This window comes from Salmo trutta, chromosome 5 (genome assembly GCF_901001165.1).
Source record: "Salmo trutta chromosome 5, fSalTru1.1, whole genome shotgun sequence".
In the NCBI taxonomy this organism is placed as follows: domain Eukaryota; kingdom Metazoa; phylum Chordata; class Actinopteri; order Salmoniformes; family Salmonidae; genus Salmo; species Salmo trutta.
Window position 1 is genome coordinate 23861915 of NC_042961.1, and position 144179 is coordinate 24006093.

The following is a 144179-nucleotide window of genomic DNA, read 5'->3' on the forward strand; positions in this document are numbered from 1 at the left end:
GGGGGGGGGGGGAGCACACACTGCCAGGAAACAGGGGATGAAGGGGTGAGAGGGTGGGTGTTTGCTGAGACTCATTTACTCCACTGAGATAGAAGCTGCCGACAGGATTCCTTCCTGGCACACACACACACACACACGCACGTCATGACCTATATCTGCTAACAGAGCATGTGGAGAGAGAAAGGTTTTATTGGCTTGTGGTCCTGTAAACAGTCTTCACTCTGTCCTGTCAGAGTTAACCCACTCAGTTTCTCACTATGACATCTCTCTCTACTCTGGCATTTGGTTGACTGGCTCTGTCAAAGGTTGAGGGCTTACCTCCTGATGTTGCCGGCTGGTCAGTGGGATGGAACAAGTGTCTTTTGGTCAGAAGGTCAGATGGGTCAGTGTCTGGCGCCAGACTGAGATGTTGTGATGTCATTTTCATGACTTCTACTGGGAAAGGACAACCACCAATTAACCACAGATCTTGGATTGTAATTGTCAATTGTGAAAAGTCCAAGCACTTGTAGGCCTATATGTCAGTCCACACAATGTTTTTTTTCTTCTTTTCCACTTCACGGCACCCTGTAGAGTACCATTAAGTCTATACTTTTTTAGGCCTACTTTGATTAATGGTCCCTTATGATGTTACTTGTCATTTTGACTCTGTTGTTTGATGGGGTTAACTATCTTTGGTTTGTCTCTGTAGGAGGTTCTACGGCTACAGAAGGGCTGAAGTAGAGTTCCTTATGACAGACCATGGGAAACATTGACATGTTGTCACGGTGTGCGCTACTGGTGGAGAAGTGAGGTGCAGGAGAGCAGAGAGTTGTGAACAGGCGCACACTTTATTTAGTCAGAGGCAATAAAACACACAGACGCCACTGCGTCAAAACCTCCAGCCAAAGGTAAAAGTGCAAGGCGCGAAACAGTTTGTGAAAAAAACACGGAATAATGGGAAAAACCCAGCCTGGCACGTACACACGAAACTCGTAACAAAATATAATTTCACACAAAGACATGGAGGGGAACAGAGGAATAAATACATGCAGTGTGATTAGGGAATGTAAACCAGGTGTGCAGGGAACAAAACAAATGGAACAATGAAAAAAATGGAGCGGCGATGGCTAGAAAGCTCGTAACGTCGACCGACGAACGCCTCCCGAACAAGGAGAGGAGCCGACTTCGGTGGAAGTCGTGACAGTATCCCCCCTTGACGCGCGGCTCCAGCGGCGACGGTGGAACTCCCACAGCAGTTCAGGGTCCAACACATCCGCCACCGGAACCCAGCACCTCTCCTCCGGACCGTACCCCTCCCACTCCACAAGGTACTGAAGGCCCCCCGCCCGACACCTTGAATCCAGGATGGAACGAACAGAGTACGCCGGGGCCCCCTCGATGTCCAGAGGGGGCGGAGGAACCTCCCGCACCTCAGATTCCTGGAGTGGACCAACCACCACCGGCCTGAGGAGAGACACATGGAACGAGGGGTTAATACGGTAATCGGGGGGAAGCTGTAACCTGTAACATACCTCATTCCCTCTCCTCAGGACTTTGAATGGCCCCACAAACCGCGAGCCCAGCTTCCGGCAGGGCAGGCGGAGGGGCAGGTTTTGGGTCGAGAGCCAGACCCAGCCCGGGGCCTCACTGCGGTGATGGTCTGCGCCCACTTTCTGGCGCAGCACGGCGCACTGAAGGTGGACATGGGCGGTGTCCCATGTTTCCTCCGCACGCCGGAACCAGTCGTCCACCGCAGGAGCCTCGGTCTGACTCTGATGCCAAGGAGCCAGAACCAGCTGATACCCCAATACACAATGGAAGGGGGTGAGGTTAGTGGAGGAGTGGCGGAGTGAGTTCTGGGACATCTCTGCCCAGGGCACGAACGCTGCCCACTCCCCCGGCCGGTCCTGGCAATAGGACCTCAGAAACCTACCCACATCCTGGATTACTCTCTCCACCTGCCCGTTACTCTCGGGGTGAAAACCTGAAGTAAGGCTGACCGAGACCCCCAGACATTCCATGAACGCCTTCCAGACCCTTGATGTGAACTGGGGACCCCGATCAGACACTATCCTCAGGCACCCCGTAGTACCGGAAGACGTGTGTAAACAAGGTCTCCGCAGTCTGTAGGGCTGTAGGGAGACCGAGCAAAGGGAGGAGACGACAGGACTCGATCCACAACGACCAGGATCGCGGTGTTACCCTGTGAGGGAGGAAGATCGGTCAGGAAATCTACCGACAGGTGCGACCACGGCCGTTGTGGAACGGGTAAGGGGTGTAACTTACCTCTGGGCAGGTGCCTAGGAGCCTTGCACTGGGCGCACACCGAGCAGGAGGAAACATAAACTCTCACGTCCTTTGCCAAGGTGGGCCACCAGTACTTCCCAGTCAGACAGCGCACCATCCGACCGATCCCTGGATGGCCAGAGGAGGGTGACGTGTGGGCCCAATAGATCAACTGGTCACGGACAGCAGACGGAATGTACAGACGCCCGACGGGACACTGGAGGGGAGCGGGCTCTGTACGCAACGCCTGCTCAATGTCCGCGTCCAGCTCCCACACGACCGGCGCTACCAGGCAGGAGGCCGGGAGTATGGGAGTCTGATCCATGGGCCGCTCCTCTGTGTCATACAGCCGGGACAGTGCGTCTGCCTTCATATTCTGGGAACCTGGTCTGTAGGACAGGGTAAACACAAAACGGGTAAAGAAGATGGCCCACCTTGCCTGACGAGGATTCAGTCTCCTCGCTGCCCGGATGTACTCCAGGTTGCAGTGGTCAGTCCAGAGGAGAAAAGGGTGTTTAGCCCCCTCAAGCCAATGTCTCCACGCCTTCAAAGCTTTAACCACAGCCAACAGCTCCCGGTCCCCCATATCATAGTTCCGCTCCGCCGGGCTGAGCTTCTTCGAGAAGAAAGCACAGGGACGGAGCTTTGGTGGCGTGCCCGAGCGCCGAGAGAGCACAGCTCCTATCCCAGCCTTGGACGCGTCCACCTCCACTATGAACGCCAAAGAGGGATCCGGAAGGGCCAGCACGGTAGCCGAGGTAAACAGAGCTCTTAGATGCCCAAAAGCCCTGTCTGCCTCAGCCGACCACTGCAGATGTACAGGACCCCCCTTCAGCAGTGAGGTAATGGGAGCAGCCACCTGGCCAAAACCCCAGTAAAATCTCCGGTAGTAATTGGCAAACCCTAAAAACCGCTGCACCTCCTTAACCGTGGTGGGAGTCGGCCAATTACGCACGGCTGAAATGTGGTCACTCACCATCTCCACCCGTGATGTGGAAATGCGACACCCTAGGAAGGAGACGGCCCGCTGAAAGAACAGGCATTTCTCAGCCTTGACGTACAGGTCATGCTCCAACAGTCGTCCAAGTACCCTGCGCACCAAGGACACATGCTCGGAGCGTGTAGGGGGAGTATATGAGAATGTCATCGATATACACCACTACACCCTGCCCGTGCAGGTCCCTGAAGATCTCGTCCACAAAGGATTGGAAGACTGATGGAGCATTCATCAACCCGTACGGCATGACGAGGTACACATAATGCCCTGAGGTGGTACTAAACGCTGTCTTCCACTCGTCTCCCTCCCGGATACGCACCAGGTTGTATGCGCTCCTGAGATCCAGTTTAGTGAAGAAGCACGCCCCGTGCATTGACTCAATCGCTGTGGCGATGAGAGGTAGCAGGTAACTGTACCTCACAGTGATTTGATTGAGTCCTCGATAGTCAATGCACGGGCGCAGACCTCCCTCCTTCACAAAAAAGAAACTCGAGGAGGTGGGTGAGGTGGAGGACCGAATGTACCCCTGACGCAGGGATTCAGAGACATATGTCTCCATAGCCGCCGTCTCCGCTTGCGACAGGGGATACATGTGACTCCTGGGAAGTGAAGCGTCTACCAGGTGATTTATCGCACAATCCCCCCGTCGATGGGGTGGTAATTGAGTCGCCTTCTGAGAGCCAAATCGGCATATTCTGGGGGAGTGCGCACGGTGTAGACCTGGTAGACCTGGTCCACTGTGGTAGCACCAACGGAAGCCCCTACATACCTCCCTGAGCAATCTCGCGACCACCCCGTGAGAGCCCTCTGTTGCCATGAAATGGTGGGGTCATGATGAGCTAACCATCGAAGGCCTAGCACCACGGGAAATGCAGGAGAGTCAGTGAGGAAGAGACTGATTTTCTCCTTGTGACCCCCCTGCGTCACCATGGCCAGGGAGATGGTGGCTTCCCTGATTAGCCCGGACCCTAATGGTCAACTATCCAGAGCGTGTACCGGGAAAGGTCTAACCACAGGAATAATGGGGATCCCTAAACTAAGGGCGAACGCTCTGTCGATAAAATTCCCAGCCGCGCCTGAATCGACGAGCGCCTTATGCTGGGAATGCGGGGAAAACTCAGGAAAACAAACAGGTACAAACAGGTGGACAACAGAGGACTCTGGATGAGAGTGGTGCAGACTCACCTGGGGAGACGCCAGAGTGCCCTGCCTGCTGCCTCAACTCCCAGAGGAACCAACCCGGCACCGACCGGCAGTGTGCCCTCTGTGGCCACAGATGGTGCATGTGACGGCCCCTCCTCCAGCCTCCCTAAGCGCAGCCCCTCCCAGCTCCATGGGCACCGGAGCGGGGGTGCTGGAAGATGGAACCGACAGAGCCCTCTCTGGACGTCCGCGGGTGACCAGCAGGTTATCCAATCGGATGGACAGATCAACCAGTTGGTCAAAAGTGATGGTGGCATTCCTGCAGGCCAACTCCCGTCGGACGTCCTCGTGCTGGCTGCATTGGTAGTGATCGATAAAGGCCATGGCGTTCCATCCTGCTCCGGTGGCCAAGGTCTGGAATTCCAGGGCGAGGTCCGTAATTCTTCCGCTCCTCGTCTCCTGCCTCAAGTGGAAGAGCCGTTCCCCCGCCGCTCTACCCTCGGGTGGATGGTCGAAGACGGCCTGGAAGCAGCGGGTGAATTCCTCGAAGTGGTCCAATGCCGCGGCTCCTTCTCCCCACACGGCATTTGCCCACTCCAGAGCTCTCCCCGAGAGGCATGAGACGAGGGCAGACACCCTCTCCCTTCCCGAGGGAGCTGGGTGAACAGTGGCCAGGTATAGGTCCAGCTGTAATAGGAACCCCTGGCACCGTGCTGCCGTCCCATCATACTCCCTGGGAAGGGAGAGACGCATCCCACTGGGACTGGATCGAGGAGGGACGGGTAGAGGTAACCCCTGTTGCGCTGGTCGAGGCACTGGAGAGACTTCCTGTCTCTCCCAGTGGTCCATGGTCTGCACAATGCGATAAATAGTGGAGTAGGGTGGTGGGTTTTTAATGAGTGGTGGTTAAGATGGTAGTCTATTTGTTTACTTATTTCAAATGTTTTCCCTTTTTCCCCTTTTCCACACAAAGTATAAGGGATTCATACCCCAATCTAGTTGGTGGCGATAATGCAATATTTTTGGGACGTCAACCTCCGTGAAACCTCATTGAAGAAGAATCAGGATGGACGTGGCTATGAGAAGTGTGCAAAGGCCGGACAGAAGAGATTATGTGAAAGAAATGTTGTTCACAAGATAACAATGTTGACAGAGGAGAGAGGGTACATTGTCTATGCAATTCTGTAGCTAGCAAACTAACGTTTGGACTAATCCAGACACGTCACAGGGGCTATAAAGCTGAAGCATCCATTTAGAACGTTTTCTCACCACCAAATATGGTAGTGAGAGGAAGTTCAGTCGTGGGTAGTGGGAGAGGATGGAACTAGTTGAAATTAGGCTGACATTCTGCTAATTTGCTCATCGATGAAACATCGGATCTCAATACAAGTTTTATAGACTTGACGCTTTGCGCCCCCCCAAAAATATACTTTGTTTAGAAAGAGTGCAAGGTCTAATTAATTTTGTGCACACACGCATTTCACAGAGAAGGTATTCCCTAACGGAAATATGCAAATTCATGCTACAACACGCCAATAAGGTCTCGCTAGCTCGTGCTGGGCTTTGCGGACCTCCTTGCTTGTCCACTATGCTTAATTTGCTTCCACTGTAAGTGACACAAATTAACTTTTTTGGATAAGTATATTTTGGGTTAGTTGTAAATATCTTTGCCTCTGTCCTACCTAGCTACCTAGGAAAGGTTAGCTAGCTAGCTAGAATTAGGCAAAACCTAAAACGTATTTATTATTTTTTTATATCGAAATTTTGCCAGCACGCGATAATCTTTGGGATGATCGATTTAGTTAGCTAACTATATCACATTTGCTGGCTAATTAGCTTCGCTCACTAGCTAGAAAACGTTAGCTGCCAGCAAGATAACTACATTTCCATTCAATAGATGGGTAAACTGATAACGTCACAAAAACAATGTGCACGCTTCAATGGGGCAGAAGTCAGCGTGTTGTTGTGATTCTGGATGGCCAGATTGCTAAGAAGAATGTGAAGATACTCCCATGTGGGGAATCTTATGTGGATCGTTTCATCTCGTTTCATCTTGTTATTGATATCATGTCTTGTTTTGAAGTGTTTTGACTGATTTCATGTCATTGCTAATATGGCTAACATCCGCTAGCTAGCTAACCAAGGACTATAACGATGTATTGGAGAAAGTGCTTATTGTGTAAATGTGTTTATGGTTTCAATAAACATTGGAGACAAAATTTTGCTTACAAGTTGTCAACAATCTAAGCCAACCCCATCTGTACTGCCCATGTTTTTGTTGCTAAACAACCAACCTGTCTATTTGTTTAGCTACCTTTTTTGGGATTAGCACGCTAGCTAGCTAGTTATCTAACCTCTGAACTCAGGTACTGTCTCTAGCAGGTAACTGGTAAGTTAGCTAGCTAGCATCCTTTGTCAGCACACTAGTGGGTCCAATTTTAAGACTAACATACTATCTAACCAGCTAGCTGGCTAGTTAGTGTATTAGCAAAAATGTTGATAACTAGCTAACCTCTTTAATCTGTGGTAGCTAGCTATTAGTGTTAGCAAGTAATGTTAAACACTAGCTATCTATTAACAAAACTAGCTAAACTTAAATTGTGGAAAGCATGATAATGATTATAGTAGTGTCTATGCTAAATTGTCATAAATGTCTCTTCTCTCCCATAGATTCCCATAAAGTATCAGACTCCAGGATGGGAAAATGCTTAACAAGAAACAAACAGATGAAGACAGAGAAGGGGACCATGAGACCCTATGTTGTGTTTTAAATAGTTCATCTGTTGTGAATTTCTATTCTGACTTGTAATGTTAAAAAAAGGGGAGTTCATCTGAATTAGCTAGGCTACTCACTAGACCAATGATAGGCTACAGATTTGAGTCGCTACAATTCAAATTCCCAATGTATGTTTCTATTAAATTACATTTTGTTCTTACTACGTATTGCATGTTTGAGGAGATTATATGTGCTTATAAATGTTTGCAACACATTAATAAATGGCCAGAAGGTTTCCACTTTATTTTAAGGTATATTTTTAGAAGTTATAAATATTGGTAGGACTAACTCGTTAATAAATGGTCAGTAGGTTTCCACAACCTTTAAAGGTATATCTTTCAGCCTTTATATATGTTGGTAAGTCATTTGTTAATGGTCAGTGGATTGCCACTTTAAAACTTCTCTAGGAAAGGGGGGCAGTATTGAGTAGCTTGGATGAAAAGCATTCCCAAAGTAAAATGCCTGCTAGAATATGCATATAATTAGTAGATTTGGATAGAAAACACTCTGAAGTTTCTAAAACTGTTTGATTGATGTCTGTAAGTATAACAGAACTCATATGGCAGGCAAAAACCAGAGAAAAAATCCAACCAGGAAGTGGGAAGTCTGAGGTTTGTAGTTTTTCAAGTGAATGCCTATCCAATATACAGTGTCTGTGGGGTCATATTGCACATCCTAAGGCTTACATTTACGTAATTTAGCAGATGCTCTTATCCAGAGCGACTTACAAATTGGTGCATTCACCTTATGATATCCAGTGGTACAACCACATCTATATCCTTTTTTTTTGGGGGGGGGGGGGGGGTAGAAGGATTACTATATCCTATCCCAGGTATTCCTTAAAGAGGTGGGGTTTCAGGTGTCTACGGAAGGTGGTGATTGACTCCGCTGTCCTGGCGTCGTGAGGGAGCTTGTTCCACCATTGGGGTGCCAGGGCAGCGAACAGTTTTGACTGGGCTGAGCGGGAACTGTGCTTCCGCAGAGGTAGGGGGGCCAGCAGGCCAGAGGTGAATGAACGCAGTGCCCTTGCTTGGGTGTAGGGCCTGATCAGAGCCTGAAGGTACGGAGGTGCCGTTCCCCTCACAGCTCCGTATGAAGGACCATGGTCTTGTAGCAGATGCGAGCTTCAACTGGAAGCCAGTGGAGTGTGCGGAGGAGCGGGGTGACGTGAGAAAACTTGGGAAGGTTGAACACCAGACGGGCTGCGGCGTTCTGGATGAGTTGTAGGGGTTTAATGGCACAGGCAGGGAGCCCCGCCAACAGGGAGTTGCAGTAATCCAGACGGGAGATGACAAATGCCTGGATTAGGACCTGCGCCGCTTCCTGTGTAAGGCAGGGTCGTACTCTGCGAATGTTGTATAGCATGAACCTACAGGATCGGGTCACCGCCTTGATGTTAGCGGAGAACGACAGGGTGTTGTCCAGGGTTATGCCGAGGCTCTTAGCACTCTGGGAGGAGGACACAATGGAGTTGTCCACCGTGATGGCGAGATCATGGAAAGGGCAGTCCTTCCCCGGGAGGAAGAGCAGCTCCGTCTTGCCGAGGTTCAGCTTGAGGTGGTGATCCGTCATCCACACTGATATGTCTGCCAGACATGCAGAGATGCGATTCGCCACCTGGTTATCAGAAGGGGGAAAGGAGAAGATTAATTGTGTGTCGTCTGCGTAGCAATGATAGGAGAGACCATGTGAGGATATGACAGAGCCAAGTGACTTGGTGTATAGCGAGAATAGGAGAGGGCCTAGAACTGAGCCCTGGGGGACACCAGTGGTGAGAGCACGTGGTGTGGAGACGGATTCTCGCCACGTCACCTGGTAGGAGCGACCTGTCAGGTAGGACGCAATCCAAGAGTGAGCCGCGCCGGAGATACCCAACTCGGAGAGGGTGGAGAGGAGGATCTGATGGTTCACAGTATCAAAGGCAGCAGATAGGTCTAGAAGGATGAGAGCAGAGGAGAGAGAGTTAGCTTTAGCAGTGCGGAGAGCCCCCGTGACACAGAGAAGAGCAGTCTCAGTTGAATGACCAGCCTTGAAACCTGACTGATTTCCACTAGATGTCAACAGTCTTTAGAATGTTGTTTCAGGCTTTTACTGTGAATGGGGAGAGAATAAGAGATGATTCAGTCAGGTGTATGGAAAATTGGCATGAGCTCAATCATGCGCGTGGCTGTGAGAGCGAGCTGCCTTTCCTTTCAATTCTAAAGACAAAGGAATTGTCCGTTTGGAATATTGAATATTTATGATAAAAACATCCTAAAGATTGATTCTATACATCATTTGACATGTTTCTATGAACTGTAATGTAACTATTTAGACTTTTCGTCTGGACTAAACTCGCGTGCTTAGTGAATTTGGAGTGCTGGACTAAACGCGCAAACAAAATGGAGGTATTTGGACATAAAGATGAACTTTATCGAACAAAACGAACATTTATTGTGGAACAGGGATTTCTGGGATTGCATTCCGATGAAGATCATCAAAGGTAAGTGAATATTTATAATGCTATTTCTGACTTCTGTTGACTCCACAACATGGCAGGTATCTGTATGGCTTGTTTTGATGTCTGAGCGCTGTACTCAGATTATTGCAAAGTGTGCTTTCGCCGTAAAGCTTTTTTGAAATCTGACACAGCGGTTGCATTAAGGAGTAGTTTATCTATAATTCTGTGCATAACACTTGTATCTTTTATCAAAGTTTATGATGAGTATTTCTGTAAATTGATGTGCTCATTCACCGGAAGTTTTTGGAGGCAAAACATTTCTGAACATTACACGCCAATGTAAAATGTGGTTTTTGGATATAAATATAAACTTTATCGAGCAAAACATACATGTATTGTGTAACATGAAGTCCTACGAGTGCCATCTGATGAAGATCATCAAAGGTTAGTGATTCATTTTATAGCTGTATTTCTGGTTTTTGTGACGCATCTCCTTGCTTGGAAAATGGCTGTGTGGTTTTTCTTGTCTAGGTGCTGTCCTAACATAATCTAATGCTATGCTTTTGCCGTAAAGTGTTTTTGAAATCGGACACTGTGGTTGGATTAACGAGAAGTCTATCTTTAAAATGGTGTATAATACTTGTATATGTGAGAAATTTGAATTATGAGATTTTTGTTGTTTTGAATTTGGCGCTCTGGTATTTCACTGGCTGTTGGCGGGGTCCCACATTTAAGGTATCATTTTAGCGTTTATAGATGTTGATAACTCAGTTAAATGTTAATAGGTCTGTCACTTTAAAATAAGGTATACCTTTAGCAGTTACACATGTGAGTAAATTATTTACAGATGATTTGAGAGTTCACTCAGAGCATAGACATACTTATAGTCAGTATTGAGCACCCATCACTACATACACAAGAGAAGATTTAACACTTTGTTAAACATGTTCAGTCAATTAATGGTGGGTGTGAAGACCAAAACATTCAACGTTGTAAGAGGATACCTCCACTGTTTCACCAACACAAAGGTATTACGGTTACCATTTCACACAGGAGTGTTCACCATACTTGGACTACCACAGAAAAGTGATGTGTGTTGATATAATCTGGTAAGGGGTAAAATGTTAGGAATGATGATTGAATAACGTCCTGTATGTAAATTTGGCCAGGGCATCAGGGTTTCAAAGGTGGGTGAAGACACATGAAAACCAACCTCTTCTGTTCCTGGGACGGCGCCAATGCTTCACAACCAAAAGTGAAAATAACTATTGTTCAACTGTGCAACTATTGAATATAAGGTTGCATGATGATACGGATGGGTTAATCTTATAATCATTTGTAAGTGCATTTATAAATGGTTAATAACTAAAGGTAAATATTGGCTTACTGTTTGGCAAACACTATTTATTGATGGTTTATAATGCATATACAAATAATCTTAATTAACTGAATTATAACCCATTTCAATTGTTTTGTGAAATATGCATCAAAGGAGAATAATTTCTCATACATCTGCACCTTTTGATAGTTGTATTTTGATCATCATTAGTGACTGCAAAGAAAATATTTTGTTCACTGGGATTTTTTAAATGATAGACTAACTTACTTTGCTAGCTTAGATTCAAAATAGATGCATGTGTTCACTGACAGTCTTGGTCGTTGATTCAACCATGATTACTACACGTTTAGATAGCTGACAAGACTAAAAATTGTTAGCTGACATGGGCCAATTGAGTGACTGTCAGTGACTGAAATAATAAGAGAAAAACTGCTGATGCACAAGCGGGTTTTAGATGGCGCCGACAGATATGGCAGCTCTGCTTCTAGTTCCTCAGCAACAACCGAAATGTCTAAATTGCGCCTTGTGCATCTTACTTTTCTAACTCTCAACAGCACAGGAGGTTGGTGGCACCATAATTGGGGAGAACGGGCTCGTGGTAACGACTGGAGCGGAGTTTGTGGAACGGTATCAAATACATCAAACACATGGTTTCCAGGTGTTTGATGCCAATTCCATTTACTCTGTTCCCTGCATTATTATGAGCCGTTCTACACTCAGCAGCTTCCACTGCCAACAGTATATTGAGACCCCGACCGGGTAGCAAAAAAAGAAAAGGGAGTTCGGCCCGCCAGTTGCCCATCACTGACCTAAAAAACGCTTGTATGCGATTAAGAAAAACGCCATTACACAAACAGTATTACACTCAGCTGTGTGTCAAATTGAGGCGCGCCAGTTAGCCACTCGGCTCCGGTCTGGAAGGGAAGCAAGCCGTGCCAAAGCGGGCGGAGTCTGATAAACTCTGCCTATCCTCCGGTCGTTCCTAGTTACCACAGCCAGAAGGTCATAAACCTCGTTTATTTCTAAAACGAATCTTCTCAAAATGTGATTTTAAACCTAACCACACTGATAACCACACCCTAACCTTGAATTAAGACCAAAAAGCTCATTTTAGTTTTGATGAATTTTTACGATAGCCTAACGGACCATACTGACGTTGTGACGGTGGTAACTAGTGGAAACCCTATCCTCCCTCCCCCGGCGGAGGTGTACGATCGTGGAGTCGAGCAAGAGAGCGTGATTAACTGGCCAGAGAACCACGGTGTTGCTCCGGACTGACAATTCACTGCGACTCGGCAGAGCCCAAGTTTGCTACGAGACGGCCGCGACCACTGCGAGAACAGTTGGCTTGAGAAATCTCCGCCTTGACCGCCTGTCTGGGTAGCCCGCATAGAGGCCGACATCCCACTACTTGCCAAATACAGGACTGGAAACGACTGCAGAATAGGACCCGTCATAACAGGAATATCTATCGGCGTCTGCTCGGCTATTTCTCCCAGAAATGGACGGTTTCGCCGGCAGTTTGGGTAAGTTAAAGACGAACTCTAGCCTATTAATAGAATTCACATAGTCTATAGTACATCCAAGTCTGCTATCTTAATGTACAGGCTACACGTGTCAGTGCTTTATTAAACCAATGGAGTTAACGTTGTAACAGATGTTAACGTTGTAACAACCGGAATTCTGACATCCAGACAGAGGTTGCCTGCAATGTGTTAAAGTGCAAAACATTAACGTTATACGAGTGTCCTTATTTTATTGCTTTGCTTTTCTGTGCTGGATATCGCAAGTAGGCTTCACTTGACATAGGCTACCAAATACCGCAATAGGGTTCTAAACAATGCGAGGGATATTGTGCTATTCTCTCATACGCATTCGGTTGTGAGTTCATGCTGTATCTACGTCAATTGCCATTTATTGCCATGGCAAGGAGTCCTTTGAAACCGCCCGAAACAAAGACTTGTGGGTTGAAGAAACGATTCGACAGGAAATTATTTATTTATCCAGTTAGTCTGCCAGTGCGCGTAGGGTCGTGTGTGTGTGTGTGTGTGTGTGTGTAGAGACGGAGACAGACAGACAGAGAGACGGAGAGACAGACAGAGAGCCAGACAGAGAGAGAGAGCAAGGGGACGTGTCAGATGAGTGGCAGTCCAAGAAGGGGGCCGTCTAAAGGTTCTAATATAGACGTACACAATGACATTATAACTGACTGATATTCTAACAAAATGACTTAAACTTCCTCTTCATGGTACCAGGCACTGATTATGATTAGAATATGCACAAATAAGGTGTGTGTTCCAACTTCCTTATTATCACATTTTTATGAATCTCAAAGACTGATCGGCTATGTAAACAATAATACAATATCCCACAGAATACTGTCAATTCTGTAAATTGCACACCCCATAGGAAAGATAGTCACAGATGGTCTATAAAACACCTCTGAGTTAACTGCAGGTGACTTCGGACAGTGTTTCTCTTTGATTACAGCGATGAAGCACCATGCATGGTGTCAGTTGCTCTCGATGTCACTTAAATTCTTGCTGTTGTTGGGCTACACGTGTGCATAGTTCGTTTTTTTTTGTGGCAGTGGGAGTCAGTGTGTGTGTTTATGCACGCTTGATATAGAGTGAGTGGTGGTAGTGTCATTCTGTCCTTGTCCTTCCCATTTAAATGCGGTAAGAGTCTCTCTCTCGCTCTCACACACAGAGAGAGAGAGTCTCATTCCCTCCCTCAACCTTCATGTTTGAATGCAGTAAAGTTAAAGGATGCAGACTTTAGCCAAGCCCTAGATCACTGCAGAGGAGGAGGAGGAGGAGAGTGTGAGAGAGAGGGTGCCCACGCAGCCTATGAGGCTTTGGGTGCATAGCACGCCACGGCATACATGCTCAGTCATCATACCCGCTCTGCAGTGTCCGTATGCTGTGCCAGCCTGTTCTCAACGCTTACTGTAGTGCTGAATTAGTCAGTGCAACACACACACACACACACACACACACACGTTGGTTTACATAGAGCACTATTATGCAATCACTTATGATATATTTACTGTAGAGACAGACATACGCCACGTAGTTTCATATACACACTGCCCTCAGGGCATAAGCAACACACCATGTCACATATGCGCCCACAGTGTAAAGAAACTTACTTTATGGGATTTATTTTCTGCCTGCATAGGAAGGATCTCTCTTGCACAATAATTGAAGTGACAGAGCACGAGGTTTGCTGGGGCATTGCAGTGATAGATATGGGTGCAGCTGTAATGTATTGTTTAACTGTGTATTGATAGTGTGTCATATTGTTGTTGAATTAAATTAAAGATTCACACCACTGCTAAAATAGGATCAAGCTCTGGTTGGTAACCTTTGCTATAAACCCAGAAAGTCAGAGGACTTAGTTATTGATATAAGCAGCATCATAAATGTACTTCAGTAGTACTTCATGTGGTTGTATGTACTGGGTGTGAGTGGATGGCAGTGTCACTGTGCCTGGTCAATGCCAAGACAGTTAACGGGGCGCCTACACTTTTAGAAAAAAGGTTCCTTATAGAATCAAAGAACCCTTTTATAGGGTTCTTTGATCAGAACCCTAGAGGTTCTTTACTGAACCAAAATGGTTCCATATAGAACCCTACATGATGCCATTTATGAATTGTTGCTACTACTATTAAATAGTAATATTGAGCTAAGAATATAATTGAGTAATGGACAAAAGAATATCAGCATAGAATTTAGTGTAATTATATGCAAACAGTTTGGAAATATGCACTGTGTTTGAATGATGGCCCACGTCAACTCTGGCAGACTTCTTTACAATACTGAATTAAATAAGAATGTTGACTTAACTTGTAGCGACGTAAGAAGCAAAATTTGTTTTTCCATCAAAATCATTTTTATTGCGAGCTAACGTGAAGTAAAAGGAATTTGCATATATCATGAGAAAATATACCTTGCCCTTATTAAACTCCAGAAATCAACATCCATTGCTGGAAAATGAACTAGTTTGATTGCTATCGATTTGTAAATAAATTAATTTTGCGCATGGAGAGTTTGAGTTATGAAAGTTGGACTGGACCTCGAATTCTCGGCGCAGGAAACACTTTGACGAGCTTCAAAAAACAAATGTTATTTTCTGGCAATCGTGGCTTATTCTGTGCCAGATGTTAAACAAACCGTTCTAAATGGATAATGTAAATGATTAGGCCTATTTTGGTGATTGACTTGTCATTTCTTCAACTTGAGGCAATTTCGAGGTAGGAAGTGTTTGTGTTGCCCAGTAGCCTATAGGTTCATGCTGGAATAGGCTACTGAGGATGCGTTAATAACATGAACTGAATTAGCTTGTAGCCTAATCTGACGGACTGTTACCAACAATCTAATGCAGCCATTGTAACAACAGCTGAGCTGATCGCAATTGCGGTAAGCTGCGACCATGATCACAATTCATAACTTCCAATTTAATTAACTAAACATGAATAACTGAATAATAAAGGCTACAGCAGCAATAAACTGAAGTTATTGGTTTATTAAATCTGTTCGCCAGGTCCAGGTAGTCTACACAAGTGGCACAAATTGATTTGCAATGACTCCAGTGATATCGCATCAAATGCAGGCTACAGTAGCCTACAATAGCATAGATGCAAATGTATCATTCTCCACATTTTTAATGTCAGTTTCATTGGGAACTTTTCCCGTAACAGAAGCACGCAAAGGAGTTCCATTTCAAATTTCCGCTCGAGACCCAACAACTGAGCATGCGCAAATCCCTTAACTCGCTTGATACGGTTTTCCATAAGCAAAGTTGGCACACCTCTTCCAAGTGAATTTATCTAACGCGCTCTAGTGCGCCCAAAGTTGATTTTAAACGGTTTTCCAGTGCGTTTGTCGCAGTTATTTTGTTGACGTACATCAGTTCTAGCGGGTAATTTTTTTATGGAAGAAGGGTTTAACTTCTATGGGCTACGTGGGACGCTAGCGTCCCACCTGTGGGACACAGCCAGTAAAATATCAGGGCGGCAAATTCAAAACAACAAAATGTCATAATTCAACTTTCTCAAACATACACTTCTCCTTGATGTAACCACATTGTCCGATTTCAAAAAGGCTTTACAGCGAAAGCAAAACATTAGATTATGTTAGGAGAGTACATAGACAAAAATAATCACACAGCCATTTTCCAAGCAAGGACATGTGTCAATAAAACCCAAAACACAGCTAAATGAAGCACTAACCTGACGATCTTCATCAGATGACACTCCTAGGACATTGTTAGACAATACATGTATGTTTTGTTCGATAAAGTTCATATTTATATCCAAAAACAGCATTTTACATTGGCGCGTGATGTTCAGAAAATGTATTCCCACCAAAACCTCCGGTGAATGTGCACATCAATTTACAAAAATACTCATCATAAACGTTGACAAAATATATAACAATTATTTAAAGAATTATAGACTACTCCTGGATGCAACCGCTGTGTCTTATTTTAAAATAGCTTTACGGAGAAAGCACATTTTTCAATATTCTTAGTACATAGCTCAACCATCACAGCAAGCTATACAGACACCCGCCAAGTTCGGGGCAACCTAAACTCAGAATTAGTATTAGAAATATTGTCTTACCTTTGCTGATCTTCGTCAGAATGCACTTTCAAGACTGCTACTTCCACAAGATATGTTGTTTTTGTTCGAAATAATCCATATTTTTGTCCAAATACCTCCCTTTTGTTCGTGCGTATAGATCACTTATCCAAAGGCATAACGCGCGAGCGTGGTACCAGAGACAAAGTCCAAATGTTCCATTACCGTACTTAGAAGCATGTCAAACGCTGTTTAAAATCAATTTTTATGGTATTTTTAACGTAAAATTGTGATAATATTCCAACCGGACAATAGCATATCCATTCAAGAAGAAAAAGATGGAACGGCGCACTGCACATATCCAATCCCTTTGTCCACAGGCAGTCCACTGATTGACTGAGCTCCTATTATCTGCCCAGTGACAAGAGAATGCTGAAATAACTTTCTGAAGGCTGTTGACAGCCAATGGAAGCCTTAGGAAGTGCAGCGTGACCCCACAGAAACTGTAGTTTTGATAGAGAATCAAAAGAAGAACTACAATTCTTAGACTTTCCACTTCCTGGTTGGATTTTTCTCAGGTTTTTGCCTGCCATATGAGTTCTGTTATACTCACAGACACCATTCAAACAGTTTTAGAAACTTCAGTGTTTTCTATCCAATTCTACTAATAATATGCATATTCTAGTTTCAGGGCAAGAGTAGTAACCAGTTTAATTTGGGTACGTTTTTTCATCCGGCTGTGAAAATACTGCCCCTACACCCCAACAGGTTTTAAGAGTGTCTGCTTTTATGAAACACATTATTTCTTTCTTTTTCTCATTCTAGCTACAGTAGCGTTTACGTTGCAACAGCACAGGTTTATATGAACCGTGCTGTTTGCCAATCAGACCTCAGCAACAACGTTGCAAAGTAAATACATGTTTTTAGAATTTTTTGCTAATTAATTCTAAATTAAATGCAGAAATATCAAATTTGCATAAGTATTCACACCCCTGAGTCAATACATGTCATCACATTTGGCAGCGATTACATGTGTGGGTCTTTCTGGATAAGTCTCTACGAGCTTTGCACACCTGGATTGTACAATGTTTTGTATATTATTATTTTTTTAATTCTTCAAGCTCTGTCAAGTTGGTTTGTTGATTATTGCTAGACAGCCATTTTCAACTCTTCCAACAGCTTTTAAGCCAATTTAAGTCAATACTGCAACTAGGCCACTCAGGAACATCCAATGTCGTCTTGGTAAGCAACTCCAGTGTATATTTGTCCTTGTGTTTTAAGTTATTGTCTAGCTGAAAAGTGCATTTTTCTCCCAGTGTCTGTTGGAAAACAGACTGAACCAGGTTTACCTCAAGAATTTTGCCTGTGCTTAGTGCTATTCTGTTTATTTTTATAAACCGATGACAAGCATACCCATAACATGATGCAACCACCATGCTTGAAAATTTGAATAGTGGTACTAGGTGATGGGTTGTGTTTGCACCGACCATACCATAATGACAAAGTAAAAATGTAGAATTTTTGTTGTTGTTGCATATGTATAAAAATAATGAAATATCCCATTTACATGAGTATTCAGACCCTTTACAAGCTCCTTTGGCAACAATTACAGCCTCAAGTCTTCTTGGCTATGATGCTACAAGCTTTACACACCTGTATTTGGGGAGTTTTTCCATTCTTCTCAGCAGATCCTCTCAAGCTCTGCCAGGTTGGATGGGGAGCGTCGCACAGCTATTTTATGGTCTCTCCAGAGATGTTCGATTGGGTTCAAGTCCGGCCTCTGGCAGGGCCACTCAAGGACATTCAGAGACTTGTCCTGAAGCCACTCCTGTGTTGTGTGCCAAAGACCCCTCAGAAACATCAATACTCCTTAGCCAGCTGTATCAAAAGCGTGCGCCAAGTCAATAAAAATAGCAGCACAACATTGCTTAGAATCAAGGGCAATGGTGACATCATTCAGGACCTTTAAGGTTGCAGTGACACATCCATAACCTGAGCGGAAACTAGATTGCATACCTGAGAGAATACTATAGACATCAAGATAGCCAGTCAGTTGATTATTGACAAGTTTGACACTTTTGATAAACAGGGCAAAATAGAAATAGGCCTATAACAATTAGGATCAGCTTGATCTCCCCCTTTAAATAAAGGACGAACCGTGGCTGCCTTCCAAGCAATGGGAACCTCCCCAGAAAAGGTGAGACAGGCTTAGCGATGATAGGGGCAGCAACCTTAAAGAAGAATGGGTCAGACGGTTGACCCTGATGTTTTTTTGGGGTCAAGTTTCAGGAGCTCCTTTAGCACCTTGGACTCAGTGACTTACATTTACATTTTTTTTTCCTGCACGGAGAAACTTTGTAGCGGGGGACAAATAGGAAGGAGCATCGGGGATAGTCGTATTAGAAGGGGTGGGAGATGAGGAAATGTTGGACTGGCAAGGAGGCATGGCTGAAACAAATAGGAATCCTGACTTAATGAAGTGGTGATTAAAGAGCTCAGCCATGTGCTTCTTGTCAGTAACAACCACATCGTCAACATTAAGGGACAGCTGTGAGGAGGAGGGTTTATTATCCAGATCTTTAACAGTTTTCCAGAATTTCTTGGGGTTAGACCCAGAGAGAACTGCTTCTGAAAGTAACTAACTTTGACCTTCCGGATAGCCTGAGTGCACTTATTTCTCATTTGCCTGAACGAGAGCCAGTCAGCCTGAGTATGCATGTGCCGAGCGATTTGCCAAATGCAATTGAGGTGGAGTAACTCTGCAAGATCACGTTTGAACCAGGGGGTAAACCAGTTTTTAATTCTCATTTTCTTTATGGGGGCGTATTTGTTAACAATACCACTGGAAATATAAAAAAACAAGATCCAAGCGTCTTCGACAGAGGGGATCAAGCTGATTCTATACCATTTTACAGAGGCCAGTTCATGAAGGAAGGCTTGCTCATAACATTTTTTAGCAAGCATCTATTACAAATCAGGACAGGTCGTTTCACTGATCAGCCATTACGAACACAGGCTGTAAAACAGTGATCACTAAGCTCATTCCAGAAAACACGACTGATACCTATCAGGATTATTTGTGAGGATAATGTCAAGGAGAGGAGCCTTTTCTGGGTGTTTGGAGTCATACCTTGTGGGATTGGTAATAATCTGAGAGATTTAGGGAGTCCCATTGCTTTAGGACTTGGTCAGGTGGTTTTAAGCATGTCCCAGTTTAGGTCACCTAGCAGGAAAAATGTCTGACTAAGTGTAAGGGGCCAGGAAAGAGCTTAGGGCAGGTAGGGTACAGGCCGGTGCTGATGGAGGACGATGGCACCCAGCAACTGTCAACAAAGAGCTATTTGAACGTTTTTAAATAATTGCTTAAAACCAGCAAATCAAATTGTTTGGGGACAGACTTGGTAGAGACAACCGAGCACTGAAGGTGATCCTTTGTAAAGATTGCCACTCCACCACCTTTGGAAGATCTGTCTAGCCGAAAAAGGTTATAACCAGAAAGGTTAACATCAGCATTCAAAACGCTCTCCTTAACCACATCTCAGTAATAACCAACACATTTGTATTGGAGCTATGAACCCACACTTTCAATTGATCCATTTTAGGTAATAAGCTTCTAGTGTTAACATGCAGAAATCCCAGGCTTTTACGAGAGCAGAAGTCAGTGAAGCAGATCGAGCACAAGTCAGAATTGGGGCTAGCAACAGTAGATGGGTGTACAAGCACATTTCCAGATATCATCAACAGTAATACAATCAAGGCACAGCATAGGACAGGTAGAGCTCTACAGTGCTGATTTATGACATCGGAATTTGCATCAGATGGCAACAAGATCATATTGTACAGCAATTTCATCAGGTAACATGAGTACAAAGCTGGCGAGAGGTGGTTAGAAAAGGATGGGAGGCCAAAAGTCAGTGTAACCAATGGAGAGTCATATTCCCGAGTGTTGGAACAAAGTCTGTCCCACGGTTGGGTAAAGAAAATTCATAGTCACCAAAGCTTGCAGGAGACATGAGGCAAATAGCAAAATGCACAAGAAAAAAATTAAATCTATAACAACTTGGGGCTAGCCATTGTAAGTTCAGAGTCACTCGGCGAGCGAAAGCTCGGGAGAGGGGGGAGTGTGGTGGGGGTACCTGTACCAGACAGGGGGAGACAGGCCAGGGCAGACAGTGAACAGGTCGCCAGGTGGAATCCAACAGCAGTGCAGCAGGCAACAGGAGTAGGTGTCACACCCACTTGGGAGAAGCTTTTATTTCTGGAGGCAGATTTCTTGTAGAAAATGCCAGTGGATTTGAACAGCAGGAGGGGACTTCAAAGACTCCTGCCACCTGTTGGGCCCAAAGGCCTCGACACCTTTCACTTCACACAAAAGTGCTAATTGAAGTTGTATTTGGTCTGTCCTAGCAAGCCTGGCAGCCTTAACTCAGCATTCAGTCCCCATAAAGTAAAATATATCATTGTAATGTACTTTATTTTTAATTTCTCTTTTTCTTCTTGGCTTTCAATGTAGCATCAGACCAAACACTACGCAATCAGTTCCAGGTTGGAGGGTGTCCTCAGGTCTCTGCTGTTTGTTTGCTAGAGCACACTCCGTATAGCTTGGAAACAGGAAACCTTGGTAGCAGTAATCTATCCGGTTAATTTTGGCCAAAATTAGGTTGTAGGTTTGGAGTTTTGATCTGGAGCGAAGGCCATGCTGTGGAGGGTAGCATCCTGCATATGTCCCTGCCAAAAAGTCCAGGTTTATCTAACTCCAAATCTATCCTTTTGTAAAAGACATGTTGAAAAATGTGAGAGCTCACATGCAGCTCTGCCTCTCTAAATAATGAAGAGTCTTGGTGGTTCCAAACATCTTCCATTTAAGAATGATGGAGGCCACTGTGTTCTTGGAGACCATCAATGCTGCAGAAATTAGTTGGTACCCATCCCCAGATCTGTGCCTCGACACAATCCTGTCTCGGCGCTCTACAGACAATTCCTTCCACTTCATGGCTTGAATTTTGCTCTGACATGCCCTGTCAACTGTGGGACCTTATATAGACAGGTGTGTGCCCTTTCAAAATCATGTCCAATCAATTGAATTTACCACAGGTGGACTCCAATCAAGTTGTAGAAACGTCTCAAGGATGATCAATGGAAACAGGATGCACCTGAGCTCAATGTTGAGTCTCATAGCAAAGGGTCTAAATACTTATGTAAATAAGCTATTTAAGTTTTTCATTTTTAATACATTTGCAAATATTTCTAAAAACCTGTTTTCGCTTTGTCCTTATGGGGTATTGTGTGTAGATTGGTGAAGACATTTTTGTATTTAATCCATTTTAGAATAAGGTTGTAACGTAACAAAATGTGAAAAAGGGGAAGGGGTCTGAATACATTCCGAATGCGCTGTATAACCTTTTTTAGTAAAGGGTTCTTTAATCTCGTCCAAAGAACTAAAAGGTTCTATATGGAGCCCCAAATAACCTTTTTTTCTAAGAGTGTAAGCCTGAAAGCGGTTAAAGAGGTTAAATGTGTAACCTCCAGGAGCCAGGTGCTAGTGTTCACTCCCTGCTCCCTTGCCCTGTACCTACCCCATGCCCCCTGCCCCCTGTCCCATTCACATGCTGCTGACTAGTGTTTGTGTTTGGGGAAAATCTATTATGTGAATGTTAAGACCATATTTTGGGACAAAATCAGCACCGCTTGTGTGTTCTTGACATTTGCTGTACTTGTGGTATATGTGTTTACACCTACAGTGTAAAATATAATACATCAAATATTTTCCCTCTGAGTGAATATGGGTCAGTGTGGCATTGCTCACTGCCCAACTACACTGAACCCATGTGTGTGTGTGCCTACAGATCTTTGTGTGTTTGGTAGCTGCACTAAAGACAACCAGAGGATCAGGTTACGGAATTCCATCCTGGTGAAAGTGGAGGGAGAGAGAAAGAGCAGGGAGAGAAAGAAGGAGGGAGAGAGAGCAAAGATCCGGAGCGGGATGCACATACTCCAGAGCGGTTCCAGATGCAGGAATGTCGCCTCCCAACTTCCCACATTTTTTCCCTCTCCATAACAATGTATTACATTACTGCTGGAATTAAAATAAACAAGACTCTCCTGCTCAACCTTGTCAGGCTTTGAGTGGTTATATGAGACCGAGAGCAGTGTGGACGGACAGACACTCAGACACTCAGTCAGTTGCCCCAGACTTGTCTGCACTACTTAAAGGCAGACGGATGCTACCACCAAATGGACATGCAGTTGACCGGGGCAGCTCTAGCAGGGCAGAACTTTGACGAACTGACTCGTTGGAAAGGTGACATCCTAGGACGGTGCCACGTTGAAAGTCACTGAGCTCTTCAGTATGGGCCATTCTGCTGCCAATGTTTGTCTATGGAGATTGCATGGCGTGTGCTCAAATTTTTTTTTATACACCTGTAAGCAACGGGTGTGGCTGAAATCGACAAATACTCAAATTTGAAGCGTCTACATACTTTTATATACATGGTGTTCTTAGCCATGGTTTTAGAGGATGTTTTTGTGGTATTTTCTAACTTGATTGTGTGCATATGTATTTGTTTATGCAGCTGCAGGACACGTGTTGGAGGTCCTGTCTGTTACAGGGGTTGTGTGTCTTGTGTGTATGTGTGTGGCATGGTACATGTGCTGGGTGTTTGTAAACATCTGTGCAGATGAATGAGAGACCTGCACAGCCTTTGATTCTGCCTTTCTTTCAACATGTCTCCGCTCTTACTGTGAACAGATGATGGAGGAGGGAGGGGAAAGATGGAGGGAGGGAGGGAAAGGAGGAAGGAGGGACAGCTTGGAGCGCTTCCCAGAGACCGACTGCTGGGAGTTTGTTCTTTGTTTTACTAAAAGTTGCACGTGTGTGTGTGTGTGTGGGTGTGTGTGTATCAAATCAAATGTTATTGGTCACATACACATGGTTAGCAGATGTTATTGCGAGTTTAGTGAAATGCTTATGCTTCTAGATCCGACAATGCAGCAGTATCTAACAGGTAATATCTACAATTTCACAACAAAACCTAATATCTAACAAATTCCACAACAAAACCTAATACACACAATCTAGTAAAGGAATGGGATGAGAATATATAAATATAAAATATATGGATGAGCAGTGACAGAGCAGCAAAGATGCAATAGATAGTAAAGACAAGATAGTGATGGATACAGTTGAAGTCGGAAGTTTACAAACACTTAGCTTGGAGTCATTAAAACTCGTTTTTCAACCACTCCACAAATGTCTTGTTAACAAACTATAGTTTTGGCAAGTCGGTTAGGACATCTACTTTGTGCATGACACAAGTATTTTTTCCAACAATTGTTTACAGACAGATTATATTCACCTATAATTCACTGTATCACAATTCCTGTGGGTCAGAAGTTTACATACACTAAGTTGACTGTGCCTTTAAACAGCTTGGAAAATTCCAGAAAATGATGTCATGGCTTTAGAAGCTTCTGATAGGCTAATTGACATCATTTGAGTCAATTGGAGGTGTACCTGTGGATGTATTTCAAGGCCTACCTTCAAACTCAGCGCCTCTTTGCTTGACATCATGGGAAAATCAAAAGAAATCAGCCAAGACCGCAGAAAAAAAATGTAGACCTCCACAAGTCTGGTTCATCCTTGGGAGCAATTTCCAAACACCTGAAGGTACCACGTTCATCTGTACAAACAATAGTACGCAAGTATAAACACCATGGAACCACGCAGTCGTCATACCGCTCAGGAAGGAGACGTGTTCCGTCTCCTGGAGATGAACGTACTTTGGTGCAAAAAGTGCAAATCAATCCCAGAACAAGAAGGACCTTGTGAAGATGCTGGAGGAAACAGGTACAAAAGTATCTATATCAACAGTAAAACGAGTCCTATATACATAACCTGAAAGGCCGCTCAGCAAGGAAGAAGCCACTGCTCCAAAACAGCCATAAAAAAGCCAGACTACGGGTTGCAACTGCACATGGGGACAAAGATCGTACTTTTTGGAGAAATGTCCTCTGGTCTGATGAAACAAAAATAGAACTGTTTGGGCATAATGACCATCGTTATGTTTGGAGGAAAAACCCAACACCATCCCAACCGTGAAGCATGGGGGTGGCGGCATCATGTTGTGGGGATGCTTTGCTGCAGGAGGGACTGGTGCACATCACAAAATAAATGGCATCATGAGGCGGGAAAATTTGTCGATATATTGAAGCAACATCTCAAGACATCAGTCAGGAAGTTAAAGCTTGGTCGCAAATGGGTCTTCCAAATGGACAATGACCCCAAGCATACTTCCAAAGTTGTGGCAAAATGGCTTATGGACAACAAAGTCAAGGTATTGGAGTGGCCATCACAAAGCCCTGACCTCAAGCCTATAGAACATTTGTTGGCAGAACTGAAAAAGCGTGTGCGAGCAAGGAGGCCTTGAAACCTGAATCATTTACACCAGCTCTGTCAGGAGGAATGGGCCCAAAATTCATCCAACTTGTTGTGGAAGCTTGTGGAAGGCAACCGAAACGTTTGACCCAAGGTAAATAATTGTTAAAGGCAATGCTACCAAATACTAAATGAGTGTATGTAAACTTCTGACCCACTGGGAATGTGATGAAAGAAATAAAAGCTGAAATAAATCATTCTCTCTACTATTATTCTGACATTTCACATTCTTAAAATAAAGTGGTGATCCTAACTGACCTAAGACAGGGAATGTTTACTAGGATTAAATGTCAGGAATTGTGAAAAACTAAGTTTAAATGTATTTGGCTAAGGTGTATGCAAACTTCCGACTTCAACTGTACATATGAGATGAGTAATGCAAGATATGTAAACATTCTTAAAGTGGCATTATTAAAGTGACTAGTGTTCCATTTATTAAAGTGGCCAATGATATCAAGTCCGTAGGTAGGCAGCCGCCTCTCTGTGCTAGTGATGGCTGTTTAACAATGTGATGGCCTTGAGATAGAAGCTGTTTTTCATTCTCTCTGTCCCAGCTTTGATGCACCTGTACTGACCTCGCCTTCTGGATGGAAGCGGGGTGAACAGGTATTGGCTTGGGGAGTTGATGTCCTTGATGATATTTTTTGCTTTCCTGTGACATCGGGTGTTGTAGGTGTCCTGTGGGGCAGGTTGTTTGCCCTGCGGTTGTGGGTGGTGCAGTTGCCGTACCAGGCAGTGATATAGCCCGACAGAATGCAGGTGAGGGTTTTCGGTGACAAGCTACATTTCCTGGTTCTGGTTGTACCTAGTGATCACTGGAGGATATGCAGTACCACTGTTGCGCCCCCTTCACCACACTGTCTGTGTGCGTGGACCATTTCAGTTTGTCGGTGATATGTACACCGAGGAACTTAAGACTTTCTACCTTCTCTACTGCTATTTTCCTGACACCACACTCCGAGGGCCTTCACCACCTCCCTGTAGGCTGTCTCGTGTGTGTGTGTGTGTGTGTGTGTGTGTGTGTGTGTGTGTGTGTGTAATTTGCTCATTAGTGGTACTGAATATCCTCCAGTGATCGCTAGGTACAACCAGAACCAGGAAGTAGAGTGATTTCCTGCCCACAGTTCACCAGGGATACACTCACAAACTAATACATATGCGTGCGCGCACACACACACACACACATTTTGTTATTCTATCCTCGTGGGGACCTAAAATCAAACCATTAACCCTAATTGTAACCCTAAACCTAACCCCTAAGCTTAAAATAGGCTTTGTCGTCATGGGAAGGTGGGAAATGTCCCAACAAGGGAGAATTGTCCTTGTTTAACTGTCCTTGTGGGGACTTTTGAGGATTTTAGGTCCCCACAAGAATAGAAGACACAGACACACACACACACCAGTGCGACTAAAAGAAAATCCAATAAAAGTTCCTGGGCCACACACACCATGCCCCGCCCCCTGCCACACAAGCAGGCAGCAAATCAAATCAAATTGTATTAGTCACATGCGCCAAATACAACAGGTGTAGACCTTACAGTGAAATGCTTACTTATGAGCCCCCAACCAACAATGCATTTAAAAAAAAAAATGGATAAGAATAAGAGATAATTACTTATTAGTTTTAAAGAGCAACAGTAAAATAACAATAGTGAGACTATATACAGGGGGGGTACCGATACAGAGGCAATGTACGGGGGCACTGGTTAGTTGAGGTAGTATGTACATGTAGGTAGAGTTATTAAAGTGACTATGCATAGATGACAACAGAGAGTAGCCGTGGTGTAAAGAGGGGGTGATGGGGGGGGGGGCACTACAAATAGTCTGGGTAGCCATTTGACTAGATGTTCAGGAGACTTATGGCTTGGGGTTAGAAGCTGTTTAGAAGCGTCTTGGACCTAGACTTGGTGCTCTGGTACCGCTTACCGTGCGGTAGCAGAGAGAACAGTCTATGACTAGGGTGGCTGGAGTCTTTGACAATTTTTAGTGCCTTCCTCTGACACCGCCTGGTATAGAGGTACTGGATGGCAGGAAGCTTGGCACCGGTGATGTACTGGGCTGTTCGCACTACCCTCTGTAGTGCCTTGCGGTCGGAGGCCGAGCAGTTGCCATACCAGGCAGTGATGCAAGCAGTCAGGATGCTCTCGATAGTGCAGCTGTAGAACCTTTTGAGGATCTGAGGACCCATGCCAAATCTTTTCAGTCTCCTGAGGGGGAATAGGTTCTGTCGTTCCCTCTTCACGATTGTCTTGGTGTGCTTGGACCATGATAGTTTGTTGATGATGTGGACACCAAGGAACTTGAAGCTCTCAATCTGCTCCACTGTAGCCCCGTCGATGAGAATGGGGGCGTGCTCGGTCCTCTTTTTCCTGTAGTCCACAATCATCTCCTTTGTCTTGATCACGTTGAGGGAGAGGTTGTTGTCCTGGAACCACGCGGCCAGGTCTCTGACCACCTCCCTATAGGCTGTCTCGTTGTTGTCGGTGATCAGGCCTACTACCACTGTTGTGTCATCGGCAAAGAACACAGTTCCTCGGCGCTATTTATTCTCTCAACAAGCTGTCAATTCATGCACTCAACAAGAATGATGCTGCTTTCAACGTTGCTTCTAAATATTAATCAACGGCATGTTCTGAATCAGATGGCCTATTCTAAAATCTTTGCCTAAATGCAACATCTATCTCCTGAGTGGCGCAGCGGTCCAAGGCACTGCATCTCAGTGTTAGAGGCGTCACTACCGACACCCTGGTTCGAATCCAGGCTTTATCACAACCGGCTGTGATTGGGAGTTCAATAGGCCGGCGCACAATTGGCCCAGCGTCGTCCGGGTTTGGCCGGTGTAAGCTGTCATTGTAAATAAGAATTCTTAACTGACTTGCCTAGTTAAATAAAGGTATTATTTTTTTTTTTTAAAGGATCCGATGGGAAAAACTGACCATCACTTATGTTCCTACCCTGTCGTAACTCCTTCCTGACCTTTTTATTTGTTGTCATGCCCAACAACACCAACCATAGAATTAGAATAATCTTTCTATTTATATAATTCCAACAGTTCACCTAAGTTTTTTAAAGTATTGCAGGTGAAATTGCAATATTTGGTTGAAAAATCGCAATGAGATATTTTGCACATATTGTGCAGCCCTACTAACAACCTGGTAACTTTACCAGTATATGCCAGCATGTGGTGGCACAGAAAAAAAGGTAAAGTGATATCTTCTTCAGGAGAAGTGCTTCAAAAATTGTAGGATTCATATAGGCCCAATGTAGGCTATATCTCAATCAATTAAAACATCTATCTTATTGGTGCTCCTACATTTCATGGTGCTCCTAACTTTTCTAAGTTAGGAGCATCAGTGCTACCAATGAACATATTTAATTTAAAGCCTTGGATATAGGTCACCCCAGTCCCCCACTTAATGCGGCCTTGAGGTTCTGATCCCCTCAGTTACTTGCAAGACCAGCCAGGATGTGGAGGAGGGGACAGGACAGAGAGAAGGGGATGAGAGGGGCTGGGATGGAGGGAGGGTAGATGGGAAGGGTAGAGGGGTCCAAATAGATTATGTGTTTGCGGGGCGTGTGGTGATTCTCTGTGGGGTATCTCTTATCAGGATTAGGCAGGGATGTGATGCTAGTGGAGGAGGGAGCTGTGTGTGTGTTTGTGTGTGTGTGTGTGTGTGTGTGTGTGTGTGTGTGTGTGTGTGTGTGTGTGTGTGTGTGTGTGTGTGTGTGTGTGCGTGCAGTTAACAGAAAGGGGGGTAGGATTAGAGGGAGCCAGATCACAGGGAGGGCTGCAGGATAAGGGGCGATGCATGGGTTTTGGGGTTACAGGAAAGGGGGTTAGGGTAAGACTACAGTATACATTAGTGTACAGTATCAGTAGTATTCACCATTGAAGGCATTAATATGAGTTTTAATCATATGAAAATGATACTACATCAATAATTATGTTATGTTTCTCTGTTTCCAGTAATGCAGATCATTTTCCACATGGTTACTGTAAATGCACATTAGACATTAGGATTAACATCATTACACTGATATTATTTGTTAGGTCATTCAATTAATTCTACCGTGTGTGCGTGTGTGTGCACTGTGCAGCTCTTTGAGGTCATCAATCCACTAGGCTGAAAATGGGTTCCAAACCTCCTCAGTACCTCCTCAACTGGGTTGGCCCATCCATAACTCTTCTACTGTCTGTTTGCCTTAGTTGTAATTGATGGCGGTGCTGCGGTGGTTTCTGGTGTTCCCTGTGCTCCTGTTTGTATCAGTAATTCTGTACATCCAGACAAAGCAGGGCAATCCTAAAAGCCATTTATCCAGGATTAGACAACACTTTATGTACCAGCGAACCAGAGAGCATTCTGGCACCCCGTGGCGGCCTGGGTGACAACTATATTAGTGTGTAACTGACGGTTAGAGCAGTTAACAGTGTGGGTGTAAGGCCCTATTTGCACTAGGAGAGAGTCTGAGGAACGGAATTTCTACTTTTCAATTCACATGACATCCTTGGCTGGCAAAGCGTCATTTTTGGTCCGCAGCTCAAATTGAACGTAAATATCACAGTAGCCACAAGCCAGTAGGCACAAACCAGTGGTGTAGTGGAGGGTTTACACAGCTACGTGGCGTATACCCACTTATTTATCAGTGGGCATTGCGTATACTCACTTCTTAATCCCCATGATGCATTTCAACGTAGTGGAAATGGTGGAACAGATCAGAATATTTAGCTTAAAATGTTGATAAACTATTATTTCTTCAAATAGACCTACTGCCGTGTGCACATGTGTGAATGTTCCAAAAGGCAATTTGTTCAAAAATGCTCCGTTTCAGCTGTTATTATTGGGCTCCCGAGTGGCACAGCGGTCTAAGGCACTGCATCTCAGTGCTAGAGGTGTCACTACAGACCCTGATTTGATTCCAGGCTGTATCACGACCGGCCGTGATTGGGAGTCCCATAGGGCGGTGTACAATTGGCCCAGCATCTTCCGGGTTTGGCCGGGTTAGGCCGTCATTGTAAATAAGAATTTGTTCTTAACTGACTTGCCTAGTTAAATACAAAAAAATTATGATCTGTCCTCCCCTCAGCAGCCTCTACTGCAAACAGTGCTAGGTGCCTGTGCACTTGAATTAAAAGGGTAAAAACTTGGAAGAGAAATCTGAAACCTGTGAATTTCTGACTCATTTGTCTGTTTCAATAGTAAGCCTACTTGCACAATACAGCTTGTGAGTTGGCCTGAATGTGTAAAACTAATATGGGATTTATCATTTTTGCTCATTCAGTGTATCACTGTTTCTCATAGAATTCTTCACACAGAATTTGCGCCTTTTCTTCACATAAACATGTTGACGTTTAGCTGAACCATAGCTAGATGGGAGCTCTTAGGCTGACACTAGCTACGGTCTTAAAGTTACCTTAGAACAGTGGTTCCCAAACTTTTTATAGTCCCGTACCCCTTCAAATATTCAACCTCCAGCTGCGTACCCCCTCTAGCACCAGGGACAGCACACTCTCAAATGTTGTTTTTTGCCATCATTGTAAGCCTGCCACACACACTATATGATACATTTATTAAACATAAGAATGAGTGTGAGTTTTTGTCACAACCCGGCTCGTGAGAACTGACAAAGAGCTCTTATAGGACCAGGGCACAAATAATAATATAATAATAATCAATATTTTGACTCTTTATTTAGCCATCTTACATATAAAACTTTATTGGTTCATTGAAAATTGTGAATAACTCACCACAGGTTAATGAGAAGGGTGTGCTTGAAAGGATGCACAAAAATCTTCAATGTTGGGTTGTATTGGAGAGAGTCTTAAATCATTTTCCACACACAGTCTGTGCCTGTATTTAGTTTTCATGCTAGTGAGGGCCGAGAATCCACTCACACAGGTACGTGGTTCCAAAGGGCATCAGTGTCTTAACAGCACGATTTGCCAAGGCAGGATACTCTCTCTGAGTGCAGCCCATTCCAGAAATCTGGCAATGGCTTCTGATTAAATTCAATTTTCACAGAACCGCTTGTTGCAATTTCGATGAGGCTCTCTTGTTCAGATATCGGTAAGTGGACTGGAGGCAGGGCATGGTGGGATAACGAATCCAGTTGTTTCTGTCATCCGTTTTGGGAAAGTACCAGCGCAATTGTGCACCCAACTCACTCAGGTGCTTCGCTATATCACATTGACATTGTCCGTAAGCTTGAGTTCATTTGCACACAAAAAAAATCATACAATGATGGAAAGACCTGTGTGTTGTCCTTGTTAATGCAGACAGAGAAGAGCTCCAACTTCTTAATCATAGCCTCAATTTTGTCCCACACATTAAATATAGTTGCGAGTTCCTTGCTTCTTGCCTAGACCTTGGTGGGTCAGTGCAGTCAAGCAAAAAAAACACCCTTACTAAAAAGAGACTGCCGTTTTGAAGCTGCAGCAACTGCAGTCAGCTGTGGTATTTTGGATGCAGTATTTGCAGCATACTGCAGTTATACTGCACTCTGACTGAAATCTTTTTTTGTAAGGGCAGTTAATACATGATACAGCATTGAGTAATGTGTGTCAGTAGGGCTATAATGTATTATCGGTTTCAGTGTGTGAATATGACTCTGTGTATACAGTGGATTTGGAAAGTATTCAGGCTCCTTGACTTTTTCCACATTTTGTTACGTTACAGCCTTATTCTAAAATTGATTCAATTGTTTTTTCCCCTCATCAATCGACACACAATACCCCAGAATGACAAAGCGATAACAGCTTTTTAGGAAATTTACAAATGTATAAAAAAAATACAAATCTGAAATATTCAGACCCTTTACTCAGCACTTTGTTGAAGCACCTTTTGCAGTGATTACAGCCTCGAGTCTTCTTGAGTATGACACTACAAGCTTGGCACACCTGTATTTGGGGTGTTTCTTCAATTCTTCTCTGCAGATCCTCTCAAGCTCTGTCAGGTTGGATGGGGAGCGTCACTGCACAGGTATTTTCAGGTGACATGCCCAAGAGTATATTGCTGCATCAATTTAATTTAATTTTTATTTCACATTTATTTAACTAGGTAGGCCAGTTGAGAACAAGTTCTCATTTACAACTGTGACCTGGCCAAGATAAAGCAAAGCAGTGCGTCACAAACAACAACACAGAGTTACACATGGAATAAACAAACATACAGTCAATAATACAATAGAAAAAGTCTATATACATTGTGTGCAAATGACGTAGGATAAGGGAGGTAAGGCAATAAATAGGCCATAGTGGTGAAATAATTACAATATAGAAATTAAACACTGGAGTGATAGATGTGCAAAAGATGAATGTGCGAGTAGAGATACTGGGGTGCAAAGGAGAAAAATAAGTAAAATAAATAACAGTATGGGGATGAGGTAGTTGGATGGGCTATTTACAGATGGGCTATGTACAGGTGCAGTGATCTGTGAGCTGCTCTGACAGCTGGTGCTTAAAGTTAGTGAGGAGATATGAGTCTCCAGCTTCAGTGATTTTTGCAGTTCGTTCCAGTCATTAGCAGCAGAGAACTGGAAGGAAAGGCGGCCAAAGCAGGAATTAGCTTTGGGGGTGACCAGTGAAATATACCTGCTGGAGCGCGTGCTACGAGTGGGTGCTGCTATGGTGACCAGTGAGCTAAGATAAGGCGGGGTTTTACCTAGCGAAGACTTATAGATGACCTGGAGCCAGTGGGTTTGGCGACGAATATGAAGCGAGGGCCAACCAACGAGAGCATACAGGTTGCAGTGGTGGGTAGTGTATGGGATGGCATCCAATTTTCTGAGTAGAGTGTTGGAGGCTATTAGGTAAATGACATCGCCGAAGTCAAGGATTGGTAGGATAGTCAGTTTTACAAGGGTATGTTTGGCAGCATGAGTGAAGGATGCTTTGTTGCGAAATAGGAAGCCGATTCTAGATTTAATGTTGGATTGGAGATGCTTAATGTGAGTCTGGAAGGAGAGTTTACAGTCTATCCAGACACCTAGGTATTTGTAGTTGTCCACATATTCTAAGTCAGAACCGTCCAGAGTAGTGATGCTGGACGGGTGGGCAGGTGTGGGCAGCGATCGGTTGAAGAGCATGCATTTAGTTTTACTTGCATTTAAGAGCAGTTGGAGGCCACGGCAGGAGAGTTGTATGGCATTGAAGCTCGTCTGGAGGTTAGTTAACAGTGTGTCCAAAGAAGGGCAGAAGTATACAGAATGGTGTCGTCTGCGTAGAGGTGGATCAGAGAATCACCAGCAGCAAGAGTGACATCATTGATGTATACAGAGAAGAGTCGAACCCTGTGGGGTTCCCCCATAGAGACTGCCAGAGGTCCGGCCAACAGGCCCTCTGATTTGACACACTGAACTCCATCTGAGAAGTAGTTGGTGAACCAGGCGAGGCAGTCATTTGAGAAACCAAGGCTGTTGAGTCGATAAGAATGTGGTGATTGACAGAGTCGAAAGCCTTGGCCAGGTCGATGAATACAGCTGCACAGTATTGTCTCTTGTCGATTGTGGTTATGATATCGTTTAGGACCTTGAGCGTGGCTGAGGTGCACCCATGACCAGCTCGGAAACCAGATTGCATAGCGGAGAAGGTACGGTGGGACTTGGCTTTAGAAGACCTTAGAAAGGCAGGGTAGGATATATATAGGTCTGTAGCAGTTTGTAGCAGTTATATATAGGTCTGTAGCAGTCTAGAGTGTCTCTCCCTTGGAAGAGGGGGATGACCGCGGCAGCTTTCCAATCTTTGTGTATCTCAGACGTTACGAAAGAGAGTTTGAACAGGCTAGTAATAGGGGTTGCAACAATTTTGGCAGATAATTTTAGAAAGAGAGGGTCCAGATTGTCTAGCCCGGCTGATTTGTAGGGGTCCAGATTTTGCAGCTCTTTCAGAACATCATCTATCTGTATTTGGGTGAAGGAGAAATGGGGGAGTCTTGGGCAAGTTGCTCTGGGGGGTGCAGGGCTGTTGACCGGGGTAGGGGTAGCCAGGTGGAAAGCATGGCCAGCTGTAGAATAATGCTTATTGAAATTCTCAATTATCGTGGATTTATCGGTGGTGACAGTGTTTCCTAGCCTCAGTGCAGTGGGCAGCTGGGAGGAGGTGCTCTTATTCTCCATGGACATTACAGTGTCACAGAACTTTTTGGAGTTTGTGCTACAGGATGCAAATTTCTGTTAGGAAAGCAAAGGCTAGATTTTTCAAACTGCCTGTGTATATTGGTTCCTAACTTCCCTGAAAAGTTGCATATCGCGGGGGATATTCGGAATGAGGTCAATATCCTTCCAGGATACCCGGGCCAGGTCGATTAGAAAGGCCTGCTCGCTGAAGTGTTTTAGGGAGCGTTTGACAGTGATGAGGGGTCTGCGGTCACTGCCTGCACCCGTTACGGATGCAGGCAGTGAGGCAGTGATCGCTGAGATCCTAGTTGAAGACAGCAGAGGTGTATTTGGAGGGCAGGTTGGTTAGGAAGATATCTATGAGGGTGTCTGTGTTTACGGATTTGTGGTTGTACCTGGTAGGTTCATTGATAATTTACGTGAGATTGAGGGCATGTCCCAGTTTAGGTCACCTAACAGCACGAGCTCTGAAGATAGATGGGGGGCAATCAAGTCACATATGGTGTCCTGGGCACAGCTGGGGGCAGGTGGTGGTCTATAGCAAGCGGCAACGGTGAGAGACTTGTTTCTGGAACGGTGGATTTTTAAAAGTAGAAGCTCAAATTGTTTGGGCACAGACCTGGATGGTAAGACAGAACTCTGCAGGCTATCTCTGCAGTAGATTGCAACTCTGCCCCCTTTGGCAGTTCTATCTTGTCAGAAAATGTTATAGTTAGGGATGGAAATGTCAGGTTTTTTGGTGGTCTTCCTAAGCCAGGATTCAGACACGGTTAGGATATCCGGGTTGGCAAAGTGTGGTAAAGCAGTAAATAAAACAAACTTAGGGAGGAGGCTTCTAATGTTAACATGCATGAAACCAAGGTTTTTACAGTTACAAAAGTCAACAAATGAGAGCGCCTGGGGAATGGGAGTGGAGCTAGGCACTGCAGGGCCTGGATTAACCTCTACATCACCAGAGGAACAGAGGAGGAGTAGGATAAGAGTACGGCGAAAGGCTATAAGAACTGGTCGTCTAGTACTTTCGGAACAGAGAGTAAAAGGAGCAGGTTTCTGGGCACAGTAGAATAGATTCAAGGCATAATGTACAGACAAGGGTATGGTAGGATGTGAATACAGTGGAGGTAAACCTATGCATTGAGTGACGACGAGAGAGATATAGTCTCTAGAAACAGCATTGAAACCAGGTGAGGTCACCGCATGTGTGGGAGGGTTAGTGTGGGAGGGTTAGTTATGTGTGGGAGGGTTAGTTAAGGTGTATTGAGCAGGGCTAGAGGCTCTACAGTGAAATAAGGCTCTAAAGTGAAATCACTAACCAAAACAGCAATGGACAAGGCATATTGACATTAGGGAGAGGCATGTGTAGCCGAGTGATCATATGGGTCCAGTGAGTAGCTAGGCAGGCTGGAGACACGGCGATTCAGACATCTAGTAAAAGGGTCCAGGCCAATTGGCAAAATAGATATAATGGCCCAAGGAGTGGCTGATGGACCTCTTCAGCTAGCCGGGAGATGGGCCTAGCATAGGCTAGCTCCAGGCTAATTGGTGCTTGCTTCGGGACAGAGACGTTAGCCAGGAGTGGCCACTCGGATAGCAGCTAGCTAGCTGCGATGATCCAGGTGAAAAGGTTCAGAGCTTGCGGTAGGATTCCAGAGATATGGAGAAAAATAAGTCCGATATGCTCTGGTTTGAATCACGCTGTGCAGACTGGCAAGAGTTGTCTGAGCTAAGGTCAATCACCCGACCTCAGATGACCTGGCCTCCACAATCACCCGACCTCAACCCAATTGAGATGGTTTGGGATGAGTTGGACCACAGAGTGAAGGAAAAGTAGCCAACAAGTGCTCAGCATATGTGGGAACTCCTTCAAGACTGTTGGAAAAGCATTCCAGGTGAAGCTGGTTGAGAAAATTTCAAGGGTGTGCAAAGCTGTAATCAAGGCTAAGGGTGTTTACCTTGAAGAATCTCAAATCTAAAATATATTTTGATTTGTTTAACACTTTTTTTGGTTACGACATGATTCCATATGTGTTATTTCATAGTTTTGATGTCTTCACTGTTATTCTACAATGTAGAAAATAGTACAAATAAATGAGAAGGTGTGTCCAAGCTTTTTACTGGTACTGTATATTATATTGCAAATCTCTACCTTTGTATACCTATTCGGGATACATCACCATTAAGATAATTACAATTCATATCCATAATTCTGGATTTCTGTGTGGTACAGATCAGGGAAACCATAATGTAATAATGTTACCGTAAGTCTGTTACCAGGTCTAAATCCACTCAATAACCAAAAGAGATGTTTTCAAACTCAAGGTGTCATGTCATAGCTCACACGCCATTCTTTCTGCAGACATCTTTGAATCTCAATTCAGAAGAAGATATTTAAGAGTTTTTAGAAAACATGGTCTCATAATAAAACAGAGGGATATTTTAATGTGAAAAATTGGAGTTAGCTTCATTTCGTTCTGTGGAATTTCCCCTGTTCTGTCCCTCTCTATGACTACTTTGTGCTGCAGATGCTTATTTTTTTTTTTAGCTTTTATCACCAACAAATGATGAATGTACTGCGTAGTGCATTTACCCCAACACTGCCTAGCACTCACTCAACATTTGAATAGACTATACATGAATGTACAGTTTCAGTCTATTAACACTAGATACAGGACCATGGTACACCACTAGAGCAACTGATTCTGCTGTGTTAGAACCCAATGCGGCGGTGCCCTGCGGTAGAGTGGTGCAGGGTGATGACCTTATTCTGCCCCACAGTGATTTAACCGGTTCTGTCTTCCTGCTCAGTGCAGTAATGCTTAGTCAGAATGGGGAGTATTTCAGAGACAGACCGAGAGAGGAGGGGGAGACCTCTGCTGCAGTAAGACCAACTTCCCTATGGTACTTTTCCATGGCAACTGGGCAGACAGACAAGAGAACGAGAGAGGTATTTACATTATGACCAGGTGAGCAGTGTGGGGGAAGGGTGTGTGTCTTCTTGTCACCCACCCAACCACAGTGGAGGTTTTCGCCCTAGTCCTGAGGAGTGCAGATGGTGGAGTGTCATTGGTTGGCAGATAGGGGGTGCTGTCTCACTGACTGATAGCTTGGGGCCTGTGGAGTGTCTCAACATATTGTGGAGAGGTTGAAATAGTGCTAAAGTTCTATGGTTAAGGATACAGAGCTGGTTTTGGAGGCCTTAGGGGTTCAAACTACCTAACACTTAGCATTTAGATCTCTATTTGCCCCATGAAGTGACCTTGGACGGATATAACCCCTGCTATGCATTTTAAAGTGAACAAATTGATTTTTAGAGTACTTTGAAAAGCAGTCTGGTATTATATCCATTACTTGCAACAGTCAGTTGGCTTTAACATTTAAAACACATACTACAGCTTGGATCTTGGAAAAAAGATTATGCCTGTGCCTCTGTTTAACCCAGAAATACTGTGGCACATTGGTGTTGTGGCCATAGGCAAGGGGAAATTGCTTCTTTACATCATGTTTAAATAATGTTTACACACTTTCGTGTTTTAATGGGCTCATTGCAGATATTCAGCTGTTTTTGGTAGAGTTATTGAGGGTGTCACAGCACTCACAAACAACTCTTCAGGCTAGGAGAAGAGAGCTCTTTCTCTCTGTGGAGCCCTTGTCTTACTTTGGCTGTTTTTCTGATGTTCGGTCGTCCATGCGACCTCAACCACCCCTCTCCTTCCCTCCCTCTCCAAGCTCCCTAGGTCCAGATGCTGCTTTTCCGGGAATGGGAGGCAAGCAGGAACACACAGCTTCCAGATCCCTGCTTCTCTCTTCCGTTCCCTGCCCAGGTTTTTAGCGTAATTGTTGTTTTTCCCCTTGTTTTTTTTTATTACTGGGGTTGGAAAGGCACAAAGGCCCAAGATTCCAGCAGTTAAACTAGGTGAAAAAGCTGGTGTCTGCGTACTGCAGTAAGTCAGAGACAGATGAGTGTTGGCTTGTCAGTAAGTGTCAGTTAGTGATGTTTCAGTTGTACTGCAGGCCTGAATCCAGGCTCCTGCTGCTTTTAAAAGGCTGTGATATAGGGCCCTCTGAAGACACAGACACACAAACTCCTGCAAGCACATACACACACACACACACACACACACACACACACACACACACACACACACACACACACACACACACACACACACACACACACACACACACACACACGCACACATCTAACTTCCTCACACACCTGCTTATGTACGTACATGCATATGTTCATGCATACTGATAAACAGACCCAGCATGTGTGTATGTGTGTTTCAGCCAATTGCAGGGTGGTCTAAAACCATACTGTAACCGAAAATAAGGCTCAGATTCAGAACAACCTCGTTATAGAAGAGTGTTTACTCACCAAACCCAGACAACAACAAAAGTACCATGATTTGGGGGATTTTCACAAAATGTAATCCATAGAATAGTCCATATACAGTATTTTCCATGTTTTATTAATAATGGATTACATTTCATGAAAATCCCCCAAATCATGGTCTTCTTTTGTCTGGGTTTTGTGAGGAATCACTGGATTTGATCAAGCTCTCCCTCACTGTCTTACACACAGTTTTTACATTTAAACATGAATTTCTACTACTACAATTACATTGTGGCGGCTTTGATTTCTTTGTGGACCCTGTGTGTGTGTGTGTGTGTGCACTTTCAACCATGTGTGTGTGTGTGTGTGTGGAATTGTTCCATGACAGGATATGTGAGCACTGGACTGTGTGCGTGTGTGTAGTGAAACTGCGTTATCTTAGTGAGGGATAGTAAAACCCATTTTCAGCTGCCTGTGATAGTTTTACAAAAGGAGGGATTTTATGGGCCTTATTCAAAGTTAATGATTAACTTCATTGTGTATTGTAAGCACCCGCACTACTCAAAGACCAGACATATTCACAAGGACATTTCATTTACATTTTAGTCATTTAGCAGACGCTCTTATCCAGAGCGACTTACATTTCATACAATTTCATACATTTTTTTCTGTGCTGGCCCCCCGTGGGAATCGAACCCACAACCCTGGTGTTGCAAACACCATGCTCTACCAACTGAGCTACAGGGAAGGCTAGACATGAAATCACATCTACCATATGTTTTGTTAACAGGCTATGGGACTTTGTAGTTTGCCGTTGTGATAGAGACTCAATGCCCTCTGCGCATTTGATTATAAGGGTTGAGACTCAGACACCCGGGCTAGGATCAGTAGGTCAAAATCAACTATTACACAGCACTGTATAATAATCCATGGAGCGATTCCACAGAGCAATATACTCCATGGCTGTTTTATGAGTCTGCCAACATTGGCATGTTTCCAGTTTCATTTCCGCAGTATTTCATTTGTTTGCTCAGATTTGCGTTCAGCAGGCTCATTCAATCGGTTTCCCCCTGACTCAGACACAAAATGGTTCTACACCTGTGATTTGGCTCAGGCAGGGCCAGGGGGCACGGGCAGGGATGGGGCCTGTTACTTTAGGCACAGAGCTATGGTGAGTCTACCTCTTTGTGTGCGTGGGGGGAAATGTCAAAGCAGGATATAGCTGTAAAGTAAAACTGCAAATAAAACTGTTGCAATGCACCTGTGAGTTCAAGATAACAATAGATAGCATGAGGTCCTAAAGTATGGTATGGGCAAGTGCTGACCTGTCATTCAGGGCAGGTGGGGCAGAGACTGTTTTTTTGGGGGGAGGGGGGGGCTTGCCTGTTTTGCATGTAATTTTGGCATTAATACGTGTCACATATCAGTTTGCAAACAATGTCATTTAAAAAAATATATAATTGAGTTAATAAAGCCGCAAACAATCATGGTCTCTTTTTTGTTGTTTTCTTGAGTAAATCAGCTCCAAAATGCAGGTGTTTCAGCCTAGCTCAGTGCTTTCTGTGGTGGTGGGGCAAGCCAGCAGAAAATACGGAGCTTGTTCCGTGATTAGCTGAGTGTTCTGTCACTCATGGGGACACTACGTCACTGCCAAGTCTAAGGGTAGACCTCGAAAATCTGGCCTACGCCGGCCTACGCCGGACCAATTGTGCGCCGCCCTATGGGACATCCGATCACTGCCAGTTGTGATACAGCCTGGATTCGAACCAAGGTGTCGGTAGTGACACCTCTAGCGCTGAGATGCAGTGCCTTAGACTGCTGCACCACTCGGGAGCCCTGTTATATGAAGATAAATTATAGATAAAACATATCTGTGCTCATCGGCCATTGGACATAAAGATTACAGAAGTTGTAATTCGCAAATTCAACAAAGAGTGGTTTGGAAGGAATCAGTGGCTAACTGCAAGCATTGCACAGCAATCATTAGCCTTCTATTCAGTGGAGTCGCTGTGGCTGTGTGGTCCCAAGTCTAAGGTTCTCTCTTCCTAGTTTAAAATGAAAAACATTCAACATTTGCCACACTGTCAATGAAGCATGATTTGTGCCATGCTCAAAACAACTGTTAACTTGGAACTGCAAAATCTGACTTCAGTGAGTACAAAACAACTGGGAACTCGGGGAAAAATGAACTACGCCTGGGAAAATACGTTTTGAACTTTCATTCATCTCGGAATTGTATATCGGGAACTCAGGCCTCTTTCTAGAGCTATGACCTGAAGATCACTGACGTCATCATGATCCCAGTTCCCAGCTGTCTTGAACACACCATAAATCCAGAGAATGCCAGACTTTGACAAAATTTGCCCACAAAGGACCGCCGCACCACATTCCTGTTCAAGTGAGCACAGCAGAAGGTGAGCCCAAAAATGTCTTGTATGCTGTTGCATAAATTATGAAAAATGCCAGGGAGATATGTATACTATAGCTAAAAAGTTAATATTAAGTGTATGTTGTGTTAGTAGCCCATGTTCCTCACCCTAATAATTTTGTATTTTTCACTACTGTTCTGACTTGGTGGTGCACATGTAGCCTGTAACCTGTTTATTTAGTTATGTAAACATTGAATATTGTAAGAGCTTTCATTGTCTGCTTATATGCCCCCTTTATTTATCCTACGGTTCTGACTTGGTGTACAGGGAGAATACTGTAAGAACGGCCCATGTTCTGAATTATGTCGCTGAACATTTCAAAAGTGCTGAACAAATAGTTGTACTGACTACGTCCGTCCTAGCTTGCTCATTAATGTCTTAACCTCTCTTGGGTATGTGGGACGTGACTTTCCCACCTGCAGGACACACTATTCAACAGCCAGTGAAATAGCAGGGCGGCAAATTCAAAACAACCAAAATCTCATAATTCAAATTTCTCACACATACAAGTATTATACACCATTTTATAGATAAGACTCTCGTTAATCCAACCACATTGTCCGATTTCAAAAAGGCTTTACGGCGACAGCAAAACATTAGATTATGTTCGGACACCACCTAAACAAGAAAAGCCACACAGCCATTTTCCAAGCAAGAAGAGGCGTCACAAAAACCAGAAATACAGCTAAAATTAAGCACTAACCTTTGATGATCTTCATCAGATGGCACTCATAGGACTTCATGTTACACAATACATGTATGTTTTGCTCGATAAAGTTCATATTTATATCCAAAACCCCCATTTTACATTGGCCCGTAATGTTCATAAATGTTTTTTCTTCAAAAACCTCCGGTGAATGAGCACATCAATTTATAGAAATACTCATCATAAACGTTGATAAAATATTAAACTGTTATTCAAAGAATTATAGATAAACATCTCCTTAATGCAACCGCTGTGACAGATTTCAAAAAAGCTTCACGGGGAAAGCACACTTTGCAATAATCTGAGTACGGCGCTCAGAAAAATACACCAGGCAATACAGATACCCGCCATTTTGGAGTCATCTAAAATCATAAATAGCATTATAAATATTCACTTACCTTTGATGATCTTCATCAGAATGCACTCCCAGGAATCCTAGGTCCACAATAAATGTTGTTTTGTTCGATAAAGTCCATAATTTATGTCCAAATACCTCCTTGTTGTTTGCGCGTTCAGTAAGCTACTCCAAATGTAGGAAGCGCGCCGAAAATTTAACGACGAAAAGTCAAAAAAAGTTCTATTTACATTCGAGGAAACATGTCAAACGATGTATAGCATCAATCTTTATGGTCTTTTTAACATAAAACTTCAATAATATTCCAACCGGACGATTCCAATGTCTTGAAAAATGTAATGGAACACAGCTATCTCTCACATGAAAGCGTGCCACTGTACTCATGTCCTTTCCTGAGTCAACAACTTCCAACTTCCTTTGTTCGCTCTCTGTTCACCATAGACGCCTCAAACAACTTTCTAAAGACTGTTGACATCTAGTGGAAGCCTTAGGAAGTGCAAAATCAACCCTAAGTCACTGTGTGTTAGATAGGCAATCACTTGAAAAAACTACAAGCCTCAGATTTCCCACTTCCTGGTTGGATTTTTCTCAGGGTTTTGCCTGCCATATGAGTTCTGTTATACTCACAGACATCATTCGAACAGTTTTAGAAACTTCAGAGTGTTTTCTATCCAAATCCACTAATAATATGCATATCCTACCTTCTGAGTAGCAGGCAGTTTAATTTGGGCACGCCTTTCATCCGGACGTGAAAATACTGCCCCCTACCCTAGAGAAGTTAATCGAAATTACAGATTGCCTTTGATCTGCTTGTCGTCCCCTTATGCCATATTTTGTATATCCCAATTGTCAGTAGAAACCACATTTGTTTAAGCAAGTCAGCCATATAAGCTATGTTTTTTTAAAAGGCAGTAAATGAGGCTGAATGAACAGTTTCGCTGCCAGACAAGGCTCCGCTGATGGCCAGGTGTAGCAGTGGTATAGTGAAATTCATGTATTGTTTAGTGTTGTGTAGTGGCTTTGCTGGCATGCATCCCACGTTTTTTGGGGGCAATTTCACAGTAACAGAATTGCGCTGAGACACAGATTTCACTATAAAAACCATTTGATTTCTAAGTTTAATAAACCATACAACTCATTGCACAATAACTACTTTTAACAGTTTCTACATAAAATTTTACAAAAACACATTTACTGGAAGAACTGTGCAGATGCAAAGTTTTGTAAAATCTCCTTGAGTTTTCTATGTGACCACATTTTCCAAAAACTGTTAAATATTAAGAGTCAAAGATGTCTGCAGAAACAATGGGGTGTCAGCTATGCTATGACACCTTGACTTTGAAAAAATCTATTTTGTTATTGACAGTGCTTGACTTGGGAAAGAAGTGCAGGAGCTGTCTTTTTCCAAGTCAGTCAATTACATTTTTTACATTTTAGTCATTTAGCAGACAGTCTTATCCAGAGCGACTTACAGTAGTGAATGCATACATTTCATACTCCCCCCCCCCGTACTGGTCCCCCCCCGTACTGGTCCCCCATGGGAATCAAACCCACAACCCTGGCGTTGCAAACACCATGCTCTACCAACTGAGCCACATATGTTCACCAAACTTCACGAATTACATTATGCTATAGACCTCTGATTATTCACTGTTAAGCGTTTATACACATTTTCTATTACTTCTCCATGACTATTATTATAGCCGACATGAAAAAGTAACCATTGTTGACACTGGAAGGCCGCTGTGTTTGATCCCATGTAGGCCTACAGTACCATCTCCTGCTATTGTGCCCTTGATCAAGGCACTTAACCCCCCACAGAGTAGAACTGCACTGTTAGTCACGTGTTGTCAACATGTGTTCAACACTCAGTCTGGAAAGCTCCTGGGTGTTTCAGGGCTGGATCAAAAGCCAAGCCTGCACACCCAAGTCTGCTTATCAAGGTCCTATTGAGCAGCTGATGTTAAGGCTACAATGTGGTTAGACCAGGGCTTGAACAAAAGCCTGCACACCCAGTAGCTAGCTAACCTGGAGAATGGTTGCCTGCGACGCTTGATATAAATATTGCAACATTACAACCAACTACTTTTGTCGTAATACAATTATTCCCTCATTCAATGAATTTGGGATCAAAAAGATGAGAGGCTACTTCAAAGCAAGGTATCTACCTAGACATCACCACCACCACTCAACACACCCTGTAACTCTTCTGACATCAAATCTCGCACACCCAAATACTTCTCTGCAGCTGCCACCACAACCTCGATTTTCTGCGACTTACGTTCCATGCCTGCAGTACAGTTGATAACCATTGCTATAAATGCCGAAAATCTAATCTTATTGAAACATCTATCACTTGTTGGTTTATCCCTCCGTACTGGTACAGATCTACTACTCACACCACTCCTCTCAGGATCCCTCCCCCTTGACCCATCTTCATCTACTTTGTTCACTACTCTAACACTGGAAACCACATCCTGCGTCTCTCGCACGGGACATTTCTGATCCCCAGTCCCATGGGCACCCCAACAGTTAACACATGCTACACATTCCTTTTGTCTCATGTAGGATTGCAAAGGGTCGGAAACTTTTCGGTAAATTTCCGGAAGTTTCCGGAAATTTTCCATGGGAAGTTAAACCCAGGAATTTTGCTTAAATTCATCCAAAAAGTTAGCTTATAACAGTGAACTTTTTTTTGTGGTATACACATAAGGCATAAGGTCATATGGCATATTTTGGTTAAACTATCCCCAATTCAATGGAATTGCAACCCTCTGCATGCACAGTGCATTCTTCCATCACATGTGCAGTGCATTCTTCCATCACATGTGCAGCTCATTCTCAAGATCTTGCACACTAATGAGATGCCACACTACTACACTGTCTGAGCCAAGGACTACATGCTTTCTGGTTTAGTTTTGATTACAATACTGGGTGGGGTGAATATATTTTATATGACATACATTATTTTTTGTTAACTAGTAAATAGTAGCCTAGAGCAAAGTGTGTTTAAATAATTTCTAACTTGTTAACAATTTCTGCTAGTTAGTTTTTGCTACCATGTGGGTTTTAGCTTGCTTGAGCCTGCTAACTGAGGAGTGTTAATTCACCTGTTTCATTTTAAAACATGTATCTGACAAAGGAGTTGTTTAATCTTATGCTTAACCCTTGTGTAGTCCTAACATTCTGTATACGCCCCTTGTCCCAAGGGTCAAAAATGACCCACCTTCACTAAACCCCTAAAATAAAGTAGCTTAATTGAATTTTAAACCCAATCCATTTTCTATGAAGAAACAACCTGTCATTCATCACAAACTTTGTGAATATCTGGGTTTTCCCTCATCACAATGCAGAAAGACTGCTTTTAATCAGTGGACACCACTCATTTTTATTACAACACACCTGTCATATTTGTTTTCTTTACTAAAGTAGAGAATTATTATTATTATTATTATTATTCTTTTTGCTAAAGGTACTGCATAGGTGTAAACATGATTTTTTTTTGCAAGAGAGAGCACTTCTATAGCCTAAGAAAGTAGCAGAAATGTGCAGAAAGTAGTTTTGAATCCATTTTATTGAAGGGAAACAATAAGTCTAACTTTTTGGCGACATAGTGATATATTCTTATATACTGTACAATGAGGAATACAACTATAAAATACTGGTCTTCTCACATTTCTTTTAACCGTTGCCCCCACCCACAAGGTGTATAAACAACAACAATAAGTAAGATAATAGATACAAACAAAAAGGTGAAGAACATAAATCAATCAACTCTAATTAGCACATGCAGGACAGTATGCAAGTGTGTGTGCATGGATTTTGCAGATGTGTTTTTTTTTTACCCAATTTCGTGGTATCCAATTGGTAGCAGTTACAGTTTTGTCTCATCGCTGCAACTCCCGTACAGACTCGGGAGAGGCGAAGGTCGAGAGCCATGTGTCCTTCGAAACACAACCCAACCAAGCCGCACTGCTTCTTGACACAATGCCCATCCAACTTGGAAGCCAGCCGCACCAATGTGTCGGAGGAAACACCGTACACCTGGCAACCTGGTCAGCATGCACTGCGCCCGGCCCGCCACAGGAGTCGTTAGTGCACGATGAGACAAGGATATCCCTGCCGGCCAAACCCTCCCTAACCCGCAAGACGCTGGGCCAATTGTGCGCCGCCCCATGTGCCTCCCGGTCGCAGCCGGCTGTGACAGAGCCTGGTCTCGAACCCAGAATCTCTGGTGGCGCAGTGGTCTAAGGCACATATGAGAAATACATGTGCCACCAGAGATTCTGGGTGGCACAGCTAGCACTGCGATGCAATGCCTTAGACCACTGCTCCACCCGGGAGGCCCTGCAGATGTATTTCTCACATGTGCAGCAAGTAGTATTTGTTTTACTCTCCTTTTGGGGGCAGAATTGGCATCTCCTCTGGAGGTCGACCGATTATGATTTTTCAACGCCGACACCGATTATTGAGGACCAAAAAAAGCAGATACCGATTAATCGGCCGATTTTATTTATTTATATATATATATTTGTAATAATGACAATTACAACAATACTGAATGAACACTTTTATTTTAACTTAATATAATACAGAAATAAAATCAATAAGGAAACATGTTCAATTTAGTTTAAATATTGCTAAAATAGAAGGTATAAAAAGTTCTGATGTTCTGAGCAAGAAAGTAAAAGTGCAATATGTGCCATGTAAAAAAGCTAACGTTTAAGTTCCTTGCTCAGAACATGAGAACATATGAAAGCTGGTGGTTCCTTTTAACATGAGTCTTCAATATTCCCAGTTAAGACGTTTTAGGTTATAGTTATTATAGGACTATTTCTCTCTATACCATTTGTATTTAATTTACCTTTGACTATTAATCGGCGTCCAAAAATGCCGATTACCGATTGTTATGGAAACTTGAAATCGGCCCTAATTAATCGGCCATGTCGATTAATCGGTCAACCTCTAATCTCCTCCTCTTGCCTGCCCCAGCTGCAGCCTCAGGTGGATCAGGACAAGATTCAGCCACTTGAACAGCTTTCACAAGCGCTGCAGAGGCTGCTGTGCGGGGGAGGTGCTCCCTTCTTTGAATGTGTGGGGTTACAAGTGCATTTCCCAGCTGCTCCAGGAACACCCTCCTCTTGTTCCGCTTATCAGGTATCCAGGTAGGGTTGATCTTGTTCCATTTCACAAAGGCATTGTATGAGGACACATCAATGATGTTATGGAAGATGACCAGGGGCCAGCAGGCAGTCATCCTCCTGCAGCTGTAATTTCCAATCACCTTGTCCAGGTTGTCTACGCCTCCTTTTTGTTGTGGTTGTAGTCCAGGATGATGGCTGGCTTCCTGTCCTCACGATCACTGATCTCAGCCGTTTTATGCAGTGTGCTCAGGAGGACCACATTCTTGTTCCTCTTTGGGAGGTAAGAAACTAGAGTGGTGGTGGGGGTGAAGGCAAACTTTGATGAGAACGCCTCTCTCCCCCTTGTTGCAAGGAGTGCAGGGGGAGCTCAGGCTTGTTCTTTGTAACTGTCAACCATGGTGATTTTCCTCTTCAGGAGCTGCTGGCTGAGTTCATAAGAGGTGATGAAATTGTCACACGTGACATTGTGCCCCCTCAGTCCATCTGTCACATCAAGCACAACCCGCATCCCCTGGTTCTTCTCCGGGCTTCATCTGAAGATGATGCATCGTGCTCTGGGTTGTATTCTTCCCCATCTTCTTCTTCAGATACCTTCTCCTCTTCTAAATCATTGTTTTCTTGTTCCTCCTGGACATCTGAAAAAATCAGATCTACAACCTGTTGGGCACTGAAACGTGCACTCAAGGCTTCAGCAAAGAGAGAACTGGGGGGACTGTCATCTGCAGCACCTTTATAGCGTCTGACTGCATTCCCCATTAGTAAACAGTGCTTTCAAGAAATGTTTATTTTGTCAGAAATTGTGTTTATTTTGTCTGTGAACTTGAGTCATGTGGGGTCGTGGAGGGGAGATGCTGCACATGCCAAGAACGTTTTAGTTTAGAGTTCAATCAGTAGCACACAATCTCAATTGTGTGTGTGTGTGTGTGTGATTTTAATTTTAGAACTGCCGAGTCAAAAATGACCCTAAGACAATCTTTGTACCCTTGTTGTGTACAACTTTCATGGAAATATGAACAAAGGCGATGATTCACTTTTTCTAATGTTGGGCTCAATCTAGAAAAAGTCATCAAATTTCTAGTTTAAAAAATATAATTTAGGGGGGTTTCTCTGCTGTTTAACATAGTGGTGGATTATTTTTTACCCTTAACTCCAGCGTCCCACCCTAGTCAACAGCCAGTGGAATCGCACGGCGCGAAATACAAATACCTCAAAAATGCTATAACTTCAATTTCTCAAACATATGACTATTTTACACCATTTTAAAGACAAGACTCTCGTTAATCTAACCACATTGTCCGATTTCAAAAAGGCTTTACTGCGAAAGCAAAACATTAGATTATGTCAGGAGAGTACCCTGCCAAAAATAATCACACAGCCATTTTCAAAGCAAGCATATGTCACAAAAACCAAAACCACAGCTAAATGCAGCACTAACCTTTGATGATCTTCATCAGATGACACTCCTAGGACATTATGATATACAATACATGCATGTTTTGTTCAATCAAGTTCATATTTATATCAAAAACCAGCTTTTTACATTAGCATGTGATGTTCAGAACTAGCATACCCACCGCAAACTTCCGGTGAATTTACTAAATTACTCATGATAAACGTTGACAAAATACATAACAATTATTTTAAGAATTATAGATACAGAACTACTTTATGATATCGCGGTGTCAGATTTTAAAATAGCTTTTCGGCTCAATTTTTATGCTATTTTTCTCGTAAAATAGCGATAATATTCCAACCGGGCAACGTTGTATTCATTCAAAGGCTGAAAGAAAAAAATGGAGAATTCTCATGAATGCGCATCTCCAGTGTCACTGTCCCCAGGCTGACCACTCACAAATTCTCCTGCTGTTCTTCGCCCAGAGACAGCAGACACCCCATTCCACTTTCTGGCGGCTTTAGAGAGCCAATTCGAGCCTTAGAAAGTGTCACGTTACAGCACAGATGCTATATTTTCAATAGAGATTCAACAGAAGGACAACAAATTGTCAGACAGGGCACTTCCTGTATGGAATCTTCTCAGGTTTTGGCCTGCCATATGAGTTCTGTTATACTCACAGACACCATTCAAACAGTTTTAGAAACTTTAGAGTGCTTTCTATCCAAATCTACTAATTATATGCGTATTCTAGTTTCTGGGCAGGAGTAGTAACCAGATTAAATCGGGTACGTTTTTTATCTGGCCGTGCAAATACTGCCCCCTAGCCCCAACAGGTTAATGACCAAATTAAGACCAGACCAAATCTGAACCAGTCATAGACGTATGTTTCACAAGTTTGGACATCAAGGTACAGCTTAGTAGAGTACAGCACAGTATAGTAGAGTACAGTACAATAAAGAAAAATACAATACCGTAAATGATAGTGTACCAGGGGTTGCCTTTTTTTCGCGCATAAAAAAAAGAATATATATGCACATGAAATATCCTGCTGCGTTTTGTAAACGCAGATCTAAAATGCTTGTTATTGTCATTTCTGCTCAGCATCAGACAGCTTCTGTGCTTCAGTTGCACTTCTCCACTTGGATGAGAATGCCCGTTTGTGAATTCTCATCCATCAGCAGACCACGCTCTGACTGATGTGTAGCTACTTTTCTTCAGTTCTCGGGGAAGCCTATTTTTCTCTAGTAAAATGGAAGATTAACTTCAAGCAAACCATTTTGAAATGTAGCTGGCTTTTAATTGTTTTTATATAATTTTTATATATATCAACTGTGGTTTGTGTCTACTATTATTATATACAGTTGAAGTCGGAAGTTTACTTACACCTTCACCAAATACATTTAAACTCAGTTTTTCATAATTCCTGACATTTAATCCTAGTAACAATTCCCCGTCTTAGGTCAGTTAGGATCACCACTTTATTTTAAGAATGTGAAATGTCAGAATAACAGTAGAGAGAATGATTTATTTCAGCTTTTTATTTCTTTCATCACATTCCCAGTGGGTCAGAAGTTTACATACACTCAATTAGTATTTGGTAGCATTGCCTTTAAATTGTTTAACTTGGGTCAAACGTTTTGGGTAGCATTCCACACGCTTCCCACAATAAATTGGGTGAATTTTGTCCCATTCCTCCTGACAGAGCTGGTGTAACTGAGTCAGGCTTGTAGACCTCCTTGCTCGCACACACTTTTTCAATTCTGCCCACACATTTTCCATAGGATTGAGGTCAGGGCTTTGTGATGGCCACTCCAATACCTTGACTTTGTTGTCCTTAAGCCATTTTGCCACAACTTTGGAAGTATGGTTGGGGTCATTGTCCATTTGGAAGACCCATTTGCGACCAAACTTTAACTTCCTGACTGATGTCTTGAGATGTTGCTTCAATATATCCACATCATTTTCCTGCCTCATGATGCCATCTATTTTGTGAAGTGCACCAGTCCCTCCTGCAGCAAAGCACACCCACAACATGATGCTGCCACCTCCGTTCTTCACGGTTGGAATCGTGTTCTTCAGCTTGCAAACATAATGATGGTGATTATTGCCAATAGTTCTATTTTTGTTTCATCAGACCAGAGGACTTTGTCTCATCGCTGCAACTCCCCATCGCGCTCGGGAGAGGCGAAGGTTGAGACATGCGTCCTCCAAAACATGACCTGCCAAACCTCTCTCTTGGTGCAGGCGCCTTGCCCACCACAAGGAGTTGCTAGAGCGTGATGAGCCAAGTGAAGCCCCCCTGGCCAAACCCTCCCCAAACCCGGACGACGCTGGGACAATTGTTCGCCGCCCTATTGGACTCCCGGTCATGGCCAGTTGTGACATGGTCTGGGATCGAACCCGGGTCTGGCTTAGACCGCTGCGCCCCTTGGGAGGCCCGGCTACATTCTTTCTATGATAAACATTAGAAATATGATGGCCATGCATTGTTTTTGGAAAACAAATATCTTGCATTTTCATTGTAGGCTCATTTACTGGCTGCTATAAATTGTTGCACTTCTGTTGTCATTTGATGAAAATGAAGCTGTTTTCTGCCGGATGTGTTGCACTAATGTATTTTCTGTGAAGGAAAACTATAGTTGTGCGGCCCTGATCCCTCTATTGAAGCAAAACGACACTGTTGGCTTTCAATGAAACGCAAGTGAAATAGTTTAAAAGGCAGATTTTTTTAAAGGTTTTTCTGAACTATGACACGACCCTGGTGTACTCAACTCTAGTGTGCTCTACTGTGCACTGCACTGAACTCTGAGTTGAGTACACTATTATTTACTGTATTGTACTTTGCTGTACTACACTGTACTAAACTCTACTAAACTTTTTTTTTAAACTTTACTTAACTGTATTGTACTTTACTGTACAGTGCTCTGCTCAATTTTTTTTGTTTTACTTTACTGTGGTGTTCTGTACTGTGCCCTCCACACATCAAATGAAATGAAATCAAATTTTATTGGTCACATACACATGGTTAGCAGATGTTAATGTGAGTGTAGCAAAATGCTTGTGCTTCTAGTTCTGACCGTGCAGTAATATCTAACAAGTAATCTAACAATTTCACAACTACCTTATACACACAAGTGTAAAGGAATGAATAAGAATATGTACATATGAATATATGGATGAGCGATGGCCGAACGGCATTGGCAAGATGCAGTAGATGGTATAGAGTACAGTATATACATATGAGATGAGTGATGTAGGGTATGTAAACATTATATAAAGTGGCATTGTTTAAAGTGACTAATGATACATTTATTACATCCAATTTTTAATTGTTAAAGTGGCTAGAGTTTTGAGTCAGTATGTTGGCAGAAGCCACTCAATGTTAGTGATGGCTGTTTAACAGTCTGATGGCCTTCGGATAGAAACAGTTTTTCAGTCTCTCGGTCCCAGCTTTGATGCAAATGTACTGACCTCACCTTCTGGATGATAGCGGGGTGAACAGGCAGTGGCTCTGGTGGTTGTTGTCCTTGATGATCTTTTTGGCCTTCCTGTGACATCGGGTGGTGTAGGTGTCCTGGAGGGCAGGTAGTTTGCCATCGGTGATGCGTTGTGCAGACCTCACTACCCTCTGGAGAGCCTTATGGTTGTGGGCGGAGCAGTTGCCGTACCCGGCGGTGATACAGCCCGACAGTATGCTCTCGATTGTGTATCTGTAAAAGTTTAAGTGTTTTTGGTGACAAGCCAAATTTCTTCAGCCTCCTGAGGTTGAAGAGGCGCTATTGCACCTTCTTCACCACGCTCTCTGTGTGGGTGGACCATTTCAGTTTGTCCGTGATGTGTACGCCGAGGAACTTAAAACGTTCCACCTTCTCCACTACTGTCCCATCGATGTGGATAGGGGGGTGCTCCCTCTGCTGTTTCCTGAAGTCCACGATCATCTCCTTTGTTTTGTTGACGTTGAGTGTGAGGTTATTTTCCTAACACCACACTCCGAGGGCCCTCACCTCCTCCCTGTAGGCCGTCTCGTCGTTGTTGGTAATCAAACCTACCACTGTAGTGTCGTCTGCAAACTTGATGATTGAGTTGGAGGCGTGCATGGCCACGCAGTCATTGGTGAACAGGGAGTACAGGAAAGGGCTGAGAACGCACCCTTGTGGGGCCCCAGTGTTGAGGATCAGCGGGGTGGAGATGTTGTTTCCTACCCTCACCACCTGGGGGTGGCCCGTCAGAAAGTCCAGGACCCAGTTGCACAGGGCAGGGTCGAGACCCAGGGTCTCGAGCTTAATGGCGAGTTTGGAGGGTACTATGGTGTTAAATGCTGAGCTGTAATCGATCAACAGCATTCTTACATAGGTATTCCTCTTGTCCAGATGGGTTAGGGCAGTGTGCAGTGTGATTGCGATTGCGTCGTCTGTGGACCTATTGGGTCGGTAAGCAAATTGGAGTGGGTCTAGTGTGTCAGGTAGGGTGGAGGTGACATAATCCTTGACTAGTCTCTCAAAGCACTTCATGATGACGGAAGTGAGTGTTACGGGGCGATAGTCGTTTAGCTCAGTTACCTTAGCTTTCTTGGGAACAGGAACAATGGTGGCCCTCTTGAAGCATGTGGGAACAGCAGACTGGGATAGGGATTGATTGAATATGTCCATAAACACACCAGCCAGCTGGTCTGCGCATGCTCTGAGGACGCGGCTAGGGCGGCTACTCACATTGGCTGCGGTGAAGGAGAGCCCGCAGGTTTTGGTAGCGGGCCGTGTCAGTGGCGTTGTATTGTCATCAAAGCGAGCAAAGAAGTTATTTTAGTTTGTCTGGGAGCAAGACGTCGGTGTCAGCAACGGGGCTGGTTTTCTTTTTTAATCTGTGATTGACTGTAGACCCTGCCACATTCGTCTCGTGTTTGAGCCGCTGAGTTGCATCGCTACTTTGTCTCTATACTGACGCTTAGCTTGTTTGATTGCCTTGCGGAGGGAAAGGTGGGCGAGGGAGGGCTTTGTATGCGTCGCGGAGGTTAGAGTAGCAATGATCCAGAATTTTTCCAGCCCGGGTCACGCATTCGATATGCTGATAAAATTTAGGGAGCCTTGTTTTCAGATTAGCCTTGTTAAAATCTCCAGTTACAATAAATGCAGCCTCAGGATATGTGGTTTCCAGTTTACATAGAGTCCAATGAAGTTCTTTCTGGATCGTCGCGGTGTCTGCTTGGGGGGGATATACACGGCTGTGATCATAATCGAAGAGAATTCTCTTGTTAGATAATGCGGTCGGCATTTGACTGTAAGGAATTCTAGGAAAGGTGAACAAAAGGACTTGAGTTCCTGTATGTTGTTATGATCACACCACGACTCGTTAATCATAAGGCATACACCCCCGCCCTTCTTCTTACCAGAGAGATGTTTGTTTCTGTCGGCGCAGTGCGTGAAGAAACCGGGTGGCTGTACCTACACTGATAAGGTATCCCGAGTGAGCCATGTTTCTGTGAAATATATATTTTTTAAATCTCTGATGTCTCTCTGGAAGGCAACCCTTGCTCGAATTTCGTCTACCTTGTTGTCAAGAGACTGGACATTGGTGTGTAGTATACTCGGGAGCGGTGAGCGATGCGCCCGTCTACGGAGCCTGACCAGAAGACCGCTCCGTCTGCCCCTTCTGCGGCGCCGTTGTTTTGGGTAGCCTACAGGGATCCGATCCATTGTCCTGGCTGGTGGTCCAAACAGAGGATCCTCTTCGGGAAAGCCGTAATGTTGGTAAGTTGACGTTGCTCTTATATCCAATAGCTCATCCCGGCTGTATGAAATACGACTTAAGATTTCCTGGGGTAACAGTATAAGAAATAATACAAAAAAAATAAAAAATACTTCACAGTTTCCTAAGAACGCGAAGCAAGGCGACCATCTCTGTCGGCGCCATCCTGAAGCAAGTGAAACATAAACATAAATGTATATGATTGGTTCAGACCAAAAATCAACATACAGTTGAAGTCGGAAGTTTACGTACACTTAGGTTGGAGTCATTAAAACTAGTTTTTCAACCACTCCACAAATGTATTGTTAACCAGCAATAGTATTGGCAAGTCGGTTAGGACATCTACTTTGTGCATGACACAAGTCATTTTTCCAACAGTTGTTTACAGACAGATTATTTCACTTATAATTCACTGTATCACAATTCCAGTGGGTCAGAAGTTTACATACACTAAGTTCACTGTGCCTTTAAACAGCTTGGAAAATTCCATAAAATGATGTCATGGCTTTAGAAGATTCTGCTGGGCTAATTGACATCATTTGAGTCAATTGGAGGTGTACCTGTGGATGTATTTCAAGGCCTAACTTCAAACTCAGTGCCACTTTGCTTGACATCATGGGAAAATCAAAAGAAATCAGCCAAGACCTCAGGACAAAATTGTAGACCTCCACAAGTCTGGTTCATCCTTGGGAGCAATTTCCAAACACCTGAAGGTACCACGTTCATCTATACAAACAATAGTACGCAAGTATAAACACCATGGGACGACACAGCCGTCATACCGCTCAGGAAGGAGACTCTGTCTCCTAGAGATGAACGTACTTTGGTGCGAAAGGTGCAAATCAATCCCAGAACAACAGCAAAGGACCTTGTGAAGATGCTGGAGGAAACAGGTACAAAAGTATCCATATCCACAGTAAAACGAGTCCTATATCGACATAACCTGAAAGGCCGCTCAGCAAGGAAGAAGCCACTGCTCCAAAACCGCCATAAAAAAAGCCAGACTACGGTTTTCAACTGCACATTGGGACAAAGATCATACCTTTTGGAGATATGTCCTCTGGTCTGATGAAAAATAGAACTGTTTGGCCATAATGACCATCGTTATGTTTGGAGGAAAAAGGGGGAGGCTTGCAAGCCGAAGAACACCATCCCAACCATGACGCACGGGGGTGGCAGTATCATGTTGTGGGGGTGCTTTGCTGCAGGAGGGACTGGTGCACTTCACAAAATAGATGGCATCATGAGGGGGGAAAATTTATGTCGATATATTGAAGCAACACCTCAAGACATCAGTCAGGAAGTTAAAGCTTGGTCACAGCCTTCCCTGTGGCTCAGTTGGTAGAGCATGGTGTGTGCAATTCCAGGGTTGTGGGTTCGATTCCCACGGGGGTCCAGTACAAAAATAAAATGCATGAAATGAAATGTATCCATTCACTACTGTAAGTCGCTCTGGATAAGAGTGTCTGCTAAATGACTAAAATGTAAATGTAAATGGGTCTTTCAAATGGACAATGACCCCAAGCATACTTCCAAAGTTGTGGCAAAATGGCTTAAGGACAACAGAGTCAAGGTATTGGAGTGGCCATCACAAAGCCCTGACCTCAATCCTATAGAAAATTTGTTGGCAGAACAGAAAAAGCGTGTGCGAGCAAGGTGGCCTACAAACCTGACTCAGTTACACCAGCTCTGTCAGGAGGAATGGGCCAAAATTCACCCAACTTATTGTGGGAAGCTTGTGGAAGGCTACCCGAAACATTTGTCCCAAGTTAAACAATTTAAAGGCAATGCTACCAAAATACTAATTGAGTGTATGTAAACTTCTGACCCACTGGGAATGCGATGAAAGAAATAAAAGCTGAAATAAATAACTCTCTCTGCTATTATTCTAACATTTCAATTTTTTTTAATAAAGTGGTGATCCTAACTGACCTATGACAGTGAATTGTTACTAGGATTAAATGTCAGGAATTGTTAAAAACTGAGTGTAAATGTATTTGGCTAAGGTGTATGTAAACTTCCGATTTCAACTGTGTGTGGATGTTGAAATCAATCACATTTCAACTTCTTTTCAACGTCCATGGATGTCTGGTGTCGGTCGGTGCTCGTTGGGTAAGGATGCTGGTTACAGTACATGGAAAGACGGGGCTCATGGGTAGGTGTTAGTAAGAACAGATGGATAGGGAAGGAGGGAGGGTGGTAGAGAGATTTCACACTTGCTGTGACCACCAGATGACAGAAAGATAACAATTATGAGTAGAACGTTCAGTATGCCAGTGGAAGGGAGGCCTGTAAGCAGGTGACTCAACTGTGGTTTGTGTCTACTATTATTTCCCATTGTAGCCAATTAAATTCTCTTACCAATTTGGTTATCTCGTTCCCAGACTCATTCCCCAAATGCATGAAGTGACTGGTGGACCAACCTGTCGAACTTGGCCTTCGTTAGCCAATACAGAAAGACCGGGAGAAACTCACTAAAAATAGGCATTGGTTTAATCGGCTTAATCTACCAACCAATTATATCCCACAACACCTCCCCCCTAAACCTCCCCGTATGTGTCTCGGGGCTCCCGGGTGGCGTAGCTGTGTAAGGCGCTACATCTCAGTGCTAGAGGTGTCACTACAGACACCCTGGTTCGATTCCAGGCTAAATCACAACCGGCAGTGATTGGGAGTCCAATAAGGCGGCGCACAATTGGCCCAGCGTCGTCCGGGTTTGGCTGGTGTAGGCCGTCTTTGCAAATAAGAATTTGTCCTGAACTGACTTGTCTAGATAAATAAAGGTTAAATTAAAAAATGTATATATATTTTTGTGCACCTGTTTACGGAGCCACGCCTCACGGTTGTGTGATTGGCAAAAATAAAGTGATGAAAAATACAGTATATACAAAAGTATGTGGACACCCCTTCAAATTAGTGGATTCGGCTATTTCAGCCACGTATACAATCGAGGACACATCAGTGCAATCTCTATAGACAAACATTGGCAGTAGAATGGCCTTACTGAAGAGCTCAGTGACTTTCGACGTGGCCTGGTCATAGGGTGCCTTCTTTCCAACAAGTCAGTTTGTCAAATTTCTGCCCTGCTAGAGCTGCCCCGGTCAACTGTATGTACTGTTATTATAAAGTTGAAATGTCCGAGGAGTGACAACGGCTCAGCCGCAAAGTGGTAGGCCACACAAGCTCGGAATGGGACCCTGTGGCAGTGTGACGGACTAATCTGGGTTTGGCGGATGCCAGGAGAATGCTACCTGCCCCAATGCATAGTGCCAACTGTACAGTTCGGTGGATGAGGAATAATGGTCTGGGGCTGTTTTTCATGGTTTTGGGCTAGGCCCCTTAGTTCCAGTGGAGGGAAATCTTAATGCTACATCATACAATGTCATTCTAGACAGTTCTGTGCTTTTATCTTTGTGGCAACAGTTTGGGGAATGCCCTTTCCTGTTTCAGCATGACAATGCCCCCGTGCACAAAGCAAGGTCCATACAGAAATTGTTTGTCGAGATCGGTGTGGAAGAACTTGACTGGCCTGCATAAAGCGCTGACCTCATGGGATGAATTGGAACGCCGATTGCGGTCTAGGCCTAATCTCCCAACATCAGTACCCGACCTCACTAATGCTCTTGTGGCTGAATGGAAGCAAGTCCCCGCAGCAATGTTCCAACATCTAGTGGGAAGCCTTCCCAGAAGAGTGGACGCTGTTATAGCAGCAAAGGGGGGACCAACTCCATATTAATGCCCATAATTTTGCAATGAGATGTTCGACGAGCAGGTGTCCACATACATTTGGTCATTTAGTGTACTTTACTCAGTAAGGTCACTCCCATAGAATTCTATAGTCACTCCCACTAAGGCCAACCTTGAATCATTGATGTCCCAGGCTTATATGCGCTGTGCACAATAGCCTGGGGATGAGGTTACCAATTTGGTAACTTAAGAGTTTTTTAATCCCTTAATAATTCATCATCCAAATAGATAACAGTAAAATTACAATAACGAATTGGTAGTTCTACCTTGTCACTTCTGTGAACTTTCATTTTCCTCCCTCATGAGGGAGAGAAATGAGAAAATATCTTAATTTAATTTTTTATTTCACCTTTACTTAACCAGGTAGGCTAGTTGAGAACAAGTTCTCATTTACAACTGCGACCTGGCCAAGATAAAGCAAAGAAGTTAATGATTTCAGGGTCTTGGGTAACAGAATTTCAAGGCACAGGGTAATGTTTCTTAAACTTACACAAGGCAAATTCTTTCAAAAAAACTAAATATAAGTGTTGATATTAGTTGTCAGGGGTCTTTTCTTCAGCATTATTCTGTGTTTTTGATATATTTCAAATACCTTTTAAGACTTTTCTAAGACCCCTTTTCTGTCTGTTTGCTTAATTCTAATATTTAGGACAGAAAATGTTTTTTAAAAATGCATATAAAAATATAGACTTATCTTTCATTTGACACCAGATTTGACATACTCCTATGAACTTCACATGCTGGTGTTCTGTATACAATGTAGCTTTTAAAGTAGCTAGGTATCCTGAGTGGTTGAGTGTGTAGGTTTCTCTGTACCATGGGTGTAGGTACTCTGTTGTACCATGGGTGTAGGTACTCTGTTGTACCATGGGTGTAGCTACTCTGTTGTACCATGGGTGCGTGGTTGCGTTAGCTGGCAGGTCGTCATGGCTCCCGCAGTCTGAGGGTCCAGTGCCAGTCTAATTGCAAACAGGGCCGTGAGGAATGTGGGCGAAGCTGCCAAGGGCCAGGAGTGGTGGGCATAGCATGGCGAGCCCCCCCCCCCCCCCCCCCCATCCATCCGCTGCTGGTGTACCAGAGGAGGTCAGGGAGTTTGGGTTTAACACTACTGAACAGGGGCTTAGAATAACACAACAGTATCAGCTATGTCTACCTCCTACACACACACACACACACACACACACATTTCACATTTCAAGCATAGCCGAGCCTCGAATAACCCCGACATTAGATACAAACCCCTTACGCACACAGCTCATCAAACTGCGTGTTTCATATTCTACCCTGTTGGAATGTCTCGCATCAATATATACCTTCTGTCAACTCTGTTAACACAGATTTAGAGAGTGGCTTGGTGCCCGAAGGGAGCTGCACACTGGTGAACCAAGGCTGAGAGTCCTGAGGGAAAGATGCTGATTAGCTCCACATTACCTTCCATTGTTGTTCCTGGTTAGCAGTCACTCCGCTGCGCTGCGTCGTTCATTTAATGTGTCATACTGCAGCACATTATGCTGCATCGTGTTGGGTTGTATAACACTGTGTGTATTATATAATGCTGTAATGCTTGGCTTGCTGTCTGTCAACGTGTGGAATCCTGCAAGACAGGCAGACAGACAGACATGTGTTTCTCCTAGCATGTGGCGGGCTTCCTAAGAACGTGTCTGTCTGTCCAACACGTTGCTCCTGTGGTTTTCAACACACATTCCTCCCCTTCCCCTCTCCTCCCACTCTTCCTCCCTTCCATCCTTCCCTCCTGCGACCCTAACCTCTGACCCCATTCCGTCCTCAGGGAGCCGTCATGTATCTGCCTCAGACGCCACCTGTCTGTCTCTCTGTGTCTCTTTTCATCTCCCTCGCCTTTCTTCACTCCCCCTGTTTTTCCCTCTCACTGTCTAGTATGTGATTTCCCCTTTGCTTTCTGTGTAGTATTACTGTCTGAAACGTGCACAAGTGTAAACACTGGCTGCTGACTTTAATACAAAAAAGAAGCGGCTTCACTCTCACACATAAATGGTAGTATACAGTACCTTATTCATGGGGTAGCTGATGGACGTCAGTGCCGTGACTCCATGCCAGGTGCTTCCTCCTCTGCGCTTGAGTGTGTCACTTGAAAGGGCGCCATGACACTTCATTGAACCAAGTCGCTGCACTCTGGCCTCTTATAATGCAGCCTGTGTGGGAGATAGGGAAGCTGGCGCCGCTCCCTGGGGCCACAAAGAGCCAGAATAGAGGCCGCAGGTTGGGTAAACTCATCAGACTGGCACTGGCAGTGATTTCCTCTTAAGTAACACTATGTTACCGAGGAAGATTAGCAGATAGTGTTTTATTCCTCCCGTATGACCCGACATGCCCCGTCGAAAAAAACCATTAGGCGGATTAAGACGCGTAGATGAGGGCGAGCAGGAGAGAAAAGAGGAGGAGAGCGGGCGAATCAGGAGAGATCAAATAACAAGAACGCTAGAAGAATTGGTTTAAAGAGGAAGAGATGGTGTAGTTTAGCGTTTTTCAGCGCCTTTGCTAGTTTTCTACCCAACCAAATTTGAATTTGAGGTATTTAAAATCTGTCACTAGTACCTCTCAGTTAACATATATATGCCCCTGTGGCTATGGGATCTTTCCTCCTGTAACTTCTCCAGATCCCTAGCAGACACCCTTAGCCTTCTGTTAATTGTGCTAACACTGGTTAGCATTGGCTTGCAAAACTACCTCTAACTTCCTTCATTCTGGACACAGAGACATAAAAATGGTATCCACGATTTCATCTGACTCTGGGGAAGTAGATCGAAGGCATCATTGCCAAAATCCCCAACTCTCCCTTTAACTCTATGAGGACTGAAGAGGCTGTTTTTACGCCACCAGTCACCCCTTAAGACGTCCTTGTTTCAGAACTCCCTTTTAGCCTCCGACACGGTGAAGAGTTTTGTTCGAGAGAGTAGCAGAGTACCCTAAGTGTTCTGATTGCAGTGTTTCAGTTTTAAGTGTGTGTCAGGCCCTGTCTGCTTTCCTGCCACCCTCCTCTTTCCTGTCAGCTCTATTTTTGTGACTTCACTGCAATTCCTCTCTACACAGGGTGTAACGTCTAGGTTTCATCTTCCTTCAGATGGCCGTTAACCCCTGGTGTGGCACGAGCGTTTTCAGTAGAGAGCAGGAACACATATTTTCAATTTTCTTTGGGGGGGGGGGGGGGTGTGACTGTGAACTAGATCACAACTCCTCATCTCTCTCCCCAAGCATAATGGGAGTTGTGTTACATGTTTGAGGGGCCTCACAGGCTGACTTGATTTGACTGTGCTTAGGTATGAGATGAAATGTCCCCTCCCTAGATCTCTGTGTTCTTGGGTTTTGATCTCACAACAGTTTACTTGTCTGTCACTGTGCTAATGTCATTTGTACTGACAACTGTTAAAGCTCATTACATCTTTTGAGGACAACTTCAGTGTCACAGTTGGCTACCTCACCTTTCACACTGCTGAAACTGGTCCCTTCCTCCTATCACCTGCTTTAGCCATACACCCCTACCCCTGGGGTAGGCAACTAGATTCAGCAAATTGACCACTAAGCCAAAAAATGTAATATTGGCAACAGATTTCCTAAATTAAACAAATTTCTAGCTGAATTCCCGGTGATTTAACAAACTTTTGGGGGCCCAAAAAAATTGGCGGGGCGGGTTTTTGCCCACAGGACGCCTGTTGCCGACCCCTGCCTTACCCTAACCACTTTACTGATAAGGAGGTAGCTGCATCCTAATATGGCGACCAGAGTGGATGTGTTGAAAGGAAAGTAGTGGGTGTGTGGAAAGGAGTGGGTGTGTGGAAAGGAGTGGGTGTGTGGGAAGGAGTGGGTGTGTGGAAAGGAGTGGGTGTGTGGGAAGGAGTGGGTGTGTTGAAAGGAGTGGGTGTGTGGGAAGGAGTGGGTGTGTGGAAAGGAGTGGGTGTGTGGAAAGGAGTGGGTGTGGGGAAAGGAGTGGGTGTGGGGAAAGGAGTAGGTGTGTTGAAAGGAGTGGGTGTGGGGAAAGGAGTGGGTGTGGGGAAAGGAGTGGGTGTGGGGAAAGGAGTGGGTGTGGGGAAAGGAGTGGGTGTGGGGAAAGGAGTGGGTGTGTTGAAAGGAGTGGGTGTGGGGAAAGGAGTAGGTGTGTTGAAAGGAGTGGGTGTGGGGAAAGGAGTGGGTGTGGGGAAAGGAGTGGGTGTGGGGAAAGGAGTGGGTGTGTTGAAAGGAGTGGGTGTGGGGAAAGGAGTGGGTGTATCGAAAGTGTCTGCTATATCTTAAACAGTTTTGATTGAGCTCTGTTTTTTCCCCTTCCATTTCTTACCATGCAACTGCCGTACATTGAGCTACTGTCCGCAAGAGTTTGGACTTCTGTTTTTAAGGCAGAGCATGAGTCTGAGTCGTATTTCATTGTTAGTTTTCCCCAAATAATTGTACATTTTCAGTTATAAACTTACTATTGTTTATTTTTTATGCTTCGTGCGTTGTATGCGAGTGTTTACTGTGACTGTCACCGTAAGTAGCTACTAGGTAGCTACTTCCCACGGACAGTGGGTGCTTGTCAAGCGGGAGCGAAGGGCACTGTGTCCTGGTGTTGTTGCCGTGTTGTCATTCCCTCCCCATTGAGTAGTAGACTGTATGTAAGTATCAAGGTGACATCTACATGGTGAACAATATTATTTATTGTGTAGGCTGCTATCCTACTTGAAATAAAACTATGTGAGAGAAAAAAATTGCCACATAGCTCCCGCAAAAAATTGCCACATAGCCCTTTCAGCCTCGCAAAACGATATCGAGTGGCAACAAATCTGCCCAAATAGCTGATTCACTTTCCGTACACCCACTCCTTTCGACACACCCATGCGCCCATGCTCTGGTCGCCATATTGGGCTTCAGCTACCCGTACTGGACTTCACTGCCCATACCATGAGTCATTGTAGAGCCCATTGTAGATGTACAGTATGGTGGCAATGGCTTCTCCTCGTTCTCCCCCCCATCTCTTCCTCCTGGCTAGTCACCAGTCCCCTTTCTGTTTAGGGTTTTCCTTCCAACTTGGTAGAGTGCTGCCTTGAAATAATTCGCTGTCTCGCTCGCTCCCTTTCTCGATCTTTCTCTCTCGCTTGCTCGCTTTCTCTGTCTTTCTCAAACAGTGGAGAGTAAAATGGTTCTCTCTGGTTGAAATCCCTGCCATCGGCTGGGACCTGCTCTCCCTCTGAGTCTCAGATTTCCAAAAATAATACTAACCGAGGGAAGAGGGTCCAGTTTCAACCGTCTGCTAAGTATCCAGCAGGAGTAGCCTGCGGTCTTAAAGAGCCTCGCGCACGTCAACAGAATACCTATCTACGTACATACTGTGCGCTGTTCCATCCAAACATTGCTAAAATCTTAGTGAGAATGGGTGTTTTTACGGAATGTGTATTTCTACCATTGTGCTCTCTGTCTCCCCCTCAGGCCCAGTGTTTTGGGTGTGCTCCTGCAGCCGTGTGGAACAGTGGGTTTAATTTCGACCAGACCAGGTGCTGATCATGGAGTTTAGATTAGACAGTTAAAATGTATTTTTTTTTCAACAAGGAACATTTATATTTTTCACAACAACGCTATATTAGAGCGTTGGGCTAGTAACCGAAAGGTTGCAAGTTCAAATCCCCGAGCTGACAAGGTGCAAATTTGTCGTTCTGCCCCTGAACAAGGCAGTTAACCCACTGTTCCTAGGCCGTCATTGAAAATAAGAATTTGTTCTTAACTGACTTGCCTAGTTAAATCAAGGTAAAATAAATAAATCAATTCTAGTGATGTTATAACCTCGACGTAAGTATTCGTGTTGTCACGATACGGGAATTCTGACTTCGACACCAGGTTTAGTATCGTGATGCTCGACACCATCATGATACTCGATTCCAAAACGATACCACAAAAGAACAAGTATTAGCTAAAGTCCCAGAACGGAACTTGATCCAGACAAGCTCCGCTTACTGCTCTGTTCAATCGTTGGCCATCTTTTGAGTTCAATATCATCACATTTGAACATTTTTATGTCAATGCTTTTGAGACAGCAATGTATGCATTAATGAATCAATCATACGGTCAATTTGACTTTGTTTTTATCAGTCGAACTACAAAAAAACAATGGTCATCATTTATTTGAAAGGTACATGTCTATTGATAAACTGGGTAAATCAAAATGTAGCCTAGGACTCTTCACAATGTCCCGTGTGGCTCAGTTGGTAGAGCATGGTGTTTGCAACACCAGGGTTGTGGGTTCGATTCCCATGGGGGACCAGTACGGAGAAGAAGAAAAAAATATGAAATGTATGCATTTACTACTGGAAGTTGCTCTGGATAAGAGCGTCTGCTAAATGACTGAAACGTAAACAATACAGATGAATGGATGTTATTCAAAAGGCGCGTGTGCATGCATTGAGTTGAGCTTGTTTTTGTTGATATCATGGGGCTACAGATGACAAACAATCCCTTCTATTTAGGACTTATTTTATTGGCAACTCTAGGAGAACATATTATTTTATTGTACTGATCAACAACATTTGCATAGAGGAAGCAATCTCTTTTTATTAAATTGTGCGCTGTCTCTTTAAGATAGTAATGACATAATTTGTGAGGCAGATCGTAGCTGTGTAATCTGACTTTGCGAGTAAAGTTGGCCACGCTTGCGCAGTCCCGTTCCTCTTTCTCTTGGAAGTGCTCTTAATCTGTCACACCATGGCAAACCCCAAACTTGACTTCACCACTGGAGATTCTGGTGCCTCCACCCCCATTCCTATGCAATGCCCTGCCCTGTGAAAGAAGCGTTTTGTGCTGCTGATGGGCCACCCCTGCAAGATTGTGGAAATGTCCACCTCCAAGACCGGAAAGCACGGACACGCCAAGGTTAACATGATGGGCATTGACATCTTCACCAACAAGAAGTATGAGGACTTGTGTCCCTCCACCCACAACATGGATGTGGCCCCACATCAAGAGGACCGATTTCCAGCTGTTGAACATCACTGATGGGTTCATGTCCCTCATGAGTGACAATGGCGAGTGATTCAAACCAGGGCAAGGAAATAGAGCAGAGGTTTGCCACCTCTGAGGATATTATGGTCTCGGTGCTGTCCGCTATGGGGGAGGAGTATGCGGTGGCAGTTAAAATGACCGGCAAATAGAAGGGCTTGACAGCCCAAGTAAAAAACTCCACCCACAATCAGGTTCTAGCATTCGAATTGGTTCTATTAGCGACGGCCTTCACAGAAAGCCTCTATCATTCTGTTTTGATTATTTGTTTTTTTTAGTTTCTCTCTCCGACGCTGTGCCGGACTGTTCCACCGTTATCGTGGCTCGTTCGCTGTGTTGGATGGCATTCTGCTGGATCACAAAGATTTTGTTTAGTTATACATAGTCTACTAAATAAAGAAAAGTACTTTTGAAAATAATGATTTTCTTTTTTTTGTTTGAACTTCTTCCTCAATCCTCTTTATTTTTGGCTTCGAGATGTCTTGGTCTTACCACATACATCCCTGAATGTTTAAAATAATGATAATAATCCAGAACAACAACAACAACAAATAAGAATAATAATAATATATTATTTGAAAGGATTCTGACTTTGTCTCTCTGAAATCTAATGAACGTGTTTTTGGTGGCGAGGGCGACATGAATGAATAACGTTTTTTGGTGACTAACAGCTTCGCAGTCGGCATGTTTGGAGACCTAACGATGCAGCCCAGACAGCTGTAGAAATCAATGAGCAAGTGGAGCAGGAACTATTCTCTTCGCGCTATAATGTCACCTCTACGCGCTCTCCCCTCCCCCTCTTTCTTCCTCCTCTTCCTCGTTCTCTCTCTATGTTGACAGGAGCCTTATTGCTGTCGGCATTCCAGGGGTTAAAGCTCTGTGAGCCAACAGCAGCAGCGCAGCTCGGCTTTAGCCACTCCCTGAGCCAGCCAAGGATTTTTGTTTTAAAATCTTGATCTCCTCCTCCTGCCTCACTCTCTCACTCGCTCTGGGCTTTGTGTGAGCGTGCAGCGGTGGCACTGTGTGTGAGTGTATGCCAGAGAGAGCAGACACAAACGAGAGAGAAATAGGGGGAGACTAAAAGCATTCTGTTTGCACACAGACAACCAGGAATCCTTCTGACTGCAGTCGAGGAAGACTAGAACCAGATTGAAAAGAAGAAGGAAAGGAAATAGACTCTAGAAAAAGAGAGCGAGCGAGGAAAAACAGGACTGCCTGAGACGACGAGAAGAATAGTCTACCACGCACACACGTATACACAGTCACAAACACAGCAGGCGTGTAGCAGCGAGGCAAGGGTACTCACTCACACACTCTCGGACAGTAAAAAAAAGGCAGGAAGCTGCCTGGATCTTGTCAAGGGAGAGGTGTGTGTATCCGTCTGCGGGTGTGTGTGTGTCTGCAGTGAGAGGAGAATGGAGGAGGGCTTGTTGTCTGTGGCCCCAGCATGCAGCTCTACAACCACCAGCGCCTTGCTCAACAACCACTGCACCGGTAATGTACTGTACTATAACCGTAGAATTGCTTTCAGTACTATTCCAGAGAGAGATGTTTGGAGGTTAATGGTGTGCCAGCTCCATGTGGTTCATTGGCGTGTGCACTCTATGGGGTTTCCCCCAGCTATGCACTTGAAGTGGAGTTTGCTGCAGAATCTCTCTACTGCAATACCATCTGTGTGGTTTACCAGAAATTACATGCAAGTGGTTTTAACAGACAATACCTTTATGACTTTCTTAGCTTGTGTGAGTCATAGTGAAACTATAGAAGTAGGTAGGTAGATAGTTGTAGATTACTGTGAAAGAGAATAGCCCATTTCACAACCCGCTGTAGTTCCCCTGTGTGTGCGGCTGTTTACCGGTCTGCGTGACCAGCTGCTCATTCATACGATTACCTCTGCACCCCCGATTGTCTGTGTTTGGGACCAGTATGACTTTTCTCCAGTCCATTCACTAATTATTCAGAGAGCACCCCCCCAGTGAGACTGCTTCTGATTGACTGAGGACAGGTCTGAGGAAGTAGAGCCATCTAGATGTCTGTCTTTATAGCAGGGAGGATATGAATCCGAGAGAGAAGAGTGAGAGAGTGAGAGAGCACGTGGCTGTAGATGGAGTGTGACTGAGTTAGGTAGAGAGAAGGAGGGGAGTGTCATAGTTCATAGCGGTGTGTCCAGGTTTGGGGAGTAACGGATTACATGTAAGGGATTACAAAAAAAACGGTAACTTTAATCCGTCACCAGCAAAAAATATCGGAATCGGATTAGATACTTTTGAAAAACTAGATAATTACTTCGAGGATTACTTTTAAATTCAGAAAGGATGTTTTCTCAATGACATTCAATCAGCTTTGAAAAAAAGTGCAAGTTTAAGTTTGTTCCACCTGAGTGTGTCTGACCACAAGTCAGAGACCACTATGATGACACACCAAATGTGTTTGATGGATCGCGGGAAAGAGCAGGAATAAATCGGATTTTTTAGGCTACAGTCCATGCTATGTCTTCCAATGGTGCGACTGCTGTCGGCATCCTAAGATTATCCAACTTGAATAAATGCTTGGAGTTAAGGATGACAGCAGTGGTGTAGTCTACGGCGATACGGATATCAGTTATTATTGATATTTACACAGCGCATTGATGTGAACCACACTGCTGCTCTCTCATTTAGCTATTTGCGGATTGTGGTTGTTGTGGATGGCTGTTCACAAATCTAAATGTGTATTTGAAACCAATGGTTGAATTCAAGAAGTTTAAGCTGCCTATCAATCATTGTTTTTAAAAGCAGTGGACAGCCAGTGAAAAATGCTCACTTGAAACAGCTGCATAGTGCGGATCCCATCCTATGGAATAAAAGTGTGGCTTTTATTGCTCAATCTAATTCCTGCTGATAAAATCAATAGGCCTAATGGACACATGCTCAAACTCGCACACTTTTGATAGACTTAAAGGGGCAATCTGTATTTGTTACATCCGTTTTTTGACTTATAAATTATATATATACAGTACCGGTCATAAGTTTGGACACAAACTCATTCAAGGGTTTTTCTTTATTTGTACTATTTTCTACATTGTAGAATAATAATGAAGACATCAACACTACGAAATAACACATGGAATCATGTAGGAACCAAAAAAGTGTGCAAAGCTGTCATCAAGACAAAGGGTGGCTACTTTGAAGAATCTCAAATATAAAAAATATTTTGATTTCTCAAACACTTTTTTGGTTACTACATGATTCCATATGTTATTTCATAGTTTTGATATCTTCGCTATTATTCTACAATGTATAAAATAGTAACAATAAGGGAAAAACCCTTGAATGATTAGGTATTATAAAACGTTTGACTGTTACTGTGTATATATAGAGTTGAAGTTGGAACTTTACATACACCTTAGCCAAATACATTTAAACTCAGTTTTTCACAATTCCTGACATTTAATCCTAGTAAAAAGTCCTTGTCTTAGGTCAGTTAGGATCACCACTTTATTTTAAGAATGTGAAATGTCAGAATAATAGTATAGAGAATGATTTATTTCAGCTTTTATTTCTTTCATCACATTCCCAGTGGGTCAGAAGTTTACATGCACTCAATAGGATATTTGGTAGAATTGCCTTTAAATTGTTTAACTTGGGTCAAACGTTTCGGGTAGCCTTCCACAAGCTTCCACAATAAGTTGGGTGAATTTTGGCCCATTCCTCCTGACAGAGCTGGTGTAGCCTTATCTACCTGACTGATTTTTTGAGATGTTGCTTCAATATATCCACATAATTGTCCTCCCTCATGATGCCATCTATTTTGTGAAGTGCACCAGTCCCTCCTACACCAAAGCACCCCCACAACATGATGCTGCCACCTCCGTGCTTCACAGTTGGGATGGGGTTCTTCGGCTTGCAAGCCTCCCGCTTTTTCCTCAAAACATAACGATGGTCATTATGGACAAACAGTTCTATTTTTTGTTTGATCAGACCAGAGGACTTTTCTCCAAAAAGTACGATCTTTGTCCCCATGTGCAGTTGCAAACCGTAGTCTGGCTTTTTTATGGCGGTTTTGAAGCAGTGGCTTCTTCCTTGCTGAGCGGCTTTTAAGGTTATGTCGATATAGGACTCGTTTTACTGTGGATATGGATACTTTTGTACCTGTTTCCTCCAGCATCTTCACAAGGTCCTTTGCTGTTCTTCTGGGATTGATTTGCACATTTCGCACCAAAGTACGTTCATCTCTAGGAGACAGAACGCGTCCCCTTCATGAGCCGTATGACGGTTGCGTCGTCCCATGGTGTTTATACTTGCGTACTATTTTTGGTACAGATGAACGTGGTACCTTCAGGCATTTGGAAATTGCTCCCAAGGATGAACCAGACTTGTGGAGGTCTACAATTTTTTTTCGGAGGTCTTGGCTGATTTCTTTGGATTTTCCCATGATGTCAAGCAAAAAGGCACTGAGTTTGAAGGTAGGCCTTGAAATACATCCACAGGTACACCTCCAATTGACTCAACACTAAACAGCACTTTCCTGCGTTTGCGAGCAGCTCTTATCAATGCTTGAGGAACAGCGCTGTTCATGACTTCAAGCCTATCAACTCCCGAGATTAGGCTGGCAATACTAAAGTGCCAATAAGAACATCCAATAGGCAAATGTATATGAAATACCAATGGTATAGAGAGAAATAGTCGACGCGTCATAATTCCTATAATAACTACGACCTAAAACTTCTTAACTGGGAATATTGAAGAACTGGGAATATTGAACCACCAGCTTTCATATGTTCTCATGTTCTGAGCAAGGAACTTTTTAGCTTTTTTACATGGCATTACACTTTTACTTTCTTCTCCAGCACTTTGTTTTTGCATTATTTAAACCAAATTGAACATGTTTCTTTATTTATTTGAGACTAAATAGATTTTATTTATGTATTATATTAAGTTAAAAGGGTTCATTGTTCATTCAGTATTGTTGTAATTGTCATTATTGCAAATATATATAAATCTGCCGATTTTAATCGGTATCAGCTTTTTTTTTGGTCCTCCAATAATCGGTGTGGAAAGATCATAATCGGTCAACCTCTACACCACACCACACTGACCAAAAAGTTATTTTGTTGGTATTTACGCATGTCCCCGTTACCCGTAAAACATAATCAAAACCTATTTCTTTCACTTACTTGCTGTGCTGTTTCGTTGTTCATTTGTTCAGTCGTTTCATTCTCAACCAGGATTTCATCATACATGTCAAGCAGTGGAGTTTCAGCTCTGTCTGTCCGTGGCCTCTTCCTTGGTGCGCACTGTCACTGTGTCCGTTTCCATCTTGTCCAGCTGGGTCTGTAACATTTCACGTAAACCCTGTTTCTTATCTGCATCGAAGTAACGGTCCTTGTACCTAGCGTCGAGCATGGTGGCGACACAGTAAAGAGAGAATGCCACCGAATCGCCTGTTCACAGCCTGTGTCGGCAGTTTTGTGGAGCAGGTGTTTCGATGCCATGACAGAGGGTATCACGTCTGCTGCAGGCGCAGTTGATGAGCTTATTTCTCGAGTCAGTTGTTCGAATGGAGCTAGCTAGTGTGTTCACGTTTCCAAGTTTCAAACATGCTCTCAAATGCCATTGAAATGGAAGCAGCGGTATGACAACCAGCACATTTATGAGCATGCAATACAACTTTCCTCAGTACGAAATCCTTGACAACTCACTGTGCTGTCAGACTCCACATGCTCATGGGGCTGATATCGCTGGTCCAAATGTCAGTTGTGAAGCTAATAGCAGTGACGCTATTACTGTGTAACTCCGGTAGGGCAACATCTGAAGAATAGCACACTTGGTGCACTCGCACGTGTGTACTGTTGCTCTACCAGTCGGCGAAAGCCAACATCACCCACGACAAAGAACGGTTGATTGTCAAGGGCAATGAATTCCATTATCTTGGCGTTAATGGATTTCGACCTTTGAGTTGTCTGGCTGAAGTTTTCTTACTCTTTCAAATGACTGCTCGACTTGTTGACTGCTCGATCCACACAGCAGACATTGTGGGCTAGGTTAGGAATGCTGCATCTACCTACATTATATTGGTATGCACGTCAGCTTTGACATCAGTTTTGCACATCGCCGTTAAAATAGACATCGGGCCGATGCCGACGTTGGCATTTTTACCTAATATCGGCCTATTCCGATATGTTCACTGATATATCGTGCATCCCTAGTGTAGACTTCAGCTACAGACTTCGGCTCGCCTCAAGAAAACATTTTGTGTGCACGAACAGTCCTAAAAGAAACTGCCGAAGACCAAAACGAACAAAAACGGCACAAAAAGTTGTCATAATATATGCACAAACTGTTACTAAGTGTTTTGGATTTGGAAGCAGGTGGATGCCTTTAGGGCTGTGGGAGATGTTAGAACACTTCATTTGGGCAAATGATCTCGCTCTCTCGCTCTTCATACCCCCCTCCCCATGCCACCTTCCTTCAAAGCACACACCCTCCTCAAATTAAAGACAAACAAAAATAAATGAAAGAAAAATAGTGGTGTTGAGTGAGAGGCAGGAGAAAACACAAAGGCAGTCAACAATTACAGACAGTCTTTCTCTCTTCTCCCCTCACTCTATCATATACACAGATTTACACATGCATACTAATAGGCAGACATATGTTCTGACATATGCAGATACAGGTCTATAGACACACACACACACACACACACTGTGTGTGTGTATCTGTGTGGTGTATAAGAGTTAGGGTTTAATAGAGCAGGAGGTGCTGTGTGTTAGGCTCTCTGCCATCTGGGAGAATCACCACTCTGAGAGCATTCACAGATGGCCTGATTCGAGCTTTACAGTTCTTTCTCCAGTGTGTGTTTGTGTTTGTGCACTGAAAGAGCTGTAAAGTGTGTGTTTATGGCGACTAGCGAGTGTATAGTATTTTCTGATCGAGCCGTGAAGTATGTAGGTGCATAGTGAATGTGCAGTGTCCTTTGACAAGGCTGTAACGTGTGTCTTTAGTAACACAGTGTGTATTACAGTGATAGAGTTGTAAATTACAGTTGAGCGCTGGGCTGTGTGTGCAGCTTCTCTCTGCTAATCCAATCTCATCCATCATCAGATCCCTGCTTCTGTCACTCTCTCTCTCGATCTCTCGCTCTCTCTCTCTCTCCCCCCTCTCCCCACACACACACTTGGCCTGGCCGCACAGCCTAATGTCTTACAACAAACATGTTGCCGCATGCAGAAAACAATTTAAAGCCCCTACGAGCAGCCCGCAGGAATCTGAGCACCATTACGATTAACACGCCACTTATACACACACACTCTTGTACATATACACTGTTGTGTACACACATACATTGCCTTCGGAAAGTATTCAGACCCCTTCACTTTTTCCACATTTTGTAACGTTACAGCCTTATTCTAAAATATATATATTTTTTATTATCATCAGCAATCTACACACAATACCCCATATTGACAAAGCGAAACAGGTTTTTAGACATTTTTGCAAATGCATTAAAAGAAAAAAACAGATACATTATTTACGTAAGTATTCAGACTCTTTGCTATGAGACTCGAAATTGAGCTCAGGTGCATCCTGTTTCCATTGATCATCCTTGAGGTGTTTCTATAACTTAATTGGAGTCCACCTGTGGTAAATTCAATTGATCGGACATGATTTGGAAAGGCACACACCTGTCTATATAAGGTCCCACAGTTGACGGTGCATGTCAGAGCAAAAACCAAGCCATGAGGTCGAAGGAATTGTCCTTATAGCTCTGAGACAGGATTGTGTCGAAGCACAGATCTGGGCAAGGGTACCAAAGAATGTCTGCAGCATTGAAGGTCCCCAAGAACACAGTGGCCTCCATCATTCTTAAATGGACGAAGACTCTTCTTAGAGCTGGCAGCCCGGCAAAACTGAGCAATCGGAGAGGCGATCAAGAACCTGATGGTCACTCTGACAGAGTTCCAGAGTTCCTCTGTGAGATGGGAGAACCTTCCAGAAGGACAACCATGCAGCACTGCTGCAGCACACTCACACTCTGCAGCACTCCACCAATCAGGCCTTTATGGGAGAGTGGCCAGATGGAAGCCACTCCTCAGTAAAAGGCACATGACAGCCTGCTTGGAGTTTGCCAAAAGGCACCTAAAGACTCTCAGAGCATGAGAAACAAGATTCTCTGGTCATATGAAGCCAAGTTTCAACTCTTTGGCCTGAATGCCAATCGTCGTTTTTGGGCAAAACCTGGCAACATCCTTACGGCGAAGCATGGTGGTGGCAGCATCATGCTGTCGGGGTGTTTTTCAGCGGCAGGGACTGGGAGACTAGTCAGGATTGAGGCAAAGATGAACGGCGCAAATTAGAGAGAGATCCTTGAAGAATACCTGCTCCAGAGTGCACAGAACTTCAGACTGGGTGATGGTTTACCTTCCAACAGTACAAGAGGATCTGCAGAGAAGAATGGGATAAACTCCCCAAATACAGGTGTGCCAAACTTGTAGCGTCATACCCAAGAAGACTCAAGGCTGTAATTGCTGCCAAAGGTGCTTCAACAAAGGACTAAGTAAAGAGTCTGAATAATTACGTAAATGTGATATTTCCTGTTCTAAAAACCTGTTTTTGCTTCGTCAATATGGGGTATTGTGTGTAAATTGATGAGGGGGAAAACAACTTTTTAATACATTTTAGAATAAGGCTGTAACCTAACAACATTTGGAAAAAGTCAAGGGGTTTGAATACTTTCCGAAGGCACTGTACTTGCCCATACAGTTGATTTATGCACACCCAGCAAAAATAAATTCATAAAATGGCAGACAGATGTTTTTTTGTTTGTTTGCTCATACACATAGCATTGAGTTAGTTTGCAAAAAGAAGACGTTTTTGATCACGGTCATCAATGGATACCATCCAAACATAAGTGTGAGAGAGCAAGTGGCAAGGCTTATAGGAACTGACTAAGTGCAGGAGAGTGAGAGATGAGAGGAGATTGATGATAGACTTTGTCAAAGCATGGCTGTGCTCCACATTTCATTATGGAGGCTAAAACCTCAGACTTCAGTGTGTGTGTACGTACGTGCGTGCGTGCTAGCTTGTCTGTGTTTTTGCATGCGTCTTTTTTTGCTTAGTGTGACACTATATACTGCCGGAGACTGGGGTCATAAATCAGTACATTACACATGATACTATGCTTTCACACAAGGCCTCCAGAGTGGCGCAGTGGTCTAAGGCATTGCATCGCAGTAATGGAATGCGTAACTACAGACCTGGGTTTGATCCCGGGCTGTATCACAACCGGCCGTGATGGGAGTCCGGGTTAGGGGAGGGTTTGGCCAGGTGGGGCAGGTAGCCTAGTGCTTAGAGCGTTGGGCCAGTAACCAAAAGGTTGCTGGATCAAATCCCCAAGCTGACAAGGTAAAAATCTGTTCCCCAGTAGGCCATCATTGTAAATAAGAATTTGTTTGTTACTGACTTGCCTAGTTAAATAAAGGTGAAATATTTGTGCTTTTTTTTCAACACTTCTATTGCCTCTCCTTGTGTGTGTGTGTGTGTGTGTGTGTGTGTGTGTGTGTGTGTGTGTGTGTGTGTGTGTGTGTGTGTGTGTGAGTGTGAGAGAGAGAGTGTCTTTGTTCATTAACAGGATTAGATACTACAGACCGGGCATCAGTAATGGTGATTAAGTATTGATGGAGGGAGTTGCTGTAATAAATCTGAATAACCAGGCCTCCAGAGTGTGTGAGGACAGGAAATAAGCCTGAAATGGCTCCTGTGTGTGCGTGTGAATGCATGAGTCTAGTGTGGTTTCTCTAACCCAGTCCCATTTTTAGAACTGGTACTGATCTCTGCCACTGTCTTAACACACACTGTGTGTGTGTGTCTGTACTCTTGCAGATATACCCCAGGGGACAGAAGCACACATAATTCCATTACAATATGTAAATACAGCATTGCTGTGCCTCCTTCATTAAGAAGGGGAGGTCGAGGGAGACGAGTGTGTACCTCCAGTAGCAACCTGTTTGTCAAACACTGACAGGACGGCGACCTGGGCTGGGAGAGAGCAGATGTCATGACCCTTTACCCTGCAAAGTCAGTATGTGCAGCTGGAGCCAACCGGAACCAGTCTTCCCAGTAAGATCCTTAACTGGAGATGATGACATCCTGGGTGAAGTGTTGAGCTGTATTAAACCTCCTGTCAATGGGGCTAACATGGATAAATACAGGCTTACTCAGTTAGAGGGAGACCATCTTCATAAGTCCGTGTTCATGAAGTGTCTCAGTTTATAAATGCTGATATAGAATAAGTTTAGCATTTTAGATAATTATCAATACGATTATATGGACGGGAGGGGGCTGATCCTAGATCAGCACTCCTACAGTTTTTGAATGTGGGCCCTGGAGCATGTCTGGAAACACAGAGTAGTTGAGGAAGGCATCAGTAGTGAGGCAAGCATTGGAAAGACCCTGGTTGGTTGTTAGTGTCAAAACCAACCATTCGAGCAGCCATTCAGTGTTCAAACCAAAACAACTCTGATTAATTGTATAGTGTTGCTTCCTGTTTGACAGGATGTGTGTCTTGTGATTATGCTCCCTCTTAAGAAATCATTATTTCAGACTGCTGATTGCTTCACTCTTCTCCTTCTTTCTCCAGCTTTGATTGTAGCCTGTGTGATCTCACTTCCTGCGTGTCCTCACTTCCTTTTGTGACGCCACTTCCAGCAGGTCCCAGCTAGTGTCCTTGTCCTTTAGCAGCATCTGTTCTCTCTAGTCCCTCAGCCTCTAAACAACTTTCCACACTCACACACTGAACATATCATCCCACAGAAAACATTCACAAAGATATTCGGAAGTGCAATTACTCACTTCTCATGTGCTTATTACTCAGTAATCACTTTCACATGACTTGAGAACACCAAATGTGTTCTCAACACACAGACTACAACAGGATAGGTAGCAGAGGCAGAGGAGTCAGGTTTTGAATTGCACATTTTCTCTACGATATGTTTTGACAGGGTGTTGGGTAATAGTCTACTTATCCTCCAATCAGTCTTTAGAGTTTTTGCAATGCTCTAATGATAACAACAAGTGTGTTATCGTGCTGGAGTGGGTTACACAGTAGATTGTGGCATCTATTACCGAGAAGGATATCACCATTCACATCCGGCCTCTTACACCATATCTCTTCCTGAGTAATTCTCAGGGTTTCCTCCTTCCCAGGCTAGGCTGGGGGTTCACACAGGGCCTTAAAAACGTTCTGTGTCAATGAATGCAAATTCAGCCCATCCTATACATTGTGTCCTATTTTACAGCTGGGACGATAAACCAAAATGAATCGACACCGGCCATACCAATCACTTATCACGGGCATTTTGCAGTAGCCTATGCTAGAGGAATTGTTATGTTTGAAATGAAATACGTTTGCTAATATGGGTGATTGTTAATGGAACAATTAATGGCTACAACCATCAAACTAGTAGTACTTAGGGTTTGGCGGTATCTAGATTTACCTCCCTTCATACCGTGTCTGTGCCTCCCTGGGATATACAATGTCACCGGCTATTTATTTTTTTACACACACCCAAAAAATGACCCAAAAATCTCAGTTAGCGGAATGCTAACAAGTACTAAGCAATTCCCATGGTTGGTTGCTAGGTAAATGCTAACGAGCGCATGTGAACATTTACTAAGACGGACAACCCAGCTCATAAAGTTATGCAAGTAGCTATTTCAAAACCCAGTGTGCGGCACACACAATACATATATTAGACAGCAGTGCTCTTAATCCAGAAAGGGGTTGTCTCTGCTGCTGTTACAATAAGCTTTATCTTGCAAGCTAACGTTAGCCACTTAGCTAACGTTAGCAAGTTAGTAAAACCCAGCTGGAGAGAATTTCTTAGCTATTTAAGTTAATAGTTATAAGAGATATATATATATATATACACATACATACATACATACAGTTGAAGTCAGAAGTTTACATACACTTAGGTTGGAGTCATTAAAACTAATTTTTCAACCACTCCACTAATTTCTTGTTAACAGACTATAGTTTGGCATGTCGGTTAGGACATCTACTTTTAATTTTTCCAACAATTGTTTACAGACAGATTATTTCACTTATAATTCACTGTATCACAATTCCAGGGGGTCAGAAGTTTACATACACTAAGTTGACTGTGCCTTTAAACAGCTTGGAAAATTCCAGAAAATGATGTCATGGCTTTAGAAGCTTCTGATAGGCTAATTGACATCATTTGAGTCAATTGGAGGTGTACCTATGGATGTATTTCAAGGTGTACCTTCAAACTCAGTGCCTCTTTGCTTGAAATCATGGGAAAATCAAAAGAAATCAGCCAAGACCTCAAAAAAAAATTGTAGACCTCCACAAGTCTGGTTCATCCTTGGGAGCAATTTCCAAACGCCTGAAGGTACCACGTTCATCTGTACAAACAATAGTACGCAAGTATAAACACCATGGGACCACGCAGCCGTCATTCCGCTCAGGAAGGAGACGCGTTCTGTCTCCTAGAGATGAACGTACTTTGGTGTGAAAAGTGCAAATCAATCCCAGAACAGCAGCAAAGGACCTTGTGAAGATGCTGGACGAAACGGGTACAAGTATCTATATCCACAGTAAAACGAGTCCGACATAACCTGAAAGGACGCTCAGCAAGGAAGAAGCCACTGCTCCAAAACCGCCATGAAAAAGCCAGACTACGGTTTGCAACTGCACATGGAGACAAAGATTGTACTTTTTAGAGAAAAGTCCTCTGGTCTGATGAAACAAAAATAAAACTGTTTGGCCATAATGGCCATTGTTATGTTTGGAGGAAAAAGGGGGAGGCTTGCAAGCCGAAGAACACCATCCCAACCGTGCCGCACGGGGGTGGCAGCATCATTTTGTGGGGGTGCTTTGCTGCAGGAGGGACTGGTGCACTTCACAAAATATATGGAATCATGAGGGAGGACAATTATGTGGATATGTTGAAGCAACATCTCAAGACATCAGTCAGGAAGTTAAAGCTTGGTCGCAAATGGGTTTTCCAAATGGACAATGACCCCAAGCATACTTCCAAAGTTGTGGCAAAATGGCTTATGGACAACAAAGTCATGGTATTGAAGTGGCCATCACAAAGTCCTGACCTCAATCCTATAGAAAATATGTGGGCAGAACTGAAAAAGCGTGTGCGAGCAAGGAGGCCTAGAAATCTGTCAGGAGGAATGTGCCAAAATTCACCCAACTTATTTTGGGAAGCTTGTGGAAGGCTACCCGAAACACTTGACCCAAGTTAAACAATTTGCAGGTAATGCTGCCAAATACTAATTGAGTGTATGTAAACTTCTGACCCCCTGCGAATGTGATGAAAGAAAACAAATCTGAAAGAAATCATTCTCTCTGCTATTATTCTGACATTTCACATTCTTAAAATAAAGTTGTGATCCTAACTGACCTAAGACAGGGAATTTTATCAGGATAAAACATCAGGAATTGTGAAAAACTGAGTGTAAATGTTTTTGGCTAAGGTGTATGTAAACTTCCGACTTCAACTGTATATATGTGTGTATATATATGGCTGGCAAACATTAGTAGCCTATTGAATTTCATAAGTGTAACTTGATCACCTCACTAAACACTAGAACCACCTGGCCTTTCAGCCTATAAGTACCCGCTAGAGAATGTTTCTGGGTTGTTTACCTTTAGCATATGCATCCGATGCATATCAACCCGCAAGGTGCGCAATCATAAGCACCAGCACTTGATACATAGTGCATCAACTTTTGTAAAGGATTAATTGCTTGAAGAAATATTAGTGGAAATATATTAATAAAAATAATAGTTATTTGTTAGAGTCAAGGATATGTTTTGTATAATTCTACGAAGTCCTAGAAAAAACATAGGCCTATTAGCCTATTTTCGTTTCCCTTGCAATAAAAACATTACAGTGTAATCCGTTTGATCAACTTCATTTGTGCATGAACAATAGAAATGGATGAATTCCTTAAAGAAATATTAGTGGAAATATATTCATGACAAGATATAAAACAGTCATTTGTTGATTGTATCAGACACTGTATAGACTACCACAGTATTAGTCATAATACCCATAAAACCTAGCGGTCAAACAGGGAAATCGTTCCAATCGTTTTTCCACCATTCATTTTTCCCATAGGGGATTTTAGAAACACTTAAAATATGGGCTGTGATTCGTGTAGGCTTACCCTGGCGTGACATTTTGATAACTGTGTAAAACTCTCTAAGAAAAGGCGACTTTTATCAATATATTCGGCTCTATTTACTCTCAGATTTGAAAAAATGCTAATTAGCATCAAATTAGACATCCAAAACTACATATCCCTGCAAGCTCCTGCACATCGTCTCTAGCTAACACTTTTGCTAACAGGTAATGTGTCAATTTAAAAGTTGCATTTCCCAGTCGTGCTGAATGCATGGACAGCACGGTTATTCTTGGAAAAAGTGAAATCTGGAAATAGAGCTGCACCTTTTATTTGACAAAGGTAAGTGTCATAGAAACTGCAGAATATACTCTTTTTGATACTATATAGAAGTCGAAATGTTTTACCTGCATGTGACTCTGAAGGAGGATTTGATAATGTGATTCCCCTTTCCCGGCATCTGTCAATTACAAGATGCGCCCAACTCTTCATGTACAATTTGACAACTGATAGGCCTAATATTGTCACTAAATTCAGTTATGAAGTAAGGGGCACAATTATCACCCATTTATTTTTGTTCACTCAGTGGGGACAGAGAGACGCATTAGTGTCTGGCTGGGTACCTACATCCTACAGCACATTCTCTTAGCGGTTTAAGTTCGGAATAGTTGTGGAAAAAATGCTGTAAAAAGGCTCAATACTTTTCTGTTTTCTTATCAGACAAATAAGCAATGTAAAATACAAAAATTTTATGAAAAGTCAGGACATACCTTTTTAAAAAATTTGGACTGATTTTTTATTTATTTACAAAATCGAACGTCAGTGGCTTTTGGCCTATGGCGGTTCTAGTGTTAAGTTGCACTGCCGCAGGAGTGACTCACCTCACCAAGCCCGTTCTGCTCGTTATGTTTCTTTGTAAACAAATGCCTCAAACAACTGTTTTTGGAAACCAGTACCGGTAAACTTTATAATGAAAAATGATCTAACGGGCGAAATAATGAACGCGAACTGCTTTATCAATTACCTAGTGCACAAGTTATTTTATTTACGGTATTGGAAAATCATACCAAGAGTATTTGAAAAATACCCTGGGATACGGTTATATACAATAGACTGCCCTGCCCTAGTTGTATTGGTTTAAAGGATAATAAATCAATTAAAACTGTAGTGCACTTTTAATGTTATAAACGTATCGTTCTATTTATCGTTATCGCACTAATTCAGGCAATTTATCACCAAGCTCTACCCTATTGTATTACATATATACACAGTTTATTAGGTACACCGTCCAGTACCGGGACCCCCTTTGCCTCCAGGACAGCCTGAATTCTTCGGGGCATGGAAACATTGCTCAATATCAAGGGACCTAACGTGTGCTAGGAAAACATTCCCCACACCATTACACCACCTCCACCAGCCTGCACGGCTGACACCAGGCAGGATGGGGCCATGAACTAATGCTGCTTACGTCAAATCCTGACTCTACTATCAGCATGACGCAACAGGAACCGGGATTCGTAGGACCAGGCAATGTTTTTCCACTCCTCAACTGTCCAGTATTGGTGAACTTGTGCCCACTGGAGCCGCTTCTTGTTGTTTTTAGCTGATAGGAGTGGAACCCGGTGTGGTCGTCTGCTGCAATAGCCCATCCGTGACAAGCACTTACGAGCTGTGAGTTCTGAGATGCTGTTCTGCACACCACTGTTGTACGGTGCCATTATTTTCCTGTTTGTGGCCCGCCTGTTGGCTAGCACGATTCTTGCCATTCTCCTTCGACCTCACCAACGAGCTGTTTTCGCCCACAGGGCTGCCACTGACTGGTATTTGATGTTTGTTGCACCTTTCTCGGTAAAACCCTGGACACTGTTGTGCGTGAAAAGCACCGAAGGCAGGACATTTCTGAGATACCGGAACCGGTGCGCCTGACACCGACGATCATACCACGCTCAAAGTCGCTTAGGTCACTCGTTTTGCCCATTCTAACGTTCAATCGAACAGTAACCTAATGCCACCTCTCGTCTGATGTATATTCTATTACACAAATCCAAGTACCCTAGTCACGCAACCTCCCCACACACACTGACTTACTCATGCACCTGAACGTTGCCTTGCAGAGTGCAGCTCTACTGTATTCTTTTCTCAAGGGAGCGTTTCGTCAAGCTGTGGAGAGGTTATGATAAGATTACATTATTGAAGCTAGACTTAGCCGAGGGGAAATTGAGGCGAAAGAAACAAAAGAGCAGAGTCGGGGAGGACAAATGAGCTCATGGTTTCATCACTGTGAACTCGATGTGACTGATATGTTGCTTCTTGTATCCAGTTAGTTAGCCAACAAGGCACTTCTCTACCTTTTTTTGTCTTGCATTTCTACTTTGTGTCTTTGATCTATAAATATATTTGATAAAGGTATTGGTGTAACTGTGGTGTTTTGTTATTAACAAGATGTCAGTGATTGACAGCAGAGTCTGGGTGTAGGGCGATTCCATGCCAGTGGGAGTGTAAAATATGTTTGGTATCTCAAATTGTTCTGGCAATTCTCACATAGGAACTTCATTTAGAAGAAGGATGTTTAGCTTGCTTTTTGCATTTGTATCACCATTTTTGGGTGGTAAATCATGATGAAATTACCGATTTTAGGTGGTTTTTATACATGCCTCCTGTAAGACCCTATGATCTGTGAACCATACATATGGACTATGTATAGATTCTGAAAAACAAATGTTCACATTCATTTATTCAACATTGAAAATATGAATATATAAAAACGATCCTTTTTGATTGATCTTATATTTAGACATATTGTTCGTAACAATATGCTCTTCAAAACATGTCAAATTTCCAGTGGGCTCTCTGGTACTTTTAATGATATGACCCATTTTCTACATAGACATTGACATTACAGGTTATTAACCAATCACAGCCCTCCTTTAGGATTGCACATTCAGCAAGTCACCAGCAGAGGGAGTTTCCTTTGAATCCATTTTCCCATTCAGTGTGTTGGTGGTACTCATAACATGTATCATCCCTTCATAATTAGTAGAGTCCACTCTGGAAATGTTATGTACTTGTAGTGTATACTGTTTGGAGTAATATACTCTATGTCTTAAAAATGAACAAAATCAAAAAGGGTACTTTTATTGAATGTAAATGAATAAATAAATGTGAGAAATCTATTTCAGAATCACACTATAAATAGTATAATGACACCAAGATGTTGTCTGTATCATGTATGATTAACAGATCATTATGTCTTACAGGAGGCATGTAAAGGTCTAAAAAGGGACTAAAATGGCCACTTTCATCATGATTTTCTCAAAAATGGTTTGTGATTCAAATGTAAAAAGAATTTCAAACATCCTTCCCCCCAATGAAGTTGCTAGAACAATCTGGCTGCGTGGTTTTTTGTTGTTGTGTGTGTTAGGGGGGTTGTTCCCTCTCTATGTGTGTTGTGTGCCACCTGCTCAGTGCTGTACTACATGCTGTAGTATATGCTGTAGTACATGCTTTCGTTTCACATCAAAGTCAGGAGTCAGTATCAAAGGAAGGCTAGAGAATACACTGTAGCCTACAATCTCACAGACCCTCTGGCTGCTTCCCCCAGCCCTGTGTCACATCTAAGCAGCGATTCAGTAAATCTGGATAGAGGTATTATGAAGGCAAAGCCTTTCACACGGCAAGCAGCCAACACTGAGGCCTGCTGTCTGTAAGTCACCGCTGTCTGTAAGTCACCACTGTCTGTAAGTCACCACTGTCTGTCCTTTATGTGCATGACGTTGTGTATTACAAGAGACCCGAGGAGAGAGGGGCACATGTTTTAACAGTACAGTATTATCAGACAGACCGCGAGAGACAGACAAAGCTCCTCTGTGCCTAGGATTCGCCCACTGAACTCTTATCACAACCGTGTGTGTGTGTGTGTGTGTGTGTGTGTGTGTGTGCGCGCGTGTTTGAGTCTGGGCACCTGCTAGCTTCGGGACACTACATCCGGAGCCTGTGTATTGATTGGACTCACTGAGTTGGGCGTTTCGGTGGGTGGTGGCTCGGCGCTCAGCTAGTCTGTAATGGTGGTCTGGTAGATTAGCTCTATGATGGTCTACTTTTCCTGCCTCTGTCTGACAGTCAGTTGATTGACAGTTATGTACTAAGGCTTTTATTAAGGGACAATTAAACCACTTTCTAGCCAGTTATTATGCTGTTAGTGTATGTGCACAACTGTGAGATTATACACCATTTTATGTTTTGTTGTTTTTGTTAGTCATGCTGCACGAATCCTTGTTTTTGTCCTTTTGAAACTTTCGGTAACACATTACTTGACACCCAGCGTCATAACACGTTATGACACGGTCATAACCATGTCATATGTCATAACACTGTCATGACCAACCTGTTGTGACATATGTTGTATAGTTTTATGGCTGGTGATATCTCAAAACCCACATTTATTCAAATTTGTTTTTTCCCTGCCAAGAAGTTTCCTTTAGTTCCTTAAGTCCTTTGTCGTTGTTGTAATGAATTCTTTACAGTCACATTTCATCATATTTTAAATAACTTGTAGGACATACACTTTATGACACTGTCATGAAGCATTATGACCATCATAATCATATAAGCCAGATAGGCCTATCACGTACATGCCCTTATGTCGGACATCAGTCACAAAGAAGGTGTCTTGGTCCTGCTGCTAAATATGCTTCTCCATACATCCCAGTCATCAGCAACAGAGCATTGGGGTAGGTGCATGTCCGACAACAATGTGTGCGCAGTTACAATGATACTTTAAAATGTTCAATTTCAGAAAATGTTATATAACAAACATACTGTTGACAAGTAGGCTATGGTGTAATGGAATGTTTTGCCATGTGTGGTAGGGTTTGTGGGCTTTAACACTCTTATGTAGGTGTCATAACCAGCCATAAAATAAAGCAATATATGTCATAACATGTCTAAATATGTTTCGTGACAGTATTATCGCCATATTATGACAGCTTATGTCAGCTGTTATGACATGGTTATGACCGTGTTATGACGCTGTGTGTCAAGTAAAAGTGTGGCCGAAACTTCTCTATTCCCCTCTTCTACAGCATAATATGATTCCCGGGGTATATTTAGTCTCCCATGATGCAATGCCCAGCCTAGTTAGCCTGCAGCTTAGTTGGCTATCAAGCCCAGACAAAGCTTCATCTAAATATACACTGAGTGTACAAAACATAAGGAACACCTGCTCTTTCCAATGTATAGACTGATCAGGTGAATCCACGTGAAAGCTATTGTCCCGTATTGATGTCACCTCTTAAATCCACTTCAGTCAGTGTAGATGAAGGGGGAGGAGACAGGTTAAAGAAGGATTTTAAAGCCTTGAGACAATTGAGCCATGAATTGTGAATGAGTGCCATTCAGAGGGTGAATGGGCAAGACAAAAGATTGAAGTGATTTTGAACCGGGGTATGGTAGGAGGTGCCAGGCGCACCGGTTTGAGTGTATTAAGAACTGCAACGCTGCTGGGTTTTTCACGCTCAACGGTTTCCCGTGTGTATCAAGAATAGTCCACCACCCAAAGGACATCTGTCCAACTTGACACGACTGTGGGAAGAATTGGAGTCAACGTTGGTCAGTATGCCTGTAGAACGCTTTCGACACGTTGGCTACGAGTGCATCGCTTCTTCTTCTTTTTAAATTGTTGCAGTTCTGTCCTTGAGCTGTTCTTATCTATTAATGTTCTGTATTACGTCATGTTTCATGCTTTGCGTGGATCCCAGGAAGAGTAGCTGCTGCTTTCGCAACAGCGAATGGGGATCCTAATAAAATACTAAATAATAACAACCCATATGTTAAAAGTGGTGGCGTTATCCTTTTGAGCTAATTTCCCTGGCTTTGTCTATCTGATGGCTTTGTGTTTGATTTACATTCCCTGTAGAAGTAGATTGGTTCTGTGCTGGGCTAGTTTTCCTGGCTCAGGTCTCCTCAGTGTACAGAGGCCCATTGTTCTGTAGTGTGGTGTTGTTTGTGGTGTGTGTGTGTGTGTGTGCTTAGTGAGAGAGTGGTGGGTTAAGTCTTCCCCTGGGCGCTCTCTCTCCCTCTCTCCCTCCCTCCGGTCTACTGCTGCCCAGCCATCCGGGGCTTGCTATCAGGCACTGCCTCACCACCTCTGCCCTCACTGACCTCTCGGTGCTGTAAGGAAATGCCTCACCCCTTGACTGTGTGCTTGCACAGGCTTGTTTACGTTGCCCAGGCATGTGCCATATTACTATCATTCTCTGCACATAGTCAAGGGGTGAGGCATTTCCTTACAGCCACAATATGAAGAAAAAAAAAAACATGAACTTTGTTGGCCAGAAGCTGTGCTTTGGGCTTACAGTAAAAGTTAGCTTGATCTGTTAGTGCCACAAACATAATCCACTTTTGAGTTCGGGGTTAAGTGCTCTCATGGCTTGAGCTGTTAGACAGAAATGTGTTTGACTTGTTAATAGTTTGCTCTGAACTATTAGGCCGGTGTCTGTTTTCTCTTTACCACTCTTAAATTGTGAGTGTGTCTGATGCTTGTTTTTTGTGTCATGTGGGAAGGGGGTTCAAACTCCTCTGACGGGGGTCTTCTGGGTAAAGGGAGGTGGGGGGGGGTTTGTCAGCACCCCTTTAACAGGCCAACATTGGCTTTGAGGCCCCCTCACTCTCTCCACTGCCAAATTACCCCCATACCGTCCAGCAATCAGGCCCTAAACCACAGCTAGGCTTGGCAGCAGCCCCAACCCACAAATACTTTGAGCAGTTGAACATGTGCCCTGTATTTAGAGGTAGAGCCCCCCCCCCCCACACACACACACACACACACACACACACACACACTGTCCAGTAAGAAATCAGAGTCCAGTAGGCTCTGTTGCTTACAGTATCATGCCTGTATTTTGCACTCTTTCTCACTTCCCATTCTGTTTCACAGTAGGGTCTTCGGGAAGTCACCAGTTTGCGACAAGTAGGCCTACACACTCCTGTGTTCAGAGTGACACACTCCTGTGTTCAGAATTCACCCATGGAAGTTTTATCACAGCCTGTGTGTGTTTGGTGCATATATACATACCAGCATCTTAATGCTCGTTAGTATCGTGGCAAGGAAGCAAAACACGAAGCAGATTTAACTTCATTAAGAAAACAGCGCTAATGTTGGAAACAAACATCATTATGTTGTCATCCAGAGTCACATTAATTTATTCTCCAAACAATAGCGCGCAATATTTTACATACAGCAGGTTTTTAATACGGGTATCGTCCCAGCCCTACTGTTCATGCTTCTCTGTGTTTGCGGGCGTGGGTCTCTTTGCTGGGTAGATATCTAAATGTTTGTTGTCTACAGTATCTAACCCAGTCTTCTCTCTCTCTCTCTCTCTCTCTCTCTCTCTCTGTCTCTCTGTCTCTCTGTCTCTCTGTCTCTCTGTCTCTCTGTCTCTCTGTGTAGATGACAGTATCTCGGCGGCGAGTGCGTCTGACGTGCAGGATCGTCTGTCGTCGTTGGAGCTGCGCGTCCAACAGCAGGAGGATGAGATCACCGTGATGAAGGCGGCGCTGGCCGACGTGCTGCGACGCCTAGCGCTCTCCGAGGACACGGCCGCCACCGGCAAAAAACAGACCAGCGCCAAAGGTAATCACCTCAGCCCCCCCCACCCCTGAACTCTCACCGAAACCACCAGTCACCATCACTGTCACCATCCGATGTGCTCTCATGATTCTACATTTTTTGAAACCCTCTAGAAACCCTCCAACGGGACAGTTTGAAACATCATCTCTCCGCCATAAGCTGATCGTGCACTGTCAAATCCATCTGCACTCGCTTCTGTACAACTTACCATACCTGCGCTCTAGCACTGTAAATTCCATTCGTCTCCACTTTCCCAATGGCTCGTTTGGCCCCTCTCCCTTGGATTTCTTCGCCAGGTCGTAGTTGTGAGAGTCAGCTATCTTGTATTCCTCCGCTTGTGTTTACACAAAGGAAGTTCTGGAGCGGCGCCAGAACCTGGATCTGTTAACAGTTTCACTCCGACCTTGACTCCCGGTGCAAAACGTTTCCATTCAGATCGCAGCTGTGTAGGCCTATGCGTGTGTGTGTGAGCGCGTGCTTGGGGCTAGCGGAAGGGCCCGTTTGGAGTGTTGCAATACCACGGTTAATACCGTCTACCAGAGAGGCACAGCAAGGAACGTGCTTATTCTACCTTCACACACCTTCACAACACGTGCTGACACACTCAATTCAATCACAATCTAACACAGAAACATAATCACAATCCAGTCTCTCACTGGGAATGAAATCTGTCGGTGGGGAATAAATCCTGCTCCATTCTCTCACACTATAACAAACTGAGGTCCTCTCTGAGCTCAGTGACAAAGTAGAGGCTCATATGCCCAGCCAGCAGCAGGGGGAGGGAATTCCTGTGGCTGTCCCTGTCAGGAATATCATTCCCCGGCTGGGCAAGAGAGAAAGAGGGAGCGAGAAAGACGGAGGGAGATTGAATGCACTCTCAGAGAGAGGCAGAGAAAGAGATGACATTCTCAGAGAGAGAGAGAGAGAGGGAGAAGGAGAGAAGGAGAGCGATAAAATGTGTCGCGCCCAGAGTCATTGGCGAGCGTCTGGGTTCTGTAATCACGCTTCAGTAATAACCACCACCCACTCACCCGTATCCTGGCTAACTGACTCCAGAGCTGTCCATCTGCACACAATAAGACCATCTGTCTCCTGGGCCTGTGTGTGTGTGTGTGTGTGTTCACGCGCTCGTCTGTGTGTGCGCTCCCTGTGTGTGTGCGCTCCCTGTGTGTGTGCGCTCCCTGTGTGTGTGCGCTCCCTGTGTGTGTGCGCTCCCTGTGTGTGTGCGCTCCCTGTGTGTGTGCGCTCCCTGTGTGTGTGCGCTCCCTGTGTGTGTGCGCTCCCTGTGTGTGTGCGCTCCCTGTGTGTGTGCGCTCCCTGTGTGTGTGCGCTCCCTGTGTGTGTGCGCTCCCTGTGTGCGTGCGCTCCCTGTGTGCGTGCGCTCCCTGTGTGCGTGCGCTCCGTGTGCGTGCGCTCCGTGTGTGTGCGCTCCGTGTGTGCGCCCGTGTGTGTGTGTGTGCGCGCCCGTGTGTGTGAGTGCGCGCCCGTGTGTGCGTGCCCATGTGTGTGCGCCCGTGTGTGTGCGTGCGCGCCCGTGTGTGCGAGCCCGTGTGTGTGTGAGCCCGTGTGTGTGAGCCTGTGTGTGTGTTTGTGGCCACGCACATTCACGTGCGTGCACCTAATTGTGGGAAGTCGAACATTATCTGTGTGTGGTGACTGGGCAGCCTTGTCCTGACATTTCACTTTCTCTAATGAAACCAATTACTGTATGATCATGTGGAAGTCTCTCTCTTCGGGAAGTGTCTTGGCTGGGAAGTCATGGCTCCTTGATAAAGAGAGATCCCGTCCCCATTTCTCTACCTATTCAGGATATGTCACCATGAAGAGAATGAGTTTCATAAATATAGCTGCGAGCAGCATTGATGGGGTTCACAGGATGACACAGTGACGGGTACAGTGCGGCGATATTTGAACGCAACAACAACTTTTTCTCAAAACCGTTAAAGGACTGTAATGAGTCTAAATGCAGTGGTTAGTGGATAAACTAATGATGAGTGGAACATATTTGTCCGTAAACGAGTCACCAGGAAATGAGTCGCCAGTTACTGTTGCCCGTGGTGAACATCTATCTAAAAGACCTTATCAAAGTTGGTAAATACAGTTAAACTGGTATACTCTTGCAGATAATTATCACCTCACTGATACTAATCAGGAATAGTACACTATAAAATCACAATGAGAAATACACAATTGAAAGTGTAAAAGAACCCGAAAGAAAAGTACCGGTACAAAGTAGTTGGTATACCCCTTTAACGTTGCAGACCTGACACTACTGGTGAAGTAGTCAGGCTGAACGCAGCCCACCAAAAACAAGATACGCACTGACACCTGCTCCTCACTCACAATGTTACGTTTCTTCTGTTCAGAGGAACCTAGCTGCTCGCGGGGCCGTGCCTGTCTGATCTCCAAAGGAAAAACTCCCTTCTGATCAGAGGAACCTAGCTGCTCGCGGGGCCGTGGCTGTCTGATCTCCAAAGGAAAAACTCCCTTCTGATCAGAGGAACCTAGCTGCTCGCGGGGCCGTGGCTGTCTGATCTCCAAAGGAAAAACTCCCTTCTGTTCAGAGGAACCTAGCTACTCGCGGGGCCGTGGCTATCTGATCGCCAAAGGAAAAACTCCCTTCGGTTCCGAGGAACCCAATCAGCGTGCAGGGATGTGGACGCAATCTAACTGGTCTCCTTGTGAAAAATGTATAGAGGAAGCGGTTACTGCCCAGGACAGTTGGCAATAAGTCCCAAATATAGAAACTACTGAGATTATTTACACTACCTAGCTAGCTCGTAGAGGGATAAATGGCTTGGTGCACACAGTCCTCGCGGAAAACAACCTGCTGGTGATAGCTACCCGTCCAACTAGGTAGTTTACTGACAGGCTAGCTAGCAAATGACAACTCACGAGAGAACTACAACTCGCTCACTCATCTTTACATCAACAATCACATCCTACTAAATAGTGCACACAACTAACCAACTCTGGCTGGGAAGGTTGGAAAAGTAAACGATTGGGGGATTGTTTTAAAACATATGTACAAAAGTTTGCATTCGCCTTTGCCTCTCACTCAAATTCTCCTGAGCTTCAACTTCCTTCCCCTGGCTATCCGTATTCGTCCCGCTCCCTCCCCTTGCATTCCGTCCGATTGGCTAATGGGACCAACACTCAGTAACTGGGAAAGAATTGTGCATCTTTGATGTGCACCTCTTCAGAAATACTTTATTTCTGACATTCGTCCTCTTCGTCTTTTTCGTTTTTTTATTTTTGTCTCCTTCTTCGTCATCTTCTTCATCTTCTTCTTCTTTGTCCAAACACTTAAAAAGACACACCCTATCCCCTCAGCCCTCAAATTAAGTGGACACTTCTGATGACGTATCATGATGTTTGATGAGTATACACTTGCGGGGCGAGGGAGGAAGGAATGATTTTTAAATGGACCACCCTTGGCTGGAAATTGGTCAGTCGTTCATCCCGCGATGATTGTGTTTTCAGCCACCGGTAACTTGTGTGTGCTTTATATGCGCAACAGTCAATTATGAGTGCCTGTCTACTAATATTAAATATAAACTCAGCAAAAAAAGAAGCGTCCTCTCACTGTCAACTGCGGTTATTTTCAGCAAACTTGTGTAAATATTTGTCTGAACATAACACGATTCATGTCACGTCCTGACCATCGTAAGATGTTATTTTCTATAGTAGAGTAGGTCAGGGCGTGACAGGGGGTGTTTTGGTTTATTCTATGTGTTGTATTTCTATGTTCTTAGGTTCTAGTTTTTTTATTTCTATGTTGGTTTCTTTGGGATGATCTCCAATTAGAGGCAGCTGGTCCTCGTTGTCTCTAATTGGAGATCATACTTAAGTAGGGGTTTTTCTTCCTGGGTTTTGTGGATGATTATTTTTGAGTAGTGTTTGTTTCTCCTCTGCGTCACGGTTTGTTGTTTTGTCTATTCAGTTATTTGATGTATTGCATAGTTTCACAGAGTAAATAAAATGTGGAACTACACACACGCTGCACCTTGGTCCTCTCCTTTTGACAGCCGTGACAATTCAACAACTGAGACATAAACTGAACAAGTTCCACAGACGTGTGACTAACAGAAATGGAATAATGTATCCCTGAACAAAAGTAACAGTCAGTATCTGGTGTGGCCACCAGCTGCATTAAGTACTGCAGTGCATCTCCTCCTCATGGACTGCACCAGATTTGCCAGTTCTTGCTGTGAGATGTTACCCCACTTTTCCACCAGGGCACCTAAAAGTTCCCAGACATTTCTGGGGGGAATGGCCCTAGCCCTCACCCTCCGATCCAACAGGTCCCAGACGTGCTCAATGGGATTGAGATCCGGGCTCTTCGCTGGCCATGGCAGAACACTGATATTCCCGTCCTGCAGGAAATCACGCACAGAACGAGCAGTATGGCTGGTGGCATTGTCATGCTGGAAGGTCATGTCAGGATGAGCCTGCAGGAAGGGTACAACATGAGGGAGGAGGATGTCTTCCCTGTAACGCACAGCGTTGAGATTGCCTGCAATGACAACAAGCTCAGTCCGATGATGCTGTGACACACCGCCCCAGACCATGACGGACCCTCCACCTCCAAATCGATCCCGCTCCAGAGTACAGGCCTCGGTGTAACGCTCATTCCTTCGACAATAAACGCGAATCAGACCATCACCCCTGGTGAGACAAAACCGCGACTCGTCAGTGAAGAGCACTTTTTGCCAGTCTTGTCTGGTCCAGCGACGGTGGGTTTGTGCCCATAGGCGACATTGTTGCCGGTGATGTCTGGTGAGGACCTGCCTTACAACAGGCCTACAAGCCCTCAGTCCAGCCTCTCTCAGCCTATTGCGGACAGCCTGAGCACTAGTGGAGGGATTGTGCGTTCCTGGTGTAACTCAGGCAGTTGTTGTTGCCATCCTGTATCTGTCCCGCAGGTGTGATGTTCGGATGTACCGATCCTGTGCAGGTGTCGTTACACGTGGGCTGCCACTGCGAGGACGATCAGCTGTCTGTCCTGTCTCCCTGTAGCGCTGTCTTAGGCGTCTCACAGTACGGACATAGCAATTTATTGCCCTGGCCACATCTGCAGTTTTCATGCCTCCTTGCAGCATGCCAAAGGCACGTTCACACAGATGAGCAGGGACCCTGGGCATCTTTCTTTCTGTGTTTTTCAGAGTCAGTAGAAAGGCCTCTTTTGTGTCCTAAGTTTTCATAACTGTGACCTTAATTGTCTACCGTCTGTAAGCTGTTAGTGTCTTAACAACCGTTCCACAGGTGCATGTTCATTAATTGTTTATGGTTCATTGAACAAGCATGGGAAACAGTGTTTAAACCCTTTACAATGAAGATCTGTGAAGTTTTTTGGATTTTTATAATTATTAATATACGCCTACTGTATGATAGCTTGCAAATTAACTAACTAACGTTAGCCTGCCTAGCTGGAACTTGAAGAAGGGAAAAGTTTTATTTCTACAATTTCCAAAAGATAACCAAACAAAAACATCATTACTTTTACGAGATGTGTTTGTGCCATCATGTGCATTAGTAGCACGATTTCTAACTTATTTGCATTAGTTTTTACTTACACTTGTATGTTGACTTCTCCATTGATGTTGTTTTGAAGTTTTCTCAGACTTTTCTTAGTGGGTGTACAATCATCGCAAATTGAATTATGGGGAGTTTCAGGCCCCGGGGTGAACATAATTGTACACTCGCAAACTCCATTAAAAACGAGGGCTGAGGGGCTTATGTTGCAAACTTCCCTTGCTTGGCTAATCATTTGGACCGCCGTCCAAGATGGTGACGGGGATTCCTCCAAGGGCATAAAGCGAGGGTAACTGGACGAGGGTGTGTTTTCTTCTTCTTCAGTGGGTTTTATATGGAAGAGCAATATATATATATATATATATATATATATATATATATATATATATATATATATATATATATATATATATGATAAATAATATAGCGCCACAAAACTAACCAATGGCCAAAAATGTATTTAATCCGGAATGAATAAAAAAATATACAGAATGTATACCGGATATGTGATATACCAGCGACTCCCAACCCGGAAACAAAGGATGCATTTAAAAAGTGCCTTACTATATAAAAAAAGGCAAAAAACTGAACCCTTTACTGTATGAATGGTAGGATTGGAGTAGAGCTGTTGTGGTGACTGTATTACCACCACACCGGCAGTCATGAGTCACGGCCCATGACTGCAGTAAAATTCCACGTGACCTTTGAGTCACGGTAATCCCCTTTTTATGCACTCTGAACATGTTTTGGTAGTACCCAACTTGCTTACTACCATCAGGTCCTAATGGCCTGGTACTCAGGGCTCTATTGTTACCATCAAGTCCTACTGGCCTGGTACTCAGGGCTCTATTGTTACCATCAGGTCCTAATGGGCTGGTACTCCGTTCTCTAACCACTAACATCTATGCAAATACAATGGAAAATCACATCAAACACTTATCATCAGAACAGTAGGTCTATCATACTTTTAAAACAGTGTAAAACATGGTTGTTGTGGATGCTGTTTTAAAGCCTAACACAACGAAATGGACAGCGCTTTCTACGGTGACGATTCAATCAAAATGCTTGTGAGCCCAAGCCCGAAAAAACCCTGAATTCAAATGATGATTCTGCCGTTATACAATACATTGCCTACCGCATATTATGCATGGAAGAAAAACATAAAACAAAACTGATTTAAGATGTCTTGGTACACAATTGGTCTAGCCTATACTTCAAAATTAAACAAACTCAAGTAATCGCAGTTGTGTGGACTGTATTATTATGCGTACTGGATGGACTGGTTACTTTATGCTACACTCCAACATGTATATCCATGAGTCTGGGAGAGGTCATATAGCCCTAGGCGATGCTGTTGCTTCATTGATGATGCAGGGCGGTTTAAAGTTTGCCTACAGTTAGTGAATTTGCATTTGATTTTGAATATCCTAGTAATCAGGATATTTTTTTCATTTTTTCGTAATGAAGTGAGTGACACATTACCTTCATCTGTGCAGAATATCTCGCCACCGTGCGTTTCCATCTCCGCTTTCTCCTATATCCCTTTCCTCAGTGCGTAGACGGTTTAGTGAAATATGTTTAGTTGCGAAAACGTTACTATTGATGTTCCCGAACAGATTTCACTTGTTTCCAAAATTAAGCACTGGGTAGGTACAGGCACAAGATCTGAGAGCCCATGGCATGCAAATGTATAAAAAAAGAAAAACTGTATTTACATAAGTATTCAGACCCTTTGCTATGAAACTCCAAATTGACTTCCGGTGCATCCTGTTTCCATTGATCATCCTTGTGATGTTTCTACAACTTCATTGGAGTCCACCTGTGGTAAATTCAATTTGTTGGACATGATCTGGAAAGGCACACACATGTCTATATAAGGTCCCACAGTTGACAGTGCATGTCAGAGCAAAAACCAAGCCATGAGTTTGAAGGAATTTCCATAGAGCTCTGAGACAGGATTGTGTCAAGGCACAGATCTGGGGAAGGGTACCAAAAAATGTCTGCAGCATTGAAGGTCCCCAAGAACACAGTGGCCTCCATCATTCTTCAGTGGAAGAAGTTTGGAACCACAAGACTCTTTCTAGAGCTGGCCGCCCGGCCAAACTGAGCAATTGGGGGGGAAGGGCCTTGGTCAGGGAGGTGACCAAGAAACCGGTGGTCACTCTGAAAGAGCTCCAGAGTTCCTCTGTGGAGATGGGAGAACTTTCAAGAAGGACAACCATCTCTGCAGCACTCCACCAACCAGGCCTTTATTGTAGAGTGGCCAGACGGAAGATACTCCTGAATATAAGACACACGATAGCCCACTTGGAGTTTTCCAAAAGGCACCTAAAGGACTCAGACCCTGAGAAACAAGATTCTCTGGTCTGAATAAAAACCTAGATTGAACTCTTTGGCCTGAATGCGTCTGGAGGAAACCTGGCACCATGCCTACGGTGAAGCATGGTGGTGGCAGCATCATGCTGTGGGGATGTTCTTCAGTGTAGGCGGTCATTGTAAATAAGAATTTGTTCTTAACTGACTTGCCTGGTTAAATAAAGGTTAAGTAAACAAAAAATAAAAAGTGTCAGGGACTGGGAGACTAGTCAGGGTCAAGGGAAAGATGAACGGAGCAAAGTACTGAGAGATCCTTGATGAAAACCTGCTTCAGAGCGCTCAGAACCTCAGACTGGGGAGAAGGTTCACCTTCCAACAAGACAACGACCCTAAGCACACAGCCAAGACAATGCTGGAGTGGAATCGGGATAAGTATCTGAATGTCCTCGAGTGGCCCAGCCAGAGCCCGGACTTGAACCCGATCGAACATCTCTGGAGAGACCTGAAAATAGCTGTGCAGTGACTCTCCCCATCCAACCTGACAGAGCTTGAGAGGATCTGCATAGAAGAATGGGAGAAACTCCCCAAATACAGGTGTGCCAAGCTTATAGCGACATACCCAAGAAGACTCGAGGCTGTAATTGCTGCCAAAGGTGCTTCAACAAAGTACTCAGTAAAGGGTCTGAGTAATTATGTAAATGTTATATTTAAGTTTTGTATTTTTTATAAATGTGCAAAAATGTAAAGAAACCTGTTTTCGCTTTGTCATTATGGGGTATTGTGTGTAGATGGATGAATTTTTTTAAAAAAAATTTTTTCTATGGAAAAGGTCAAGGGGTCTGAATACCTTCTGAATGCACTGTACAGAGGGCATGTCTTTTTTTTCTCCTGTCCCTGTTCCTGCCCATTTAATAATGGCCATTCTAAATCAAAACAAATTTTACATATTAGTGAAGACAAGATTAAATTGAGAATAGTTAAATTGAGAATAATGATGGGTGAAAATATGATCACTTGATGAGAGAGCAGCTGTGCAGCCTGAGGCAAGGAACGGAGCGCAGGCTTTTTAGTTTTTGTTGCTTGTTCAACTCCTCAATAGACTGTAGTCGCACCGTGCAGCCCATATATCTTTTGATTTGTAAGACATTCTGAGGTTTGTATCATTCACAACTAAAGTTGCCGAATAACTTTAAATCTAGAAAATAGGACCTTTGTGGATTTCACATAGCGGGGCAAGGGTGAAGCCATGGGTGGGCATAGGCCCCACCCTCTTGGGAGCCAGGACATGGGCTGGCGTGGTTACAAGTGGGCTGCGGTTGTGAGACCGGTTGGACATACTGCCAAATTCTCTAAAACGACATTGGAGGCGGCCTATGGTAGAGAAATTGACATAAAATTCTCTGGCAACAGCTCTGGTGGACATTCCTGCAGTGAGCATGCCAATTGCACGCTCCCTCATAACTTGAGTCATCTGCGGTATTGTATTTTGTGACAAAACTGCACATTTTAGAGTGGCCTTTTTATCGTCCCCAGCACAAGGTGCACCTGTGTAATGACCGTGCTGTTTAATCAGCTTCTTGATATGCCACACCTGAGAGAGATACGCCAACACTGTACATGTTGCGTTTTATATTTTGGTTCAGTACAGATGTTCCAAAGGCACGCATCAGCGGCTTGAATGTGGGGAGGCCTGGAAATGCTAAACGTGTTAATGCTAATTAACGATCAGTTACCGTGAGGCCGGCAGTCTTTTGCATGACAATAACCGGCTGACAAAATGTAATGACCGCCACAGCCCTAATTGAAGTGGTCACCCTGTGTCACCCTTGCTTAGCCTTTTCGTTGCACATCCCTCTATCCATCATCCGTCTCTCCTCCCTCTCACACCCTCTGATCCCTCGTTCCGGTCAGCTCTTTATTCGGCTGGTCACCTTTTTATCTCATTATGACATCACTCTCCTATTTAATACCATCTATTGCCATAGCGATGGCTCCTGGCAACCCCTGCTGTGTGTGTGTGTGTGTGTGTGTGTGTGTGAAGTCTGTTGTAGTGGGTTAATCAGCACTCCTGGGAAATGTACATGGATGCAGTTAAGAGGTTATTGAGCTGATGTGTTACAGCACTGGCAGTTTGACACGTACAACGGTGGCGCTTTGAATATTTCAGCTCTGTTGCCCTGCTCTCTCAGTGACGTGGGCAGTAATCCGGGACTGAAGCAGACAGGAAGCCAAGGAAATCACGTGGTTCAGTTTCTCTTCAGACACCCATGCTCTGACTGCAAGGCCAACTCTGCAGAGAGTCTACAAACCACCTCCACCCCTCATACACCCCCCCAAACAGGGCCCCTTCCTGCTCCTGAGACCCCCGTTTCCTTACTCAACTACCAGAAATCTCTTCCTCTCTTTCTGTCTCTTGTTCAGTCTTTCTTTCCCCACTACAACGTACATTCTTGGGTTTTTATCAGACATCTGACATCTGTTTGGGGTTTTAGGCTGCGTTTCTGTGCAGCACTTTGTGACATCAGCTGATGTAAGAAGGGCTTTATAAATACATTTGATTGATTGATCTGCTCAGCGCTGTATCCCTTTCTCTCATTCACTTTTCTCTTTTTCCTGCCCCTTATCTTTAACTTTCCAGCTCCAGTTATTTCCCACCCTTTCTTCCTCTTTTCCAAATCATTTATTATCAGGAATGAGGAAGCCAATCCATAGGGAGGTTCTCTTGTTGTAAGACTGTGTGAGCATTGAGACTCATTCTGCGCACGCACACACACACACACACACACACACACACACACACACACACACACACACACACCTGTCAATCACAGCAGTTCAATGGGAGAGATAAATAGGTCTGTCAGATCAGGAAGCCAGGTTGATGGATGAAGACTCTGCCTCTTGCAAGGCATCAATCATTATTAATACACAGCCGTTAGAATAGGCCAGGGTTGATTTTGCTTGACTATTCATTCATCAGACTCATTGACTCTCCCTCAGGCCTTGTGTACCGGCATTGCCAGTCTTCTCCTAATTAGCCTCCGGCTGTCTTCGGCCTTGATGGCGATGGGGGAGGGGATGAGACAGGAGAGAGCAGGGATGTGGCGGTGGGGGGTGTTGGTGGATGGGGTATCCCCCCAACCCGGCCCTGCAGAGGGAGACCAGATCCTCCACCATGCTGTGTGTGTTTGAACTGGGGGGGTAATGGGCCGTGAAACTGGGCCATGTGTCGCCGACACGGGATCAGGCCTCTCCTGGGACTCCACGCGCCCCCGAACATAACCCCGCCCCTCACCCGTCCTCCAGTCAGGGCACAGACGTACTTCTTACAGAAGTGCTTCGAAAGGACCGAGTTTATTTCTTCAATTAAAACCCCACCAAAGAAGAGTGCGTTCATCTCGTCTTCTCTCCGAGATGGCATGGCATTGTTTGTGTTGTCATCCATTAGAATCTCGGCTGTATTGACTCAAATACTCATCATTCACTTTACTTAGGAAGCTCATCTGAGTGTGTTTCCTACGGTGTGTTGCATCACGGTGTCCGTACCGCTGTTTATAGTGTATCTAGCGTGTGTTCCGGCTCTCTGCATGAGGACCGTTTAATCAATGGTTTATCTCACCGAGACGCCTACTCTCTGTCCTATGAGCTCCGTCTTCCCTCCTTATCCAATTAGGCTGTCTGGTTAACGGGGTGAGGGAGGGGGGTGAGATGGGATTAGCCGGGAATCTGCTCTCCCTAATCCTTCCTTTGTCCTCCCTCGGATCAGACTCTTAACCCTTGTTTGTTTGTCTGTCTGCCTGTCGAGCAGTCATACTCCCTTGTTCAACCACTCCCCATCCCCTATACTCGTCTCCCCTTTACTCAAATCAAAATCAAAGTTTACCGGTCGCGTACACAGATTTTCAGATGTTATTGCAGGTGGAGCGAAATGCTTGTGTTTCTAGCTCCAACAGTGCAGTAATACCTAGCAATGAAAAATTCTGACCCCTTGACCCCCCCTCCCCTTGCCTTCAGGGCAGCTATCAGTTCGTCTGGGCATGGACTCTACAAGATGTCGAAAGCGTTCCATAGTAATGCTGGCCAATTTTGATTCCAATGCTTCCTACAGCTGTCAAGTTGGCTGGATGTCCTTTGGGTGGTGGGCCGTTCTTGATACACATGGGAAACTGTTGAGCGTGAAAAACCCAGCAGCGGTGCAGTTCTTGACACAAACCAGTGCGCCTGGCACATACTACCATACCCCCTCAAAGGCACTTCAATCTTTTCTTGCCCATTCACCCTCTGAATGGCACACGTACACAATCCACATCTCAACCGTCTCGAGGCTTAAAAATCCTTCTTTAACCTGCCTCCTCCCCTTTATCTACACAAGTGACGTCAATAAGGGATCGCAACTTTCACCTGGTCAGTCTATGTCATGCGAAGAGCATCATGTTTGTACACTCAGTGTATATCTTGTAGTAGTCCCTTCTGAATGTGCTCTCTCCTGCTCCCTGTAGGCCATAATCCCCTGCGCGAGGCCTACTCGATGTCCTGCATCCCCAACGGCAGCTCCAGCAGCCGTAAGCCCAGCCATAGAGACCGAGATAGCTCCACAGTGTCCGTCGCCAGGAAGGATACCTTCTCCTCAGCAGCCAAGAGGTACTGTACCACACACACACACACACACACACACACTTCCCATTCAAAAACAGTCATTACTCAACTCTAGACCTGCTCATATCAGATGGGCAGCCATTGATGAAGTGCCTGTGTTGACATGATGTTTTGCTCTGAAACGCCACATTAATCTCATTTGTCAACCTGTTTTAATGTTCATCACGTGTTTTAACTTTGTACCTTCCAGCTTGAAGTGTTTCAACAGAATAAAGCCTGTAAATTTACCCTGGTTCTTTCAGGATAATAATGTTGTGATTGGGTACCTGTCACAGCCTGTATGTACACCTATGGCTAAGCATGGCTGAGCACTTCCTCAATGAGTAACTAGACATTAATCAAATATGCTGAGTCGGCTTTACACTGCCTATTGAGGAAGTCGGGGCTTTGCAAGTCTTCGCTGTAGTGAAGTTGCTCGCATAGGCACAGAGTTAGGACCAGCTTGTCCTCTTAGAAGCGTTTCTGTCCCCCTGTCTTCACTGGTTGTGTCCCCCTGTTTTGTTAACCCCCTGGTTGTCTCCACAGCGGTCAGACAGCAGAGAGGAAAAAGGACACCCCTCCGATGGAGGGCATCAAGGAGAAGCAGGAGGGGCCCTCCCAGCCCAACCAGGCTAACGATAAAGCCCCCCCTGCCAGCCCCATGCAGCCCTCGCCGTCCCCCTCCAGCTCCAGCCACCCCCTCTCCCCACACCCCCCTCAGTCCCAAAGGCAGGCCCAGGAGAGCAAGGGCACCTCCCCAGCCAAAAGGTTCTGCCGACGCACACTTTGATCTCCCTTACCAACCCAATGCCCTGCCGACACTCTGAACGCTCTTGACCCTAGCTTACCTTTCACTGGGGGCGGGGTCGGCCTGCTTCTCAGATCACTCACGTTATTAACCGCTCCCGTCTGTCGCCGTCTCTCACCTGTACGTTCAGCTATCTTTCCACGTACAGACTCCGCCACTGCAGACCTTCGCTTCTCCACCTGCTTTCAACACTACCTACCTTTTTTCCTTTTAGGCTGCTTGTAGCACAGCCCTTTCATTCAGACGAGAGGAAAATAGAAGAGAGGAGTGGAACGGTTTGCAGATGTCCCTTCTGCACTCATCCGCAACAGTGTGAGCCCTCTCACTGCATCATTAGGAATAGGAGAGGCCCTGTCTGTCATGTACCAGCTGTGCTCCGTACCAGTCAGGATACACACACACACACACACTAGCCTTTGACTGACACACACACACACACACACACACACACACACACACACACACACACACACACACACACAAGCTCCAGCCCATAGACCGACTGCACTCACTAATCAAAGCACTGGTCAGCCTCACACTCATGACCCATACCATAGATCAACATCAATTATTCTCAGAAACATTGAAAACCAATTGAGTTTTACAAAGAGCACTCCGGGAACCCATCCCTGCCCATTAGACTGGGCAGTATCAGGTTATTAGTCAGGGCCGCTGACGTGCCAGACACATTTGCTGGAAAGCTCATCGGCTAGCAATTGTGCGCGTCCACCCAATATGAAAGGGACCAGGCTCCTGAGCGGCGCTTTGCACATGCAGGGCCCTTGCTGGGCAGGAGAGGCATGCGAGTATTATAGGGTGATTTTGACCTATTAAATGGTCCCTTTCCAATCCAACCAGAGGAATGGATAGCACGGGAGTCTCAAATAGGCTTCAATTCACGCTCGCTTAGCTAGAATAAAGCCTTGAGATGCAGTGAGTGGACCATTCAGGGCTTTTAACCAACGTTACGTATGTGCTGTATAGCAATAATACTATAACACTCGTCTACCCTTTATGGATCCTTCCTTTTAGTTACCACTCCATCCATCTGTCACCCCTCCCGCTCTCTCTCTATCTCTCTCTCTATCTCTCTCCCCATATCTATTGACGTACCCGCTCCTGCACCCCCCCACACACCCCCCTTTAGAGTGAAGCGTTTCAGCTCTGCCCCCAGATCCATCTGTGGGACTGTTAGCTTTCCTCTCGCTCGCCCCTCACTCCTGTGTGTGCTCTTCTTGCCCGCCCCAGGCCTTTGTGTGTGTGTGTGTGTGTGCGCACACATGTGTTTGTGGTGGGGTTATGGATCACTTCTGTTCAGTCCAGGTTGTTCTTTTCCTGTCAAATTCCAAGCAGGCAGTTAAAATAAGCAGAGGATGCCTAGGTGTCTTTCCCTCGCCCTCCCTGTCTCTCCGTCTCCAGGCTCCTTTATAGCTCAGTTGGTAGAGCACAGCGCTTGTAACGCCAGGGTAGTGGGTTTGATTCTGGGGACCACCCGCATGTAAAATGTATGCATGCGTGACTAAGTCTCTTTGGATCAAATCGGCTGCTAAATCACGTATGATGTAGTGTAGATAAGGACAGAGTACAGACTCTGTAAAAGTAGCAGTGTAAGGCATCATCAAACCGCCCCTCCCCCCCCAACCGTCTGCCGCAGTACCATCTGCCCCTCAGCGTCACAACTGCCCCCTGGAGGTTGAGCAGACGCCACGCAGAAGTGATCCAAAACATTACGTCTTGCAAAAAACCCTTCCCCCTCACAGCTTCGCACGAGGAGTGGTATTCTTCTCTCTCTCTCTCTCTCTCTCTCTCTCTCTCTCTCTCTCTCTCTCTCTCTCTCTCTCTCTCTCTCTCTCTCTCTCTCTCTCTCTCTCTCTCTCTCTCTCTCTCTCTCTCTCTCTCTCTCTCTCTAGCCATTCTCCAAAACCTTTCATTCCGCAATGTTACCCAACCTCCTCTAACTTTACACTTGCGGCGTGGTTCTTAACGTTTCGGCCTTCTCTGTCTCCTGAACCCTGGGGCTTGAGTTGGACGGCCAGCCCATGTGTACTAACCTGTGCTTGGGGTGCAGTGATTGTAGCACTGAGGGGTTGCGTACTGCGTACCTGGGTGCCATCTCTCTGTGTTTGTGTGTGGTGCTTCAGGTTCAGATTAACCCCAACAGGAGGGTCGCCATGGGTGAAATGAATGTTCATTTAAGGGTACAGAGTTTTTCTTTGTCAGGGTTACATGGGGGCCTGGTCTAGTTCAAACTCTGGGCCTTAAGTATAATGTAGACTGCGAAAATAACACAGTTACACACTTCAATGCACTTTTTCCAGTTTAACATATCGAAAATTAGTAGCAATAGCCAATTCAAACCAGTCTCCCTTATCACCATGGCACTCCTCCATACTCCTTATTTTCTCTCTGTCTAGCTAACTCTCTTTCTCTCTTCCTCTCTTGATCCATCTGTGTGGTATACAGCTGTTTGTTTTCATGTGCGTTCCTCCGTGTGTGTGTGTGTGTGTGTGTAGGGGTCACAGTGCGAAGCGGGGCACGGGGATAGAGCGTTCTCAGAGCAGCACGTGGGAGAGTGGCGAGGAGAGCAGGCACAAGCTGGTGAAGGCTGCTTCCACCTCCAAACTGCTGGCCAAGGTGGTGAAGAACGCAGACAAGTGAGTGGCTGATGGGACCCCCTTCACAACTCTGATACAGTGTAAACGCATGTGTGGCAGCGTAATCCAAATACAGTGGTGCATCAGAATTGAATTCTGGTCATGTTTTGAATCAAGAGCCGAAACTGGCCTGCATTCGTTTTATGGGGTATATGAGAGTACTGTACCTTTCAGACATGACACTATCCTCGAATCACTATGACAACCCCTTAATTCCCTAATATTGTTTTCATCCAAAGTCCCTCCCTAATATAGGATGCTGCTAAATTGACCCGACTGTCAACCGGTCACTTTGTTTGTTGTCGACATCAAGTCACGGGCTGACCTTATCGCTATTTCTCCATTCTCTTCCAGGCATAAAGACCCAGTGATCAGCCAAGGTGAATACACTCCCGTATCGTTTACTGTCTTTTCCATGTAAACCATCCACCACCACATAATGGAAGCACTAGACCTATGCACTGTAGTATAGCCACATGATTCGGCACTTTTTTGGAACAATTGGAACTGTGTGCAATATGATACAAAGTAAACTAAAGTATGTTCTCATTGGCCTTTATGAAAATGCTACACCGTAGTATTTCTGTTTTTAGAGTGCCTCTAGGTAAGACGAGCTGTATTTCAAAGCGTCTTGTGGTTCTTTCCAGCCTGTCCTTATCCTATTGTGTAGACCCAACTAGTCATCGTTGTCTTCTTCAGATCATTCGAGCTCGTCATTGTGTGCGTGTGTGTTTTGAGTGATGTTGTTTCTGTCTCATGACCAGCCAAAATGTCAACCCGTGAGAAAAACAGCCAAGCTGGTAAGTTGACAACAGAGAGCGAGAGCTAGCACCCTTGGAGCGAGCGCTTCTCCACCCTCCGCTTTTTCGGCTGATTTATCTCTTCATCTACCTTTCTTTGCCACCCCCTTCATTGGGTCAAGTACAGACATTATCTTTCGCTCCCCTCTGCACCCTCACTCGCCTATTTCTCTCCATCTTTCTCTGTCCTCTATCACTCCCTCAAATACAGAAATACCCCCCCCCCATACTTTCTCACCCTCCTCCATGCCATTGTCCTCAGGCGATGCCCAGCCTAAATAAAGGGCATAGCTTTGCCAGTATGCCACGCCCCACTGTGCCCCGTTGCCACTTAACATAGTGTCGTCCGGCTAAAAGTGTCCTTCTCTTGGCTCAGGCAGGTCATGTGAGGAATGTGGTTGGTTCTGAGATGGCTGGGCGGGGCGCTAGCTAACTCGATTAGCTCCACAGACCGACCGACACTTAGGACTAAAATTCAGCTAATTCGGGCCTTTTACCGGCATTAATTGACAAATAGGTGTAGACCATGGCGACACCTATTTGTGTCCCTTTATACCAGTAAATGCTAGCTAGTCATAACTACGTAATTCCTGTGATGGATTCTGAACCTTCAGTGCTGGGGTCTACTGTATCCTCCCCCTCAATTTGAGAAAACTGGAAGAAAGCCCTCACTATTTTATGAGCAATGTTGAAATTCTGTGCCTCTCCACCAAATCTCCCTCTCCCCCTATTGTCTTCTCACTTGGAGAGTAGAGCCTTAACCCCACAGAGCTGGAAGAGCGGACGAGGGAAACGCACACATTCCACTGATCCCAGTCTCCCACAAATCTTACCCCCTTCCCCCCCTCTTTTTGCTCTGTCTTCCTCCTCTTCTCTTCGTTCTTCTATCCCCCTCTCACGTTTTCTTATTTCAGCTGGGTTTGGTGTTGCTGACGCACTGCTTTGCGCCGGTGCACGGCACCCACCGCTTCTCTGTCTGTCCATGTCTGTCTCCTCGTCTGTCTGTACAGTATCTCATCCCTCGACGAGTGGAAAGCATGTGCAGCACACTAACTGAATAGTATATAAAATAATAATACAAAAAGAAATATACCAAACTCATAAGGCTTTTTCTAGGCTTTTTGAGGTGTTTATGTTAAAAACCTTTTTTTTTTAAAGTGTTCTCAAACCAAGTGATTATGTGTACCGGTGGTGAGCAGTCAGGCTGCTGAAATTCTTCTGTTAATGGACTAAACTCATGTCATACAGTCTCGGTCTCATGACATTTTAAGCTTTTATTACCTTAACAGCGTTTTCTTGTGTGAGAGATACCACCCCAACCTGGGTTCAAATAGTTGAGTGTTTGCTCTAGCCTGCCTGAATACTTCAAAAGTATTTTCAATCATTTCAGATACTATTTGAACCCAGGCCTGCCCCTGCTAATATGTTTACCTGTGCCGAACACTGAGTGTTGAATGTGTGGGCGAAAGCGTGGGTTTAGTACCAACAGATTTCCTCTGTATACAACAAGTCAAAATGGCGGTCGTGATTTAGCAAGCTAGCGACTTTCTTTTGTCGGTCTCCTCCGCAGAGGGAGACTACATCAAGATGTTCATGCGAGGTCGACCCATCACCATGTTCATCCCCGCGGACGTGGAGAACTACGAGGACGTGCGCACAGAGCTGCCTCCGGAGAGACTCAAACTGGAGTGGGTGTATCCTTTCGTCTCAGCGGGGTCTCGTCCCAAACGCTCCCACCCTGTATGTCCCTGACCTCGGTCCTTCTTGTTGTCTGTCTGTGGATCAAAACAAAATGGTGGATGTCTTCTAGGTCTTCACTTTCACCTTTCCAGTTGTTTTCACATTGCAGATGAACAAAAGGAGACTAGTAGAATGAGCCGGTTATACTATTAAGACGTCCCGTTTGAGGTCCCTTGTGTTTCCCTCAATGGGTTTCCTTCTGTGTGTTCGGTTGTGTTTCCTTGACTCCCTATGTCAGGTATGGCTACAGGGGGAAAGACTGCCGAGCCAACGTGTACCTGCTCCCTACAGGGGAGAGTGTTTACTTTATTGCCTCTGTGGTAGTGCTCTTCAACTATGAGGAGAGGACACAGCGCCACTACCTCGGCCACACAGACAGCGTCAAATGGTGAGCTGCTATCCTGTTCGACTGTCATTTCCTTTTTTGTTTTGGTTTTTGTATTTATTGTCTTACACAAAACGGTGAGTTGGTGGCAACTGGGAGTTTTGGTCGGACTCGGTTGTGCAGTATGGTGTCGATTTCATACGGTAACCTACGCGGTATCATGGGCTGCGTATCCTGGAGACAGTAGATAGAGACGCTAGATACAGAAGGTCGTATGATATGTCCCCAAGTGTCTGAATATTGTATAAACACCTCATACAAAACCTTTCATCCGGATTAAGCAAGTACCTGTCACAGACACAGTGGTTCCTACACTAACCGCCCGTGTAACTGACACCTCCAGCTCCACCGGCTCCGGCTCCCAGCCTCCCAGGAGCCTCTTCAGATAAACAGACTATGCAAATGAGATGTAAATGTCTTCTGTCCAGGTGAGCGAGAAGTGTGGGGGGGGGGGGAGTCAAATGAGTCTGTGCGATAGCGGCGCGCTGACTCAGACCTGTGTTACGTTTGAAACGATACGCCTCGCTTCTTCCCATCAGGCCGTGGGCCAGGCGTGCACACAGGCCTGCTCAGTCAAACAGCTATCTCTCATCTGGCTTCGTTTTACACCTGACGTGCTCCACTTATCACTACTGATTGTTGCAGACTGTGGGCGTTTTCAACGGGGAGGTAGTTTCCTCCGCACGAGACATGTCTCGTTGTTTTTTTTTTATCTCGTTCTCTCTGTGTCTCTCTCAGCCTTGCTGTTCACCCTGATAAGATCCGCATTGCCACGGGACAGATTGCAGGAGTGGATAAGGATGGGCGGGTGAGTCACTGTCCCACCTCCTCACCCATTCCTCACCCCTCATCTTTCTGCTTGCTAAGTCTTTTAATAATATGATCGGCAGTGTGACGTTTCATGTTTGTTCAACCTGCTTTCTTCCCCGTCATACATCCACACACGCAACTGGGCAAGTCACAGAGCTTCACATGTCACCTAGGTGACACCAAGGGTTTTTTCCAAGGAACTTAAAGGAAAACTCCCAGTTATTTTGGTATTTGTTTCATTCGTCCATTGTTGACATAGTCCCAAAATGCTTTGCTCGTCTGCATTCAGGTTTTCAAGATATGTAAGTTTCAAAATACGCAAATACATAAATCATCCCTGTATGATGCATTTTACATCATATTGAAACTTACATATCTTGAAAACCTGAATGCAGACAGTCTCAAAATGTTTTGCTTATGTCAACAATGGACTAATGAAACAAATACCCAAATAAGTGGGAGCAGTCCTTTAAGTAGTATTATACCAGCCTGCCAAATACAGAATGACATGTCTATCTGTGGTCATATTTAAAAGCATAATCCTTGTTTGCACAATGTCTCTTCTTGTGTACAGTATGAGTGTGCAACGCAAGCAGAAATAATCAGGCTCACTCATGTCTTTAACGGGCACATCCAGACACCGGTGCCTCATGTTTACTCAAGCATACCAATAATCCATACTCTAATGCAACTCATTATATTTAAGCTCTCTGGGTGTAAACATGTCAAACTGGCTCTAACCTTCCTCCAATGATTCCGTAGGCGAGGATCCTGTCTGTCAGTGAGCCAGATATTTTACAACTTACTGACTATAACTGTTGAATGCTTTCTCAAGACTTCAAAATGGCTTCCTTTCCTCACCTCCTTCCACTTTCCCTTAATGATCACTGATCTTTAGAGGATGCGATAGGTAAAAAGCAATTGGGTGTGATTCAATCCAGTTATTTTATCTACCAGTGCTTGTGGAGATGAGGAGACAAGCAAAGGAAGTTGGAAAGGAGTATGGGCGACCCAACCGAGACACAGACACGCACGTTTCTGATTAGGGAACGCAGTGAAAAGCTGAGAGCTGGTCAAATGTTGTGTTGGCCTCTCCTCATCTGCCACTGATTGTGAAGGGGAGGAAACAAGGAAAGGATGCTGTCAAGAAGAATACACTTTAAATGCAACCATAGGGTCTGAGTTTGGCTACACTGAGAGTTCAATGACGTGTGCGTTCTCTTCTTCTCCCCCTGCAGCCACTGCAGCCCCATGTGAGAGTGTGGGATTCGGTCAGCCTGTCCACCCTGCAGGTCATCGGCCTGGGCACCTTCGAGAGAGGGGTGGGCTCCCTGGCCTTCTCCAAAGCGGTGGGCACCCCTAGCACCAATCCTAACACCTACCTCTAATGATATAATCCAGGACGTTTTAGTCATTATGGGAAATATGGGTACGATAGTGTAGTAATTCATGTGAGACCCCATCCTGGGATGTGTACAGATCCTACATATCATAGTTGAACGTAATCACATCGCAGCCAGTGGTTAGTGGGTCTAGATAAGCTGTTCTAGAATCAGGTCTGGGGTTCTGGGGGATGTGTCTCTGAACCGAGCCATTTCCTGATCAGGCTCGCGGGTCCGGAGTGGTGTCGTTGTGGTGTTGAGCACCTCATATGCTCTCTAATCAGTAGTAGTTGACCGTTACTATTCTCTCCCTGTCTTCCGTTAGCACATTCCAGAACTCTGCTTTTACCGTCTGGCTCCCTTCACAAGCGAACTACGCACACACTCACACGCATACGCCATGACCCATTTCCATAAAAACGAGCACACACACACACATTCTAGGTGAAGTGAATCATTATCCTGTTATGCTATCAGAGGTCTAGCTAAGCAGTGGATTTGCTTTGTTAAAGATGAATACATCCTGAATGAAGGATGATGAGCCATCAGCGTATGTCGTTGCTGATACCATATGCCAAGTCGACTTAATGGTTAACCGCTCAGAAGTTTATTGGTTATTCCTGCTAGCTTTATGGCCATTTATGCAACAGGTTGATTCATGTTTAGAATCTTCCATGCCCTCTCACCGACCTACAGGATATAACAGTTAATATGCACTATCAAAGAGTAGCAGGCATAAACTGGAATTATGTTATGGCAGATTTATTGAATTGCAGACAATAGGATCTGTGTTTGGTACAAGCTTTACTGACATATAGACACCCTGCTTCCTCCTGGGTCTCTCCTACAGGACTCGGGCACACACCTGGCGGTGATTGATGACTGCAACGACCACATGTTGACTGTCTGGGACTGGCAGAAGAAATCCAAGATCGCTGAAATCAAGGTCAGAGATACCTGGGGTGTTTCATGCTGTGTAATTCTGCGTAAAATACGCCAATCGTTGCCTTTTTGACGATTGGGTTATAAAAATGGATCTTCTTTTTGACTGTATATGATCTCTGTTTCACCTTCTCTAGTCTACAAATGAGGTGGTGCTTGTGGTGGAGTTCCACCCTACTGATGCCAACACCATAGTAACCTGTGGCAAGTCCCACATCTTCTTCTGGACCTGGGCTGGCACCTCGCTGGCACGCAAGCAGGGCATCTTCGGGGTGAGGACACACACCTTAATACTCTTTAAAAAGGACTTGTAAAGTACTTCACTCGTTCAGGACTTAAAAGCGCGTAAAGATCTGCTTGAGCCGAGCAAAACAGAGAAGGACATTTAACGGTTGTTTTCACAGATTGGCGTCACAATAAGCGTGTCACCTTAAGTGCCTTGAATAATGGTGTGATGTCAGAAAAGGATGCATCCCTTACGTAATATAACATTACACGCACACCTGCTCTTTCTCTAGTCTCCCTTAAACACATCCACAATGCAATTATTATGAAATAACTCGTTCAACTTCTCTTCCTGCTCAGAAATACGAGAAACCCAAGTTTGTTCAGTGTCTGGCCTTCCTCAACAACGGGGACATCCTGACTGGAGACTCTGGAGGCGTCATGTTGATATGGAGCAGGAGCACAGTGGAGCCGACCCCAGGGAAGGGACCCAAAGGTACACTACACACCTTTTAAACCTTCTAACTTACACTACCTTAAAGGCCCAGTGCAGTCAAAAATGTGATTTTCCTGTGTTTAAAAAAAAATATTTCCACACTATGAGGTTGGACTAATACTGTGAAATTGTGAAAATTATGATAATGCTCTTTTAGTGTAATAACTGTTTGAAAAGAGTGCCTGAAATGTCATTCTGTTTTGGTGACATGGAGTTTTGGCCTGCCTGGTGACATCACCAGGCGGGAAATGAGTTAATAGTAATAGACCAATAAGAAAGAGTAACAAACTTCTCTGCCAATAACGGCTAGTTTTCAGTTTTCCCCTCCCCACTAAGACCACTCCCAGACAGTCCTAGCTAAATTCTTGCTTGGGAAATTGCTTTTTGCTAAGAAGCTATTTATGTTTTATCATTGTAATAAAATTGAAATAAATCACAGTAAGGTACTTAATTGTTACCCATAAATGATTTGATATTGAGATACAAATGGCTGCATTGGACCTTTAAACCTCACAAACAGGCCTCTAGACCTAATGGAGCCAGCCCCTTGTGGAGCCAGCAGCTTACACAATGCAATGTACTTTATACCTCACAAACAGGCCTCTAGACCTAATGGAGCCAGCCCGTAGTGGAGCCAGCACCTTACACAATACAATGTACTTTATACCTCACAAACAGGCCTCTAGACCTAATGGAGCCAGCCCGTAGTGGAGCCAGCACCTTACACAATACATTGTACTTTATACCTCACAAACAGGCCTCTAGACCTAATGGAGCCAGCCCCTTGTGGAGCCAGCACCTTACACAATACAATGTACTTTATACCTCACAAACAGGCCTCTAGACCTAATGGAGCCAGCCCGTAGTGGAGCCAGCACCTTACACAATACAATGTACTTTATACCTCACAAACAGGCCTCTAGACCTAATGGAGCCAGCCCGTAGTGGAGCCAGCACCTTACACAATACAATGTACTTTATACCTCACAAACAGGCCTCTAGACCTAATGGAGCCAGCACCTTACACAATACAATGTACTTTATACCTCACAAACAGGCCTCTAGACCTAATGGAGCCAGCACCTTACACAATACAATGTACTTTATACCTCACAAACAGGCCTCTAGACCTAATGGAGCCAGCACCTTACACAATACAATGTACTTTATACCTCACAAACAGGCCTCTAGACCTAATGGAGCCAACCCGTAGTGGAGCCAGCACCTTACACAATACAATGTACTTTATACCTCACACAATCCCTTCACCCGCCCGTATAGTACCTCTGATGGCACAGTTGGTTGGACCATGGCACTGTCCCTCATGATCCACGTACATATGAATATTTGTGTTCAACTTAGTCACTTTGGTAGAACCGTCTGACCGTATCAGACATACCCAAATGAGGAATACCAAGCGCTTTACCTTCTCAGTGAGTCTCAACGACACGGAGAAGAGCAACTGAAAGAGGTGATTTGAGACCCGGAGAAAAGAAATACCGCCTGGAAGGGGAGACAGAAAGAGAAAGACGGGGAAGAAAAGTAGAAAGAAAAGTGGGGTAGAGGAGAAGGAATAGTGGGTGTGATTGTTGGCAGGCCAGAGTGCCTGGGGAGGGTTGGGGTTTTGAGCAGTAATGGTTTTGCTTGGCATGCTGCAGAACAGGATGAACAGAACTTTGGCCAGATGCCAGGGATAAACTGTTCATCTCTTTATTGACCAACTCTGCTCAAGTTGCTGTAGTGGAGCTGGGCCACGGTGCCTCCTGCTGGTTAGATGGTGTGTGTGTGTGTGTGTTTGTGTGTGTGCACGTCTGCTTGAGCGTGCATGTGTGAACTCTTGTGTGCGTGTGTGTCCACATCTGTCTGAGCTCTGCAGGGATGGAGGTCATGCCAACGTGGGGGAGCAGAAGTGATACGGAGACTGAAACGCTGTCTGATGCATATTCATTCTAGCACATACCCTCCCTCTGCCGCTCAATATTACCTCCATTGAGAATTCCACTGCCTCAGGTTCAGTCTGGCTAGACTCGAGGAATGGGCCTCTTGCTGTGCATCTGTCTGTGTTATTAGCATAGAATTTAGTATTATTACAGGAGGAGTGATAATCTGCAAGTACACTACATTGCCAAAAGTATGTGGACACCTGCTCGTCAAGCATTAATTATGGAGTTGGTCCCCCCTTTGCTGCTATAACAGCCTCTACTCTTCTGGGGAGGCTTTCCACTAGATGTTGGAACATTGCTGCAGGGACTTGCTTCCATTCAGCCACAAGAGCATTAGTGAGGTCGGGTACTTATGTTGGGCGATTAGGCCTGGCTCGCAGTCTGCCTTCCAATTTTTCCCAAAGATGTTTGATGGGGTTTAGGTCAGGGCTCTGTGCAGGCCAGTCAAGTTCTTTCACACCTATCTCGATGAACAATTTCTGTATTGACCTTGCTTTGTGCACGGAAGCATTGTCATGCTGAAACAGGAAAGGGCCTTCCCCAAACTGTTGCCACAAAGTTGGAATCACAGAATAGTCTAGAATGTCATTGTATGCTGTAGCATTAAGATTTCCCTTCACTGGAACTAAGGGTCCTAACCCGAACCATGAAAAACAGCCCCAGACATTATTCCTCATCCACCAAACTTTACAGTTGGCACTATGCATTGGGGCAGGTAGCGTTCTCCTGGCATCCACCAAACCCATATTCGTCTGTGGGACTGCCAGATGGTGAAGCGTGATTCATCACTCCAGTGAGTCCAATGGCGGCGAGCTTTACACCACTCCAGCCGATGCTTGTCATTGTGCATGGTGATCTTAGGCTTGTGTGCTGCTGCTCGGCCATGGAAACCCCTTTCATGAAGCTCCCAATGAAAAGTTATTGTGCTGACGTTGCTTCCAGAGGCAGTTTGGAACTCAGTAGTGAGTGCTGGAACCGAGGACAGACGATTTTTACGCGCTTCAGGACTTGGCGGTCCCGTTCTGTGAGCTTGTGTGGCCTACCACTTCACGGCTGAGCCGTTGTTGCTCCTAGACGTTTCCACTTCACAATAACAGCACTTACAGTTCACCGGGGTAGCTCTAGCAGGGCAGAAATTTGACGAACTGATTTGTTCTTATGACTGTGCCACGTTGAAAGTCAGTGAGCAACCGAGTTTTAGAGGGAACAACGAGCTGGCCTGTACCGAGGCACATAAACTACATTAGCAAAGGTCAAATATCTGTTGTATCCTATTCCCAGAATTCTCCGCTGTGAGCTGTTTTACGACCACCCTCACTCCCTTTCTCATTCCTCTCTCCCTCTTCTTTCCTTCTGGGCAATTTTCTTTCTCCTCTCCCTCTCCCTCTCTCTCTGTTCGTTCACCCTGTAGGTGCGTACCAGATCAGCCGTCAGATCAAGGCCCATGACGGCAGTGTGTTCACTCTGTGTCAGATGAGGAACGGGACCCTGCTGACCGGAGGGGGCAAGGACCACAAGATCATTCTTTGGGACCATGACCTCAACCCAGAGAGGGACATAGAGGTGCGGTGGGCCACACAGAACATAATGCTGCCAGTCACAGCCATACAGAATACAACACAGGCACATATACACCATGGATTATGCACAAACATATATACTTACTGCTATACAGTGTATCATATATGTCAAATATCACATGTTCAATAGGATGATAAACCTATCATTCAATGTTGATCAGATTTGGGAACTGTTTTGGGAAGATGTTTGTCATACATCTCGGTGAATCTGTTCCACTGCAGGTCCCCGATCAATATGGAACCATTCGCGCTGTGGCCGAGGGCAAGGGGGAGCAGTTTTTGGTGGGCACTTCGCGTAACTTCATCCTGAGGGGGACGTTTAATGACGGTTTCCAGGTGGAAGTGCAGGTGAGGTTTCACTCTGTCACTCTCTTGCTCGCTCGTTCTCTCTCTCTCTCTCTCTCGTTCGTCCTCTCGATCTCTCACTGTTGACTAGCTGACCACCACCGCTAAATATTCCTGGTGTGGCGCGCCTGAAACATCCGGGGGGGGGGGGGGGTCAGCTACATAGCTAAAGGCATCTCAGGACTGCAGGGCCCTGCTATACCAGCCCTGTTGTAAGGATGCCAGTGTCAGCTACCTCACTAGCTGCTTTCCCAGAGAGCAGAGCGGGCGAGACGCTGCTATTTTCCAGAGAGCCGTGTTGTATAACTGTCTTCGTTTATTCCCAGTGATTTGAACGCTGTATAAACAGCTGGGGCGGAGGTATTTCTCCCGTCTTTTGAGGGTGCCCAACTGGTCCCGCCCTCTTCTGTCCTCTGAGGCACGCTAGCCCCGTGGGAAGGAGGCCATCTGGGTTTTGATTCCCACTTGAAATGGGCAACATACAGAACATGCAGAATGTGTGTTTACTTCTCAGTGGGTCGTGTTAAGTACTTAAGTCACTTTGAATGAAAGCATAAACCCCATCAGCGTTATTTTCTAACCTCTGACCTTTCGCCCCCAGGGACACACAGACGAGCTATGGGGGCTGGCGTCGCACCCCTTCAAGGACCTGTTCCTAACCTGTGCCCAGGACAGGCAGGTGTGCCTGTGGAACTCTGTGGACCACTCCCTGGAATGGAACAGGCTCCTGGATGTAAGAAGTTATACCTCACTTTCGGGAACTATTCTGTACATCAGATTTAAGAATCCACGCTCATCCACTACCCTTTTGATTTTATTCTCAAACAAAACTGATATGTTGATCCAGGTTTTCCGTTGAGATGCAAACACATCTCAAGTTAGGAGTCAGGCCTTACATTTCAAACGTGCATTTATTTTGTGTGTCTCTCTCTCTCTCTCTCTCGCTCTCCCTTGCTCTTTCTTTCCCCCAGGAGCATGGCCACTGTGCGGACTTTCACCCCAGTGGTGCTGTTGTGGCCATCGGTACTCACTCAGGAAAGTAAGATCAGCCGAACCCCACCTCTAACTCTAGCACATTAGTGTCTATCTGTCCCCATCTCTCCTCCTGTATGGGAAAAGTCCATTCTTCTGAATCCCCTTGTGTTGTTCTCTCCCCTCCCCCGTGTGTCCCAGGTGGTACGCTCTGGATGCAGAGACCAGAGACCTGGTGGCCATTCACACAGACGGCAACGAGCAGCTGTCAGTCATGCGCTTCTCCGTAGGTGGGTGGAGCTGGTCTTACGTCCTATCCAAACTGTAGCATTGGATTTGATTGAGGATAATAGAACGCGGTGGATCATTTACCCACAATCCTGTTCACTCCCTCCTCAGATGGCACCCTGCTGGCAGTGGGATCACATGACAACTTCATTTACCTCCACACCGTGTCGGAGAAAGGCCGCAAGTACACCAGATGCGGGAAGTGCATCGTGAGTACAGCACCATTTGTGTGTGTGCGCGCGCGTGTGTGTCTCTGTGTGTGTGTGTGCCTATATGCATGTGTGAAGATAATTTTCCTCAAAGAGACTCTGTCTTTGTCTACTGGCTGTATATTTGACCTCCTCAGTGAACCCGTGATGACAGGAAATGGAGTAGTTCAGTACCCAGCATGCAAGAGGCCTTTAGCTTAGAAATATAGCCACAGTAAAGGCATTTCATCAAAGTGAGTTATGCAGACTGCTGTGGTGTGTTGAATGACGTGTGTGTGTGGTGTGTGTGTGGGGGGGGCCCTGGGGAGTGCTGTCTCCCTGCAGCTGGAGAGATGGATTTGATCAGTGATCCACAGTGTATTAATCACAGGAAAAGCAACAGGAAGAGAAAACCGAGAGGGAGAGAGAGTATGAATTATTAATACATTTTGTATTGCCTTGGCACCGTCGGGTTGCTCCTTTTATGCCAGTGAAGCTGGTTTTAATTGACTTTGAATTGTTTTGAAGTGCGAGCGAGAAAGAGCGAGACATACACAGAGGGAAAGACGCGACCCCCAGCAGGGTAGAGGTGGCTGTATACAGAGGGGGATCAGTAGGCTGTGCTGGGACTCCAGTAGGTCAACTCTACAGCGGTCTGGAGACCCACAGGGCCCGTGTGAATCACTCCACTGTTAAACACTGTTGTTTAACACCTCCTCTAGCCTCCGCTTGGCTGCTGCTCAGTCTGCGATCTGTCTATTTCTCTTTCAATGTGGTCTCTTTCCCTCTCTCCTCTCTCTTCCTCTGTATGTAGTGTCTCTCACTCGTGGCTCCCGCCTCTCTCGCGCTCTTTCTCCCCCGTTTCACTCTTCTCCCTCTCTTTCATGTCCCCGTTATTCATGTAGTCTCTCTTTTCGTCTGTCGCTCTCTCTCTCTCTCTCTCTCTCTCTCTTCCCCCCCCTCCATGCCTGTGGAGTTCTGGTCATCTGTGCGTTGGATGCCAATGGCCAGGACCACGGTGCCCAGGTTGTGGTCACGGTCATTGCTTCTGGTGCTTGACCACTATGGTCTCGGTACCCTATTGTGGGACGTAACGTTACCAATGTTAACCCCCAGGCAACTTACCGTACATAGCCTGGCAGCCACAGCGGAGCATGCGGCGGTATAGCACTTTGGGTTGGGTCGTTTAATAACAGATCAGAGATCAGAAGCACAGCAGTTACGTTTTAGATTTTTGAAAAACAAGCTTGGGGTTGCATGAGAGAGCATTAAAGCCAGATTCTCATTTGGCACGGTTCAAAGGCTCAGGGCTCCAGAGGGAATAAAGACATTGTGGGAAGGTTGGTTTGAGGTTTTATTGGCGTTGGCAGAGGACCGGGCCCCTGTCTGTAACCACAGCTCCACAGCAAAGCAGCGAGACAAGCTGATATACAGTATAAGTATATGCAGTTATTTGTAGGGATTTCTAGGGACACATGCAGATATGTATACGAGTCCTCTAGTTCAGATAAGGAAGTGCCTAGGATTGCGTGTATAATTAGGGAAATGCATCAAGACAGAAATACATCTACTCTGTGTGTGTGTGTGTGTGTGTGTGTGTGTGTGTGTTTGGGTCAGTATGGGATTCAGATTTGTATGCGTTTGTGTGAGAAAGTGAGCTCAGCAGCTGTGGAGTGACTAGCCTTAACTTGGCAGGATGTCAGAGACGTGTGTGTGTGTGTGTGTGTGTGTGTATGACTCCATGTTGTGTGTATGATATGATTGCATGTGTGTATGGGTCTGTGTGTTGGATAGAAGCCTGCAGACCTGAAGGAAATCAAACAACGTGCCAAGATAGGCAAACAGAGATTCCCTCCCTGACTCTGAGTGTGGGGGGAGGACAGCCGCACACAGTGTCTCCTCCAATGGGCCATGATGGAAGACTGGAGCTCGCTCCCAGGATAGTGCACTTAACCGCTGCGTGGGCTAGTTTTAATAAAGGCAAACGATCTCCTCTGAAACGATTAGCAAAACGAAGCTAGCCCGCGCTGCGCATGCTGTAGCTGTCTCTAGCTCCATGAATGTACCGTGAACTGTTTCAATCTCTCCTCCTAAAATCACCTACCCAGCCTTCTGACTCTGTGTGGTTTAACAGGGACATTCCAGCTACATCACACATCTTGACTGGTCCCCCGACAACAAGTTCATCATGTCCAACTCAGGAGACTACGAGATCCTCTACTGTGCGTAAAACACACCTTCGAATGAGTGTCATGCCTTAGTAAGGTTGCAGCAGCAGCTTCATTAATGGAGCACGGTGCTAAATTAGTCATCCACGAAGAGATGTTTAGCAATCAGACAAATGATTATTTTCCCATGAACTTTTTCTTATAAACAGCCTACGTAATAGCCAACGCTGCTGTTGTGAAGATGTCCCTTAACCTATGCCCTGGTTCTATCCTCTTTGCAGGGGACATTCCAAACGGCTGCAAGTACATCCGTAACCGCTCAGAGTGTAAGGACATCGACTGGACCACCTATACCTGTGTGCTGGGCTACCATGTCTTCGGTCAGTATCTACTTGGGCAATAGGGATATGGAGGGAATGCTTCGGCTGTGTCCGTGGCTGTGCTATGCCGGATCTGTGTGGAGAGTGTGTTTTTATTTTCACTGCTGTGGGTGGATAACGCCTCTGTGGCTGTGAGACCTGCTACTGAACAGAAAGTGTGGTTTGGGACTCGTCCTACGCACTTTTGACTTTCTGCCTTTCCCAATTTTTTTTCTTCTTCATCCTGTCTTCCTCTGCTCTCTTTCTCAATCTGTTTTTAAAAAAAAAACGTATCCGTATTACGCAAGTTTGTGACGGCGCATAGCAGCAAACGCATGTCCTTTCCGTTTGAACTCTGCTACCAGAATTGACCCTGCTCTGTTTCACTACATGTTTTGTCCCACTGCAGTACGGCGTGTCGTGGTGTCCGCAGTGCTTCCCCACATCTTTCTCTAGCTCCGTCTTTATTTGTCTGCCTCCCTCCCTCCTTCCCTCTTTCTTTTTCTCTCTCTCTGTCCATCTCTTTCTATCGCTCCCCGCCCCTTTCTTCTCTCATTGTCTCGGGAGGGACAGTCCCAGTCCCCCCCCCCCGACTCCACATATTTTAGTTCTTTAGGAGGCTGGAAAAAGAGTTCTCTCTCGACTGTCAGATTCCTCAGTTCTCAGCCAGTAGATTGTCCCTCGCTTATGCTGGAACTGATAAGACCCCTGAGAACAGAGATTGCATATGTGCGTAAAGTGATCACTATTCATTTGTGTGTGCCTGTATCTCCCTGTGAGAGGGAGAAGGTAAGATGGGGAGTGTTTACTGTGCACGTTAGTGTGGATGAAGGCCCCTATAGTGTTGGGCTGCCCCCTGGTGGTGTGCTTGTCACACGGCTTCGCGTACTTGAACATGTGGACAGGACACTAAATCAAATCCGATCAAATTGGTTGTGTACACACATTTTGCAGATGTTATCGCGGGTGTTGTGAAGTGTTTATGTTCCTCCCAACAGTGCGGTAATACCTAACAATACAAAACAATACACGCAAATCCCCCAAAAATGTAAGAAAGGAAATAAGAAATATACAGATATTAGAATGAGCAATGTCAAAGTCCTGAATATAAATGTGTATGATGGTGTGTATAGACAGTAGGGACAGTACATGAATAGAAAATCTGTGTACAGCAGTAGTTATATACGATAACACTTGCCTAGAATACAGTATCTACATATAAAGTGGGTCAAACAGTATGTAAACATGATTAAAGGGACCAGTGTTCAATGACTATGTACATATCTCTAAGGTGCAGGGTAGAGTACCAGTTGATAGCTGGCTAGTAACAGAGGCTAAAGTTCAGGGCAGGTTTCACTGCTACGATAGCGGGTCAAAACAACCCGTGTGTGTGTCTTCCAGGAGTGTGGCCTGAGGGTTCCGATGGTACAGACATCAACGCCCTGATCAGGTCCCACAACAGGAAGGTGATCGCTCTGGCTGATGACTTCTGCAAAGTGCACCTCTTCCAGTACCCCTGTGCAAGACCCAAGGTAAGCCGGGCCCTGGCCCCTAAGCACCAGCAGAGTCCCCTTACTGCTCAACAATACTGTCCCGGTGTACATCAGTGGAGGCTGCTGAGGGGAGGACGGCTCATAATAATGGCTGGAACGGAGCGAATGGCGTGGCATCAAATAATGGAAACCATGTGTTTGATGTAATTTATTCCACTCCAGCCATTACGACAAGGCCGTTCTCCCCAATTAAGGTGCCACCAACCTCCTGTGGTATACATACTGTATGTAGTATTGCCTACTGTAATATTGGCTTCAAATCCTAATATAATGTGCTCACGTCGCCTTCCTCCGCAGGCACCTAGCCACAAATACAGCGCCCACAGCAGTCACGTGACCAATGTGACCTTCATGCACAACGACAGTCACCTGGTGTCCACGGGCGGGAAGGATACCAGTGTCATGCAGTGGCGCCTGGTGGAGAAGACCCCCTCATTGGTCCCCAGTGACTCCTCCCTCTCTCTAGGGGAGGGGCTCCTACATAACTCCATCCTCCGTGCCGCCATCCCAGCGGCGCCTCTGACGCCCACCCCCACCGAGCCGGCCGCGACGCCAACCGCAACCCCTACCCCGCCCACCGTCCTCGACCTGACCTCTGACCCCACAGCGGCGCACTGCGGGGGAGTGGCTCTTGTCACACCTCCCCCCACGCCAACCTCCCCCACGACCAACGGACGGCAGGAGAGCTCCCCCGAAACCCCTCCCCCCACCGAGCTAACCCCGCCCCCCTCTGACAGCACGCTGAGCCTCAAGGACAGCCTGGACCCCAGCGACGACACGGCCACGCCTAGCGACGAGGGCCGCCCTTTCACCCCACCCTCGTGAAGAGCCTCAGTTGTGATGCAGCCCAGCTCTCACACCTGCTCAGCGCTCCCCCCTGGAGGCGCCTCGATGTCGCTGCGTCTCTCGGGAGGGTTCCATCTCTGTTCAGGTCTCTTTTTGTTTTCAGTTTTAGTTTTATCCTCATGCTCTTCTTTTTGTTTGTTTTTGATGTCTGCGTTATTTGGAGAAGGATGGAGGGTGTACGTGAGACAAGGCAGTGATATTAATGGTTTATGTTGTTTTAAAGATGGTCACCCGACGTTGTGAGAGTGTGAGGAGAGAATGCTGTGGTTGTTCTGGTTCATACGGTTAAGTCGTGTCTGCTAATGCTCACTCCTCAGTCCAGCGCTTATTCAATATTGATCACATGTCTAAGCTATGTTGCCATAGAAACGTATACTCATCTAATCCTTACTCGAGAAGGCAACAACCTGCAATAACACACCATAGCATAATTTGCGACCACATACAACCAGTAATATACCATCACATACAGCTGATGAAAACATACTCCATCACTCTGGGCTTTCAGACAGGTGTGTGTGTGTGTGCGCGCGCGCGTGTTTAACTATACTTGTGGGGACCAGAAGTCCTCACAAGACTAGTAAACAAACAAACATTTGAACAACTGTTGATCCCCACAAGGTCAAATGCTATTTCTAGGGGGTTAAGGTTAGAATTAGTGTCTGGGTTAGAATTAGGTTTAGGGTTAGCAGCTAGGGTTAGGTTTAGGGTTAAGGTTAGGTTTTTGGGTAAGGGTACAGGTTAGGGTTAGGGGTTAAGGAAAATTGGATTTTGAATGGGACTGAATTGTTTGTCCCCACAAAGTTAGCTGCGCAAGACGTGTGTGTGTGTGTGTGTGTAAGGGCTGACATGCATGCAGACTGCCTTTCCATGGCAATAAGCTGTTCTCTCTAGCAGAGTCCCTGCAGGAAACTCATCCATCCAGCCTCGTAGTGGCCAGAAAGGTTAATAATGAGCCATAGGATATCCTGTGACCATGGACACAATGACCACACTGAACCACCAGTACCCAGCAGACTCTCACCTGCTCGCCCTACAATAACATGCTACCATTTTTTCCTGTTTATTTTGATTTCCCTTTTGGATTTATACCTTTTAAAATCTTATCCTGGGGACTGTTCCTTCTCTGCTGGAATGGACTGAGATGTATTTAAGAAGGGAAAAAAAGAATTGAGAAGAAAAAAAAAAGTCTTAAGAGTCTGCGAACCGCCGTTTTCTACATTTGTGTCATTCCGGCTCACCCCCCCCCCCCCCCCCCCCCTTTCTGCAGAAATCAGGACTGGATCAATCTCACAGGAATACACAGCCAGCAGAGGGAGGGAGAGAGCCCCCTCTGTGTTTTTCTACACAGCCCTCTCTGTCTCCCTTCGGTGGGAATGCGCTGGTACATTTAGAGAAAGAGGGAGACTCTTCTGTTTATCGCCTGGGAAGTTGAGGATAGAGAATTGAGAGATTGCGTTTTAATTGTCCGTCCGTGACTAGGGAGAGAAAGTGGAGTCTTTCTATAACGAGGAAGACTGAAGGACGATAGAAGGGATATGCATACCCATGACTAAGTCCTATGTGGCAATGCACAGTAAAGATTTTGATAGTAAGTACAGTCATTTTCCAGATTTGTCAGTATCAGAAGGAAGCGGGAGGACTTTGTAAAAAGGCATGTGGTGTAGAAAGGTGTAGTTGTAGTGAACATGGGACGGACTGTGTAGGTAAAGTGCATGTCGGTAATGGTGTACTAAGGTCGGTAATGGGGCATTGACAGGGTTGCAGTGAAGAGGTAGAGACGTTATCAATCGTGGCGAAAGACTGCATGAGGGCATGGTTGTGTCGATGTTATGCCGATGTTATCCTAGCGTTGTCCTCAAATATGTAGACTTCCAGCTGGCCCACAAAGAACCTCTTTCTCTTTTTATATTATGAGCATTTTCAGATTTCTTTTGTTTTTGCAAATCAACTGTTTTTTTTCCTTCTTGGGAATGCTTTTCTATAGGTCGATTTGCTCTGTAGTTTGCCCTGTAGTTTTTTTCCCCCTGTGGTTCTGTAGTTGTAGTGAACATGGGATTTCCTTCCCAGAATGCTGAGTGCATGGAACGTGAACACGCTTTTTGAACCCCGTTCAATTACAGGTGTCAATCTATAAACTAACTCGTACCTTACGATATCTGGAGTCTTTCCGGAACGCTACAAAGCAGTTTTCCCGGGGGGGGGGGGGGGGGGCGTGTGGTCTTGCTAGATCTTCCCCTCCCATACTCATTAATTTTGTACTTTCAGGTGTGGCTACTTTATGTATATAATGGTATGCCTGTGTGTATATATCTGGTCTCTTCATCTTGAGATATAGATAGATCCTCTGAACCGTTTTTCATTGCTTTCTTTTACCACTAGGGGGCACACTCCTCCAGCTCGTCCACAGGCCAAGCACGTACAATACAGTGTGAAATAATGTCTCTCTCGAGTCCGCATAATGTGCTCTTCTTACCATGACAGGTTGTTATGGTGGCGACAGTGAACTGGCTTTCTGGGGGGGTGTCGTTCCTCTTGTTTTTACAGTGTATTCATGGCCAATCACCTCGCCCATGTAGACCTGGTTAGTGGTCTACCAATCGGGGGGCCTACAGCCGTTATGTACTTTGAATGTTGCTCTGACGAATGGCCTTGACATAATGTCCACGTTGAGAGGGGTTCGGGGGTGGGGGTTCGGTAGGTTTTGCCTGTGTTGGTTAAAGGGAGGGGAAATGGTTTTTTTTTTTAAAAAGGGAGGATTAGTAAGGTGTGGAGGGTTTGGACACCAGGGCATCCCGTGAACTGGGCCCTGACAAGGATCTAAGGATTTTGAGAGGTAGAGGGCCATTATTTCTATTCAACCATCTTTTTAGAGGAACTTTTTCTGAAGGGCTTGTATAGAATCATGTTTTTTGAGTTAGATGGCTAGTATCCAAAAGACACAAAGGGGAAAAAGGGGGAAGGAGAGAAGTGAGTTGAAAACACAAAGCTCCTTGACTGGTCTGAAACCTCAGCCTTGTGAATGAATGTCTAAGTGTCCTGGGGCGGGGATGGGGGAGGTAGGGACACCGTGGTTAGAATGGGGGAGGTAGGGACACCGTGGTTAGAATGGGGGAGGTAGGGACACCGTGGTTAGAATGGGGGAGGTAGGGACACCGTGGTTAGGATGGGGGAGGTAGGGACACCGTGGTTAGAATGGGGGAGGTAGGGACACCGTGGTTAGGATGGGGGAGGTAGGGACACCGTGGTTAGAATGGGGGAGGTAGGGACACCGTGGTTAGAATGGGGGAGGTAGGGACACCGTGGTTAGAATGGGGGAGGTAGGGACACCGTGGTTGGAATGGGGGAGGTAGGGACACCGTGGTTGGAATGGGGGAGGTAGGGACACCGTGGTTAGAATGGGGGAGGTAGGGACACCGTGGTTAGAATGGGGGAGGTAGGGACACCGTGGTTAGAATGGGGGAGGTAGGGACACCGTGGTTAGGATGGGGGAGGTAGGGACACCGTGGTTAGAATGGGGGAGGTAGGGACACCGTGGTTAGGATGGGGGAGGTAGGGACACCGTGGTTAGAATGGGGGAGGTAGGGACACCGTGGTTAGAATGGGGGAGGTAGGGACACCGTGGTTAGAATGGGGGAGGTAGGGACACCGTGGTTGGAATGGGGGAGGTAGGGACACCGTGGTTGGAATGGGGGAGGTAGGGACACCGTGGTTGGAATGGGGGAGGTAGGGACACCGTGGTTAGAATGGGGGAGGTAGGGACACCGTGGTTAGAATGGGGGAGGTAGGGACACCGTGGTTAGAATGGGGGAGGTAGGGACACCGTGGTTAGAATGGGGGAGGTAGGGACACCGTGGTTAGAATGGGGGAGGTAGGGACACCGTGGTTGGAATGGGGGAGGTAGGGACACCGTGGTTGGAATGGGGGAGGTAGGGACACCGTGGTTGGAATGGGGGAGGTAGGGACACCGTGGTTGGAATGGGGGAGGTAGGGACACCGTGGTTAGAATGGGGGAGGTAGGGACACCGTGGTTGGAATGGGGGAGGGCATAAAGGAGCGCGGGGGGGGGACACAGACATGTACAACCTTTTGTGATATTCAAAATAAACATGGTTGTGACCATCCACGATGACGAGATTACTGATGAAATGTTGAAATGATTTGATGGTGATGAGATACTGTATGAATGACGACAACAACAACAACAAAAAACATGTTTCACGTGACAATGTTTGAGACGCGCTGTCTCTAGAAAAATACTGAAGATTTAAAAAAAAAAAAAATGCAAATAAACATTTTAAAACAGAGAGACGCTTTTATGTTTGAGTATTTCCACTGATCTATGTGTTGATCTTGGTGTGAATGTTTTGTGGTATGAAAGGGTTCGCTTCAATACATAATTTCAGTTTACATTGAGTCACTGTTGTGTTTTCAGGAACATTGAGTTGTTGTCGGAGCGTGACAAAGTCCACCTTCTAATCCTTCCTCAAACATCTCTATGTCCCTGAAACAGGCTCAGGGACATAGATGTTTGAGGAAGGATTAAATGTGGACTTTGTCGAGCTCTGGCGACAAGTCACTGATCCTGAAAACCAAACTGTGACGATATTGACACAGAACAATCTGAATCCTCTGATACCTGACCTGCTGACTGTGTATGTGGGCGCACGCATGCGTCCATGTGTATGTCTGTGTCTGTATAGTGGAGAGGTTATTCATTTCACGGTCTTCCCTAGTCAATTCTGGATGTTTCAGTCTCTAGTTGGGTCCATTAAGTGGACAGTTCTCTGGCTGTGGTATTAGACTCTGTGGGTAAACAGTAGACAGAGTTCTCTGGCTGTGGTATTAGACTCTGTGGGTAAACAGTAGACAGAGTTCTCTGGCTGTGGTATTAGACTCTGTGGGTAAACAGTGGACAGAGTTCTCTGGCTGTGGTATTCGACTCTGTGGGTAAACAGTAGACAGAGTTCTCTGGCTGTGGTATTCGACTCTGTGGGTAAACAGTGGACAGAGTTCTCTGGCTGTGGTATTCGACTCTGTGGGTAAACCGAGGAGTGGTGTCGTTCTGATTCAGCAGATCTTGCTGACTGACTGCCACACAGACTGCCAGGCACCACACACACAGGAGAAAATTCTGTCTGTCTGTACCGCTAAAGGGAAGGATGCAAGAGTGTCCCTATGAGCAGCATGATTCAGCATGCCACATTTGAAAGAATAACTTAAGTAAAGTGACCCTGTAAGTCCTGCTTGAATAGTTCTGCATGCTTAAAAAACACTGATGAAATGATGTATACTATAGCAGAATTTCAGACTCGAGATATGTTGTTAAAATTTCGTAAGACTTTATTTCATGTGACTTTACCTCAAATTAAAGTGATTTTTCTCAAGTTATTTAAACAAACGCATTCAATCACCAAGTGCTAAACAGCAAGTCACTGTCAGCTGATATCACAGATCCTCTCTCATCTGTCCTGCTCTTCTTCCTCTGCCTGTCCTGGGCCGTGGAGTTGGTGTCCCCTGGAATCAGTTCGAGGCATTGCAGCGGTCCTGATGGCAGCACTTCCAGCCTGGTCGAGAGCAGAACTCCAGCCTAGCACAGCCCTTCTCCCCAGACTCTGTAGAGGAGGCACAAAACATTAGGAGATGTAGTAGGATGAAGGTCTTTATCAGAAGATGTACTAGGATCAAGGATTTTATTATCACAAACTGTTTTATTCAATAAGACTTATTGTTAGGCTACAGATTTGATCACTTATGTTTTTTTGTATCCCAATTGAATAATTCATTATTGTGTCACTGATTTTGTTATGGTCAGAAGTCCATGATAATTGGATGTTGCCCTGTTGAAGGTCCAAACGTTGTGTTAACTGTTGTATTTTGCAATCCAACGTAATTATGGGCATATCTAATAGTTAATGTCATCAATCTACCAATTGATCCAAAGAACCAGCCTCGCCAAGAACAAGTAATATTGCTCAGTCCTGGGCTGTCTGAAAACGTGACCAGCTGTCAAATCCTCGCTTCCGCCGTCCTCGTTTCTGAATTCGTCGCCTCCCTTTCGAAAGGTTATTGGTGAAGGAAGTCCGAGGGGAGGGTCCTTTTTCCCCTCTCCTCCAATGAGCTCACGAGAGAGAGAGGGATGGACACGGCCCTTGTGTAGCGGGAGCCAAGTGAAGGACTATTGGTGGTGATACTCACTCCTGGTGTAGCAGGCCTGCTGTATTTTGCTTGAGCACTGTAGGAGCTGGTTCCTCAGCATCAGGAAGTCCTCACCGTAACACTCAATGGTGTAGTCGGCTATGGGAAGGGAGAGGGAAGAGGCTCAGGGTTAGGTCTCATCAATGACTACGGGATGTTTAGGCTGGTTCACAGATCACCAGAGACAACCAACATAATGGCATAATGATGTGGTCTGAGGAAGTACTTCAATCTCTTGCCAGCACGGTTATGAATGATGCAGAGCAGGAATTCAGATGTGCATGTGTGTACTGTACTTGCATGTGTGTGTGTGAGCTGCTGTGTGTGTGTGTGTGTGTGTGTGTGTGTGTGTGTGTGTGTCTTTGGGTTATGTGTTAGACCTCAAAATACAGAAGAAAGGAGACATAAGGGAGTGTAAAAGCTACCTCAGGATAATGTTGGACAACACCAGGAAAAGTGTTCAATCACATCCTCCTATACTATAGGATGGTGGTGGATGAAAAACAGAACATTAGGCCGGTTTGAGAAGTGCAGGGTTGGATAGGTTACTTTCTAAATGTTATCCGTTACAGTTACCTGTCCAAAATTGTAATCAGTAACATCACTTTTAGATTACCCAGACCCAGTAACGTAATCTGATTACATTAAGTTACTTTTAGATTACTTTCCCCTTAAGAGGCATTAGAAGAAGACAAAAATGTTTGTTACCAATTGAACGACATCTACTGCAGGATAAATCTGTTAAAGTTTACATAGCTGGCCATATATGGATGTTACATTTTACTTTATTGGTAATTTAGGTTTCTTCTAACCCATCACTTTCTGCTACAGATAATAATATGATTAAATGATATCTTCACATTAAAAGCCAAAGTCAGAATTCCAGTCATTCCAATAAATGTTATATCCCTTGATCTTCAAGAATAGGACTTGGAAATATGGAAGTATAGATTAGCCTAATTGTTTTACCTGAGCATAACCTCAAAACTAAGGATTTATTAGCCAGCCCTACTCTATTGTTTATGATCTTGTTGTCATGGAGGACTGATTGGACTCATTGATTCAAGTTGAAAAAGAAATGCTGCGCTCTGGTAAAAATAGTTATAAATTGCTGAGGTGTAGTCACTTTTGAGGACACAATCTCAAGTACACTATACAAATATGAAATCATGAAAAATCATTTTTTTAAATTTTCAATAAAAGTGTGTGAATAGGGATTGAAATGCTTTCTAAATATAGTATTAATTATAATGAGTAACTAACTATAAGATTGCACCTTATAACTGTAAAATAAATATGATCATACTTGGTGACAGTACAAAATTGGGAACATTTCATATAACTGACCACAGAGAGAGTTCTGCCCAACAAACTCTGTGCGACGCAGAGACGCCGTTCAAATGCCTGCTGCCTCGTTACAACTTCAGCTTTAAGCACAAAGTGATCGTCCCTCTGTGACCATGAGAAAGTGGTCTTGTTTCAATTCGACCAAATGATTTGATATTCTTTCACGTTGAGAGCTCTAAATCCATCTGGTTTAGAGCGGAGCTGCGAGGTTCCCAGCCAGAGGAACTTGATCCTTTGTCTGGATCGGCCAGAAAGTGTGATATGTCGCTCCTTATGCAAAATGAGGTGTCAGATTTCACATTCTGCATCTCAGCTGAGAGCTAAGAGCAGCATGGGAAGTGGGACAACCAAAGATAGCGCCGTTCACGGAGCGCAACAATTGGGGTCGGAACCGGTCCAGAACCGCTCAAACTCCCCTAAATAGGGAACTTTACATCTAAGAGGTTTTAAAAAGTACAAACATTCACCAACCGATGCCTCTAAAGCTTACTTAGACAGATACCATCAGATACTATCAGCAACATTTGACTGTGGAAATCAAAAACAAGAACCTATTGAAGCACAAAGGAAGAGGAGGAAGTGGTGCTGGTTAGGCAACACTCTAGGAAGAAACTTGCGTTGTGTGGATCAACAAACAGACTCTTACCTTTAGCCCACAAGTTAAACGCAAGAGAGAAAGGCCCGAGACCACCTTTATCTACTCCTCCACCTGCATCCTCACAGAGCAAGGCATTAAGATAGAGCGACTGACATGGCAACAATAACTCAAACAACTGGCTAAGGATAGAAAGGGTTGGAAGCAGTTTGTCTGTGAGATAGGTGTTGGAAGCAGTTTGTCTGTGAGATAGGTGTTGGAAGCAGTTTGTCTGTGAGATAGGTGTTGGAAGCAGTTTGTCTGTGAGATAGAAGGGGTTGGAAGCAGTTCGTTGATGACCTATGTTCGGCAAGGAACTCAAGTAAGTGTGACTTACCTGTGCACAGAGGGAGCAGCAGAAGCAGGACCAGGTAGGCTCTCATTGTTGGTCTCAGTCGAAGACTTCTCTTAGCAATGGATAAATCTGAGGTTAAAAGTGTTGGAGGGGCAGAGAGCACCTCTGCTTTTATACTGTGTGCTCAGACAGGAACACATACACCCACACAGTGACAGGCACGGCATACACTCAGTTTTGACAAGGGTGGATTTCAGGATTAAAGAATGGTGTCTAAAATGTCTTCCATATAAGGAAATGGTGTCTTATGTCATCACGACTGTGGCATTATCAGTTGGAGTCTTGGAACACTCAAATAAGACTTCACCTATGTTTGCTGACCAAGCTCATTGTTGACAAGAAACACTTTATTAATAATGTTCATGAATAACCCATTCATAAGGTATGAATAAATGTTATTCATAATCATAAAAGTATTTCATTGTTGTAGTTATACACATTAATGAGCATGATCATTCATAAGCATTTAGAACCAGTCATACAGAAAATTAACACTAAGGTTGAGTAACGATCACCATTTCTGTTTAGTTTCTGTTGTCGTTGACAAACACAGCAAGAAAATATGACGTGTGTGAGGGATCAGCCGGATCAAGCGGTCCGACTGCGCTCTCTCCTGGAGGTGGGCCACAGTACAGCCAATACCGATGAGCTCACCTGAGGCCAGTTGACTGACTATTGTTTGTGCTCTCTTAAGGGCCTGACTGAAGGGGCAGGGGGGGGGGGGGGGAGAGTTGAAAGAAGAACTCCCAATACAGTTTCCTTCTTTTTGCTGAAGTCACGTCTCTGCATCTCATTTCGTGCTGTCCCGCCTAGGATTTCGTCAGTGAATAGGTACGGCCTTTCACAGATGTTATATAGGATAAGAATTGTTCCGTTCACATATACCCCAAAAATGTACACCCATATAGAAAATAGACATCCATTGTGTTAATAATAGACAGTGAAACATGTGGATGCATTAGCAATTTCTCCTCTAAAAGATACATATTGTAATCTACAAAACTTTATCACCAACATCATGAACCAATGAGACTTTGGCAGGGCATATCTTTAGTGGCTCAGCATTGCGGCCGCTGTCACTCACACAGGGACAGAGGTAGGGCAACAATGGCTCTTTAAACTTGTCCCTGAATGTATAGATGAGTGACATGTCAGTGGGGTCATAGAAAGTCACCTCTCCCGCGTCATAGTCCAGACACACTCTGACCCTCCTGGGCCTCCTCTTCAGAGTGAGACGGGTCCAGGGCACGGTGCAGGCGCTGTACTGGCCGCCGTCCCTCAGGGACAGGGCCCAGAACCCGTGGACAGGGTTCACACTCAGGACCCCTTTCCTACGCACACTCTCTCTCAGGACCCCCAGGTCCCATCCGGTCTTACCCGCCACCTCCACCTCTTGTGGTGGATATTATAAAATAAGGATTTGGACATGTCTTCATAGTTTCTGTTCTTGGACAGAACACAGGTGCAGCTGGTTTGCTGCGCAGGATGATACTCCCAAGAACAGGAGATTATAATAGGACAGTTTCACAAGGTTAGTCACATCCTCGGTTATGTGGACACATACAATTAAAATGTCCCTTTACACTCCTCCCTGTTGTTAATTCCTTAACAATATTTTTTTAATGTAAATGTAGCAATTCTTCCATGTAAATCTCATCCTTTGTGAAACTGAGTTTAAAACCTTCAACCCTTCACACATCATGTACAGTTCCAACTTGCCCGTTTCTGCTAAGGATTAGGTAAAACAAAGACAGCAAAGTGCGTCCTTTCTCGGCAAAGCAATTGCTCTCAGAGTGTGTTTGCTTAGGAGAGAACACCTGGCCACCGCAGAGTCTGGATGTTCAGCCAATATTCCACTCCCACTGAGACAACCTTGTGAGAGCAAACCTCTGTCTACAACAAGCGCATTTGTAAGTATGCAACAGGTCAAACATTACTGTCTTCAGCATTAAAGGGTAGCTCAGCTGAGCACATAAACCATGTTTTGGTCCCCCAGGTAAATAGGGGTAAGCAGTGTGGTCCCCCAGGTAGGTAAATAGGGGTAAGCAGTATGGTCCCCCAGGTAAATATGGGTAAGCAGTATGGTCCCCCAGGTAAATAGCGGTAATCAGTGTGGTCCCCCAGGTAAATAGGGGTAAGCAGTATGGTCCCCCAGGTAAATAGAGGTAAGCAGTATGGTCCCCCAGGTAAATAGGGGTAATCAGTGTGGTCCCCCAGGTAAATAGGGGTAAGCAGTGTGGTCCACCAGGTAAATAGGGGTAAGCAGTATGGTCCCCCAGGTAAATAGGGGTAAGCAGTATGGTACCCCAGGTAAATAGGGGTAAGCAGTATGGTCCCCCAGGTAAATAGAGGTAAGCAGTATGGTCCCCCAGGTAAATAGGGGTAAGCAGTGTGGTCCTCCAGGTAAATAGGGGTAAGCAGTGTGGTCCCCCAGGTAAATAGGGGTAAGCAGTATGGTCCCCCAGGTAAACATGGGTAAGCAGTATGGTCCCCCAGGTAAATAGGGGTAATCAGTGTGGTCCCCCAGGTAAATAGAGGTAAGCAGTATGGTCCCCCAGGTAAATAGGGGTAAGCAGTGTGGTCCCCCAGGTAAATAGAGGTAAGCAGTATGGTCCCCCAGGTAAATAGGGGTAAGCAGTGTGGTCCTCCAGGTAAATAGGGGTAAGCAGTGTGGTCCCCCAGGTAAATAGGGGTAAGCAGTATGGTACCCCAGGTAAATAGGGGTAAGCAGTGTGGTCCCCCAGGTAAATAGGGGTAAGCAGTGTGGTCCCCCAGGTAAATGGGGGTAAGCAGTGTGGTCCCCCAGGTAAATAGGGGTAAGCAGTATGGTCCCCCAGGTAAATACCGATCCCGTAGAGGTGAACCAAACTCTACAATAACCTGCCATTCCTAGCAGTGACAACATATGTTCCTTGGTGTTTGGATTAGGAACTTTTAAAATAGCTTTCACCCTTCTGCCTCCTGGTGTGATAACGTGTCCCAAATAGTTAACAGTCTGTTGGACACATTGTAATTGGTTTTTCGAGGCATTGTGGCCGTTATCAGCCAGGAAATGTAGCAGTGCAGCCAAATCAGCAACGGTAAACCAATTTGAATCTGGTGGGACAGAAGAAAGGATAGTGACTGGGTTTGGCAAAACTGGGGCCCTGCCATACACTGCGTCGTTAACAGCTCTATCTTGTACCATTCTCCATTCACCAGATGCTTTTCTGACAGGTCAAACTGGCGTGTTGCAAGGTGATGACATACATGTGACAACATCCCCCCTGCTCAGCAGAGAGGTCAGGATTTTGTCAATGCCTGCCTCCTCCTCCATTTGCAAGGGGTACAGTGCTTTATGGGGCCGATATGTGCCTTTAGGAGAGACGGTCACAGGTGTTGCTCCTCTCATTTCCCCTATGTCATATTTATCCCTTGCCCATAAACAGTCCAGAATCTGAGTCAACAGTGCGTTGTCAGGGGCGGGCTGATTAGGTGCAAGGGAAACAGGAACAGGGGCTTCATTGTCCCCTCTGTGCACTGCGTGCTGTTCACATACGTTCTGTCAGCCCCAAAGACAGAGGAGAATGCTCTCCCGTATGGCTGAGCCTCCCAGTCTGTTGCCAAACCTCACGCATGTACCAAATTCTTCCCATTTGGTATCCCCCATCTTGGAGATAGAGATACTGCATGGGGAACTGATTGGGGCCCAGAGAAAAACTGTTCACATCAGCTACCACACCCAAAGTTTCTTCATACACATGACCTATTGTCAACTCTTCCTGCTCTGTCACACAATGCCACAGTGATAAAAACAAATGGTCCCTTCGACCATTACTACATCTGGCAGTGCAGTGTAAGTGGTCGGGTTAGTTTGGCCTGGTCGAGCAAATGCATTCAGTAGGTCAAAGGGGTCAGAGGAATACCATGAATAATACCAATCATGGCCTGGTACTTCCAGCGCGGTATAGATACCAATTCTTGGAGCGGTTACTCCCAGGCCCTTCTCACTGCAAGAAATGTTAATTCCCAATTCCCACAACAGGTCTCTTCCCATTAAATGTACAGAGCAATTAGGAGAATAAACAAAACTATGATTAAACATTTTATCACCAAGTTGGACTGAAAGGGGTTTGGTAAGGTTCTCTACCATTGGAATGCCAGATGCCCCAATGGTCTTTATTACGTCTTGTGACATAGACGCTGGGAGTCAGGAAGCAAGTGCAGGTGGTAAGTTTAATAATAAACGGAAAATGGAACAAAACACAGGAGTAGTGTACAGACATGGAAAACATAGTAAATACTGCCTAAGGAATAGAACTAAGGAGGTGACGGATATTTGGTGGAGGTAATCAGGGAATGATGGAGTCCAGGTGTGCCTAATGATGAAGAGCAGGTGCGCGTAATGATGAATGTCAGGACCGGTGGTTAGTAAACCGGCCGGTCGACAGGAGTGGGAGTAGACGTGACACAACTCTTGATAATGTATCTTTTAAATTATTGCATTTATATGAAATAGAGATGGTTGCCCCTGAATCGACCAGGAAAGACATTTTCACACCGCCCACACACACATCCATATTAGGTGAATCTGCGCTGTTAGAAGATAAAACCGGGTACTCACCAAAGTGGCATTGTTGGCTGTCTTTTCCTTCTACCTCCTCCACAGCCTATCTCCAGCCTCCCCCTCGACCCTGTGGGTTAGATGCTGTCACATGTGGTGGTGGTGGATAGTATGTATCACTGTCCTCAGCTTCATCATAGCCACCCACATCACCCCTGTTCTGGGGGCAATTTCTTGAAATGTGGCCAGGCTGTTGTCAGTTATAGCACCTCCATGGTCCACCTCTTTCTGGTCCACCTCTTTCTCGTCCGCGGCCCCTTCCTCCTCTTGCTCTTCCAGCCCCCTTCCTCTTCAACTGTCTCCTGAGTTCCCTCTGTACCCTCCCTCATAAACTGCCAACTGCCCAGCTAATGCTTTATCATGGCGGTAAACTGGGTCCACCGCTGTGCCCTGCTATGAGAGGGAGGGGGAAGCTTCTTCACGATGTCCATCATCTCCCCCATTTCCCAATTCCACTGGACTAGGATGGTTGGAGTGGCGTTCACATCATGGCCCGCCACTGGAGTTGGTATTGACATTGACATCAGGGTGGTGTGAAAACGGGGGGGGTGTAAGTCTGGATAAAGTCACAGGTCATTTCTGTGACCAGTCGCTGGGGAGGCTTAGGGTCTCGGCGGGGGCGGCTCTGAGGTGTTGGTATTTTACTCCGGTACTCAGGGTGTGTGGTGACCAGCGTCGTGTCTTTTTCCTTCTTCGTCTTCCTCAGATTCTCTGCCGTCTGCCCCCACAGCCCGTACTCCTGCTGCTGGGGGTTCTTGTTGTGGAGGTGGTAGCTGTTGAGGTGGGTGATGGATGATGTTGATACGGTTCATCTTTACGTCTGTTCCTACTTGCTTTGCCTTTTCTTCAGCTTTCATCCTTACCTCTGCAACCTTCTCTGCACTTTTCCCCCCTCTCTCTCTCTCTCTCTCTCTCTCTCTCTCTCTCTCTCTCTCTCTCTCTCTCTCTCTCTCTCTCTCTCTCTCTCTCTCTCTCTCTGTCCTTGTCTCGTCTTCAACTTCCCACTTTATCCCAGCGTGTATTATTTTTCTTGCCTTTCCCTACTTTCTCCAACTGTTCTCTGACTAATTTCAAGCGGTGCCATTGTGACACATCCTCGACAACACTCGGACCCCAATTGCTTACCATCCCCTTCAACGGCCCTGTGTAGCATGTGGTGGCTGGAGAACACTTTTTTCTCCAGGATGATCCCATCTTGATTTCCTATCTTACACACACACACAAAATAGAGGCGTGATCAGTTCCTACAACCTAAACCACATAATTGCATGGCTGCTAAAATATTGCCTAATTTGTCATTGATGTCACGCCCTGATCTGTTTCACCTGTTCTTGTGATTGTCTGACACCACCTCCTCCAGATGTGTGTCACAACTTCCGCCGAAGGTGGTGCCTCTCCTTGTTCGGGCGGCGTTTGGCGGTCATCGTCACCGGCTTTCTAGCTACCACCGATCCATGTTTCTTTTTCCATTTGTTATCCTCTTCGCTATAGGGGGCAGTATTTTCACGGCCGGATAAAAAACGTACCCGATTTAAACTGGTTACTACTCTTGCCCAGAATATGGATATTATTAGTAGATTTAGATAGAAAACACTCTGAAGTTTCTAAAACTGTTTGAATGGTGTCTATGAGTATAACAGAACTCATATGGCAGGCAAAAAACCTGAGAAAATTCTAAGCAGGAAGTGGCCTGTCTGAGAATTTGTAGTTCTTCTTTTGATCCTCTATCAAAACTACAGTATCTGTGGGGTTCCGTTACACTTTATAAGGCTTCCATTGGCTGTCTAAAGCCATCAGAAAGCGGATTGAGCCGTCTCCTGTCTCTGGGCAGAGTATAGTAGCTCAGTTTCTCAGTGGTCTGCCTGGGGACAAAGAGATTGGATATGCGCGGTCCCGTGTGCACGCTGTTTTTTCTTTTCCTCTTTGAATGAATACACTATTGTCCGGTTGGAATATTATTGCTATTTTACCAGAAAAATAGCATAAAAATTGATTTTAAACAGCGTTTGACATGCTTCTAAGTACGGTAATGGAACATTTTGACTTTTTTGTCTCGAAATGCGCTCGCGCGTTACCCTTTGGATAGTGACCTGAACGCACGAACAAAACGGAGGTATTTGGACATAACTATGGATTATTTGGAACAAAAACAACATTTCTTGTGGAAGTAGCAGTCCTGGGAGTGCATTCTGACGAAGATCAGCAAAGGTAATACAATATCTCTAATACTAATTCTGAGTTTAGTGTGAGCCGAACTTGGCGGGTGTCAAAATAGCTAGCCGTGATGGCTGAGCTATGTACTCAGAATATTGAAAAATGTGCTTTCGCTGAAAAGCTATTTTAAAATCTGACATAGCGATTGCATAAAGGAGTTCTGTATCTATAATTCTTAAAATAATTGTTATGTATTTTGTCAACGTTTATGATGAGTAATTTTGTAAATTCACCGGAAGTTTTTGGTGGGAATGCATGTTCTGAACATCACACGCCAATGTAAAAAGCTGTTTTGGGATATAAATATGAACTTGATTGAACAAAACATACATGTATTGTATAACATAATGTCCTAGGAGTGTCATCTGATGAAGATCATCAAAGGTTAGTGCTTCATTTAGCTGTGTTTTGGGTTTTTGTGACATATATGCTTGCTTGGAAAATGGCTGTGTGATTATTTTGGTCTATGTACTCTCCTAACATAATCTAATGTTTTGCTTTCGCTGTAAAGCCTTTTTGAAATTGGACAATGTGGTTAGATTGACGAGAGTCTTATCTTTAAAATGGTGTAAAATAGTCGTATGTTTGAAAAATTGAAATTATTGCATTTTTGAGGTTTTTGTATTTCGCGCCACGCTGTGATGCAACATTAAGTCTTGATTGTTCACACCTGGTTCCCATCCCATTATGATTATTTTCTCTATTTAACCCTCTGGTTCTCATGATGTTTTGTGCGTTATTGTTTTCTTGTTCGTCGTGCTAGTTGTGTATTGTCAAGATTGTTTATCCCTGCGTGGATTTTGACTTATGAGTTTTCTAGAGTAAATTACGTTATTTTACTCAGTTCGGTGTCCTGCGCTTGACTCTATCCTCACCTCCGCTATACTGACACAGACAGAATAACGGACCATATTATGGAGTCAGCAGGCGCATCAGTTCCTCCGGTACCAGTAGAGGAACAAGTCCAGCAGCACTCGACAATGCTACAACATCTTGGCACAGCCATGGATCGCGTGTTGCTCACCATGGAGCGTTGGGAATAAGGGGGTTTTCCCACAACTTCATCCACATCACCTCAACCAACACCACTACCCCTACCGCTGCCCACCCCTCCGTCAATTGGACCCAGTGGGATTAGGCTCTCGCTTCCGGGGGCTTTATGATGGAACGGCTGCCGGGTGCAAGGGTTTCCTGCTCCAGATGAAACTATACCTGGCGACCGTTCACCCAGTGCCCTCGGGATACGAGAGCATGTCCGCCCTCATCTCCTGTCTGTCTGGGAAAGCCCTTGAGTGGAGCAACGCGGAATAGGGGGAGTATAGACGCTACGTTGGTCCGCTATGAGGATTTCACCTGCCGCTTCCGGGCGGTGTTCAATCATCCACCTGAGGGGAGAGTGGCGGGTGAACGTTTATTCCATCTCAGACAGGGGATGAGGAGTGCACAAGAGTTTGCACTGGACTTTAGGACCCTGGCTGCCAGCGCGGGATGGAATGAGTGGGCCCTGATCGGCCATTACCGATGTAGTCTACGAGAGGACGTCCGTCGGGAGCTGGCCTGCAGGGACACCACTCTTACCCTCGACCAGCTGGTGGATTTATCCATCCGGCTGGATAACCTGTTGGCTACCTGCGGACGTCCAGATCAGGGTCCATCCATTCCATCACCCAGTACCTCCGATTCTACACCTATGGAGCTCGGGGGTGCTGCTCTAAGGGGGACCGGAGGGGGAGCTATTTCCTGCCCTACCTGTGGCCGCAGAGGACACACTGCTGGTCGGTGCTGGAGAGGTACCCCAGGAAATCGAGGCAGCAGGCAGGGTACTGGTGGATCATCCCAGGTGAGTAGGCACCCAACTCACCCAGAGCTTCCTGTTGCGCACATGTATATATCTATAGAGTTCCCTGAGTTTTCCCCGAATTCTCAGCATAAGGCGCTAGTAGATTCAGGCGCAGCATGGAACTTTATTGATTGTGTGTTTGCTCGTAGTTTAGGGATCCCTATTGTTCCTGTTAATGTGCCCTTCCCTGTACATTCTTTAGATAATCGTCCTTTAGGATCGGGTCTGATTAGGGAGGTCACGGTTCCACTATGCATGAAAACGCAGGGGGGTCATGAGGAGAGAATAGTCTTTTCCTGATTGATTCTCCTGCGTTTCCAGTGGTATTGGGGTTTCCCTGGTTGGCTTATCATGACCCCACTATTTCGTGGCAACAGATGGCTCTTAAGGGATGGTCACATCAGTGTTCAGAGAGGTGTATAGGTGTGTCCATAGATGCAACTACGGTGGAGAGTCCAAACTAGGTCTCCGCCATGCACATCCCCTCTGAATATGCCGATTTGGCTCTCGCCTTCTGTAAAAAAGAAGGCGACTCAATTACCACCCCATCGACGGGGCGACTGTGCGATAAATCTCTTGGCAGACGCTGCACTTCTCAGGAGTTATGTGTATCCTCTGTCTAAGGAGGAGACGGCGGCTATGGAAACATATGTCGCCGAATCTCTGGGACAGGGATACATTCGGCCTTCCATTTCACCTGCCTCCTCGAGTTTTTTTTTTGTGAAGAAGAAGGATGGAGGTTTGCGCCCGTGCATTGACTATAGGGGTTTAAATCAGATCACTGTGAAGTATTGTTGCCCTCTGCCTCTTATAGCCAGTGTGACTGAGTAATTGCATGGGGCGCGCTTCTTCACCAAATTGGATCTCAGGAGTGCTTACAACCTGGTGCGTATCCGGAAGGGAGATGAATGGAAGACGCTATTTAGTACCACATCTGGGCACTATGAGTACCTTGTCATGCCGTACGGGTTGATGAATGCTCCACCAGTTTTCCAATCCTTTGTTGATGAGATTTTTAGGGACCTGTACGGGCAGGGCGTAGTGGTGTATATAGATGACATTCTAATTTACTCCGCTACACGCGCCGAGCATGTTGCTATGGTGCGCAAGGTGCTTGGTCGACTGCTGGAGCATGACCTGTATGTGAATGTGAAGGCTGAAAAATGTTTGTTCTTCCAACAGTCCGTCTCCTTCCTAGGGTATCGTCTGTCAGAGTCAGGGGTGGAGATGGAGAATGACCGCATTTTAGCCGTGCGTAATTGGCCGACTCCAACCACGGTAAAGGAGGTGCAGCGGTTCTTAGGGTTTGCCAACTACTACCGGAGATTTATCCGGGGCTTTGGGCAGGTAGCGGCTCCCATTACCTCACTGCTTAAGGGGGGACCGGTGCGACTGCAGTGGTCAGCTGGGGCAGACAGGGCTTTTAATCAACTGAAGGCTCTGTTTACCTCGGTTCCAGTGTTGGCTCATCCTGATCCCTCCTTACAGTTCATAGTAGAGGTGGACGTGTCCGAGGCTGGGATAGGAGCTGTACTGTCTCAGCGCTCGGGTACGCCACCTAAACGCCCCTGTGCGTTCTTCTCGAAGAAGCTCAGCCCGGCGGAGAGAAACTATGATGTGGGGGATCGGGAGCTGTTGGCTGTAGTCGGAGCTCTGGAAGCGTGGAGGCATTGGCTTGACGGGGCTAAACACCCTTTTCTCATTTGGACTGATCACCGCAATCTGGAGTACATCCGGGCGGCGAGGAGAAAGAATCCTCGCCAGGCAAGGTGGGCCATGTTTTTCACCCATTTTGTGTTTACTCTATCCTACCGACCAGGTTCCCAGAACGCTAAGGCAGACGCACTGTCTCGCATGTATGACACAGAGGAACGATCCATGGATCCCACTCCCATAATTCCGGCTCCTTGCCTGGTGGCACCGGTGGTATGGGAGGTTGACGCGGACATCGAACGGGCATTACGTGCGGAACCCACTCCCACCCAGTGCCCAGTTGGACGTAAGTACGTTCAGTCTGATGTTCGTGATCGATTGATCTGTTGGGCTAATACTTCACCTTCCTCTGGTCATCCTGGCATCGATCGGACAGTGCGCTGTCTTAGTGGGAAGTACTGGTGGCCCACTTTAGCTAAGGACGTGAGGTTGTATGTTTCCTCCTGCTCGGTGTGCGCTCAGTGTAAGGCACCTAGACATCTGCCCAGAGGGAAATTACAACCCCTACCCGTTCCACAACGGCCATGGTCACATCTATTGGTGGATTTCGTGACGGATCTTCCTCCGTCACAAGGAAACCCCACGATTCTGGTAGTTGTGGATCGGTTTTCTAAGTCCTGCCGTCTCATTCCTTTGCCCGGTCTCCCTACGGCCCTACAGACTGCGGAGGCCCTGTTTACACACGTCTTCCGGCACTACAGGGTGCCTGAGGATATAGTGTCTGATCGGGGTCCCCAGTTCACATCAAGGGCCTGGAGGGTGTTCATGGAACGTCTGGGGGTCTCGGTCAGCCTGACTTCGGGTTTTCACCCCGAAAGTAATGGGCAGGTGGAGAGAGTTAACCAGGATGTGGGTAGGTTTCTGCGGTCTTATTGCCAGGACCGGCCGGGGGAGTGGTCGGTGTTTATCCCCTGGGCAGAGATGGCCCAACATTCCCTCCGCCACTCCTCCACTCCGTTTCAGTGTGTACTAGGTTATCAGCCGGTTCTGGCACCGTGGCATCAGAGCCAGATCGAGGTACCTGTGGTGGATGATTGGTTTAGGCACTCGGAGGAAACCTGGAATGCTGCCCATGTACGCCTGCAACGGGCCATCAGGCGACAGAAGGCGAGCGCCGACCGCCACCGTAGTGAGGCCCCGGTATATGTACCGGGAGACCGGGTCTGGCTCTCGACCCAAAACCTGCCCCTTCATCTGCCCTGCCAGAAGCTGGGTCCGCGGTTTGTGGGGCCATTTAAAGTCCCGAGGAGACTGAACGAGGTATGTTATAGGTTACATCTTCCCCCTAATTATCGTATTAACCCCTCGTTCCATGTGTCTCTCCTCAGGCCGGTGGTGGCTGGTCCTCTCCAGCAATCTGAGGTACGGCAGGTTCCCCTGGCCCCTCTGGACATCGAGGGGGCCCCGGTGTATACTGTGAGAACTATCATGGACTCCAGGCGTCGGGCTAGGGGTCTTCAGTACCTCGTGGATTGGGAGGGGTACGGTCCGGAGGAGAGATGCTGGGTGTCGGCGGAGGACATACTGGACCCTTCCTTGTTGCAGGAATTTCACCGTCGCCGCCCAGATCGCCCTGCGCCTCGTCCTCCGGGTCGTCCCCAAAGCCGGTATCGTCGCACTGCTGGCGCCGCGCGTCGGGTGGGGGGGTACTGTCACGACTTCCGCCGAAGTTGGTGCCTCTCCTTGTTCCTTGTTCGGTCGGCGTTCGGCGGTCATCGTCACCGGCTTTCTAGCTACCACCAATCCATGTTTCTTTTTCCATTTGTCTTGATTGTTCACACCTGGTTCCCTTCTCGTTATGATTATTTTCCCTATTTAACCCTCTGGTTTCTTGTTCGTCGTGTTAGTTGTGTATTGTCAAGATTGTTTATCCCTGCGTGGATTTTGACTTATGAGTTTTCTAGAGTAAATTACATTATTTTACTCAGTTCGGTGTCCTGCGCTTGACTCTATCCTCACCTCCACTATACTGACACTGACAATGTGGCTTATTTTCCACAGTGTATTTGTCCCTGTGTTTCCTGTCTCTCTGGGCCAGTTCGTCTTGTACATTTTCAAGTCAACCAGCGTGTTTTCCCGTGCTCCTGTTTTCTATTCTCTTTTTCTAGTCTTCCCGGTTTTGACCCTTGTCTGTTTTTTCTGGACTCATTACCCGCCTGCCTGACCCTTCTGCCTGCCCTGACACCGAGCCTGCCTGCCGCTCTTTACCTCTTGGACTCAGAATCTGGTTTTGACTTTTTGCCTTTCCACGACCATTCTCTTGCCTACTCCTTTTGAATGATAAATGAACTACAAGGACTCAACCATCTGCATCTGGGTCTCGCCTTGTGCCCTTATAATTGAACCACTGGAGAACTAATCCAAATTGGTATCTTACCTACATAAAAAGTAAACACAGTTTTGCTATGAACTTTAGTTTCAACTGTATGACAAACAGTTCTTCCTGTCCACTGGTTAATCTATCCCTAACCTGATATTCCAGTCTAACATGACGTCCTAACCAGTCCACCCGCATCACACTATGTGGCAGAGCTCTCAATCACTGAGCGCGAAGTGATTTAGGAATGCGCAATTCCTCTCATTTCAATGATCATTTTCTCTATCACTTAGCTCAAAGTGATTTCATTCATAAAGCATCTTCGACTGGTGACTCACAAGCTTAGTAAAAAATCTACTGAGCAATCGCTGACCCTCAACTCCCGTGGATGTCAGGCGGGTCTCTCCATTCCCTCGTTCGACGAGGAGGAATTTACCCTAGACTTACAGCGCAGCGAGCCTCTGCCGGCAGTTTACCCTCATAGCCACAGGAGCCACTGGTCAACGATACGTCAGTCCCATCTGGGTCGGCAAATTGTGGTGGATGTTGTACGATTCTTTATTTTTCTGAGTTCAGGAGAATAACAGAGTTACACAGCGCAATGCAGACCTGCATTCCGAAGCATTGGGTGATAAACACACATCTTAATAGTTTCGGTTCTTGAACGAAACTCTTAGTTCTTGTTTTTTTTATCTATACAAGGACACAGGTGCAGCTGGTTTGCAACACAGGATGATACTCCCAAGAACAGAAACTTGTAATAGGATAGTTTCACACAGTTTCATAAAGTTAGTCACATCCTCAGTTATGAGGTCACATACAATAGAAATGTCCCATTACACTGGTTGGGCTCCAGCACTCAAACACACGTGTCACAGCACTCTGGGTTGTTGGGGACGTGAGGCTTCTCTCCATTGATGCACACACTGGTCAGGTCGTCTGAGAGAGAGAGCCAGGGGGCCACGGTGTTGGGTTCCAGAGTCACTGGGGCTGGAGCCAAACACAGGATTACATGATTCCATGTGTTATTTCATAGTTTTGATGTCTTCACTATTATTCTACAATGTAAAAATGGTGTGTCGGTGTGAGGCTTCTCTCCACGGTATGTCCAAACTTTTGAATGGTACTGTGTAATATTTGTTCTACCTACGGCGAAACCGTTTTGATTGATTCTCAGAAACTGCAAAGCCAACATTCCTGCAAAACGCATGAGCTCATCTGATGCACAGATAAGAACACGAAAAAGAACAACACATTGCCAAATAACAAGACTAAGCAAACAGAACTATAGTTTCAGTGTAGTGAATAATCCCAATAAGGTGGAATTTTACATAACATTTAAGTCATTAAGCAAACACTATTATCCAGAGTGACTTACAGTAGTGAGCGCATGCATTTTCGTGCTTTTCCTCCATGGAAATCAAACCCACAACCTGGCGTTGTAAGCTGCTCTACGAACTGAGCCACACGGGCTCATCTGTTTATCATAAAGGACTTACAGTACCTACTCACGGTAATTGGAAAACTACAGTAAAACAGTAAACAGACAAATTACTGTAACACAACCAGACCAGCCTAGCGAAGTGACATGCAGTCTCTGGCCCTGAAATGACAGACAGAACTAGCCATACCTTGAGTTGCTGAGCAGCCTCGTCCACAGGGCAGAGCTGATGGCTCCTGTGTCTCCTGGAGGTCTGACACACCGCACACAGAGCCTCCTGGTCCTCCACACAGAACAACAACCTCTTCCCATGGAGACTGCATCTTTCATCCCCATCCCGTACCAACCCACTCCTCCCTCCTGACTCCCTCCTTCCCTGACTCTCCTTCTCTCCCTTTCTCGTCTCCTCCTGCTTGGTGGTTTTGTGGCTCCTCTCCCTCGCAAAGGTCTTCACAATGTTCCTCAGAGCCAGGTTACTGGGTGGAGCGTCGGTTAGGGAATGGTGGCGGCAGACGGGGCACTTTTTGATGACCTGAGTGTTCCAGTAATTGTCCAGGCAGCTCCTGCAGAAGCTGTGGCTGCAGCCCAACACTACAGGGTCAGTGAAAACACCGCAGCACACAGGGCAGGACATGTCATCCTCCAGGGTCCAGGTGGCAGCCATGATGGAGAGATGTGTGCTTGTTCTGAGCTTGTGTACCTACCGTAGGGTGGCTGGGCTAGGGACTGATGACTCTGTCTGGAATACTGCCAAACTGGTCCAGTGTTGACTTCCTCCACTTAAAGACTGAGGCATGGAATCGAAGTACACGAAATATGTACTTTTATTGAACATGATACCAAGAAGTGGGGAATGAAATTATGACACTTGCTCTCAATAAATTAATTAACAGCAAATATTATATTTGCTCCAGACAAAGTTCCGGAATACACATTGGTGTCACAGACATCACGTCACCAGTGGAGGTGAGGATATTCACCTCAATATACAAAACGATAGACAGACAAAATCAATACACAGGAGTCACTGTGACAGACTTGACCAATACAGACGCTTCAGTATGTGATCATGAAATAGAATCACCAGGTTATATCCTCAGTGAATAGGTGCCACAGTCACAGAGACCTTCTCAGGGCAGATCCTCAGCACTCCAGGGTTAGTGCCATCAGATTTGAGACAGGGAGAGAAGTAAGGGAACAGCCTCTCTGTGAACCTGTGTTCGAACGTATAGATGAGTGACATGTCACTGGAGTCATAGAAGGAGAACTCTACTTTCTCATAGTCCAGCTTGACCATGATCCTCTTGGGCTTCCTCTTCAGCACCAACCGGGTACCCAGGGGGGAAGTTCCAGCGCTATACTGCTCCCCGTTCCACAGCCCCATCGCCCAGATCCTGCCCTCTGGGCTGACCATCACATTGCCTTTCCGGGCTACACCCTTTTTGGCCACACCCAGAGTCCAGGCCTTCTTAGGCCCCACCTCCACCTCCCAGCTGTAAATGCCTGAGCAGAAACCCACAGAGCCTAGCACGCTCACTGAGCTGTCGAATCGCTCAGCGTTATCAGGCACAGGCTGGGACGCCCGTCTGTCAGTCACCTCAAGGAGGCCGACGAAGCTCAATGTTGACAAGAAACGCTTTATTAAGAACTTTCATGAATAAACAATAAACCATGAATAAATCATGTAATTCATAAACATAAAAGTATTTAATTGTTGTATTTATACACATTTATAAGCATGATCATTCATAAGCATTTAGAACAAGTCTTACAGAATATTAACACCAATGTTGAGTAATGATCACCATTTTTGTTTAATTTATCTTGCCATTTGAC

At 45.2% G+C, this 144179-nt stretch overlaps 4 protein-coding genes and 1 pseudogene across 7 annotated transcripts in view; 2 read left to right on the forward strand and 3 right to left on the reverse strand.

Moving 5' to 3' along the window:
* Positions 1 to 11911: 11911 nt before the first annotated feature.
* Positions 11912 to 120050, forward strand: LOC115193916 (echinoderm microtubule-associated protein-like 4). Of its 4 annotated transcripts, none has more exons than XM_029753066.1 (24): positions 11912 to 12489; positions 86532 to 86714; positions 99062 to 99203; positions 99744 to 99965; positions 102519 to 102659; positions 103014 to 103039; positions 103424 to 103459; positions 105030 to 105153; positions 105438 to 105587; positions 106323 to 106392; positions 107633 to 107743; positions 108627 to 108722; positions 108856 to 108990; positions 109304 to 109439; positions 112794 to 112945; positions 113185 to 113310; positions 113909 to 114040; positions 114279 to 114346; positions 114481 to 114569; positions 114679 to 114776; positions 116890 to 116977; positions 117205 to 117303; positions 118684 to 118814; positions 119133 to 120050. In XM_029753066.1, exons 1-24 carry the CDS (start codon positions 12465 to 12467, stop codon positions 119658 to 119660), a joined length of 3108 nt encoding a protein of 1035 aa, XP_029608926.1. In that variant the 5' UTR covers positions 11912 to 12464; the 3' UTR covers positions 119661 to 120050. The 4 variants fall into 4 exon arrangements, with proteins under 4 accessions (XP_029608926.1, XP_029608924.1, XP_029608925.1 ...); XM_029753064.1 differs by lacking the exon at positions 11912 to 12489 and adding an exon at positions 65897 to 66437; XM_029753065.1 differs by lacking the exons at positions 11912 to 12489; positions 103424 to 103459 and adding an exon at positions 65897 to 66437.
* Positions 64650 to 65095, forward strand: LOC115193918 (eukaryotic translation initiation factor 5A-1-like; annotated as a pseudogene).
* A 14235-nt stretch (positions 120051 to 134285) lies between the features above and the next one.
* Positions 134286 to 143030, reverse strand: LOC115193920 (tripartite motif-containing protein 35-like). The gene is made up of 2 exons (XM_029753070.1): positions 142534 to 143030; positions 134286 to 134303 (listed from the first exon to the last, which is right to left on the reverse strand). Exons 1-2 carry the CDS (start codon positions 143005 to 143007, stop codon positions 134292 to 134294), a joined length of 486 nt encoding a protein of 161 aa, XP_029608930.1. The 5' UTR covers positions 143008 to 143030; the 3' UTR covers positions 134286 to 134291.
* Positions 143031 to 143143: 113 nt separating this feature from the next.
* The window catches only part of LOC115193473 (zinc-binding protein A33-like), a 1137-nt gene continuing 101 nt past the window's right edge, over positions 143144 to 144179 (reverse strand). Inside the window, exon 2 of the mRNA XM_029752158.1 lies at positions 143144 to 143991. Within this exon, the coding sequence (XP_029608018.1) occupies positions 143440 to 143991 (552 nt within the window). The 3' untranslated portion in view covers positions 143144 to 143439. The remainder of the gene's footprint in view (positions 143992 to 144179) is intronic.
* Positions 144029 to 144179, reverse strand: part of LOC115193919 (tripartite motif-containing protein 35) — a 3575-nt gene continuing 3424 nt past the window's right edge. Inside the window, exon 6 of the mRNA XM_029753068.1 lies at positions 144029 to 144179. This exon is cut by the window's right edge and continues 1135 nt beyond it. The gene's annotated coding sequence lies outside the window, so the exon portion shown is untranslated.

Coding starts and splice junctions, on each gene's coding strand:
- LOC115193916 (XM_029753064.1), top strand. CDS start 66,359: ATGGAGGAGGGCTTGTTGTCTGTGGCCCCAGCATGCAGCTCTACAACC. Junction 108,991..109,303: donor GCAAGCAGGGCATCTTCGGG/GTGAGGACACAC, acceptor CTTCCTGCTCAG/AAATACGAGAAACCCAAGTT. Junction 114,041..114,278: donor AATGGAACAGGCTCCTGGAT/GTAAGAAGTTAT, acceptor TCTTTCCCCCAG/GAGCATGGCCACTGTGCGGA.
- LOC115193920 (XM_029753070.1), bottom strand. CDS start 143,007: ATGGCTGCCACCTGGACCCTGGAGGATGACATGTCCTGCCCTGTGTGC.